The sequence below is a fragment of the Bombina bombina genome, chromosome 6, assembly GCF_027579735.1.
Source record: "Bombina bombina isolate aBomBom1 chromosome 6, aBomBom1.pri, whole genome shotgun sequence".
In the NCBI taxonomy this organism is placed as follows: Eukaryota; Metazoa; Chordata; class Amphibia; order Anura; family Bombinatoridae; genus Bombina; species Bombina bombina.
The window spans coordinates 886,378,060-886,522,238 of NC_069504.1; the positions used below are offsets into that span (position 1 = coordinate 886,378,060).

General features: G+C 38.6%; 1 protein-coding gene across 1 annotated transcript; it reads left to right on the top strand.

Annotated features, from left to right (window-relative positions):
• Positions 1 to 32,996: 32,996 nt before the first annotated feature.
• Positions 32,997 to 98,278, top strand: LOC128663861 (cornifelin homolog). The gene is made up of 4 exons (XM_053718408.1): positions 32,997 to 33,078; positions 83,522 to 83,636; positions 85,682 to 85,860; positions 94,211 to 98,278. The coding sequence occupies exons 2-4, from the start codon at positions 83,525 to 83,527 to the stop codon at positions 94,385 to 94,387; spliced, it is 468 nt and encodes a 155-aa protein (XP_053574383.1). The 5' UTR covers positions 32,997 to 33,078; positions 83,522 to 83,524; the 3' UTR covers positions 94,388 to 98,278.
• The last annotated feature ends 45,901 nt before the right edge of the window (positions 98,279 to 144,179 follow it).

The window sequence follows — 144,179 nt, forward strand, 5'->3', positions numbered from 1 at the left end:
ATCAAATATAGATGTTTGGCTCTCCATTCAGCCGCAATGTACAATTATATGGAAAAAGGTAGGCATATAGCGGTAGATTCTAATCTTGATTTTTTTTTATCATCTGCTTTTTCAGCTCCTGTTATGTTTTATTGACATTGGAACAATTATGCAAACAATAACACTATGTTCTTATTGGACGTATTTAGGATCTGATATTGGAAAAAGTCACCAATACAATGCATGGAGAGCACCAAGTTTTTCTATCACAAGTCATTGACTTAAAGGGACATGAAACCCAAAACATATTATCTTTCAAGATTCAGAGAGAACATGCAATTTTAAACAAGTTTCTAATTTACTTCTATTATCAATTTTTTGTTCTTTGGTATCTTTTGTTAAAAAGCAGGTAGGTAAACTCAGGTGTGTGCATGTGTCTAAGCACTATATGGCAGAAGTTTTGAAAGAATGTTATCCATTTGCAAGAGCACTAGATGGCAAGTAGTGCTCCCGACACCTACCTAGGTATCTCTTCAACAAAGAGAATTGTTATTGTTTAAAAAGATAGATAATCCATTTATTCCCCATTCCCCAGTTTTGCATAACCAACACTGTTATATAAATACACTTTTTACCTCTGTGATTACCTTGTATCTAAGCCTAAAGTACCATGTGGATTGAATGCCATTCGGACAATATGAAACATAAAAGTATGCAGGACTATCTAAATGAATGATGTTATTTATTCCCTTCAGAATTAACCCACTAGCTGCAATAACAGAATGAGATTCAGCCATAATATAACCACTCGGTAAAGTCCTGTTGTTGTTGCTGTATGTTGGGGCCTTTTGTGCATTGCAGGGAGCACCCCCTGTATAGTGCAAGTGATGCAAGTTCATCTGGATGGAACCTGATCTTCCTGACTTACTGTCCATCTCTTACTATGCAGGGGGGGGGGGGGGCACAGGGTAGTATGAATTCCTCCCTAACACAGTAATTCTGAGCCATAACTAGACTTGTGCAAGCAGCGGCAGGGAACCATCTGCTTCTTGCTCTTGGGAAAGTCATACCCATAACAAGAAAAGCAATGCTGGAATTATCTAGACAGTCACAGCACTACTCTTGTCTTCCCAACCAGAACAGTAAGTGAAAAACAAAGGAAGATTACTTGTGAGAACCAAATGTCACAGTGCATTTTACTTAACAATCTGAGGACAGATTAAAATATATATAATGTAAATATTAGGTGTCCAACCTTATAAAAAGAGAATACACAATCTGCCCCTGGTCTTGATTGGGCAACAGGGGCATAAATACAGGGGTCTCAGTTGAGATTGGGCTTACACTATTAGGGGTCCATCTAGCCATGCATTCAATAGTGACAATTTTACTTGAGGGGGAGAGGGGTTAGGGGACCTGGATTCTACTTGCATAATTTATAGACCCTCTGTTTGCCCCCCCCCCCCCCCAGATAAAAATTCTCGGAGGGGCCTCAAAATACTGACATGGAATCTTACAGAATCTCACCAGATCAGAGAGCTTCTGAGAATTAGTAAGTACTTAATGTGTAGTTTGAAGTCAGTTCATGAAAAGTGGAAAATGTTTAAAGGGACATGTCATTTTTGTTTGTGGTATAAAAAGATGGATTTCAAAATATTTTAGTTTTTTTTTTTTTTTTTTTTTTTAAATGGATTGTAACCGTACTGAGAAAAAATACATGTTGTGATGCATGTCACTATTTGACCAATCGTGCTGTAGAAGTATTGCTAATCAACCAATGAGCTTCTATCATGGACTAATGTAGCACATAAATGCATTTTCTGTTACTCAAAATAAACAATTCTAACAAAAATATTTTAGCATATTTAAATAGTGCTCTATCTTATGCGTTAGTTTATTTTTATTATGTTAAATATTTTAATTACTATTGAATGGTTATACTCTATTTCATGGGTGACCAAATTCAGTCCTGAACATCTAACAATATAAACGGGTTTTAATTAAATCCGTACAAAAATGAAGTAGAACAAGTTTTGCAGCTCGTGTTGTGCCAGCGATTATAGAACACTGGCATCATTTGTTGACTGGGTTTAGTGATTCATCACACAGGAACCAGGTATGAATCTTAGGTTTAGTGTTAGAAATATCATCATTTAACCCTGAAGATAAAAAAAATAGGATAGTTTAATGCATAAAGTTAAAGGGATGGAAAGGTCACCACTGAAATGTACATGAATGTAAATGCATTTCAATTTTAAATAGATACAGTTTTGCAATATATTTCCTTTAGCAAAACTAATCCTAGTAAAGGTTATTGTTTTTTTCCAGCTGCATACGCCCATATGCTGTGAGGGAATGTGCCTCTGTATTCAAAGACTAAGAGTTAGATTACAAGTGGAGCGGTATTTTGTATTTTCGCTATAGCGAAAACTCCGCTAGGATTTTTGTTTTTGCGCTAGTTGGTTTGCATTGGTATTACAAGTTGAAAGTAAATAGTTTTTTCTCTAGTGGTAACCAAAATCACAAATAAAGTAGAAATCCGAAAATGTAAATTGCTTTTACGCATTCACCTATAACTTATAACCCCAAGATCGTGCAAACACTATCGCATATTCGCATTCTCTATAGAAGTCAATGGAGAAAAAAAAATGTTGAAAAAATACATAACACCTCAATATCGCGAAAACAACATAACATATTCTCATTAGTGCTAACCTGACATGAATATAGGAAATTTTTATTTTCCAATGTTCTTTACATAACAGAATATGTTCTATGTATTCATAATTACATATTTCTACATATATCTGATAGTTTCTTAAACAAATATATATTTATACCTACAGGGAGTGCAGAATTATTAGGCAAATGAGTATTTTGACCACATCATCCTCTTTATGCATGTTGTCTTACTCCAAGCTGTATAGGCTCGAAAGCCTACTACCAATTAAGCATATTAGGTGATGTGCATCTCTGTAATGAGAAGGGTTGTGGTCTAATGACATCAACATCCTATATCAGGTGTGCATAATTATTAGGCAACTTCCTTTCCTTTGGCAAAATGGGTCAAAAGAAGGACTTGACAGGCTCAGAAAAGTAAAAAATAGTGAGATATCTTGCAGAGGGATGCAGCACTCTTAAAATTGCAAAGCTTCTGAAGCGTGATCATCGAACAATCAAGCTTTTTTTATTCAACATAGTCAACAGGGTCGCAAGAAGCATGTGGAAAAACCAAGGCGCAAAATAACTGCCCATGAACTGAGAAAAGTCAAGCGTGCAGCTGCCAAGATGCCACTTGCCACCAGTTTGGCCATATTTCAGAGCTGCAACATCACTGGAGTGCCCAAAAGCACAAGGTGTGCAATACTCAGAGACATGGCCAAGGTAAGAAAGGCTGAAAGACGACCACCACTGAACAAGACACACAAGCTGAAACGTCAAGACTGGGCCAAGAAGGGGGAACTTCCGGGCGGCGGCCATGACTGGTCGCATAGCTGTGTGCTGCTACGGCTTTCTTGAAATAACTGAAAGAATTCACCTTACAGCTGACTGATCTACTAAATATTTGCTCGGAACCAGCTTATATACTAGATGCTGCATCTATTCAACCTTGCTATTCAAGAATTGCTGATGGCATCGGCGCCTGGAGCCGTTTTAACATCTTGGCCTGTATCATACCCCCCGGCAGGGCGCCCTGGGCCCTGTCGTTAAGTGGCACTTCTAGTGCTTTAATTTGCAGCAGATTGCCTAGGATTCTACACTCCTGTCAATATCCCATATCTATATGAATGTTTGCTATGGATCCTGCTAGGGCCGCTATCGAGGGAATATATTGCCTACTAGAGGGTTACTTTAAGGCGTATGAGACACTATACAGTAAAGATCCCACGTGGAGTAAGACCGAAGCCTTTGAGCAGCCTAAGCATACCGATTTACCCTTCTCTCAAGCGGAGAGAGATGGTACATGGAGGGCTTGGAGTTTATCACACACCAACAACGGGCCCCCTGCAAGCACCACAGCTGATTGGAAAGAGCCGGAGTTACGATGTCAAAGGGATATGGCTGCGGCTGCCGTGCACAGTATCGGGAGACAAGTATGTCGGATAGCCGAGACAAACAACTGCCTAACTTTTAACAGCTCCCCTTACACGCTATCAACAGAGGTTTGGGTACTCGGATATAATTATGTTCTTGCCGGAACCATTGAAAACGCACCATTGCGGCTGATTTCTGCAACGAGACCTGTATCCCCACAGTTTGGTGGTTTCTTCATCGTGGAACCGTTCAGTGCTCAGCTGCAGGCGGCGAAGAGGACACTGAGATGGAATGAATGCAGTCCACATTGGGGAAGTTCTGTGTATTTCATCCTCGCTGACTACCAAGTTATGGTGAGAGCTGGAATAGGCTGACTTACAAAACATCTTCCAGATATCAAATTCCCTGCTTATTGATATCGACACTTGAGACCTCCCAAGCTGGGGCAAACTTATTTGTATACCATACTTATGTACTTTGACTTTACCATTATCCTGAGGTTTACCTCTCTATTATACCTAAGAGGTTCAGGTATACTAATGGCTTTTGCTTTAATTGGTTTACTGAAGAAATTCAATTACAGTTTGCCTGTACCTTGATGTTCTTTTTGCTGTTTTTATTTTCATCTTATGTTCTCTCTTTGTTGTTGTTAAACCTTATTTGTTGGACCTTGGTAATAATTTTGTGATATATCAGTTTGTTTACACATATTGCATGACTCATGGTTACATTTGGTTTAGATTAGGATGGAGCGATCACCAAAGCTGTCCTAGCCTAGGTAACCGTTTATCTACTGAGGGAAATCATAATGTATGATATTGGTTAATAGGGGCTTTTACCATCTTTCTGCCTGCGGCCGGGGCTAGAATTTTGGTTCACACTAAAATAGACAATATCATACTACGTTGAGACCCTATTGTTTGTCTTTATTTTACCAATTATAATTAGGTCTCTTGTTTTTGTGATAGACAGCTCCATGTTACCATGATTCGCTAATATATTATACTATATTTGTATATTTATGTTTTACAAATTTTAACTAGTCAATTGTTATATATGACACTGTATACAAGAGGTGAACGTCAAGAGGGGTCAAACTCAGTTTAGATACCTCATTTTTTGTTAGACTGATACCTAAACCTAATAATGACTCTTCAATGTCCAAGTTTTGGGCTTTTTGTATAAGTACCAGTTGTCTCACGGGATGCGGTCCAGTTAAGAGAAGAGAAATCCGTCCACTACGTGTGGTAACCAAACTTTTATTTATTTATTTTTTTCATGGTCCCCAGCTTTGATTTAAAAGTTTCCATGAGGTCAGTAGGGATCTGTTTAGAACTGGCCCTCACGCCTTAGAGGACATATTAAGATGGTCCACTTATCAACATAATTTATCTCCATACCGTGCTCCAGATTATAGCTCTCCATACTACGAGTTGAGACAAAGTAGAAATTCAATAAAACCCCTCTGGAGGCCTTTCTTACGCCATAAATACTTGGTTGGATAGTTAAGTGCCTTGGCGGGGCAGCATTATAACCATTTGAATTTATGGGTCCCCTATGGTAAGCCCACTCTACTGCTGTGTAGCTTCCCAAAGTTCATTCTCACAGTTATTTGTTTAAACAAACCTTGATTGTAGATAATATTTCTATAGCTCTATAAAAGAAGTTTTAAGCATAAGTCCTTATTAAACTTTTAAAACCTTTAAACTCAAAAAACTTGAGGTGAATGTGTTGAGATCCATAAGTGGTCTCTACTTTTATATTTAACCTTCTGTCAAAACAGTTATACTCCATGGGTATGGGTCCAAGAGTGGCCCTTAATATTAAGAAGAGGGTTTACATTTATAGTGGCATATGTGTATTTTATTTTCAGAAAGCATTTCTTCCATTAGAATCCTGTGTTATGTGACTAGCTGAGTTTGTTTATTTTTCATTTTTTTTAGAGAATGTTGGTGCAACATCTACTAGACATATTGCTAATTAGTTTTGGTACCATTACACAGAGATATCTTTGTTTTGATGTGTGAACTATTTACTATACTTTGTATTATGTTTTCTATGCAGAAGAATGTGTAATGCTATATTATTTTGTCTGTATGCCCAATTTACCTCTTAATAAAAAATAAAAAAAAGACTGGGCCAAGAAATATCTCAAGACTGATTTTTCTAAGGTTTTATGGACTGATGAAATTATGAAATGAGAGTGAGTCTTGATGGGCCAGATGGATGGGCCCGTGGCTGGATTGGTAAAGGGCAGAGAGCTCCAGTCCGACTCCAGCAAGGTGGAGGTGGAGTACTGGTTTGGGCTGGTATCATCAAAGATGAGCTTGTGGGGCCTTTTCGGGTTGAGGATGGAGTCAAGCTCAACTCCCAGTCCTACTGCCAGTTTCTGGAAGACACCTTCTTCAAGCAGTGGTACAGGAAGAAGTCTGCATCCTTCAAGAAAAACATGATTTTCATGCAGGACAATGCTCCATCACACGCGTCCAAGTACTCCACAGCGTGGCTGGCAAGAAAGGGTATAAAAGAAGAAAATCTAATGACATGGCCTCCTTGTTCACCTGATCTGAACCCCATTGAGAATCTGTGGTTCATCATCAAATGTGAGATTTACAAGGAGGGAAAACAGTACACCTCTCTGAACAGTGTCTGGGAGGCTGTGGTTGCTGCTGCACGCAATGTTGATGGTGAACAGATCAAAACACTGACAGAATCCATGGATGGCAGGCTTTTGAGTGTCCTTGCAAAGAAAGGTGGCTATATTGGTCACTGATTTGTTTTTGTTTTGTTTTTGAATGTCAGAAATGTATATTTGTGAATGTTGAGATGTTATATTGGTTTCACTGGTAAAAATAAATAATTGAAATGGGTATATATTTGTTTTTTGTTAAGTTGCCTAATAATTATGCACAGTAATAGTCACCTGCACACACAGATATCCCCCTAAAATAGCTATAACTAAAAACAAACTAAAAACTACTTCCAAAACTATTGAGCTTTGATATTAATGAGTTTTTTGGGTTCATTGAGAACATGGTTGTTGTTCAATAATAAAATTAATCCTCAAAAATACAACTTGCCTAATAATTCTGCACTCCCTGTATACTATATACTGTATATATATATATATATATATATATATATATATATATATATATATATATATATATATATATATATATATATATATAATTCTTGTTTTATTCACTTGTCTGATGACGGGGTCACTCCTCAAAAACGTTGATAATATGGATTAAATCTTTTTGTAACACGGCAAGTGCTCTCTTTGGACTTATTTGTATATATATAATTATATATATAGGTATAGACATATACATATATTTATATATACAGTATGAATATCTATTTATAAAAACATAGTTGGAATTAGAAATGTTTACAGTAAATACATAGTTAAAACCTTTATTATGTTTTTACAAGTTTTCATCTACTGTAAAGGGCTCCAATGCACTTATAGATACAGTATGGGGCCTAGTTATCAAGCCGTCAACCTCAAATACGCTGGAATTCCGCAACGTATTTGTGGCAAGGCTGATTCGCCTTAGTTATCAAAGGCTAGAGACCGGCAAAAGTAGAATTTTGTGATATAAGCATCGATCAGCCGGACTCAGTCCGACACAGATCAATTCTTACATCACTCCAGATGTTTCCGCACACAATGTGCGGCACAATCTGACTACTTTTGCTAGTTATCAAAAAACTAGCAGGTATGCTCGGCACTTTTACGGCCCAGCGTACCTGGTTTTCAAACCGCCGCCCTGGAGGTGGCGGATCCCATAGGAATCAATGGGAGTCTGACCATAGCGAAAGTACAAGTTTGCTGCTGACAGACATCCCATTGATTCCTATGGGAGATGTCTACACCTAACACCCTAACATGTACCCCGAGTCTAAACACCCCTAATCTGTCTCCCCCCCCTACACTGCCGCAACAAAATAAAGTTATTACCCCCTAAACCGCCGCTCCCGGAGCCCACCACCACTATAATAAATATGTTAACCCCTAAACCGCCGCTCCCGGAGCCCACCGCAAGCTACTCTATACATATTTACCCCTAAACCGCCGCTCCCTGACCCCGCCGCAACTATAATAAATGTATTAACCCCTAAACCGCCGCTCCCAGACCCTGCCGCAACCTATATTAAATTTATTAACCCCTAATCTACCCCCCTACACCGTCGCCACCTATAATACATTTATTAACCCCTATCCTGCTGATCCCGCACCTCGCCACAACTAAATAAATAGTTTAACCCGTAAACCGCCGCTCCCTGACCCCGCCGCAACCTATATTAAATTTATTAACCCCTATCCTGCCCCCCATTACACCGCCGCCACTGTAATAAAATTATTAACCCCTAAACCTAAGTCTAACACTAACCCTAACACCCCCCTAACTTAAATATTAATTAAATAAATCTAAAGAATATTTCTATTATGAACTAAATGAATCCTATTTAAAACTAAATACTTACTTATAAAATAAACCCTAATATAGCTACAATATAAATAATAATTATATTATAGCTATGTTAGGATTTATTTTTATTTTACAGGTAACTTTTAATTTATTTTAACTAGGTACAATAGCTATTAAATAGTTATTAACTATTTAATAGCTTACCTAGCTAAAATAAAGAGAAATTTACCTGTAAAATAAAAACTAACCTAAGTTACATTTACACCTAACACTACACTATACTTTAATAATTTATTCCTATTTAAAACTAAATACTTACCTGTAAAATAAACCCTAAGATAGCTACAATGTAATTAATAATTACATTGTAGCTATTTTAGGGTTTATATTTATTTTACAGGTAACTTTGTATTTATTTTAGCTAGTTAGAATAGTTATTAAATAGTTATTAACTATTTAATAACTACCTAGCTAAAAGAAATACAAAATTACCTGTAAAATAAATCCTAACCTAAGTTACAATTAAACCTAACACTACACTATCATTAAATAAGTTAAATAAATTAAATACAAATAACTACAATTAAATACAATTACATAAACAAACTAAAGTACAAAAAATAAAAAAAGCTAAGTTACAAAAAATAAAAAAATAGGTTACAAACATTTAAAAAATATTACAACAATTTTAAGCTAATTACACCTAATCTAAACCCCCTAATAAAATAACAAAGCCCCCCAAAATAAAAAAATTCCCTACCCTATTCTACATTAAAAAAGTTCAAAGCTCTTTTACCTTACCAGCCCTTAAAAGGGCCTTTTGTGTGGCATGCCCCAAAGAATTCAGCTCTTTTGCCTGTAAAAGAAAAATACAACCCCCCCCAACATTAAAACCCACCACCCACATACCCCTAATCTAACCCAAACCCCCCATAAAATAACCTAACACTAATACCCTGAAGATCATCCTACCTTTAGTCGTCTTCACTCAGCCGAGCAGCAATGGAACCGAAGAGGAGATCCGGAGCGGCAGAAGTTATCCTCCAAGGGGCGCTGAAGAAATCTTCCATCCGATGAAGTGATCCTCCAGGCGGCGCTGAAGAAGTCTTCTATCCGGGCGATGTCATCTTCCAAGTGGGTCTTCAATCTTCATCCCGCCGACGTGGAACATCCTTCTTTCCCGACGGACTACCGACGAATGAAGGCTCCTTTAAGGGACGTCATCCAAGATGGCGTCCCTTCAATTCCGATTGGCTGATAGGATTCTATCAGCCAATCGGAATTAAGGTAGGAAAAATCTGATTGGCTGATTGAATCAGCCAATCAGATTGAGCTTGCATTCTATTGGCTGATCGGATCAGCCAATAGAATGCAAGCTCAATCTGATTGGCTGATTGGATCAGCCAATCGGATTGAACTTCAATCTGATTGGCTGATTCAATCAGCCAATCAGATTTTTCCTACCTTAATTCCGATTGGCTGATAGAATCCTATCAGCCAATCGGAATTGAAGGGACGCCATCTTGGATGACGTACCTTAAAGGAGCCTTCATTCGTCGGTAGTCCATCGGGAAAGAAGGATGTTCCGCGTCGGTGGGATGAAGATTGAAGATTGAAGACCCCGCTTGGAAAATGACATCGCCCGGATAGAAGAATTCTTTAGCGCCGCTTGGAAGATGACATTGCCCGGATAGAAGACTTCTTCAGCGCCGCCTGGAGGATCACTTCTGCCGCTCCGGATCTCCTCTTCAGTTCCATCGGTGGCTCGGCTGAGTGAAGACGACTAAAGGTAGGATGATCTTCAGGGGATTAGTGTTAGGTTATTTTAAGGGGGTTTGGGTTAGATTAGGGGTATGTGGGTGGTGGGTTTTAATGTTGGGGGGGTTGTATTTTTCTTTTACAGGCAAAAGAGCTGAATTCTTTGGGGCATGCCCCACAAAAGGCCCTTTTAAGGGCTGGTAAGGTAAAAGAGCTTTGAACTTTTTTAATGTAGAATAGGGTAGGGAATTTTTTTATTTTGGGGGCTTTGTTATTTTATTAGGGGGCTTAGATTAGGTGTAATTAGCTTAAAATTGTTGTAATATAGTTTAAATGTTTGTAACCTATTTTTTTATTTTTTGTAACTTAGCTTTTTTTATTTTTTGTACTTTAGTTAGTTTATGTAATTGTATTTAATTGTAGTTATTTGTATTTAATTTATTTAATTTATTTAATGATAGTGTAGTGTTAGGTTTAATTGTAACTTAGGTTAGGATTTATTTTACAGGTAATTTTGTATTTCCTTTAGCTAGGTAGTATTAAATAGTTAAAAATAAATATAAATCCTAAGATAGCTACAATGTAATTATTAATTATATTGTAGCTATCTTAGGGTTTATTTTACAGATAAGTATTTAGTTTTAAATAGGAATAATTTCTTAAAGTATAGTGTAGTGTTAGGTGTAATTGTAACTTAGGTTAGTTTTTATTTTACAGGTAAATTTCTCTTTATTTTAGCTAGGTAAGCTATTAAACAGTTAATAACTATTTAATAGCTATTGTACCTAGTCAAAATAAATTGAAAGTTACCTGTAAAATAAAAATAAATCCTAACATAGCTACAATATAATTATTATTTATATTGTAGCTATATTAGGGTTTATTTTATAGGTAAGTATTTAGTTTTAAATAGGATTAATTTAGTTCATAATAGAAATATTCTTTAGATTTATTTAATTAATATTTAAGTTAGGGGGGTGTTAGGGTTAATGTTAGACTTAGGTTTAGGGGTTAATAATTTTATTACAGTGGTGGCGGTGTAGTGGGGGGCAGGATAGGGGTTAATAAATGTATTATAGGTGGCGACGGTGTAGGGGGGGCAGGATAGGGGTTAATAAATTTAATATAGGTTGCGGCGGGGTCAGGGAGCGGCGGTTTAGGGGTTAAACTATTTATTTAGTTGCGGCGAGGTGCGGGATCAGCAGGATAGGGGTTAATAACTTTATTATAGAGGGCGATGGTATAGGGGCGGCAGGATAGGGGTTACTAGGTATAATGTAGGTTGCTGCGGTGTCCCGGAGCGGCGGTTTAGGGGTTAATACATGTATAGGAGTTGCGGCGGGGTCTAGGAGCGGCGGTTTAGGGGTTACTAACTTTATTGAGTTGCGGGGGGCTCCGGGGGCGCCGGTATAGGGGGTAGAACAGTGTAGTATAGTGTGAGTGCTTAGTGACAGGCTAGCAAGAAAGCTGTAAAAAAGCCGAAGAGCAGCGAGATCGGATGAGTGATAACTCTCACAATCCGCTGCTCATCGCCCCGTACTTGGTGCGTGGCTTTTTGACAGCTTTTTTGATAACTTTGGCGAATTTTTGCAGGTCCGCGGCGGCGATGTGAGGCGAGCTTAGGCGGGCGTATTGGGCCGGCGAAGACAGGTAAAATAGACACGTTGATAACTACCCACCTATGTGTTTATATGTGTATATATGTCTGTTCATACATATATACACACACATATAAATACATAAATATTTATGTAAACATATATAGACATATATATGTATATATACACACAGCATATTGTATATATATATATATATATATATATATATACAGTATATATATATATATATATATATATATATATATATATATATATATATATATATATATATATATATATATATATATATATATATATATATAATGCATAGATATATATATTTAGCAATGTATCTGTATGTATCTCACTGTTCAAGTCCTTTTGCTGCTTTTTTTCTAACACCTGAGATCTCATACATATCTTTGAGCCCTTATAACTTTTGTGTGCAGTATTTTTTTTGGGAATCATTTTATTAGACAGTGTTATTATGAGTTTTGTGACTCTTTTTAGTTTCGGAAAACAGTTAACCACAGCTCTGAGATCGCGATAAGAATTGTAGCGTAAATTGCGATTGCACTCAACTTGTAATATCAGCGCAATTAAAAATGCTTGCATAAACACGATAAACACCAAATCCTAGCCATACGCATTTTGAGCCTAAAATATGATTTCTATTTCCTGATTGCATCACCCCGGACTTTGACATTTTTTCCTTTTTACCTGGGAATCCTGTGTTTTTAAAGATTTGATTAAGAAAATTAAGTTTTTTATTTAACTATACGTTGCCCTTATTTAATCCAGAGGTGCAGGAGAGGCTTAGGTTCTTTTGTCTATGTTGGTTGCAGTTGAAAAGGTACACTCCTAAGCACACTGACATATATATGGCATCACTGTAACAAAGGTGCTTATGCCCAGAGGGATCACTACCGGAGTCCACACATTAGATACTTGTTGCTGACGTCTTTATCCTAAAGAGCTGATCTCGCAACTTTTTTTTATCATTTGTTGAATCTAGGCCAAGGTCTACTTCAAGTAGTGTCAAAAAATGTTTGTGTAGATGCTCCAATTTAGCAAGTTGTTCTAAGATTTGTTTACTTTTTTTCTTTCTTCTCTTTTCCTCTTACATTTCAGCTTTATTTAAATCCAGCACCTGGTTTTGTTTCTCATTAGTTTCGTTTCTTCATGCCCATCACACAGGCTTATGATTCAGATAGGGCATGACATTTTAAACATCTTTCTACTTTACTTTTATGATCAAATTTGCTTTGTTATCTTGGTATTCTTTGTTAAAAGCTAAACCTACGTATGCTCATATGCTAATTTCTAAGCCCTTGAAAGCCACCTCTTATCTCAGTACATTTTGAAAGTTTTTTTATGTGCCATATAGATAACATTGTGCTCACTCCTGTGGGGTTACCAAGGAGTCAGCACAGATTGGCTAATATGCAAGTCTGTCAAAAGAACTGAAATAAGGGCCAGTCTGTAGATATTTAGATACAAGGTAATCTCAAAGGTAAACAGTATATTAATATAATTGTGTTGATTATACAAAACTGGGGAATGGGTAATACAGGGATTATCTAACTTTTTAAACAATAACAATTCCGGAGTATACTGAGCCTTTAAACAACTTTTGAATTTACTTCTATTATCAAATTTGCATTACTGTCTTGCTATCCTTTGTTGAAGGATCATAAATGTACTACTGGGAGCTAAATAAACACATTAGGTGAGCCAATGATAAAAGGTATATAAGTGATGCAACAAATCAGCAGCTAGCACCCAGTAGTGCACCGGTGCTCCTGAGCCTACCTAGGTATGCTTTTCCACAAATGATACCAAGGGTACAAAGTAAATTAGATTATTGAAGCACATTGGAAAGCTGTTTAAAATTGAATTCTGTATCTGAATTATAAAATTTTAATTTTGCTTTTACTGTCCTTTTAAAGGATATTTATATAAAAAACAATAATTAAACAATACATTTTTTAAAAAACTTTAACATTTTTTTAGAATAAGAAAAAACTAAAAAAAATTTTTTACTTTAATAAATAGTGAATTTATTTTAGCTAACTTTCGCCTAGATTACGTGTTTGGCGCTATAGAGGGTGCAAAACGAATGCAACAAAAGTTGCGTTTTTATTATTATTATCAGGTATTTGTAGAGCGCCAACAGATTCCGCAGCGCTGTAAACATAGTCAATATACAGGATAGCTTTTGTAGGGATCAAGTGCATAGAGGGCCCTGTTTCACTGTTGTAGTCGGCTCTTTTGAAGGCGATCTGCAAACAGCTGGGCTCATAGGCTTACATTCTAATGGGTTCAAGGGGAAAGCAATGGAGTTAGGAAAGGTTAGTGTTGGTTGTAAGCATCCCTGAATAGTAGAGTTTTTAGGGAGTGCTTGAAGCTGTTAAAACTAGGGGAGAGTCTTGTGGAGCGAGGCAGGGAGTTCCACAAGATGGGGGCCAGTCTGGAGAAGTCCTGTAGACGGGAATGTGAGGAAGTAACAAGAGAGGAGGAGATCCTGAGCTGATCGAAGGGGACGGGAGGGAGAGTATCTAGAGACAAGTTCTGAAATGTAGGGGGGAGCAGTGCAGTTGAGAGGTTTGTATGTCAGAGTGAGGATTTTGTGTTTAATCCTAGAGGCAATAGGAAGCCAGTGAAGGGATTGGCAGAGAGGTGCAGCAGATGAAGAGCGACAAGTAAGGAAGATGAGCCTGGCAGAGGCATTCATAATGGATTGTAAAGGAGCTAGGCGGCAGCTAGGTAGACCAGAGAGGACTGAGTTGCAGTAATCGAGGCGGGAAAGGATGAGAGAGTGGATTAAAATCTTAGTTGTATCTTGTGTAAGGAAATGTCTAATTTTAGAGATGTTTTTAAGGTGGAAGCGGCAGGCTTTAGCCAAGGACTGAATGTGAGGAGTGAAGGAAAGATCTGAGTCAAGTGTGACCCCAAGACATCGGGCATGCGGGGTAGGAGTAATGATGGGAGTTATTTCACTCTCCATAGCACTGCCATTACAAGTTTCTGAAAAGCCTCCTTGTGCGTGCGATATGGTGGCATTAAGCTCCATACCGCACAAAAGCCAAGGGCTGCTTTGACATGCTTGTGCACGCTTTCCCACATAGACATCAATGGGGAGAGAGTGTTAGAAAAAAACACCTGAAGCGCGGAATGGAAAATCTCCTTAACGCAACCCCATTGATGTCTATAGGGAAAAAAAGGTTACGTTTAAACACCCTAACATAAACCCCAAGTCTAAAAACCCCTAATCTGCCACTCCCGACATTGCCGACACCTAAATAAAGTTATTAACCCCTAATCTGCCACTCCCGACATCACCACCACTAATAAAAGTTATTAACCCCTAGCCCGCTGACTGGATGAAGACTTCTCGCCGCCTGGATGAGGATGGATGTCCGGACTTCAGAAACTGTGAGTGGATCTTCAGGGTTTAGTGTTAGTTTTTTTTTTGTTTTTTTTTTTGGGTGGGTTTTTTTTTAGATTAGGGTTTTGGGCTTTAGGTAAAAAATCTGAATGCCCTTTCCAGGGCAATGTAAAAAGCTGAATGCAATGGGTAGCTTAGATTTGTGTTAGAGTTAGGTTTTTTATTTTGGGGGGTTGGTTGGTGGTGGGTTTTACTGCCAGGCACAAGTGGTCCTCCAGAGGGGCAGAAGTCTTCATCCAATCCGGCCAGAAGAGGACCTCCAGAGGGGCAGAAGTCTCCATCCAGGCGGCATCTTCTATCTTAATCCATCCGGAGCGGAGCGGGTCCATCTTGAAGCCAGCCAACACAGAGCATCCTCTTCTTCTGACGACTCCCGATGAATGAAGGTTCCTTTAAATGACATCATCCAAGATGGCGTCCCTTGAATTCCGATTGGCTGATAAGATTCTATCAGCCAATCAGAATTAAGGTAGGAAATATCCTATTGGCTGATGCAATCAGCCAATAGGATTGAAGTTCAATCCTATTGGCTGATCCAATCAGCCAATAGGATTGAGCTTGCATTCTATTGGCTGTTCCAATCAGCCAATAGAATGCAAGCTCAATCCTATTGGCTGATTGGATCAGCCAATAGTATTTCTCCTACCTTAATTCCGATTGGCTGATAGAATCCTATCAGCCAATCGGAATTCAAGGGACGCCATCTTGGATGACGTAATTTAAAGGAACCTTAATTCGTCAGGAGTCATCGGAAGAAGAGGATGCTCCGCATCGGCTGGCTTCAAGATGGACACGATCCGCTCCGGATGGATGAAGATAGAAGATGCCGTCTGGATGAAGACTTCTGCCCCTCTGGAGGTCCTCTTCTGGCCGGATCGGATGAAGACTTTGGACTGTCTGGAGGACCACTTGTGCCCGACTGGGTGAAGACGGCTCAAGGTAGGGTGATCTTCAAGGGGTTAATGTTTGGTTTTATTAAGGGGGGGATTGGGTGGGTTTTAGAGTAGGGTTGGGTGTATGGGTGGTGGGTTTTAATGTTGGGGGGGTATTGTATTTTTTTTTACAGTTAAAAGAGCTGATTACTTCGGGACAATGTCACTCCCGATATCGCCACCACAATACTAAAGTTATTAATCCCTATTTTTTGGCATTCTTTCAGAATTCCTAGAGTTTTACAAGTAAGTTTGTATTTATTTTAACTAGGTAGACTAGTTAGTAAATAGTTATTAACTATTTACTAACTACCTAGTTAAAATAAATACAAACTTACCTGTCAAATAAATCCTAAAATGCCTTACACTAAAACCTAAAATCACAAAAAAAAACCTGAAATTATCCAAAAAAATTAAAATTATTCCTATTTTAATACCATTTAAAAAAAACACCCCAAAATAAAAATAAAAAGCCTAATCTAGAATAAACTACCAAGGGCCCTTAAAAGGGCCTTTTGGGGACCCTTAAAAGGGCCTTTTGTAGGGCTTTGCCCTAAAGTTAACAGCACTTTTGCTACAAAAGAAAACAAAAAACGGCTTACAGTATACAAACCCCTACCCCCCAAACTACCAAGGGCCTTTAAAGGGGCCTTTTGTAGGGCATTGCCCTAAAATTAACAGCTCTTTTGCTACAAAAAAACCCAACACCCCCTAACAGTATACAAACCCCCACCCCCCAAACCCACAAAATAAAAAGAAAGTAAAACCTAATCTACCCATTTCCCTGAAAATGGCATTTAGCTCTTTTGCTGCCCAAGCCATAATCTAAAAATAAAAACCCACCCCAAAATGAAAAAAAAAAATACACAAAATAACAAATGATAAAAAATAATAAAAATTATTTCTATTCTAATACCATTTTTTTAAAACACCCCAAAGTAAAAAAAAACCTATTCTAGAATAAACTACCAATAGCCCTTAAAAGGACCTTTTGTAGGGCATTGCCCTAAAGATATCAGCTCTTTTTCTGAAAAAGAAATTACAAACACCCACTAACATTCTCATCCTGACCTACAAAGCCCTTACCAACGCAGCTGCCCCTACCTGTCCTCACTCATCAACAAATATACTCCAGCCTGCCCCCTAAGATCCAACAATGACCTGCTCCATGCATCTTCTACCATCACCTCCTCCCATGCTAGGCTACAGGACTTCTCTTGTGCGGCACCAACCATCTGGGATGCACTTCCTAGAGCTGTCAGACTCTCCCCTAACCTTTCCTCCTTTAAACGCTCCCTAAAGACCTTTCTGTTCATGGAAGCCTATCTCCAAATCAGTAACAAATTAATTCCACTTGCCTAATTGCTTCCCTTTTCTAACTCCACACTAACATCATTCTCAAATTTGAAGCCCCCACCTCCTGTTTCTCACCCTCCTACCCATCTAGATTGTAAGTTCCCACGGGAACAGGGCCCTCAATTCCCCTTGTATTTGTTTGTTAAATTTTGTCTGGTGTCTTTTTTGGCTGGATTCTATCAGCCAATCGGAATTAAGGTAGGAAAAAATCTGATTGGCTGAATCAGCCAATCAGATTCAAGTTCAATCGGATTGGCTGATCCAATCAGCCAATCAGATTGAGCTTGCATTCTATTGGCTGTTCCGATCAGCCAATAGAATGTGAGCTCAATCTGATTGGCTGATTGAATCAGCCAATCCGATTGAACTTGAATCTGATTGGCTGATTCAATCTGCCAATCAGATTTTTCATACCTTAATTCCGATTGGCTGATAGAATCCTACCAGCCAATCGGAAATCGAGGGACGCCATCTTGGATGACGTCATTTAAAGGAACCTTCATTCGGAGAGTAGGCGTCGTGGAAGAAGGATGGATCCGCGTCGGCTGGAAGAAGATGGCTCCGCTCCGGATGGATGAAGATAGAAGATGCCGCTTGGATGACGATGTCTACCGGTCCGGATGTCCTCTTCTGCCCGGATAGGATGAAGACTTCTGCCGCTCCGGATGTCCTCTTTTGGTCCATCGGTGCCTGGCTGGGTGAACACGACTCAAGGTAGGGAGATCTTCAGGGGGGTAGTGTTAGGTTTATTTAAGGGGGGTTTGGGTTAGAGTAGGGGTATGTGAGTGGTGGGTTGTAATGTTGGGGGGTGGTATTGTGGGCTTTTTTACAGGCAAAAGAGCTGATTTCTTTGGGGCATGCCCCGCAAAAAGCCCTTTTAGCTGTTAACATTTTTAATTTAGATTAGGGTAGGGACATTTTTTTATTTTGGGGGCTTTGTTATTTTATTAGGGGGCTTAGAGTAGGTGTAATTAGCTTAAAATTCTTGTAATATTTTTTTATTTTTTGTAATTTAGTGGGGGTTTTTTTTGTAATTTAGTTTAGTTTATTAAAATTTTAGGTAATTGTAGGTACTTGTAGTTAATTGAATTAATTTATTTATTGATAGTATAGTGTTAGATTTAATTGTAACTTAGGTTAGGATTTATTTTACAGGTCATTTTGTAATTATTTTAACTAGGTAGCTATTAAATAGTAAATAACTATTTAATAGCTATTGTACCTAGTTTAAATAAATACAAAGTTGTCTGTAAATACAAAGTTGTACAGCAAATTAAGTCTTTTTTTCAATGGGACTTCCATAGCGCCGGTATTACAAGTTTCCATTCCATTACAGCCTATTCCGCAAGATTCGTAACGCATTCTAAAGTCAGTAGTTATGAGTTTTACACTACAAACCTGTAGCATAAAACTCATAACTAAAGTGTTAAAAAGTACACTAACACCCATAAACTTCCAATTAACCCCTAAACCGAGGCCCTCCCGCATCACAAACACTAAAATAAAATTATTAACCCCTAATCTGCTGCTCCAGACATCGCCGCCACTAGAATAAACATATTAACCTCTAAACCGCTGCACTCCCACATCGCAAACACTAGTTAAATATTATTAACCCCTAATCTGCCGCCCCTGACATTGCTGACACCCACATTATACTTATTAATCCCTAATCTGCCGCTCCGGACATTGCCACCACTATAATAAACATGTTAACCCCTAAACCGCCACACTCCCTCATCTCAAACACTAGTTAAATATTATTAACCCCTAATCTGCTGCCCCTAACATCGCCACCACCTACCTAAGTTATTAACCCCTAATCTGAGGCCCCCAACGTCGCCGCCACTATACTAAATTTATTAACCCCTAAACCTAAGTCTAGCCCTAACACCCACTAACTTAAATATAATTAAAATAATTTGAAATAAAAATTACTATCATTACCTAAATTATTCCTATTTAAAATAAACCCTAAGCTAGCTACAATATAACTAATAGTTACTTTGTATCTAGCTTAGTATTTATTTTACAGGCAAGTTTGTATTTATTTTAACTAGGTAGAATAGTTACTAAATAGTTATTAACTATTTACTAACTACCTAGGTAAAATAAATACAAATTTACCTGTATAATAAAACCTAATCCGTCTTACACTAACACCTAACCTTACACTGCAATTAAATAAATTACATAAATAAAATAAAATTACCTAAATTACAAAAACAAACAAACACTAAATTACACAAAATAAAAAAGACATTATCAGATATTTAAACTAATTACACCTAATCTAATAGCCCTATCAAAATAAAAAAGCCCCCCCCCCAAATAAAAAAAAACCCTAGCCTAAACTAAACTACCAATAGCCCTTAAAAGGGCCTTTTGCAGGGCATTGCCCCAAAGAAATCAGCTCTTTTACCTGTAAAAAAAAATACAAACACCCCACAACAGCAAAACCCACCACCCACACAACCAACCCCCCAAATAAAATCCTAACTAAAAAAAAAACCTAAGCTCCCCATTGCCCTGAAAAGGGCATTTGGATGGGCATTGCCCTTAAAAGGGCATTTAGCTCCTTTTCAGTGCCCAAACCCCAACCTAAAAATAAAACCCACCCAATCAACCCTTAAAAAAACCTAACACTAACCCCCGAAGATCCACTTACAGTTTTGAAGAGCCGACATCCATCCTCAACAAAGCCGGGAGAAGTCCTCAACAAAGCAGCAAGAAGTCCTCAACGAACCCGGGAGAAGTCTTCATCCAAGCCGGCAGAAGTGATCCTCCAGACGGGCAGAAATCTTCATCCAGACGGCATCTTCTATCTTCATCCATCCGGTGCGGAGCGGTTCCATCTTCAAGACATCCGGTGCGGAGCATCCTCTTCAAACGAAGTCTTCTTCTCGAATGAATGTTTCTTTTAATGACTTCATCCAAGATGGCGTCCCTTGAATTCCGATTGGCTGTTCCAATCAGCCAATAGAATGCGAGCTTAATCCTATTGGCTGATCGGATCAGCCAACCGGATTAAAGCTCAATCCTATTGGCTGATTGCTTTTTTCATCTTTAATTCCAATTGGCTGATAGAATTCTATCAGCCAATCGGAATTCAAGGGATGCCATCTTGGATGACGTCACTTAAAGAAACATTCATTCGGGAACAAGACTTCATTTGAAGAGGATGCTCTGTGACGGATGTCTTGAAGATGGACCCGCTCCACGCCGGATAGATGAAGATAGAAGATGCCGTCTGGATGAAGACTTCTGCCCGTCTGGAGAACCACTTCTGCCGGCTTAGATGAAGACATCTCCAGGCTTCGTTGAGGACTTCTTGCCACTTCATTGAGGATTTCTCCCGGCTTCGATGAGGATGGATGTCGGCTCTTCAAAACTGTAAGTGGATCTTCGGGGGTTAGTGTTAGTTTTTTTTTTAAGGGTTTATTGGGTGGGTTTTATTTTTAGGTTAGGGTTTGGGCAGCAATAGAGCTAAATGCCCTTTTAAGGGCAATGCCCATCCAAATGCCCTTTTTTAGGGCAATGGGAAGCTTAGGTTTTTTTAGTTAGGATTTTATTTGTGGGGTTGGTTGTGTGGGTGGTGGGTTTAACTGTTGGGGGGGTTGTTTGTATTATTTTTTTTTACAGGTACAAGAGCTGATTTCTTTGGGGCAATGCCCCTCAAAAGGCCCTTTTAAGGGCTATTGATAGTTTAGTTTAGGCTTGTTTTTTTGGGGGGTGGCTTTTTTATTTTGATAGGGCTATTAGATTAGGTATAATTAGTTTAAATATGTGATAATTTCTTTTTTTATTTTGTGTAATTTAGGAAATTGTATTTAATTTAGATAATTTATTTAATTGTAGTGTAAGGTTAGGTGTTAGTGTAACTCAGGTTAGGTTTTATTTTACAGGTAAATTTGTATTTATTTTAGCTAGGTAGTTAGTAAATAGTTAATAACTATTTAGTAACTATTCTACCTAGTCAAAATAAATACAAACTTGCCTGTGAAATAAAAATAAAACCTAAGATAGTTACAATGTAACTATTAGTTATATTGCAGCTAGCTTAGGGTTTATTATATAGGTAAGTATTTAGTTTTAAATAGGAATAATTAAGGTAATGATAGCAATTTTTATTTAAATTTATTTTAATTATATTTACGTTAGTGGGTGTTAGGGTTAGGCACTTACGATATCAAGCTAACCTATGTGGCGATAATTAGTACTGAATTTCTCCAGAGATACAAACACCTCGAGATATCTCAATATTTCAGTTTGCTACATCTTGCCATAATTTCGAGATTGTATAGGATTGCTATATCCGCTATATATTTTTAGACTATAGTTTATTTTAGAATAGTTTTAATTCATCTTTTTATTGTGATTACTATTTTTTGGGGAGACGTCCCCCTATAGCCGCACAGGTCATGAAATTTCATTAAATTTATATCCACTTTTAAACTGAGTGTTTGAAAATTAATAAATTGTATTTTATTTATTTCAAAAGTTTACCCTGGTTATTAACTTGTATTTAACTTATATAAAGTGTATTATAAGGTTTAGGCATCATTTTAAATATTTACATTGTACACTTATTATATTATTTTTAGACGCAAATTTATTCTTTGAACAGTGGCATTTCACACATCGATTTTCAGCACATTTTGCACTTTATATATCAGCATTTTTTTATATTAACTTTAAGCACTTTTTTGCACTCATATAGTGGCGGCGACGTTGGGGCGGCAGATTAGGGGTTAATAAGTGTAGGTAGGTTGCGGTGACATTGGGGGCGGGAGATTAGGGGTTAATAAATATAATGTAGGTGTTGGCGATGTTGGGGGCAGCAGATTAGGGGTTAATAAGTATAATGTCGGTGTCGGCGATGTCCGGAGCGGCAGATTAAGGGTTAATAATATTTAACTAGTGTTTGTCATGTGGGAGTGCGGTGGTTTAGGGGATAATATGTTTATTATAGTGGCGGTGACGTTGGGGGCGGCGGATTAGGGGTTAATAAGTGTATGTAGGTTGCGGCGACATTGGGGGCCGGAGATTAGGGGTTAATAAATATAATGTAGGTGTCGGCGATGTTGGGGGCAGCAAATTAGGGGTTAATAAGTATAATGTAGGTGTTGGCGATGTCCGGAGCGGCAGATTAGGGGTTAATAAATATAATATAAGTGTCGGCGATGTCGGGGGCGGCAGATTAGGGGTTAATAAGTGTCAGATTAGGGGTGTTTAGACTCGGGGTTCATGTTAGGGTGTTAGGTGTAAACATAAATTTAGTTTCCCCATAGGAATCAATGGGGCTGCGTTACGGAGCTTTACACTGCTTTTTTGCAATTGTTAGGCTTTTTTTCAGCCGGCTCTCCCCATTGATGTCTATGGGGAAATCGTGCATGAGCACGTAAAACTAGCTCACCGCTGACTTAAGCAGCGCTGGTATTGGAGTGCCGTATGGAGTACAATTTTGCTCTACGCTCACTTCTTGCCTAATAACGCCGGGTTTAGGAAAACCTGTAATACCAGCGCTGTAGGTAAGTGAGCGGTGACAATAACGTGCAAGTTAGCACCGCACCCCTCATAAAGCAAAACTCGTAATCTAGTCGTTAGTTCCTCCTGCAAAAATAGTGCTGGAACTCCGTTCCCATGCGTTCCCGCCCTGACCCCTGAGCTACTGTAGCTTTGAAACATTAACATTAGTTTTAATGAAAAAATATATTTCCCTGAATATATGGAACGGAAATTTCGTTTGAAACAAAATTTTCTTGGCTGCACAAGTCTACTTTACATAACAAGGTTTGCCTTTACTGATCTGTTACTAGGTTGCGACACAAGGTTCTAGAAACTGTAAATCGTGTTTTTTTTTACGCACCATCTTTAACTTAAAATCTGTGCAACTGATCAAGGTTTTCAATAAACAGGACAGAATGGAAAATGGTTAAATCTCAGTCACAAATTCATGATAGAAATTCAGTTTAAAAATGAAATTACTGTAACTTATAATCACAAAAATGCAATGAGGATGTGGCTTCCTTGCGTTTCCTGCAGATCTCTTTTGCTGTATGAGATATCAAGTATCTGTTTATTAAATACATAACACACACATATGCAAATGTATGTTCTGCCTACTACTGAGTGACTATAAAATAGTGCTGAATATAGGTTTAATGACTCTACATTATATATTGCTTTATACATCTAAAACGGTGTCGGTGGCTATTTATATGTGTATACTAGCGTGTATACTAGTGTATACTAGCGTGCATATTACAAGTTGAAAGTAAATGGTTGAACTTGAGCGCCAACAAAATTTGAGCTCAATTAATTAGCTTGCCTGAAAAACTAGCAGAAAGTGTAAAGGTTAAAAAAAAGTTGCACAAAACACAACATAAATACATTAAAATAAAAGTATTACACTCATATGTACAGTATACACACATATATATATATAAACATATATACACATATATACACATATATAAACTTTGGAGCCCTTTTCACTCAAATAATTTTAAACATGAAAAATAATTTGTATTCGTATTAATTGGAATGTGTTTTTTTTTTTAATTGAAGCAAATTATATAAAGCCATGGGGCATATTTATCAAGCTCCGTATGGAGCCTTTGGGCTCGCCGGAAACAGAAGTTATGAAGCAGCGGTCTAAAGGCCGCTGCTCCATAACCTGTCCGTCTGCTTTGAGGCAGCGGACAGAAATCAACCGATCTCATACGATTGGGTTGATTGACACCCCCTGCTAGTGGCCACCCCCTGCAGGGGGCGGCATTGCACCAGCCGTTCACCAGAACTGCTGGTGCAATGATAAATGCTGAGAGCGTATGCTGTCGGCATTTATCGATGTGCAGCGGACATGATCTGCAATATCGGATCATGTCCGCTCGCACCTTAATAAATAGGCCCCATGGTAAACAATGGCTTGACACAATCTAGCTTGACTGTTACAGGACTTCAGGGTGTTGTAAATTAGAGCATATTACCTATGTGCAGAGGGCTCATGAGTCTGCCTCCGGTCAAAGAGACAGAAGACCAGGAAGTCCATGAATTGTCCAAAGTGTAGCAAGTTCATCACACATATTATACTAGTAAATGTATAAACCATTTGCAAACCAAGGTTAACAAATATTGCTGTTAAATCATGAAACAGTAAATTACAACTTTGCACTGGGAAGTTATATATGAGAAAGAAAGATATTAATCATGAAAGCATGTGCAAGGCTGATGTAGTTATATAAAGAGCAGTTCTCAAAACAGTGTGGGGAATCATGGAAGAGTATATAGTGCGTGTGTTTGTTTGAAAATTGAGTAGAACATGTTAATGTAATAGAAGTAGTATACTCAAAGGCCCAAGTGTATTCAATAAAGGACTTGTGTCAATATGTCAAGGTGTCTGTGTTTATGTGGTGTTTAGATGTTTATTCAAATATTCCTCCCAAATAAAGCAAATGTTATGATAATCCTCTAGATGTTTGCTGTGTGTATATTGATATTTCTCAAGCCGTGGGGGGGTGGTAATTTGATACCTTTTCTGTCCAGGAAGAGATGGGAGGCAGATTATGTTTTTTTCCAACTCGATGGTATCATTCTGTTTGCTGTATTTACCACAATGAGGAGAAGTTTTAAGTGTAATTTGCATTAAATTTTGAGAAATTTATTAAAAATTAACAACCAAATGTCCAGGGATATTGTAATGTGTTTTACTGTGTTTTCAATAGAAACATTCTATTCACTTAGAAGAAAATGTTCTTTTTACTTTTAAATCTCTCTTTCTCTCTCTCTCTCTCTCTCTCTCTCTCTCTCTCTCTATATATATATATATATATATATATATATACTGTATATATATATATATATATATATATATATATATATATATATATATATATAGATATATGTATATATACTGTATATATATATATATATATATATATATATATATATATATATATATATATATATATATATATATATATATATATATATATATATATATATAAAAATATATATATATATAAATGTAGAGGCAGGTGCACTCTCACAAACTTGGTTCCTTGGCCAGGGTGCTGAGTAAATTTCAAATATAAACAGAAGAAAACAGCACTCACTTGGCTTGACAGCAAAAGATGTCCTTTATTCAAGTGACGTTTCAGATCTGGTCTGATAAAGGGGTGTATGCCCTGAAACGTCACTTGAATAAAGGACATCTTTTGCTGTCAAGCCAAGTGAGTGCTGTTTTCTTCTGTTTATATATATATATATATATATATATATATATATATATATATATATATATATATATATATATATATATTATATATATTATATATATATATATATATATATATACATCTATTTATTCATATAGATATATAGGTATAGATATATATTTTTTAAAAAATAGTTTTATTAAAACTTCAGGACATTTTAATATTAAATATTCATAACTACCTTCAGCTTTAGCACAGTTTGTCTATCGCAATGTCAGGTTTGTACGTAAGCAATAAGTGTTAGTGCTCCATTGAAGTCTATGGGGAGAAGTTAATGCGTTTGTGATATCCGAAGTCTTGAAGTTAGCGCACATTAGGTTTCGCTCGCACACTTCCTAAGTATTTCTTATCCATTTTGAGGAAGAATTAGATCTCTTACTTTGTACTAAGTTTTCTTTTTTCCCTCCCCTATCTCAAGTAGTTGTCAAGCAGCCCATTTTGACAGGAACCTAATAGGCAGTAGTTAAAAAGGAGGGTAGGTCATGGGAGCTTTCCCTACTACATTTAGGGATGGGCTCTGAGGGTGCAGGGAGTTACCTGTATATTAGGAAGTATGGTATACATGAGTCAACATGCTTAATAATTTGAGTTCATCAGGCCCATTTATCAAAGGGCTTGCGGACCTGATCCGACACTGCGGATCAGGTCCGCAAGACCTCGCTAAATGCGGAGAGCAATACGCTCTCCGCATTTAACATTGCACCAGCAGCTCACAAGAGCTGCTGGTGCAACGCCGCCCCCTGCTGACTCGCGGCCAATCGGCCGCCAGCAGGGAGCTGTCAATCAACCCGATCGTATTCGATCGGGTTGATGCCTGGCGATTCCTGTCCGCCTGTTCAGAGCAGGCGGACAGGGTTATGGAGCAGCGGTCTTTAGACCGCTGCTTCATAAGTTGTGTTTCTGGGGAGTCTGAAGACTCGCCAGAAACACGGCCCTTCAAGCTCCATACGGAGCTTGATAAATGGGCCTGTAGGTCCTCAAAATGGTTGATAGTGCACTTTATGTAAAGGCTTCTCTGAATAGCACTGTCTAGGTTAAATAGAGATTGTAATTTTTTGGGCTTTGCATAGTAATATTCCTAGGATGCTTATACTAACAAGCGGCTTTGCCCATAAAAGTATTATGCAGAGTTTGGCCTCTTTAGCAAAGATATATATCTTTGATTCAAATGCATAAACTTATTATGGTTCGCATTACTTGTAGCATATGTTTATTGGTTGCAACAATTTCACATCCCACCGTGGTGGTGTTCGAAATCCGGTTCTGTATTAATGTCAGCCGTTTGTATTCAGTGTAGAATAAGTTGGGAATGTGAATTCTCCAAAAACAAGTATGGAAACAATGGCCTAGATTACGAGTTGTGCGTTAGGCTTAAAAAGCAGCGTTAGCCGGTCCTAACGCTGCTTTTTAACGCCCGCTGGTATTACGAGTCTTGCAGGTACAGGTGAACCGCTCACTTTTTTGGCCAGACTTGGCAATACCGCAAATCCACTTACGCAAATTGCGTATCCTCTTTTTTCAATGGGACTTGCATAGCGCCGGTATTACGAGTCTGCCAAAAAGTGAGCGGTAGACCCTCTCCTGTCAAGACTGGTACCGCATTTTAAAGTCAGTAGTTAACAGTTTTACACTACAAAGCCGTAGCATAAAACTCTTAACTAAAGTGCTAAAAAGTACACTAACATCCATAAACTACCTATAAACCCCTAAACCGAGGCCTTCCCACATCGCAAACACTAAAAGAAATTTTTTAAAACCAATCTGCCGAACCGGACATCGCCGCCACTATAATAAATATATTATCCCCTAATCCGCCACACTCCCGCCTCGCAAACACTATTTAAATATTATTAACCCCTAATCTGCCGTCCCTAACATCGCCGTCACCTACCTACATTTATTAACCCTTAATCTGCCGCCCCCAACGTCGCCGCCACTATATTAAAGTTATTAACCCCTAAATCTAAGTCTAACCCTAACACCCCCTAACTTAAATATAATTAAAAGAAATCTAACTAAAAATTCCTATCATTAACTAAATTATTCCTATTTAAAACTAAATACTTACCTGTAAAATAAACCCTAAGCTAGCTACAATATAACTAATAATTACATTGTAGCTAGCTTAGGATTTATTTTTATTTTACAGGCAAGTTTGTATTTATTTTAACTATGTAGAATAGTTATTAAATAGTTATTAACTATTTAATAACTACCTAGCTAAAATAAATACAAATTTACCTGTAAATTAAACTTAACCTAAGTTACAATAACACCTAACACTACACTATAATTAAACAAATTAAGTAAATTACATACAATTAGCTAAATTAAATTAAATTATCTAAAGTACAAAAAAACAAAGAAACACTAAATTACAGAAAATAATAAAGAAATTACAGAAATTTTAACTAATTACACCTAATCTAATAGCCCTATTAAAATAAAAAAGCCCCCCAAAATAAAAAAAAAAGCCTAGCCTAAACTAAACTACCAATAGCCCTTAAAAGGGCCTTTTGCGGGGCATTGCCCCAAAAATTACAAACAACCCCCCAAACAGTAAAACCCACCACCCACACAACCAACCCCCCAAATAAAACCCTAACTAAAAAAAAACTAAGCTTCCCATTGCCCTGAAAAGGGCATTTGGATGGGCATTGCCCTTAAAAGGGCAGTTAGCTCTTTTGCCGCCCAAAGTCCCTAATCTAAAAAATAAAACCCACCCAATACACCCTTAAAAAACCTAACACTAACCCTCTGAAGATCGACTTACCGGGAGACGTCTTCATCCAAGCCGGGGGTGAAGTGGTCCTCCAGATGGGCAGAAGTCTTCATCCAAGGCAGGCAGAAGTGGTCCTCCAGACGGGCAGAAGTCTTCATCCAGACGTCATCTTCTATCTTCATCCATCCGGTGCGGAGCGGGTCCATCTTCAAAACATCCGACGCGGATGCATCCTCTTCATCTGACGACTAAAACAAAATGAAGGTCATCCAAGATGGCGTCCCTTAGATTCTTATTGGCTGATAGAATTCTATCAGCCAATCGGAATTAAGGTAGAAAAAATCCTATTGACTGATCCAATTAGCCAATAGAATGTGAGCTCAATCCTATTGGCTGATTGGATCAGCCAATAGGATTGATCTTCAATCCTATTGGCTGATTGCATCAGCCAATAGGATTTTTTTCTACCTTAATTCCTATTGGCTGATAGAATTCTATCAGCCAATCGAAATCTAAGGGACGCCATCTTGGATGATGTCACTTAAAGGTACCTTCATTCTGTTTTAGTCGTCGGATGAAGAGGATGCTCCGCGTCGGATGTCTTGAAGATGGACCCGCTCTGCACCGGATGGATGAGGATAGAAGATGCCGTCTGAATGAAGACTTCTGCCCGTCTGGAGGACCACTTCTGCCCAGCTTGGATGAAGACGTCTGCCCATCTGGAGGACCACTTCGCCCGGCTTGGATGAAGACGTCTCCCGATAAGTCGATCTTCAGGGGGTTAGTGTTAGGTTTTTTAGTTAGGGTTTTATTTGGGGGGTTGGTTGTGTGGGTGGTGGGTTTTACTGTTGGGGGGTTGTTTGTTTGTTTTTTTTTACAGGTAAAAGAGCTGATTACTTTGGGGCAATGCCCCGCAAAAGGCCCTTTTAAGGGCTATTGGTAGTTTAGTTTAGGCTAGGGGTTTTTTTTATTTTGGGGGGGCTTTTTTATTTTAATAGGGCTATTAGATTAGGTGTAATTAGTTTAAATTTCTGTAATTTGTTTATTATTTTCTGTAATTTAGTGGGGGAGGGTTTGTACTTTAGATAATTTAATTTAATTTAGCTAATTGTATGTAATTTAGGTAATTGTATTTAATTTAGTTAATTTATTTAATTATTGTGTAGTGTTAGGTGTTATTGTAACGTAGGTTAGGTTTTATTTTACAGGTACTTTTGTATTTATTTTAGCTAGGTAGTTATTAAATAGTTAATAACTATTTAATAACTATTCTACCTAGTTAAAATAAATACAAACTTGCCTGTAAAATAAAAATAAACTCTAAGCTAGCTACAATGTAACTATTAGTTATATTGTAGCTAGTTTAGGGTTTATTTTATAGGTAAGTATATAGTTTTAAATAGGAATAATTTAGTTAATGATAGTAATATTTATTTAGATTTATTTAAATTATATTTAAGTTAGTGGGTGTTAGGTTTAGACTTAGGTTTAGTGGTTAATAACTTTAATATAGTGGCGGCGACGTTGGGGCAGCAGATTAGGGGTTAATAAGTGTAGGTAGGTTGCGGCGACATTGGGGCGGCAGATTAGGGGTTAATAAATATAATGTAGGTGTCGGCAATGTTGGGGGCAGCAGATTAGGGGTTCATAAGTATAATGTAGGTGGCGGTGGTGTCCGGAGCGGCAAATTAGGGGTTAATAATATAATGTAGGTGTCAGCGATGTCAGGGACAGCAGATTAGGGGTTAATAAGTGTAAGATTAGGGGTGTTTAGACTCGTGGTTCATGTTAGGGTGTTAGGTGTAGACATTCAGTGAGTGAAAACTGCTTGTTAGCACCGCATAGCCTCTAACGCAAAACTCGTAATCTAGGCGAATGTTTTGTGTCACTAAATCCTAACTAGTACCCATTTAATACTGATAAGATAATGTACCTGCTTGGACTTACTGCTATGTGACTTAATCCTTTGATTTCTCAATAAAAGGAAGTTAAAAAAACAAAGAAAAGAAAAATAAATGGTGTTATTGCTTGGATTTTGGTCACAGAACTTGGAAAACATGGACCGATAAATGGGACTGTCCCCCTAAATTCTGGATAAGAATTTCCATAACCATTCAACACCAGGTTATTCAATGAGCAATGGGCAGTGGGTTTTTGTATGAACCCATTAAGGTGGCAGAAAATGAAGTGAATAAGCCATATGCTATATCCAGCATCATCTTATGATCACCTCTGTAGAAGCAGAAGTAGAAAAGGCACTAGGCAGTAGTTCCAACAGTTCAAGAATGGCTGACAATTGCAGGCTGTTGGATAAATTATTTTAGAAGCAGTCACAGATGCCGATTTAGCATTGCGTCAATCTTGACGCATTAGCTGGAGTCAATACGCTTGCAAGACATTGCTGCCGCAAATCTACATATGAAAGCCTTATTTATTAAAAAGTCTGTCAAAAACGTGCGTCAAGTACGAGAGCATCGGAATGGTGATAAATAAGAGTCATCAATGTCGTGGATATTCTGTTTTTTCCAACTTTATTTATACCATTTCATTACTGTCCATAAACAAGCACATTTCTCTAAAGCTAATCTTTTATTTTTCATCTGCTAATAGCTAGATTTATACCTGAACAAATAATTAATAATATCTCATAGAAAGTTATTTTTTTATTTATTTGTTATAAAAAAAATCTGATATATGATATTTTCACATAAAGTATTGTGTATTTGTATTTCTAGAAATCATGATATGCCTAGCTCATGATTTGTTCTTTTTTTTTTTTTAAATGATTAATAATGCTAGAATTTGTACATATATCTTTGCACATACTTGTATCTATCTATCTATCTATCTATCTATCTATCTATCTATCTATCTATCTATCTATCTATCTATCTCTCTCTCTCTCTATATATATATATATATATATATATATATATATACTGTATATATATATATATATCAGCCAATATGATTGAGCTCTCATCCTATTGGCTGATTGGAACAGCCAATAGAATGAGAGCTGCTTAAATCCTATTGGCTGATTGAAATCTTTCAGTCAATAGGAATGCAAGGGACGCCATCTTGGATGACGTCACTTGCATTCAAGTTCCAGTTTACGGCAGTGGCTGTATGAAGAGGATGCTCTGCGCCGGATGTCTTCATGATAGACCCGCTCCGCGCCGGATGGATGAAGATAGAAGATGCCGCCTGGATGAAGACTTCTTGCCGCCTGGATGAAGACTTCTTGCCGGATGGATGGATCCTTCAAGCGGGACTTCAATAACTGTAAGTGGATCACCGGGGGATAGTGTTAGGTTTATTTAAGGTTTTTTTGGGTGGTTTTTATTTTTAGATTAGGGCCTGGGCATGTAAAAGAGTTAAACGTCCTTTTAAGGGTAATGCCCATACAAATGCCCTTTTCAGGGCAATGAGGAGCTTAGGTTATTTTAGATACATTTTTATTTGGGGGGGTTGGTTGGTTGGGTGGTGAGTTTTACTGTTGGGGGGTGTTTGTATTTTTTTTTACAGGTAAAAGAGCTGATTACTTTGGGGCAATGCCCAACAAAAGCTCCTTATAAGGGCCATTGGTAGTTTATGATAGGCTAGGGTTTTTTTTATTTTTGGGGGGGCTTTTTTATTTTGAAAGGGCTATTAGATTAGGTGTAATTCTTTTTTATTTTTGATAATGTGTTTTTTTATTTTTCGTAATTTAGTGTTTGTTTTTTTGTAACTTAGTTTATTTTTATTTTGGTAATGTAGTACTTTTAATAAGTTTTAATAGTATATTTCAATAATTTGAGTAGGGTTAGGTTTTGATAATATAGAATTTAGTTTATTTAATTGCTAGTTTAATTTAATTGTAGTATAATAGTTAGGGTAGGTTAATTAATAGTTTAAAATTAGTTTAATTTCATTCTACAGGTAAGTTTCAATTTATATTAAGATAGGGATATTGTAATTTTAATTTAGAGTTAGCGGGTTGTTAGGTTTAGGGGTTAATAGCTTAATTTAGTTTATGGCTATGTCGGGGGCTGATGGTATAGGGGTTAATAGGTTTAGTTAGTGGTAGTGATGTAGGAGGCCAGAGGTTTAGGGGTTAATACTTTTATTTAGGTTGCGGTGGGGTCGGGGAGTGGCAGGATAGGGGTTAATACTTTTATTTAGGTTGCGGCGGTGTTGGGGGGCAGCGGGATAGGGGTTAATAACTTTTATAATAATAACTATAGGTAAGCAACTGAACAATAGTAAAATGATCTAACAAATTACAACTTTTATGTCCCTTTAATGCAGAAATTAAATACAGGATTTTGAAAAGCAAATTATATCAGTGCATGTAGATAAAAGAAAAAAGTAGAGTGAGAAAGAGAGAAGCAGGAGATGGGGGAGGAGACATGGGGGTGGCTAAATAAGAGATGAAGAAAGGAAATTAAAATATGACATTCCAGGACACAGACGGGTCGTGAAGCATTCAGCAGAAATCTCTTATAAGGATATAAAGATATTAGACTTACCTTCTACTGAAGAGCCAGGTAAGGGCAACACAGACAGTGACATCCCATAACTTAGACACTTGCAAAGTTAAAATTACTTCCAAAACTGAACTTATCCCCCCCCAAAAAAAACCCAAACAAACTCATCACATAACACACGGTTAAAAATGTAAATGCACATAGATGAATTACATATTTGAATAGAAACATATTTGCAATATACACGTATTAGCAAAAATGCTTCTAGTAAAAGTTATCATTTGTGTAGTTTTACGTGCACGTGAAGCATGGCTAGATATTCTCAGTACACCACCATTTATAATATTCCACCTGCTCAGAGCGATAATGGGGCTTGTATCATGTCAGCAATTAACAAATTGGGTTACTACCAGACAGTTCAAGCACTTTAGAGACTCTGAGCAAGTACTGTGTTTAAAATGCTGGTGCACAGTGCATACTTAAATACACCTTTGAAACAGTTATAGCTTTTATTAGAAGCATTTTTGCTAATACATGTATATTACAAAAATGTTTCTACTTAAAATGGAAATGCATCCACGTGAATTCCAATCATGGCTGGAATATCCCTTTAAAATTCCACACAGACCACAGAAGCCAGAGCAGCCTAAACAGCTATCTATAACACCTGTAAACTCATCCTTTCTTTCCATTTGTTTTATACTCTGTAATATCAGAAAAATAAAAAAAAAACATCCCAACACAAACAAAATGTATTTTGTATCACTGTCGGCATCACATTCCTTCCTACAGAAACTGAATCTAAATGCTTTAATAAATTCTATTTATTATTTCCCTTTTCTTTGTGCTATTTTATCTTATGCACTTCTCTAAACCCCTTGCTTCTGCTTTTTAATAAGACATCTGGCTTGGGTCCAGTCCTGTTAGTTTCGTTTCTTCATCTCTCGTTAGTGTATTTTTAGAGCAGCCTTTAAATAATAATACGTTTGCATGTTTGTTTGCATATGGAGAGGTTTACAGCAGTGCGAAGGTTAAAAAGTAAAAACATTAAAAAGAAATGTTCACAATAATCCATAGTTACTGCCTTATCAAGATTATGTCTAGCATTTAGCTTCAGTTATATTCCAGCAGCTAATAGAAAATACAGTAATAGGATGTCTTTAACGTGATGGGGTTTACCACAATATTGTCCTTGCTTTCAGTGGGTAATGATTACTGAATTTGGAACGGAAGCCGCTGTGATTTTCCAGTGAACATTATCCTACAATTTTTATTCCATTAAAGGAACATACAACCCCAAATTTTCTTTCACAATTAAAGGGACAATCGCCATCATTTTCGTTGTTTAAAAAAGATAGATAATCCCTTTATTACCCATTACTCAGTTTTGCATAAACAACAGATTTATAAAAATACACTTTTTTCCTCTGTGATTACCTTGTATCTAAGCCTCTGCAAACTGCCCCCTTTTTTCAGTTCTTTTGATAGACTTGCATTTTAGCCAATCAGTGCTGACTCCTAGGTAACTCCAGGGGCGTGAGCACAATGTTATCTATATGAAACATGAACTAACGCCCTCTAGTGGTGAAAAACTGTCAAAATGCAGTCAGATAAGAGGCGGTGTAAGAAAATAGCATATGAGCCTACCTAGGTTTAGCTTTCAACTAAGAATGCCAAGAGAACAAAGCAAAATTGGTGATAAAAGTTAACTGGAAAGTTGTTTAAAATGACATGCCCTATTTGAATCATGAAAGTTTATTTTGGACTTGACTGTCCCTTTAAGATATAGAGAATACAATTTTAAGCAATTTTCCAGTTTACTTCTATTATCACATTTTCTTTGTTTTCTTGGTATCTGTTGTTGAAAAGCAGGAAGATAAGCCGACATGTCTGCAGCACTATTTATCAGAAGTTTTGCAAGAATGTTATGCATTTGCAAGAGCACTAGATGGCAGCACTTTTTCCTGCCACGTAGTGCTCCAGACATGTGCATGCCATCTATTTAGATATCTCTTCAACAAAGAATAACATGAGAACAAAGCAAATCTTATAAAAGAAGTAAATTAGAAACTTTTTAAACATTGAATCATGAAAGAAAATGTTTCAGTTTTATGTCTCTTTAATACCATTGAGGCTTGAAAACATTACCTCCCAAAAGCAATCCGTTATCTGCCCTGTTTATGTACTGATTTCCTTATCCGGGAGTTGGCCTGGATCACAACTTGAGGGGCCTCCTTGGGGAGAATCTGAATGAGAAAGAAGACGGCTGCTCGTGCCCTTCGTATCTTTTCAGACTGAATCTAGAGAAAGATCACCACACTAGGATCTATGCAAATCCAGATCTAGGTGTGGGGATCTTGCACTAGAATTACTCTGGCTATGAAAAGATCTGAACGGCACGAGCGGCCGCCTTCTTCTGCTTTCATCATGAATTAGCCAAATGCACATTCCTACTGTATATTGATTGGCCCCTTTAGTAGTGTGTAGTGATGCTAATAGGTGACTGGTGCACAATTAACCTGCTATGCTCTAAAACCATAGAGATGTGTGTATCTTTATTGTGTGTGCTTATTAAGGGATAGAACAGGAGAATTATTGGTGGACACCTGCATTGATTTGACTGATTTAGTGTTTAGCTAAATCAATATGTTTATTATTAAAGGGACGTGAAACACACATTTTTATCTTTCATGATTCAGATAGAGATTCAGTTTTAAACAACTTTTTAATTTACTTCTATTATCAAATTGTCTTTGTTTATCTGTATCTTTTGTTGAAAAGCAGGCAGATAAGCTCAGGAGCTTGCAGGTGTCTGGAGCACTAAATGGCAGCAGTTTTCCAAGAATGTTATTCATTTATAAGAGCATCTAGCACTAGATGGCCGCACTATTTCGTAGTTCTCCAGATGCCTACCTAGGTATCTCTTCAACAAAGTTTACCATGTGAACAAAGCAAATTTGATAGTAGAAGTAAATTTGAAAAATTTTAAAAATCAGGGGGTCGATCCGATATAAAGCGTCGCCCGCAAAAGCCGGCGACGCCAATAATTGCGCGGATTTGGTATCCTATATACGGCGTAAGCTAGAAGTTACGCGCGTATATTTCTGCCGTTGCCCGCAGTTTTTTGGGCCATAGGCAGGTATACCAAACCCGCGCAGTTTGGTATCCAATATGCAGCGTAAGGACTTACGTGGCGAAAATGGAGAAAACTTACTCCATTTTCACCTCGCCACAAAAAGCAGCCGTAAGAAGCCTTACGCTGACTATTGGAGCCCCGTAACTCCCTAAACTAGCTGCTAAAATAAACCTAACACCTAACGCATGCGCAATGTCTATCTCCCTGTCAACCGCGATCTTCTAAAATAAACCTAACACCTAACGCATGCGCAATGTCTATCTCCCTGTCAACCGCGATCTGCTAAAATAAACCTAACACCTAACGCATGCGCAATGTCTATCTCCCTGTCAACCGCGATCCCCCCCCCGAAATCCCTAATAAAGTTATTACCCCCTAAAACGCCGCTTCCGGACCCCGCCGCCATCTACATAAACTAACCCCCTACTGTGAGCCCCTAAAACCGCCGCCATCTACCTTATCTATCCCGTAATCTGACCCCTTACACCGCCGCCACCTATATAAAAATGATTAACCCCTAATTTAATCTACCTACCCCGCCGCCAGCTATGTTATCTATATTAACCCTAAGTATATTATAGTTAATATAGTTATTACATTATATATATTAACTATATTAACCCTAATTATATTAGGGTTAATATAGTTAATATAGTTACTATAGTATTTATATTAACTATATTAACTCTATCTAACCCTAACACCCCTAACTAAATTTATATTAAATTAATCTAATTAATTTATAAACTAAAATATTCCTATTTAAATCTAAATACTTACCTATAAAATAAACCCTAAGATAGCTACAATATAATTAATAATTACATTATAGCTATGTTAGGGTTAATATTTATTTTACAGGTAAATAGTTAATTATTTTAACTAGGTATAATAGATATTAAATAGTTATTAACTATTTAATATCTACCTAGTTAAAATAATTACCCAATTACCTGTAAAATAAATCCTAACCTAAGTTACAAATACACCTACACTATCAATAAATTTAATAAACTACAAACATCTATCTAAAAATACAATTAAATTAACTAAACTAAATTACAAAAAAAAACAAACACTAAATTACAAAAAATAAAAAAAAGATTACAAGATTTTTAAGCTAATTACACCTATTCTAAGCCCCCTAATAAAATAATAAACCCCCAAAATAACAAAAATTCCCTGCCCTATTCTAAATTAAACAAATTTCAAAGCTCTTTACCTTACCAGCCCTTAAAAGGGCCTTTTGTGGGGCATGCCCCAAAGAATTCAGCTCTTTTGCATTCAACAAATACAATCCCCCCCCCCCCATTACAACCCACCACCCACATACCCCTATTCTAAACCCACCCAAACCCCCCTTAAAAAATCCTAACACTACCCCCCTGAAGATCTCCCTACCTTGTCTTCACCACACCGGGCCGAACTCCTGATCCGATCCGGGCGATGTCGTCCTCCAAACGGCAAAGAAGAAATCTTCCTCCGGCGATGTCATCCTCCAAGCGGCAAAGAAGAATTCTTCCTCCGGCGACGTCTTCCTCCAAGCGGCAGCAAAGTCTTCATTCTTCCGGCGGCATCTTCAATCTTCTTTCTTCGCTCCGCCGCCGCGGAGCATCCATCCCGGCCGACTGCTAATCTTGGAATGAGGTACCTTTAAATGACGTCATCCAAGATGGCGTCCGCCGAATTCCGATTGGCTGATAGGATTCTATCAGCCAATCGGAATTAAGTTAAAAAAATCTGATTGGCTGATTGAATCAGCCAATCAGATTCAAGTTCAATCCGATTGGCTGATCCAATCAGCCAATCAGATTGAGCTCGCATTCTATTGGCTGATCGGAACAGCCAATAGAATGCGAGCTCAATCTGATTGGCTGATTGGATCAGCCAATCGGATTGAACTTGAATCTGATTGGCTGATTCAATCAGCCAATCAGATTTTTTTAACTTAATTCCGATTGGCTGATAGAATCCTATCAGCCAATCGGAATTCGGCGGACGCCATCTTGGATGACGTCATTTAAAGGTACCTCATTCCAAGTTTAGCAGTCGGCCGGGATGGATGCTCCGCGGCGGCGGAGCGAAGAAAGAAGATTGAAGATGCCGCCGGAAGAATGAAGACTTTGCTGCCGCTTGGAGGAAGACGTCGCCGGAGGAAGAATTCTTCTTTGCCGCTTGGAGGATGACATCGCCGGAGGAAGATTTCTTCTTTGCCGCTTGGAGGACGACATCGCCCGGATCGGATCAGGAGTTCGGCCCGGTGTGGTGAAGACAAGGTAGGGAGAACTTCAGGGGGGTAGTGTTAGGATTTTTTAAGGGGGGTTTGGGTGGGTTTAGAATAGGGGTATGTGGGTGGTGGGTTGTAATGGGGGGGGGATTGTATTTGTTGAATGCAAAAGAGCTGAATTCTTTGGGGCATGCCCCACAAAAGGCCCTTTTAAGGGCTGGTAAGGTAAAGAGCTTTGAAATTTGTTTAATTTAGAATAGGGCAGGGAATTTTTGTTATTTTGGGGGTTTATTATTTTATTAGGGGGCTTAGAATAGGTGTAATTAGCTTAAAAATCTTGTAATCTTTTTTTTATTTTTTGTAATTTAGTGTTTGTTTTTTTTTGTAATTTAGTTTAGTTAATTTAATTGTATTTTTAGATAGATGTTTGTAGTTTATTAAATTTATTGATAGTGTAGGTGTATTTGTAACTTAGGTTAGGATTTATTTTACAGGTAATTGGGTAATTATTTTAACTAGGTAGATATTAAATAGTTAATAACTATTTAATATCTATTATACCTAGTTAAAATAATTAACTATTTACCTGTAAAATAAATATTAACCCTAACATAGCTATAATGTAATTATTAATTATATTGTAGCTATCTTAGGGTTTATTTTATAGGTAAGTATTTAGATTTAAATAGGAATATTTTAGTTTATAAATTAATTAGATTAATTTAATATAAATTTAGTTAGGGGTGTTAGGGTTAGATAGAGTTAATATAGTTAATATAAATACTATAGTAACTATATTAACTATATTAACCCTAATATAATTAGGGTTAATATAGTTAATATATATAATGTAATAACTATATTAACTATAATATACTTAGGGTTAATATAGATAATATAGCTGGCGGCGGGGTAGGTAGATTAAATTAGGGGTTAATCATTTTAATAGAGATGGCGGCGGTGTAAGGGGCTTACATTAGGGGTTAATAATTTTAATATAGATGGCGGCGGTGTTAGGGGCTCACTTTAGGGGGTTATAGATATAATATAGCTGGCGGCGGGGTACGGGAGCGGCGGTTTAGGGGTTAATAACTTTATTAGGTTGCGGCGGGGTAAAGGAGCGGCGGTTTAGGGGTTAATAGCTTTTTTATTGTTAGGCTAGTGAGGGGGGATAGCGGATAGAGGGTTAGACAGTGCGGGCTATGTTAGGGAGGCGTGTTAGACAGTGCGGGTGATTTAGACTTTAGTCAGGTTTTATAGGCGCCGGCAGATTCTAACGTGCCGCAAGTCACTGGCGACGCCAGAAATTTGTACTTACGCAGATTTCTGGACATCGCTGGTTTGTGAGACTTACGGCACGTTAGCATCTGACGGCGACTTATATGGGATGGCTTGAGTTGCGAGCTGAAACTGCGGGCGACGCCGGTCTCCTCGCTTGCGCCGCAAACTGCGATCTATATCGGATCGCGCCCCAGATGCTCTGTCTGAGTCACAAAAGAAATTAATTTGGGTTCATATCCCTTTATTTTTTTAAATGTAATTGTCTGAGCAGGTATTTGTGTCTGTTCGGCGACATAGCTTCATATTGTCATAAAATATTGCACGTGTAAAACTAACGTTACATTTGAAAACATTTTGGGTACTCAATAATAATTTGAAAAGTGTTGTCTTTTAATTTGTTAAATTTAATAAATGATAGATCAGGGGTGGGCAACTATCGGCCTTACAGATGTTATGGACTACATCTCCCATGATGCTTTGCCAGCATTATGGCTGAAAGAGCAATATGTGAGATGTAGTCCATAACATCTGGAGGGCCGATAATTGCCCACCCCTGTGATAGATGGGATCAGAAAAACAGGACTTAGAAGACTTTAAGTATAGGGCAATTTTTGACTGAAAAGATAATGAAAAAAGTAATGCAAATAAACAATGAAAATCACTGATTGCGACCACATCAACATTGCTAACGGTTCATCGGCAGGAATTAGCAAGTCAATAATTATCAAATGATAGATTGTGATCAATTCCTATATTTTTATGAAAATAAAAAAATTGACTCCTTAAGTCGCCAAGTTCTTCGCCCCCAACCACTAAACCTCACTGTTGATCACCCTCACAAGAAAAATGCAACACCTTTTTCTTGGTAATAACATTGGCTGCAGAATGGTTATTAAATACAAACCTTAGATATAACAATATAAATGCCATACAACTTTAAAACAAGCATAATATAAAACTTATACCACCCATTGGTGATCGCTCAGCTTCCTTCACTTTATAACAGACATGGCCGTACTTCCTAAAACATCTGGACATAACAATATCCTGTTACCTCCGTTAACCGCTTTCTTTTATTTCACAGCTCCCAGGAACCCCATACCCCAAGATCTACCCAACTTGTTCTCCCACACCACAGGGAGGCAAAACTATAACTACCACTGCCCACGATCAGGATGACTGAACATAAGATGGACTAGCACCCCTGTCACAATGTAACAATATAACACACACTCTCCATTATTGAAAAGGAACAAAAACAAGGGTGGGTGGGAACAAGATGCTATCACCAAACGTACTAAAAGATGGCCAGCTTCTCTTCCGTTCAGCCCCCCTTAAACGGACAAAATACCCATATGCTAAATCACTTGAAAGTGATGCAGTGAAACTGAAAAAGCTAACTGGAAAAAAGGGTTTATATCAGAGGCGTTACTAGAAACCACAGGGCCCAGGTGCAAGAATCTAAGAAGGGCCCCCACCCCACCCCACCCCCCCCCCCCCCCAAAAAAAAAAAAAAAAAAAAAAGTGAATTTGATACATATCTTTTTTTTTTTTTTTTACAATTAACACAGAAAAAAATGTGAATCAGATTACACGTCTGCAAAAGGAGGTACCCTGTGCCCACAGTCTGTGAGATGGTCTGTCCCCCTATTACTGTATATAGTGACACTGTTTAACCCACCAGTACTGTATATAGTGAGTCAGTGACACAGTCTGTAATCTGTCTGTGAGATGACTGGCCTAACCCTACCCACCCCAGTACTTTATAAAGTGACCACAGTAGTAGTGATGTCGCAAACCTAAAAATTTGGGTTCTCGAACGGCGGACGCGAACTTCCGCAAAAGTTTGCGAACCGGGCGAACCGCCATAGACTTCAATAGGCAGGCAAATTTTAAAACCCACAGGGACTCTTTCTGGCCACAATAGTGATGGAAAAGTTGTTTCAAGGGGACTAACACCTGGACTGTGGCATGCCGGAGGGGGATCCATAGCAAAACTCCCATGGAAAATTACATAGTTGATGCAGAGTCTGGTTTTAATCCATAAAGGGCATTAATCACCTAACATTCCTAAATTGTTTGGAATAACGTGCTTTAAAACATCAGGTATGATGTTGAATCGATCAGGTAGTGTAAGGGTTACGCCCGCTTCACAGTGCGCAGTGTAGGTGATATACCTGCCCTGACCATGCTTTGCAGAACAGGTATCAGTGGTTAGATGGACCCTTGCCCCAACACTGTGTGCCAGACATGCCATTATAGCAGACTTATATGGCTTTGGCGTTGCTTTTTGGTAATTAGAAGGCTGCTAAATGCCACTGCGCACCACACGTGTTTTATGCCCAGCAGTGAAGGGGTTAATTAGGGAGCATGTAGGCAGCTTGTAGATTTAATTTTAGCTTAAGTGTAGTGTAGTAGACAACCCAAAGTATTGATCTAGGCCCATTTTGGTATATTTCATGCCACCATTTCACCGCTAAATGCGATCAAATTTAAAAAAAACTTACATTTTTTCGCAATTTTAGGTTTCTCACTGAAATTATTTACAAACAGCTTGTGCAATTATGGCACAAATGGTTGTAAATGCTTCTCTGGGATCCCCTTTGTTCAGAAATAGCAGACATATATGACTTTGGCGTTGCTTTCTGGTAATTAGAAGGACGCTAAATGCTGCTGCGCATCACACGTGTATTATGGCTAGCAGTGAAGGGATTAATTAGGTAGTTTGTAGGGAGCTTGCTGGGTTAATTTTAGCTTTAGTGTAGAGATCAGCCTCCCACCTGACACATCAGACCCCCTGATCCCTCCCAAACAGCTCCCTTCCCTCCCCCACCCCACAATTGTCCCCGCCATCTTAAGTACTGGCAGAAAGTCTGCCAATACTAAAATAAAAGGTTTTTAAAAATTTTTTAATTTTTTTAGCATATTTACATATGCTGTGGTGTAGCATCCCCCCTTAGCCCCCAACCTCCCTGATCCCCCCCAAAACAGCTCTTTAACCCTCCCCATCTGCCTTATTGGCGGCCATCTTGGGTACTGGCAGCTGTCTGCTATTATTTCACAGTCAAAAAAGTGTTGTTTTTTTAAAATGTACACTACTGTTACACCAGATATGAGTGGTGGCACTGGGCAAGTGGGCACAGTATACGCTGTGAGCCTGACATACACGCTGGCAGGCAGGCAACTGCAATTAGATTACACAGGAGAAAAAAAAAGCAGACTGATGTTCTTTTTGGGGTGCTGTCCTTACAGCAGAGATCAGATGAGTCCTTCAGGACTGTAGTGGACACTGAATACACTAGCCTAGCTATCGATTTCCCTATTAAATCAGCAGCAGCTACACTGTCCCTCCTCTCACTAAGAATGCAGCTTCCAAATGAATCTAAAATGGATGCTGTCCAGGAGGTGGGAGGGTCTGGGAGGGAGGGTCTGCTGCTGATTGGATGTAATGTGTCTTCTGACTGTGAGGTACAGGGTCAAAGTTTACTCAATGATGACGAATAGGGGGCGGATCGAACATCGCATATGTTCGCCCGCCGCAGCGAACGCGAACATGCTATGTTCGCCGGGAACTATTCGCCGGCGAACTATTCGCGACATCACTACACAGTAATCTGTGACATGGTCCAGTCCCCCGTACTGTATATAGTGATACTGTATAGACTGACACTGTTTACCCCCTGCCCCCCCCCATGCTGTAATAACAAGGTCTGTAATTTGCTGGTTCCACAAGCATACACACACACACACACATACATACATACATACACACACACACAAACACCAATGGGTAAAACAGAAACACTAACCCCTTTAGTTTGAGACACTAGTGAAGTATCATGTCACACTCACATGATATCAGTGCAGGCAGTGGCAGGTCAACAGTTTTTATTGTTAAAAAAAAATAATTTTAAGCTGGGCCCCAACCCTTGGGGGCCCAGTTGCAATTGCGACCTCTACACCCCGTGTAGTTTTGCCCCTGGTTTATATATCTGTCTTGGTCAAAGTGGGAATACAGCTCACCTTTAAAACATTTTCCCCCAAAAAACGTTAAATAGCTAAATATACAGATAAGGTGGCGCAATGAAAAATTGCTAATTCTCCAAGTCCTAATTCCAGATAAAAAATATATACAAATAATATGTACTCCTTATAGTTTAATAAATCTAAGCATTGAAAGGATAAATCAATCTGGTTGGCTATACATGCCACGTATTAACAGTTTTCCATCAAAAACACAGTTACAACCTATTTATTTAAATATTGTGACTGTATATGTGATAATTATGAAGACAAATGGTGAAATTAGATCGAAATATTTATTGATCAACAATTGGATATGTATCCATTAAAATAGGGAAATGAAATCCAATGTTAAAAAACAATCTATGTAAAAAATATAAAAAGGCACCGGTGTCTGCTTAACAGTTTATGTGTTTCTTCAGTCTTACGGCCAAAAAAGTACCTTATTGCTGATGTCCCGGTAGTCCTCGTCTTATCCTTGTTAAAGGGACACTGAACCCGTAATTTTTTATTTCATGTTCAGATAGAACATGCAATTTTAAGCAGCTTTCTAATTTACTCCTATTATCAATTTTTCTTCGTTCTCTTGCTATCTTTATTTGAAAAAGAAGGCATGTAGGGTTTAATTTATTTTGGTTCAGTACCCTGGACAGCGCTTTTTTATTGGTGGTTGAATTTTTCCACCAATCAGCAAGAGCAACCCAGGTTGTTCACCAAAAATGGGCCGGCATCTAAACTTACATTCTTGTATTTCAAATAAAGATACCAAGAGAATAAAGAAAATTTGATAATAGGAGTAAATTAGAAAGTTGCTTAAAATGTCATGCTCTATCTTAATCACAAAAGAAAAAAATTTGGGTTCAGTGTCCCCTTAACAAGGATAAGACATGATGAGTTGAATGTTGTTGTTGTTTTAGGTGGATTTCCGGTTTCCCCGGTGGAGTACAATCTATACCAGCCTCCGTTTACCGGGTATTTGTTGTATATTCTCTTTCTTCCTTCTTTTGCATCCCAGCAGTCAGTTTAGGTGACAATTCTGCTCCTGGATGCCTCTTTTATCTTTATGCGAGCACTTTATGTGAGAAAGGCTGTAAGCCGAAACGCGTAGAACCTGATAAGCACACTTACGGATCACAGACTACACAGAGGAGTCAAAGACCCGGTAAACGGAGGCTACACCTAAGTACTCCACCGGCTCGCATAAAGATAAAAGAGGCATCCAGGAGCAGAATTGTCACCTAAACTGACTGCTGAGACGCAAAAGAAGGAAGAAAGAGAAAATACAACAAATACCCAGTTAACGGAGGCTGGTATAAATTGCACTCCACCGGGGAAACCGGAGATCCACCTAAAACAACAACAACATTCAACTCATCATATTAACAGTGCACTGTTAACAAGGATAAGACGAGGACTACAGGGACATCAGCAATAAGGTACTTTTTTGGCCGTAAGACTGAAGAAACACATAAAGTTACGTGTTATTGTCTACCCATACTTTGGAAACTTGCCTAAATACACAAATTGCTACAAAATAGAGACTTTTTCATCTTAATTACCATATTCATTGCTTTACATATTTCAATATTATTCCTACTCGAAGGCCATATTGACAGTGATATTGATTACACTACACATTGTGTTTAGGTTTTTAATGCCACTAAGTTGTTTTTAATGCTACACAGTTGTTTTAGTTTATTTGTATAGTAATGATGTTTAGCAAAGTTTATGTTTAGCATAGTAATGATGTTTATCCAAGTCTATGTTTAGCAAAACTGTTAAGAATATAACAGATACAGGTGTCTTTTTTATATTTTTTAACATAGATTGTTTTTTAACATTGGATTTTATTTTCCTATTTTAATGGGTGCATACCCAATTGTTGATCAATAAATATTTTGATCTAATTTCACCATTTGTCTTCATAATTATCACATATACAGTCGCAATATTTAAATAAATTGGTTGTAACTGTGTTTTTGATGGAAAACTGTTAATACGTGGCATGTATAGCCAACCGGATTGATTTATCCTTTCAATGCGTAGATTTAAACTATAAGGAGTACATATTATTTGTTTATATTTTTTAACTGGAATTAGGACTTGGGGAATTAGCAATTTTTCATTGTGCCACCTTATCTGTATATTTAACTGTAAAAATCTGACAAGGAAATATCACCTGAACATCTCTATGTGAAAAAAGAAGATATTTTGCCTTAAAATTTCTTCAGCTCACAATAGTAAGTGCTATGTGAACAGATCTGCTGTAGATACTGTCAGCTGCATGTTTTTTTTTTTTTTTTTTTAAAAACAGCCAATCAGCTTCATCAAGTGCTGATGTCACACTTTACTTTACTGTGAGCTAATGAGATTCCATAGTAAATTTGACTGTGTCTGCACATGCCAGGTGCACACGGTCCCTTGCAAGTCCTGGGACTAGCATTCTGCTTGGCCCTTTAAAGTCCCTTTACAATGGGATTTGGCTGCTGATGAAATTTTGAGGTAAAATGTCTTCCTTTTTTTACATAGAGCTGTTTACAGCTATGCTGCAGTACTTTTAAGTGCTTCTACACCTGGGTATCATGTCCCTTTAATTACCACTTCACAATTACCTCACAAAACATATAGCAGCAAATGGGAGTGTTGTACTAAATAGAACAAAATAAAATGTTGTGGCTTCTTCCCACATGGCAAATAAATGCTAAGAATTTACCATACATTAAAGGAGACATTCTAATGCCACAATTCCATGCTGTTATTCAGTGATGGCTAACTTCCTAACATATGGGAGCTGCACGTCAATACATTTTAATCATTTAAGGGGCAGAAAAGTCAAAATTAAACTATCATGATTCAGATAGAGCATGTGATTTTAAACAACTTTTCAGTTTACTTGCATTATCAAATGTCTTGATATCCTTTGTTTAAAGGGACACTGAACCCAAATTTTGTCTTTTGTGATTCAGATAGAGCGTTCAATTTTAAGCAACATTCTAATTTACTCCTATTATCAATTTTTCTTCGTTCTCTTGCTATCTTTATTTGAAAAAGAAGGCATCTAAGTTAAGGAGCCAGCCAATTTTGGTTCAGACCCTGGACAGCACTTGTTTATTGGTGGGTGAATGTATCCACCAATTAACAAGAACAACCCAGGTTGTTTACTAAAAATGGGTCGGCATCTAAACTTACATTCTTACTTTTAAAATAAAGATACAAAGAAATCGAAGTGCTGCCTTCGCTGTGGATGAAGATGATGGACCCGCCTGTAAGAAGATCTTCTCCGCCGGACTTCTGAAACCGTGAGTACCTATTTGGGGCTTTAGTGTTAGGTTTTTTGTTTTTTTTTAGATTAGGGTTTATTGGGCTATTTGCAAAAGAGCTGAATGCCCTTTTAAGGGCAGTGAAAAAGAGCTGAATGCCCTTTTAAGGGCAATGCTCATACAAATACCCCTTTAGGGGCAATGGGTAGTTTAGGTTTATTAGTGTTATTTTGGGGGGTTTTACTGTTAGAGGGGACATTGTTTATTTTTAATGTAAAAGAGCTGATTTCTTTAGGGCAATGCCCTACAAAAAGCCCTTTTAAGGGCTATTGGTAGTTTAGTATTAGATTAGGGGGTGTTTTTATTTTGGGGAGGATTTTCTATTTTTATAAGGGTTTAGGTTTAGGTTTAATTTTATTATTTTGGATAGCTTTGTTTATTTTGTTCTGTATTTTTACTTTTTTATTTTTTGTAGCTTGGGGGTTTACATTCTTAACACATAGACTGCCCTCTGGGCAGGCTTATCAACTAGTAAATATAATAATATAATTAGACTATAATCAGAAATATACTATTAATTAAAACAAAGTAAATACATTTATTGTAAGTAAAAAGAGTTAATCAATAAAAACAATAAAAACAATTAAAACAATTGGGTGAACCCCTGTCAGAAAGTGGAAAAGAGAAAGAATTCCACAAAAAAAGGATGCATGTCTAGCACTCTAAGCCCAAACTAGTTGGCAGGGATTACCAGGAAAGGCTAAAACATAACTTTTATTGAAATAAAAATAAGTTAAAATAGGGTCACACACAATGTTAAAACACAGGGTATTAGCACCGTGATAGTATAACAAGGAGGTATGGATGGACAATAGATATATATATATGGATGATAATAAAACGCTTAAATGATCTCCTCAGGTACTCAAGTCCATTGTCTCTATAAATAGTGGAGATAAATAAACAGAAAATGGTCTCACACTATTAAAGTGTTTTCCTGATGTGTTGCATATAGGTTATACTCAGGGGCGAAACTACAGAGGGTGCAGAGGTTGCAATTGCGACTGGGCCCCCAAGGGTGGGGGCCCAGCTTAAAAAAAATAAAATAAAAAATAAAAATAAACTGCCACTGCCTGCACATGTGAGTGTGACGTGATGCTTCACTAGTGTCTCTGACTACAGGGGTTAGTCTTTATGTTTTACCCATTGCTGTTTATGTGTGTGTGTGTATGTGTGTATGTGACTGTGTGTGTATTTATGCATGTATGTGTGTGTGTGTGCATGTTTTTGGAACCCAAATTACAGGCCTTGTTACTACAGCATGGGATGAGAGGGGTAAACAGTGTCACTATACAGTACCACCATATACAGTATGGGGGGGCTGGACTATGTCACAGACTACTGTGGTCACTTTATAAAGTACTGGGGCGGGCAGGGTCAGGCCAGCCATTTCACCAGCAGATTACAGACTGTGTGGCATATTTATCAAGGTCTGTCGGACCTGATCCGACAGTGCGGATCAGGTCCGACAGACCTGCTGGTGCAACGCCGCCCCCTGCAGACTCGCGGCCAATAGGCCGCCAGCAGGGGGTGTCAATCAACCCGATCGTACTCGATCGGGTTGATTTCCTGAGATGTCTGTCCGCCTGCTCAGAGCAGGCGGACAGGTTATGGAGCAGCGGTCTTTGTGACCGCTGCTTCATAACTGCTGTTTCAGGAGCTTGATAAATATGCCCCTGTGTCACTAACTCACTATATACAGTACTGGTGGGTTAAACAGTGTCACTATATACAGTAATAGGGGGTCAGACCATCTCACAGACTGTGAGCACAGGGCACCTCCTTTTGCAGACATGTAATCTGATTCACATTATTTTTCTATGTTAAATGTTAAAAAAAAAGATATGTATCAAATTCACTTTATTTTTTTTGGGGGGGGCCTTCTTAGATTCTTGCACCTGGGCCCTGTGGTTTCTAGTTACGCTTCTGGTTATACTGCATGAACCAGGTTCCTGACTAATATCGTTCCTCTCAGCAGCTAGCTGTTAATCAAATAGTATGTTGTATAATCATGCAATATATGTTGGATTTCAACATATATGTCTTTTTACATCAGATTACCCTGTTGGTTAAGAGTCATTCGAGTACTACTAGTAACAATGCTCTCAGAGCCAACAACTAAATGTTAGTCTAGTGGCATGTACTATTATCGTGTACTGAGTATTATGCTTTAACACATGTATTGATTGGCATTTAATGGCTTTATCAGTTAGAGAATTGCATATATTACTAAGCGCCCTCAGAGTCAGCAAATGAAAAAGTGTTACTTGCTACTGATGCTATTCTCAATTATTTAATGCAAATTATCGAGCAAAAATAAATATTGTTATCAGTATCACCGGGTGTGTCAATTCACATCAGATTGCCCTGTCTATTTGCATGTGGAAGGAGCAACAGTAATATAAACGCTCACAGAGCCATCGGCAGTCTGTTAACAAATAATATTATCCAGTCCTGTGTATTATGCTTCAACAATTATATCTATTGGCATCAAAATAATTTAGTCAGTGTGAAAATCGTGAAGGTTGCACTGTTGCACGTACTCTCGGAGTCAACAGATAAATAATGGCTACAGAGTAGTTGTTAGCCCTCTAATAAAATATGTGGTTACTAAGTGGCTTGTGGCTAGTATAATTGCAGTAACGTAATGCTGATTAAGTCACCACCATAAGGTGTCAGCTTATTAAGCCAATAGGATTAAATGTATATCATTGATTAAGCATAACTACCGAACAGGTACTAGATCAACGAGTGCAGCGGTGAGACCGCTATCCTAGTTGGCTAGTTATTTTTGTAGTGAAGACCCCAACTTCTACTTGGCGTTAGTTCTAAATTTATTAAAAGTATTGGGCTAAAGCAAATGCTTATGCGCGCAATTGTAACAGTTAAGTGTTTAGACAATATCAGGCTAGGATTGAGATCCACACTTAGATGCCTATTTATCAAGACATCAACCGCAAATATGCTGGAATTCCGCAGCGTAATTGTGGCGAGCCTGATTCGCCCTATTTATCAAAGCCTACAGACCGGCAAAAGTTGAAATTTGTGGCGTAACATACGATCCGCCGGTCTCAATCCGACACAGATCGATGCTTACGACATTACAGATGTTCCGAATACAAATTCGGCACTATCTGACAACTTTTGAAAGTTATAAAACTTCTAACAGGTATGCTCGCCACTATTCTGGCCCAGCGTACCTGGTTTTCAATCCACCACCCTGGAGGCCGTGGATGCCATAGGAATCAATGGGAGTCTGAAAGCAGCAAAAGCTTATGTTCGATGCTGCCCGATATCCCACTGATTTCTATGCTAGAATAAAAGTTACGTTTACACCTAACACCCTAACATATACCCGAGTCTAAACACCCCTAATCTGCCGCCCCGACATCGCCACCACCTACATAATGTTATTAACCCCTATCCCGCCGCTCCTGGACCCTGACGAAACTAAATAAATGTATTAACCCCTATCACACACTCCTGGACCCCACAGCAACTAAATAAAATTATTAACCCCCATACCACCGCTCCCAGACCCCACCACAACTATATAAATATATTAACCCCTTTACCGCCGCTCCCAGACCCCTCCGCAACTAAATAAATGTATTAACCCCTAAACCCCTGGCCTCCCACATCACTACCACTTACTAAACCTATTAACCCCTAAACCGCCAGCCCCCCACATCGCCATAAACTAAATTAAGCTATTAACCCCTAAGCCTAACAACCCGCTAACTTTACATTAAATATTAAATAATCCCTATCTTATAATAAATTTAAACTTACCTTTAGAATTAAATTAAACTATATTAAACTATTAATTAACCTACCCTAACTATTATACTAAAATTACATTAAACTATATTAAACTATCTACCCTAATTATTATTACATTAAATTAAATTACATTAAACTATTAATTAACCTACCCTGTTATACTAAAATTACATTAAACTATATTTATTTATATTTAAAAAACATAACCCTACTCAAATTATTTAAATCTACAATAAAAAATTACTAAGTTACAAAAAAATAACAACTAAGTTACACAGAATAAAAAACACTGTTACAAAAAAAAATAAACACTAAATTACACAAAATAAAAAATAAATTATCAAATATTTAGACTAATTACACCTAATCTAATAGCCCTATCAAAATAAAAAAGCCCCCCCCCCCAATAAAAAAAAACCCCTAGCCTACAATAAACTACCAATGGCCCTTAAAAGGGCCTTTTGCGGGGCATTGCCCCAAAGAAATCAGCTCTTTTACCTGTAAATAAAAATACAAATACCCCCCAACAGTAAAACCCACCTCCCACACAACCAAACCCCCCAAATAAAATCCTATCTTAAAAACCTAAGCTCCCCATTGCCTTGAAAAGGGCATTTGTATGGGCATTGCCCTTAAAAGGGCATTTAGCTCTTTTTCAGCCCAAAATCTACTGATTTCTTTGGGGCAATGCCCCGCAAAAGGCCCTTTTAAGGGCCATTGGTAGTTCATTGTAGGTTAGGGGTTTTTTTTATTTTGGGGGGGCTTTTTTATTTTGTTAGGGCTATTAGATTAGGTGTAATTAGTTTAAATATTTGATAATTTATTTTTTATTTTGTGTAATTTAGTGTTTATTATTTTTTGTAACTTAGTGTTTTTTATTTTGTGAAATTTAGTGTTTTTTATTTTGTGTAACTTAGTTGTTATTTTTTTGTAACTTCGTAATTTTTTATTGTAGATTTAAGTAGGGTTAGGTTTTTAAATATGTAATATAGTTAATTTAATTTGTAGTTTAATGTCCTTTTAGTATAACAGGGTAGGTTAATTAATAGTTTAATATAGTTTAATGTAATTTTAGTATAATAGTTAGGGTAGGTTAATTCATAGTTTAATATAGTTTATTTTAATTCTAAAGGTAAGTTTAAATTTATTATAAGATAGGGATGAGTTAATATTTAATGTAAAGTTAGCAAGTTGTTAGGTTTAGGGGTTAATAGCTTAATTTAGTTTATGGAGATGTGGGGGGCTGGCGGTTTAGGGGTTAATAGGTTTAGTAAGTGATAGTGATGTGGGAGGCCAGGGGTTTAGGGGTTAATACATTTATTTAGTAGCGGTGGGCTTGGGGAGCAGCGGGATAGGGGTTAATACATTTATTTAGTTGTGGAGGGCTCCAGGAACGGCGGTTTAGGGGTTAATACATTTATCTAGTTGCGGTGGGCTCGGGGAGCAGTGGGATAGGGGTTAATATATTTATTTAGTTGCGGTGGGCTCCGGGAGCAGCGGGATAGGGGTTAATATATTTATTTAGTTGTGGTTGGCTCTGGGAGCAGCGGGATAGGGGTTAATATATTTATTTAGTTGCGGCGGGGTTTGGGAGCGGCGGGATAGGGGTTAATAACTTTATTAGAGTTGCAGTGGGCTCTGGGAGCAGCGGGATGGGGTTAATAACTTTATTAGAGTTGCGGTGGGCTCCGGGAGCGGCGGGATAGGGGTTAAACATTTTAGTATAGTGGCGGTGTTTAGTGACAGGGTATAAATAAAGTTGGGAAAAAGCCGAATAGCAGTGAGATCGATGACTGTTAGTTAACAACAGTCCGCTGCTCATCGCTCCGTACTTTGTGCGCTGCTTTTTGACAGCTTTTTTGATAAATAAGGAGAGCGTATTCAGGTCTGCGGCTGCGATGTTAGGCGAGTGTATTGGTGCCGGCGAATGCAGCATAGTTGATGGCTTGATAAGTAGGCCTCTTAGACTATATCTGGCACAACCCAGACACCACAATAGTATATATTAGTCTAAGAGATAGATAAGTACATAGTAGTAGGATCAAGTGTCTCAGATGAGACATATAATAACACTATAAATGCTAATGTCCTGATATTAAAAGAAAGAGCCTCCTAGTGCTCTGTAAAGTCCCCTGACGCATTCCGTCCCTCCGGACTTTATCAGCTGGGGGGAAAAAAGGAAGAATAAAATGGGGAAAAAAACGTTGCTAGCTAGAAAAAAATCCCAAGCTAGAAAAAAATCCCAAGATACTGGGAGGAAGTAATTCTTGATAGTGAGTCTATGGGGCCGATTTATCACGGCCTGAATTGGTCCTAATGTACCTCTTTCACCAGAACTGCTTGTGCAATGATAAATGCCAACAGCATATGCTGGCTACAGCGGATCATGTCCGCCAGACATTTGATAAATCGGCCACCATATATGTCCCCCCCCAGAGAATGTGCGGTTGTGATTCTCAGTGTGTAGCGTGAGTCTGTGAAAAAAAGGGATTTGTGGTACCAAAGATTGAAAGTGATTTGTAGTACCAAAGGTTAAAAATTTAAAATGGAAAAAATATGAAAAAATATATGTTATGTGTAGATCCATGCATCTTAATATTAGTGATATTCCATGAATTCTGAAAGTATATCCTTAAAGTGCCAGTAAACCTAGAAAATAATGTTATATAATTCTGCACATAGTGCAGAATTATATAACATTATTTTAGTGCTAGCTTTATGTAACCTAATATTACCAGGCATTTTTTATTAAAAAAAGAGGGTTTTTCAGACCCACCCTCTGTGCTCTACTGAGCGGGTCTGGTTTTCCCTCAGAGCGCATCTGGCCAGCTGTCTAGTCACAGCCCGGCCGGATCGCGCCATTACACTCAATGTAGCTTGCTCCTGCTCTGTCTGACAGCGGGAGCGAGCTACATTGAGTGTAATGGTGCGGTGTTAACAAGCACTATATGTTTGCAGTATTGAATGTTTGTGTTTGGGATCAAACCAATTTGTGTTTAAACAGAACATTTTTATTTCTTAGTGGAGCAATACACTACTACACCTGAACCTTTCATTGGCTAGTGAGCTAATCATCAGAAGCCTGCTCATCACTAGGGGGCCCATTTATCAAGCTCCGTATGGAGCTTGAGGGCCCGTGTTTCTGGCGAGCTTTCAGGCTTGTCAGAAACACCATTAATGAAGCAGCGGTTTAAAGACCGCTGCTCCATAACCTGTCCGCCTGCTCTGAGGAGGCGGACAGACATCACCGCAACTCACCCCCCTGCTAGCGGCCATTTGGCTGCGAATCTACAGGGGGCGGCGTTGCACCAGCAGTTCACAAGAGCTGCTGGTGCAATGCTGAATGCGGAGAGCGTAATGCTCTCCGCATTCAGCGATATCTGTCGGACATGATCCGCTGATCGGATCATGTCAGACAGACACATAATAAATAGGCCCCTAGGTGTGTTCAGCTCGGGGTACTTTGCTGATGATTTGACTTTAACTATGTTTTTAACATTGGCAAATTTAGCTTAAATAAAAAAAAATGGAATTTTAACTCATACATTAATAGTTTCTAAAAATATAGGCAATTTAATCCTTTGTTTTTTTTTAAATATTTCATGTCTAACTACTTTTAACATTTGTTTTCCAGGTGCCCTCACTATAAAGTCCAGAGGTAACAGTTAGATTCATATAAAGGGTGATGAGTATAAGGTTAATTCATTTCTATAGGATTAAAGGGACACTGAACCCAATTTTTTTTTTCTTTTGTGATTCAGATAGAGCATGCAATTTTAAGCAACTTTCTAATTTACTCCTATTATCAAATTGTCTTCATTCTCTTGGTATCTTTATTTGAAATGCAAGAATGTACGTTTAGATGCCGGCCCATTTTTGGTGAACAACCTGGGTTGTTCTTGGCAATTGGTGGATTAATTTAACCGACCAATAAACAAGTGCTATCCTGGGTTCTGAGCTAAAAAATAGCTTAGATACCTTCTTTTTCAAATAAAGATAGCAAGAGAACGAAGAAAAATTGATACTAGGAGTAAATAAGAAAGTTGCTTAAAATTGCATGCTCTATCTGAATCACGAAAGAAAAATTTTGGGTTCAGTGTCCCTTTAGGCAAACAACTGGCTTAACTGTGAGGTTACACCCATTGGGCGCTATAACAGAGTCTGCGTAAGTTTCAGCGCAACTGTTGAAACCCACATCTCCCATAAATTCACCTCGCACATCGGGTGAATCACATAACACACGCCGCCATATGATATACTGGCCAAACTGGCAATGTTCAGAAATTTGCGCAACTCCACATTTCTGGCGTTGCCAGTAATTTACGCCAGTATATTGCACGCATTGCTGGAGATTAAAGAGATGGGGTGTTTTTTTGTTGACTTCACACGTAAAAATTGAAACTAAACCAATTAATAAACCGACACGTCAAAACGCCACTCAAAACCCCTATATAAACCCATGCATAACCGCTATATTTTGCGTGTGTTTGAATTATTCATTGAGCTACAACACAGGGCCCAGGAGCGGATTGAATAGAAAGAGAGAGAGGAGCCAACACTGGAGCTGTAGAGTTAGTATTGGATTGAGGAGTAGTAAGACACCGAGACATATTTGAACATATTGCACACATTGGGGCCTATCTATCAAGCTCTGAATGGAGCTTGATGCCCTTTGTTTCTGGCGAGCCTGCAGGCTCGCCAGAAACAGCAGTTATGAAGCAGCGGTCACAAAGACCGCTGCTCCATAACCTGTACGCCTGCTCTGAGCAGTCGGACTTACATCGCCACAATACAACCCGATTGAGTACGATCGGGTTGATTGACACCCCACTGCTGGCGGCCTATTGGCTGCGAGTCTGCAGGGGGCGGTGTTGCACCAGCAGCTCTTGTGAGCTGCTGGTGCAATGCTGAATACGGAGAGCGTATTGCTCTCCGTATTCAGCGAGGTCTGTCGGACCTGATCCGCACTGTCGGATCAGGTTCCGCCAGACTTTGTTAAATAGAGGCCATAGCATCCATACATATACACATACACCACACTTTTATTTTCATACACCTGACATATTTAATATTTTATTTTTTTACAGTGTGATAGGCTAAGTGCTTGCTTGTGATTGTTAAGTGTTTGCTAAGCCTTCCAGAAACTTATGCAGTTTTTTTACTGTGCGCAAGGGTTGCTGCGCCTGCCTACGTGTGGCGAGCTGAAACTGGAGTAAAATATATCCATTATGTGCTGCCTTTGTTCATGTGCTGCTTTTGTGATACCAGATGCAGACGGCAGTTCTTTGTTAGTCTATGGGGTCGATTTAACAAGGGCCGCTCCTTAACTGTATCCGCGAACTCTGAGTGGTGGACAGCAATGAACCCGATCAAATACGATCGGGTTGGTTGACACCCGAATCTGCAGGGGGCATCATTGCACAAGCAGTTCACTAGAACTGCTTGTGTAATGCTGAATGCCGACAGTGTATGCTGTCCGCATTCAGAGATGTCTGTCGGACATGATACACTACAGTCTATCATGTCGGATAGACATTGATAAATCGGCTCCTGAGTGCGTAATTTGTGTGCTGCGCCGGGTTTGTGATTGCCGATGTGCAAAAAAATTTGCCACAATGGTTTTTACGCACGTCACCAAGTATGTGATCAAGGTCTTTATCTGTCTGTTGCCTGTGAAGTGAGGTTTGGCAGATGTATGGTCTCCAAATCAGTGATTTTTTTTTTTAATCTAGCCCAAACACTGCCATCTGTGTTTCAATAAAAACATTTTAGTTAAAGGAACATAAACCCCCAAATTTTTATTTCACGATTCATATAGACAATACAATTTTAATCAAATTTTCTTTGTTTTCTTGTTATCCTTTGTTGAAAAGCAGGAAGGTAAGATTAGGCGTGTGCACATGTTTGCAGCACTATATGGCAGCAGTTTTTTTTAACAGTGTTATACATTAGCGAGACAGCACTATTTCCTGTCATGTAGTGACCCGAAAATGTGCACGCTACCTATTTAGATATCTCTTCAACAAAGAATAACTAGAGAATGAAGCAAATTTGATAATAGAAGCAAATAGGAAACTTTTAAAAATGTTATTCTCTATCTGAATCATGAATGAAAAATTTTGGGTTTCATGTCCCTTTTGTGTCCCTTTAACCAATAATACCAACCCACGTATGTTTAGCTGTTAAAGTCCCACTATTTTGTTTAATTTTATAATTAAAGGGACAGTATACGTAAATTATTTCTCCTCATATATTTGTAGTGTTTGCCTTTAAGTAACTACATCTATACTATATTGAAATTCATAAGCCGCAGCTTATATTTTTATATTTCTTATATAGCACACGCTACATACAGTGAATTCTTGCTTTCGTGAAAAAATTGCATTTGTACAACGCTCCCTAAAGATACCGAAAATGTAAATTCTGTGACCTGCAAATGCAGCAAATCAGATAGCCGCTGTGTGCAATTTACAGTATTTTGAAAACCTAGATGACGTTTTGTTTTTTAGTCGCTCTAGTGAGCGTTGGATAAGCACAGTTTGTACTTTCAAGCAAAATATGTTTAATGTCCCTTTAACAGTTTGTTAACATCTATATCAGGCCTTCCCTTTGGGCAGGGTGAGAAGGGTACCCGCCTAGGGCCCCTCACTTTGAAGGAGCCCCGCAACATCTGATGTGGGGGTATGAGAAGGTGCAATGTACATCCTGTATTTAGATTATGATTAAGGGGTCGATTTATGAAGCAGCGGATGCTGCTACCGACCCACTCTGCTTCAGTTCCACCTCAAGCTGAAGTCAAGAAGCAGCGGTCCCAAGACCGCTGCTCCTTAACTCGTCCGCCACCTCTGAGGTGGCGGACAGCAATCAGCCTGAACGAATACAATCGGGTTGAATGACACCCCCTGCTAGCGGCTGAGTGGCCGCGAATCTGCAGGGGTCGGTATTGCACAAGCAGTTCACAAGAACTGCTGGTGCAATGCTAAATGCAGACAGCGTATGCTGTCGGCATTTATCGATGTGCAGCGGACATGATTTGCTATAGCGGATCATGTCTGTCCGCACCATGATAAATTTACCCCTAAGTGTTTGTGATATATGTAGCAGTGTTCCCTCTAAGGACACATTTTGTGATCAGCCCAGGGGTGAAACAGTTAATTACGGAACAGCAGCAATTAGCAAACACTACACAATGCAGACTGCAAGGTACAGTTCCTTTATTAAATGTTTCACTGTTGGGCCACTCACAAAGGGCAAGATTACAAGTCGCGCGTTATGAATTTTCCATGCGCGATATGGTCTCTTCATAATTAATTTCCATTACACAAATTGTAATTGCGTGCACGCATTCGACTTTTACGCCACAATCCTTTCTGCGCTCAAAGAGCTGTAGCTGGGGAATACGTGACGTGCACGCGATTTGGCTGTTTGGATTACGCGGCTTAACGCCCGTGCAAAATAAATTATTTTGCAACTTGTAATAGCTGCACAATCCCAAATGCGAAAAAGCCATAATGTGCGCTGTGTTTTCACAAATGATTTGCCGTGCAACTTGCCCAATGTGGCATTAGAGGGAACACTGATATGGAGGTGTATTAGGACACAATGAATGTTAGGACAGGGGTGGGCCATACAGGAGGCAGGGCATACAGAGGAGGGGAATAAGTGTGCTTGGCTGAGTGGCCCCACAAATTTGTCTTGCCCAGGGTACCGCAAATGCTAGGGGTGACACTGATATAAACATTGCAATCCTAGATGAACATTCTGTCAATCATATTTTAGTTGTGCACAGTACGTTTTTTTTTTTTTAGCAATATTTGAATGTTTTATTAAACCAGGTAACCAATGTATTTACTTAAGTATGAACTTTAAAAAAATAAATATTACAAATAAGCTGAGTGAAAAATCAAATATATGCCATACAAAATTAATTTTCAAGTTATTAAAGCTGTTGAGTTACATAAATCAATGTGAAAGTCATATATCAGTGTAAAGTATCTTGTGGGCTTCTATTTATAAAGGCATTTATAATTATTAGTTAATGAGGTGATTTAAAATCAAAACACAAATTTAATTCTATCAAAGATTAATAGCCTTATCTGCCAGTAAGAAGAAGCCATTGTATTGTTAGTATTTTATCAGACATGATAGATGACCCTGTGTACAAAAATGAAGCATTATTAATGGTGTCTCCAGAAACCAAATATAGGGGAGCACATTGGGTGAGGGCAGAGATGTTGTAGGTGAAGTTGATAAGGGGCTGGACTAAGCAGACTTGGCATGTTGTGGACAGGAAAACACTATGACCTAGATTACAGTTGGAGTGCCATTGATAACCCAGGGTATGCTATTAATATTGCAGGACTGCTCTAAATTAATAATAATAATAACAACGCTTTTTTCTGGGTTGGACTCAAAGCACTTTACACAACCTACTTTTACATATGAGGGTTAGAAGTTACAGTTTTTATTCTTGTGTAAACAGGTAGGTCTTGAGTCCTTGTTTAAAAATGTTGAGGGAGGTGGCTTCTTTCACTCTGCTGGGGAGAGTATTCCACAGAGATGCGGCGGCATTTCTAAAAGCTTGCAAAGCACATGTGATGAGAGTGGGAAGTGACGTCACCGGATGGGGGCGTGGTTTAGGGCCGTTATTGTCTATGTCGCAGTTACCAAGTTAGATGTGTTGTACAAGCTGTTTACTTCTATGCTCTGCAATACAATAGCATTGTACCTTCTATGCTGTGTCCTGCATCTCATGACATGGTGTCAGAAGTTCTTGCCTGCGCTTCTGTTTCCTGATTAATGACGATGTCAAAGTTTACTCCACCTGAGCCTTTTGATTTCTCTCAGCCTGCAGCTTGGCCCATATGGCGTCAGCGGTTTCAGCGCTTCAGGATTGCTTCCAAGCTGGACAAGGAGAGTGGTGAAGTACAAGTTAATTCTCTTTTATACTCTATGGGGAAAGATATGGAGTCTGTGTTCAATGCCTTTACTTTCCAAGAAGGGGAAGAATTTGACTTTGAAATAGTTAAGAACAAACTCAGTGCTCACTTTGTGCCCAAAAGAAATGTGATTCATGAGAGGGCTTGTTTTCACAAACGTGCTCAGTGTGTGGGAGAATCTGTGGAGTCATTTGTGTGCAGCCTGTATGAACTAGCTGAATTCTGTGAGTTTGGTGTTGCTAAAGAAGAGCAAATCAGAGACAGAATAGTCATAGGAATTGCAGATGCTGAAGTCTCACTGAAGCTACAGTTGGAGGCTGATTTAACATTGGATGGGGCTATTAGGATGGCCCGCCAGAGTAAACTGGTGAAAAAGCAAAGTGCTGATCTGAGGTCTGAGAGTATTTTGGATGAAATGCAGCAGTTCAGGAGAGCTGCTAGTGAAAGGCACAGTTTGAGCGGTAGACCAAGGGCAACAGATAGGCCCAGAAGCAGATGGCCATTTTAGGAAGGCTGAGTTATGTTACTTTGGGCATATTATAAATGGGGATGGCATCAAGCCAGACCCTGATAAAATCCTTGCTATTGAACAGATGAAAAGTCCTTCTGATGTACATGAGCTGAGACAAATATTGGGCCTTGTGAATTATGTGGGCAGGTTCCTTCCAGATTTATCCACAATACTACACCCTATCACAGAGTTGCTAAAGAAAGATGTTGCTGGGGTCTGGTGACCTTCACAGGAAGAATCTTTTGTGCAGGTCAAGTCCCTTCTGGGGTTCTATGACCCTTCCAAAAAGACTGTGGTTAGTGCTGATGCGAGCAGTTATGGGTTAGCGAAATTTAGTCTGGAGACTGACCATAAACCGCTAGTCTCTCTTATCAACTCCTATGATATTGACAAAACACCCCTAAGATGCCAGAGACTTCTGATGAGGCTGCTCAGGTTCAACGTTCAGACAGTGCATGTGCCGGGGAAACAACTGGTAGTGGCAGATACACTTTCCAGGCTCCTGCTGGCTGCTGCTGAAGAATCTTCAACGGAATCAGATGTGAAAGTGTATGTAGATTCAGTTCTAGCATCCAAATCCATTTAGTCAGGGAAGCTAGAGCAAATAAGAAAGGAGACATATTTAGATACTAACCTTCAAGAAGTTATTAAGTACATAAAATAAGGTTGGCCCGAGAGCCGGGCAGCCTGGATGTCTTTAAGTTCTTACCAGTCAGAAAGGTCGCAGCTCACAGAACTGGATGGGTTGGTGCTGTTCCAGGACCGCATTGTTATTCCTGTTAGCATGCGGCAGGAGATGTTAAGCAGGGTTCATGATGGACACTTGGGCATTACAAAGTGCAGAGAAAGGGCAGCTACGGCAGTATGGTGGCCTGAGATCAGTTCCGACATTGCAAGCCATGTGTCAAAATGTACCTTTTGCCGGGAACACCGGCCTACTCAGAGAAGGGAGCCCTTGATTTCTACTCCGCTGCCTGCAGGCCCGTGGCAGAAAATAGCTGCTGATTTGTGCTAACTGCATGGGAAAAAGTACCTAGTCATAATTGATTACTATTCCAGGTATTTGGAGATTGCACCCTTGAATGAGATCACAAGTCAAGCTGTTATCACTCATCTCAAGAGCTTGTTCACCCGGTGGGGCATACCAATGGAGTAAGTGAGTGATAACGGAATGCAGTTTGCTTCCGCGGAGTTCAGTTCTTTCAGCAGTGAATATGATTTTGTCCATTCTACGTCGAGTCCACATTACCCGCAGGTCAATAGAATGGCTGAAAGGGCAAGTCAAACAACAAAGTTCATTTTGAAATAATCTGAGCCGTACCTAGCCCTCTTGGCCTATAGGACGACTCCCATTCAAGCCACGGGTTTTAGCCCTGAACAGCTGATGCTAGGACATCAGATTCACACCACTTTACCCTCTGTGGGTGTCTTCCAGCCAACTAGCTCTGTTCCTCGGGACGAGGTCCTTAGAAGGGATGAAGAGGCTAAAAGGGGCTATCGTTTCTTCTACGACAGGAAACACTCTGTGAGGCCCTTGCAGGAGCTGAATATGGGGCAAAGTGTCAGAGTTAAGCTGGATGATGAGAAGAAATGGAAGACGCCTGCTACGGTAATTGGATGCTCTCCAGAACCAAGGTCTTATGTAGTCCTTACTGATTGAGGGACAGTCACACGTCGAAATCGAAAACATCTTCAGACAGTACCTGAGAGTTTGAGACTGGATGCCTCAGTACCACTGCCGGTGGGATCCCCTGTTTTAAGAGGGGTGCCTTCCCCTCAGCAAGATCACAGTGGGATACTTATTTGCTTCCAGCAGACTCTCAATCACCTTCTTCTGTATCAGAGGACAGTTCATGTAAAATGACATCAAGTGGAAGGGTGGTGAAACTTCCAGCCCGATATCGGGATTAGCACTAGTTAGAGCAGTGACCGAAAGTATGGGCAGAATAATCCCATGGTCACTGTGGACTAGGGTAGTCTACCCCAATGTTCAAGTCAGGATTGTATTTCATGTTGTTTATGTATATTCTCTTTAACTTGTTATTTGTTGTATACTAAAAAAAACTATTTCTGTATGCTTCTTATATACCTTATTATTTGATGTATTCAAAGAAAAAAAAATGATGTGATGAGAGTGGGAAGTGACGTCACCGGATGGGGGCGTGGTTTAGGGCTGTTATTGTCTATGTCACAGTTACCAAGTTAGATGTGTTGTACAAACTGTTTACTTCTATGCTCTGCAATAAAATAGCGTTGTACCTTCTATGCTGTGTCCTGCATCTCATGACACCACATTTTCAGTTAATTCTTAGTACATTTTGCAGCCAGTTCAGTAGAGGATGGGTGTCACATGGCAAAATTTTAACTGGCCAGTTAGCAGCCTTGCTGCAGCGTTTTGTACCAACTAAAGACAGAGTAGTTTTTCTGGGAGACCATAATACAGTTCATTGGAGCAGTACAAACATGATGTCAACAAAGCATGGATGATCATGAGAAGGAATTCTGCAGGAATCAGGGGCTTGATCCGGGATATATTCTTTAAATGAAAGAATGAGGCTTGCACTATGGCTGATACAGTATATGATGCTTCAGGGAAAGGTCTCTGTCTAGCATAACACCAAGATTTCTTGTTAGATTTGAGGTTTTTAGTTTTCAACTTCCCCATTCTAGACCACTTTGTTGATTTTTTTCAGCATAGTTATCATAATATCTCTACCCATCACAAGTATGTCTGTGTTGTCTGGGTTTAGTTTTAACCAATTGGCATTCATCCATTCCAAGAGATCAGCAAGACATTTATTGACGGTTTCTTTAGGAACATTTGAGTTTGGCTTGAAGCAGATGCATATTTGTGTTTCATTTGAATAACTGTGGTAGCTGAGGCCATGCTGCCTTATTATATCTCCCTTTGGAAGCATTAACTCTGCAAACAATCGGCTAGATTACGAGTTTTGCGTTATGAGTAAAAAAGCAGCGTTAAGGCTCATAACGCTGCTTTTTTACTACCGCTGCTATTACGAGTCTTGTAGATACAGCTGTCCCGCACACTTTTTTGGCCGTACCGCAAATTAACTTACACAATTTGCGTAAAGTCTATTTTCAATGGGACTTCCATAGCGCCGATATTACAAGCTTTTTTTTTTTTTAGGCCAAAAAGTGAGTGGTACAGCCTATCCTGCAAGATTCGTAACGCATGAGTTTTACACTACAAAGCTGTAGCATAAAACTCATAACTAAAGTGCTAAAAAGTACACTAACACCCATAAACTACCTATTAACCCCTAAACCCGAGGCCCTCCCGCATCACAAACACTAAAATAAAATTATTAACCCCTAATCTGCTGCTCAGGACATCGCCGCCACTAGAATAAACATATTAACCCCTAAACCGCCGCACTCCCGCCTCACAAGCACTAGTTAAATATTATTAACCCCTAATCTGCCGTCCCTAACATCGACGCCACCTATCTACATTTATTAACCCCTAAACTGCCGCCCCAACGTCGCCACCACTATACTATATTTATTAACCCCTAAACCTAAGTCTAACCCTAACCCTAACACCCCCTAACTTAAATATAATTAAAATAAATCTAAATAAAACCTCCTATTAATTCCTATATAATACTAAATACTTACCTGTAAAATAAACCCTAAGCTAGCTACAATATAACTAATAGTTACATTGTAGCTAGCTTAGGGTTTATTTTTATTTTACAGGCAAGTTTGTATTTATTTTAACTAGGTAGACTAGTTAGTAAATAGATATTATTATTAACTATTTAATAACTATAGCTAAAAGGTTTATTTTACAGGTAAGTATTTAGTTTTAAATAGGAATTATTTAGTTATTAATAGGTTTTATTTAGATTTATTTTAATTATATTTAAGTTAGGGGGTGTTAGGGTTAGGGTTAGACTTAGGTTTAGGGGTTAATAAATATAGTATAGTGGCGGTGACGTTGGGGCAGCAGATTAGGGGTTAATAAATGTAGGTAGGTGGTGGCGATGTTAGGGACAGCAGATTAGGGGTTAATAATATTTAACTAGTGTTTGCGAGGCGGGAGTATGGCGGTTTAGGGGTTAATTTTTATTATAGTGGCTGCGATGTCCGGAGCTGCAGATTAGGGGTTAATAAGTATAATGTAGGTGTCGGCGATGTCGGGCGGCAGATTAGGGGTTAATAAGTGTAAGATTAGGGGTGTTTAGACTCGGGGGGAATCAATGGGGCTGCTTTACTGAGCTTTACGCTGCTTTATTGCAGGTGTTAGGCTTTTTTTCAGCCGGCTCTCCCCATTGATGTCTGTGGGGAAATCATGCACAAGCACGCACAACCAGCTCACCGCTGACTTAAGCAGAGCTGGTATTGGAGTGCGGTATGGAGCTCAATTTTGCTCTACGCTCACTTCTTGCCTTTTAACACCACGTTTATAAAAACCTGTAATACCAGCGCTGTAGGTAAGTGAGCGTTGACAATAACGTGCAAGTTAGCACCGCAAAACTCGTAATCTGGCCGAATATGAGAGATAAAATAGAACCCTGTGGGACTACACACACCAAGGGGATAGGTGCAGAGATGAAAACTCCAGATGACACTCTCTGGGTCCTGTCAGACAAAAATGACTTGAAACATCTAAGAGCTGTACCACCACTCAGCCTACAGACATCCTTCAGGCGGTTTAGTAAAATGCCAAAGTCCACAGTGTAAAATGCAGCAGAGGGGGCAAGGAGGATTAGTATTGAACACTCATCCCTGTCTTTTGTCATCAAGAGATACTTTAGTACCTGTACCAGTGCAGATTCACTACTATGCCTTGCCATGGAACCTGACTGGAATGAGTCATAAATATTGTTTGTTGACAGCAATGCTTTTAGTTGAGTTTTAACAACCTTCTCATTGACTTTCCCTGGGAAAGGAAGGTTTGAGGTATGCCTGTATTTCTCAAAGCAGTCTGTATCCAGAGAGAGCTTTTTTAAGAGAGGACAGAAAACTGCTTGTTTAAATGATGTTGGAAACCCTTTCTGCAAAGAGCTCTGAGTAATTTTGGTAAAAACTGGCGCAATGAGGTCCATACATTAAAAGGCATCTTCGGCCAGGATCCATATTGCAGATTGTGGCACGCAGCTTTTTTATTGTTTGAATGATGTTGTTTTCATTATTGTAATCAAATCAAATCCAATGTGATGAGGAATTGTTTGGAGGCTTCTTAGTCCTGTGAGCGTGTTAGTTGATGATAGTATTATTGACACTTTGGGCTCAAATGCAAACACAGCTGGAAATAAACTTTTAACGCGGGTGGGTTAGCATGCGTATTACAAGTTGAAAGTAAAATGTTTGTGTGCAAGCGAAACCTGATGCGTGCGAATCTCAGGACTCTGGATATCGCAACAGCGCTAACTTCTCCACAAAGACAAAAAAAACTAACCTGACTCCGCAATAGACCTACAGCGATAAACCCGAAGGTAGTTATCCATATGTTACATTCCAATGTTCTTCACATAGAAGAAAATCTTCTTTATATATATATATATATATATATATATATATATATATATATATATATATATATAAATATATATATATATATTTATATATATATATATACACACACCTTTGAGCCCTTTCCTGTCAAACACCTTGTCATATACCATATCTCTTTAAAACAATGCAAATACTTGTTTTTAATAAAAATACTTGAAATAGCATTGTTCTTCACTTAGAAGAAAATGTTATTTTTTAAATAGATAGATAAATAATATATCTAAATATACTCCTATTTAGAAATATAGTGATAGATATTTAAATAAATATCGACTAGATTATGAGTTTTGCATTATGAGTGAAAAAGCCTCATAACGCTGCATTTTCACTACCGCTTTTATTACGAGTATTGCAGGTATAGCTGTACCGCACACTTTTTTGGCTGTAACATAACGTAACTACCGCACCTTTCAAAAAGTATTTTTCAATGGGACTTCCATAGCGCGTTTTGCCTGGGAGGCCAAAAAGTGAGCGGTACACCCTATACCGTCAAGATTCGTACCGCCATCTAAAGTCAGTAGTTATGAGTTTTACGTTACAAATCTGTGGCAAAAAAAACATAAATAAAGTGTTACAAAGTACACTAACATCCATAAACTACCTATTAACCCCTAAACCGAGGCCCTCCCGCATCGCAAACAGTAAAATAAAATTATTAACCCCTAATCTGCCGCTCCGGGCATAGCCACCACTATAATTAACATATTAACCCCTAAACCGCCACACTCCCGGATCACAAACACTAGTTAAATATTATTAACCGCTAATCTGCCGCCCCCAACGTAACTGCCGCCACCATACTAAAGTTATTAATCCCTAAACCTAACCCTAAGTCTAACCCTAATACCCCTAACTTTAATATAATTAAAATAAATCTAAATAAAAATTACTATCATTGACTAAATAATTCCTATTTAAAATTAAATACTTACCTGTAAAATAAACCCTAAGCTAGCTACAATATAACTAATAGTTACATTGTAGCTATCTTAGGTTTTATTTTTATTTCACAGGCAAGTTTGTATTTATTTTAACTAGGTAGACTAGTTAGTAAATAGTTATTAACTATTTACTAGCTACCTAGTTAAAATAAATACAAATTTACCTGTAAAATAAAACCTAACCTGTCTTACACTAACACCTAACATTACACTACAATTAAATCAATTACATTAATTAAATACAATTAACTTAATTACAAAAAAAATAAACACTAAATTACACAAAATAAAAAAGAAATGATCAAATATTTAAACTAATTACACCTAATCTAATAGCCCTATCAAAATAAAAAAGCCCCCCAAAATAAAAAAAACCCTAGCCTAAACTAAACTGCCAAAAGCCTTTTGCGGAGCATTGCCCCAAAGAAATCAGCTCTTTTACCTGTAAAAAAAATACAAACAACCCCCCAACAGTAAAACCCACTACCCACACAACCAAACCCCCCAAATAAAATCCTATCTAAAAAACCTAAGCTCCCCATTGCCCTGAAAAGGGCATTTGGATGGGCATTGCCCTTAAAAGGGCATTTAGCTATTTTCCATTGCCCAAAACCTAAGCTAAAAATTATACCCACCCAATAAACCCTTAAAAAAAACCTAACACTAACCCCCGAAGATTCACTTACAGTTTTTGAAGACAGGACATCCATCCTCATCAAGCTGGGAGAAGTCTTCATCCAAGCGGGCAGAAGTCCTCAACGAATCCGGGAGAAGTCTTCATCCAAGCGGCAAGAAGTGGTCCTCCAGGCGGGCAGAAGTCTTAATCCAGACGGCCTCTTCTATCTCATCCTTCTGACGCGGAGCGGCTCCACCTTCAAGACATCCGGCACTGAGCATCCTCTTCTGTTGACGGCTACTGAAGAATGAAGGTTCCTTTAAGGGACGTCATCCAAGATGGCGTCCCTTGAATTCTGATTGGCTGATAAAGTTCTATCAACCAATCGGAATTAAAGTTGAAAAAATCCTATTGGCTGATGCAATCAGTCAATAGGATTGAGCTTTACTCCTATTGGCTGATCCAATCAGCCAATAGGATTGCGCTTGCATTCTATTGGCTGATTGGAACAGCCAATAGAATGCAAGCTCAATCTTATTGGCTGATTGGATTTCAAGGGACGCCATCTTGGATGACGTCCCTTAAAGGAACCTTCATTCTTCAGTAGCCGTCAACAGAAGAGGATGCTCTGCGTCAGATGTCTTTAAGATGGAGCCGCTCTGTGTCGGAAGGATGAAGATAGAAGATGCCATCTGGATGAAGACTTCTGCCTGCCTGGAGGACCACTTCTTGCCGCTTGGATTAAGACTTCTCCCGGATTCGTTGAGGACTTCTGCCTGCTTGGATGAAGACTTCTCCCGGCTTGATAAGGATGGATGTCCGGTCTTCAAAAACTGTAAGTGGATCTTCGGGGGTTAGTGTTAGTTTTTTTTAAGGGTTTATTGGGTGGGTTTAATTATTAGCTTAGGGTTAGGGCAATGGAAAAGAGCTAAATGCCCTTTTAAGGGCAATGCCCATCCAAATGCCCTTTTCAGGGCAATGGGGAGCTTAGGTTTTTTAGATAGGATTTTATTTGGGGGTTTGGTTCTGTGGGTGGTGGGTTTTACTGTTGGGGGTTGCTTGTATTTTTTTTACAGGTAAAAGAGCTGATTTGTTTGGGGCAATGCCCTGCAAAAGGCCCTTTTAAGGGCTATTGGCAGTTTAGTTTAGGCTAGGTTTTTTTTTTTATTTTGGGGGGCTTTTTTATTTTGATAGGGCTATTAGATTAGGTGTAATTAGTTTAAATATTTGATAATTTCTTTTTTTATATTGTGCAATTTAGTGTTTATATTTTTTTGTAATTTAGTTAATTGTATTTAATTAATGTAATTTATTTAATTGTAGTGTAATGTTAGGTGTTAGTGTAAGACAGGTTAGGTTTTATTTAGGGTTACGTTAGAGTTAGGGTTAGACTTAGTGTTAGGTTTAGGGGTTAATAACTTTAGTATAGTGGCAGCGACTTTGGGGCAGCAGATTAGGGGTTAATAAGTGTAGGTAGGTAGCAATGACATTGGGGCAGCAGATTTGGGGTTAATAAGTGTAGGTAGGTGGTTGCGATGTCGGGGGCAGCAGATTAGGGGTTAATATGTGTAATTTAGGTGGCGGCGATGTTGGGGGTGGCAGATTAGGGGTTAATAACTGTAATGTAGGTGTCGGCAATGTCAGTGGCGGCAGATTAGGGGTGTTTAGACTCTGGGTTTATGTTAGGGTGTTAGGTTTAAACATAACTTTTCTTTCCCCATAGGAATCAATGGGGCAGTGTTACCGAGCTTTACACTCCTTTATTGCAGGTGTTAGGCTTTTTTTTAGCTGGCTCTCCCCATTAATGTCTATGGGGAAATCGTGCATTAGCACGTAAAACTAGCTCAAAACAGCACTGGTATTTGTGTGTGGTATGGAGCTCAACGCTGCCATATTGCCCGCTAACGCAGGGTTTTTGCAGACCTGTAATAGCAGCGCTATAGGGAGGTGAGCGGTGGAAATAACTTGCAAATTATTACAGAGCCGCTCATAACGCAAAACTCGTAATCTGGCCGTATGTTTATATATATTTGTGTATATATATATATATATATATATATATATATATATATATGTGTGTATGTGTGAATAACAAGGTTGAAGCATTTAAGGCACCTTCGGCTTCAGTGCAGTTTGCCTTAGTTTGTGAGTTGAAGACAGAAGAGGATATTGTAGCGTGCCCCATAGAAGTCTATGGGGAAAGGAAGTTAGCACAGCCATGCTGTCCGACCACCAGATGTTAGTGAACCTGAGTAGTTTGCTTGAGCGCAAACATTTTAATTTTAACTCGTAATATGAGAGTAAGGGGCGCTATTGACTTAAATTGATCAGTGTTAGCGCTCAATAGTGTTAATATTTTTGTGCTCCACTTGTAATCTAGGCATATACTGGAAGGAATGATCACGTTGGGGGGGGGCAAATGGGTGGGCAGGGGTTGTGCTAAAGGATCTAGCGTTCTGCTAATATTTATATTCAAAGGGTTACAGCTGGGGTGAATATTTAAAGAGTGCTCCAAATAAATATTTGTTACAAATCTGAAGTTTGAATATATTAGTGTGTGTGAATAACTTTTTCCTTAAGAAAACATAATTCAAATTATGCTATCTAGTAATGATGTATTAAAAATGTAACTAAATGTATATTTAGTATGATTCTTTGGGGCCGATTTACCATTGTCCGTATCGGCTCCAATGTAGCTGTTTCTGCGTGAGCCTTCAGGCTCACCGGCCGAAACCGCAGTTAAGAAGCAGCATTCTTAAGACCGCTGCTCCTTAACTGGTACACTGCCTCTGAGCAGCGATCAGCTTGTGCAATGCTGAATGCAGTCAGCGTATGCTGTCCGCATTCAGCGATGTCTGGCGGACATGATATGCTACAGAGTATCATGTCCGCTAGACATCGTTGAATGCGGACAGCATATAAGACATTAATAAATCGGCCACTTATATTGTAAGGTACCTTACGTGGTGGGAGAACCATTGAAAGAATATCTGCCGTACTTATATACTGAGTGAGTCCCTCAGTGAGATTACCCAAATCCGTATGTAACGTTACTATTTATCTCCCTGTGGTTTGCGATCTCAAATACAATGTTGCAAAGACAGACTGCTATATTTTTAAGCTCTTTGAACGTTTTCTACTTGCTGTGTTGATAAACAGCAATTTCTGGAGTCTCAGTGCCGGTATTCATTTGCGCTCTTTGAATGCCCTCTCATTGCTTCACCTCCGTGTGGCTGTGTTTAACAGTCCTTTAAGCTGTTACGGGAGGTAGGTCCATGCACTGGACATTGCCTGCAAACAGAGAGGGGATTCCTCAAAACATCCAGACGCTCGATCTTTGTATATGCGCCAAGTTAACTGTTATGCACCTAGCGCCTCTATAATATTTTCTATATATACTGCTAATATTTATAACCTTTGAGGAAATAATGGACAATGAGCATGCAAGTGAACTTGCCAGATTTGACCTGGAGTATCTATGTTTGTAAAAGGGATTTTAATATAAAGGGTGTAAGGCCGTATCATCTGTTGTGGGTATGCGGCTAAAATAAGAATTTCCAAAGTCTTAAATGATTTTGTATGAGGCTGAAATAGGAGTCCAGAAACAGGAATTTAATGTGGGTATGTGGCAGACAGAGTGACTGCAGGCTAGGGGGTTTGATGTCGGTATGTGAATGACATAGGGGCTTTAAGACAAGGAGTCTTTTATTGGTACGTGTCAGACAGAGTGGTTGCAGACTAGGTGGTCTAATGTTGGTATGTGCTTGATAGAGGGTCTGCAGGACTAGTAGTCTTTTGTAGTTATGTGGCAGACAGAGGGGCTGCAGGTTAGGCAGTCTAATGTTGGCATGTGATTGACAGAGAGTCTGCATGATTACGAGTCGTATGGGGGTAACTGGACAACAGAGGGGCTGCAGAACTATGGAGTCTGATAGACAAAGGGGGTGCAGGGCTCTAGATTTAATGTGGGTATACGGATGCCTGATGTGGGTATAGGACTGAAATAGGGTCTGCATGGACAGGAGTGTTAGGTGAGTATGTTGCCTCAGATCTTATATGGTTAGGGTTGCTAGTTTTCCTCCACAAAAATACTGGACAAACTGTAGTTAACTGGGCACATGGGGTTATACAGTGGCTCATCCCCAAAGCTCTACCTCAGACTGCATCCTTGACCTCACTATATATGTTTTTCACAACTGAGCAGTGATATAATCCCTTTGGATGAAAGTAACATGTAAATCAATCATTTTACCTCTATGGGGCCGATTTATCAATGTCTGTCCGGCATGATACGTTGTAGCGTATCATGTCCAACAGGCATCGCTGAATGAGGACAGCTAGCAGGGGGTGTCAATCAACCTAATTGTATTTGATCGGGTTGATTGCTGTCGGCCCTTGTTAAATCGACCCCTATGACTGCCAGCAGCAAACAAACAGCACCTTGACTTCCATTAGTACACACAGAGCAGATTACCCCAGTAAGTAGGCATCACACACAGTGGTGTTTTGACACCTCAAAAACAGCGAGTAACCCATAAGACTGTTTTTTTTTTTTAAACCCTCTTCAGCTGCCAGTAATACAAAGTTGTAAATGCGTAATAACACTTCTTTTGGGGTCATATTTATAATGCTGAAATACTGGGCTGTCTATTTAAATACTGGGTGCCTGGCATTCTGGCAACCCTTGTTGTGGTCATGTGACTGAAGGCTCAGGTTCTTATAAGAGGTCAGAGGTCTGTGGTGGGCATGTGGTTGAGTGAGAGGCTACAAGCCATTTGGGCCTAGTTATTTTATTCTTAATATCTTAACAGTTTACTGATTGACATTATTTTATTATCAAAAAGGCTTTACATTTTTATGCACCTACTAAGATGTATCATAGATGCCATTTAAAGTGAATGTAAATTTTGATGCTAAACTGCCCGGTTTTTAAAAATTCGATTAAAAACAGGGGCACTTTAATTGATCAAAATTTACATTTCACTCCTGTTGTGGAAAAAAACAACTTACCTTTTAATCTTGACAGCAGCTCCAGCTTCCTCCACCCGTTGCAAAGCCTCTTCCTGGGTCTAAAATGAGGAATCCAGCTTCCTCCAATCACGGCGTTGAATCAGACACTGATTCCCCCAGGGGGAAAGTGATTGGAGGATGACCTATCCATCATTTCTGAAATCAGAAATGGCTTGCGACGACCGGAGGAAGCTGGAACTGCTGTCAAGATTAAAAGGTAAGTTTTTTTTCAAAACACGAGTGAAATGTAAATTTTGATGAATTAAAGTGCCCCTGTTTTTAATCGAATTTTTAAAAACCGGGCACACTTTAAATTTACATTCACTTTAAGCAAAATGTGTAATCTAACACATTTGCTCCAAGCAATGAATTGTATTGAAGGAATATTGCCAACAGTATGGTTTATATATATATATTATTTTTTGAGTCTCTACAACATCTCTTTCTGAAAGTTCCCAGTCATAACAATAGCAAACATGACGGTATACTGAAAAATTACAAGGGCAAATAATGTTGGGATTATCCTATTCTTTGTTATTCTAAGGGATTTAATAAATAACAGAGTAGGAGGTGTAGGCTAGAAAGACCTAAAGTCGAGGGATAATGTAGAACACATGATGATAGTTTTTGAGAAGAAATGTTGAGAATAAAAAAAAGAAGCACTTTCTAATCTGAGCAAATAGGCCCCTTTATTAATTTAATTTAGGAAATAGTTGTTTTGCATTTCAGTTGTTATATTTTGACTCTTGGCTATTGCAAGTGAAATTATTATTTAAATACAAAATTCTTTCTCTGCCAAGGCTCCCAGGCTAAATGCGTCATTGATAACTCTACCAATTTCATTATACTTTATGTCTGCAGTAGCAAAACAGAAATAAAAGGCAAGAAAACGTGCTCCTACAAGAATGCATTGTGCAAAAGCGCACAGCAGAACAAACATCCCTGGGGGATTTATTACTTATTTGAATGTTATTTGAATGTTGATTTCCGTGTTGCAAGATACATTTGTTTGGCAAAATTGGAACATTCAAACTGCAGATGCTGATTGGAGACACAGTGATCCTAGATCCCCCTCTTTTTGTCAAATGCCCATTGAGTGCTTAGTATATTAGAATGTAGGTTTTTTTTTAATCAGCTAATAATGGACCATATTGTGGGGGATATTTATCAAGCATTCAACCGCAAATACGCTGGAATTCCGCAGCGTAATTGTTGCAAGCTTGATCCGACCTAGTTATCATACAGACTGGCAAAAGTTGAAATCTGTGACGTAAATACAATCCGCCCATCTCAATCCGACACAGATTGATGCTTACGTCATTACAGATGTTTCGAATACACAATCGGCTCTATTTGACACTTTTTCAAAGTTATCAAATAGTTAATAGGTACGCTCACGGCTATTCCGGCCCAGCGTACCTGGTTTTCAATCCGCCACCCTGGAGGCCGCGGATGCCATAAGAATCAATGGGAGTCTGAAAGCAGCAAAAGCTGCCAGATATCCCATTGATTTCTATGGTAGAAAACAAGTAACATTTACACCTAACACCCTAACATAAGCCCCGAGTCTAAACACCCCTAATCTGCTTCCCCAACATCGCCGACACCTACATAATGTTATTAACCCCTATTCCGCTGCTCCTGGACCACGCCGCAACCTAAATAAAGTTATGAACCCCTATCCCGCCGCTCCCGGACCCCGCCACAACCTAAATAAAGTTATTAACCTCTATCCTGCCGCTCCCAGACCCCGCCGCCACTAAATAAATGTATTAACCCCTAAACCTCTGGCCTCCCACATCACTACCACTAACTAAACCTATTAACCCCTAAACCGCCAGCCCCCCACATTGCCATAAACTAAATTAAGCTATTAACCCCTAAACCTAACAACCCGCTAACTTTAAATTAAAATTACAACATCCCTATCTTAAAATAAATTTAAACTTACCTGTAGAATTAAAATAAACTATTTTAAACTATTAATTAACCTACCCTAACTATTATACTACAATTAAATTAAACTAAATTACATATTAAAAAAAAACCCTAACCCTACTCAAATTATTTAAATATACTATTAAACCTTATTACAAATTACTAAATTACAAAAAAATGCTGTTACAAAAAAACAAACACTAAATTACGAAAAAAAAACAACATTATAAAAAATAAAAAATAATTACACCTAATCTAATAGCCCTATCAAAAAAAGCCCCCCCCCCAAAAAAAACCCTAGCCTACAATAAACTACCAATGGCCCTTAAAGGGGCCTTTTGTGGGGCATTGCCTCAAAGAAATCAGCTCTTTTACCTGTAAAAAACAATACAAACACCCCCAACAGTAAACCCCACCACCCAACCAACTCCCCCACAAATAAAAACCCTATCTAAAATAACCTAAGCTCCCATTGCCCTGAAAGGGCATTTGTATAGGCATTGCTCTTAAAAGGGCATTTAGCTCTTTTACTGCCCAGACCCTGCTCTGAAAATAAAACACACCCAAAAGAAGTCTTCATCCAGGCGACAAGAAGTCTTCATCCATCCGGAGCGGGTCCATCCTGAAGACATCCGGCGCGGAGCTCCTCTTCAATATGGTCGCCGCCGTAAACTGGAACTTGAATGCAAGTGACATCATCCAAGATGGCATCTCTTGCATTCCTATTGGCTGAAAGGTTCCAATCAGCCAATAGGATTAGAGCTGCTAAAATCCTATTGGCTGTTCCAATCAGCCAAAAGGATTTGAGCAGCTCTCATCCTATTGGCTGTTCTCAGGATTGGAACCTTTCAGCCAATAGGAATGCAAGGGACGCCATCTTGGATGACGTCACTTGCATTCAAGTCCCAGTTTACGACCGCAACCGTATTGAAGACGAGCTCCGTGCCGGATGTCTTCAGGATGGACCCGCTCTATGCCGGATGAAGATAGAAGATGCCGTCTGGATGAAGACTTCGCCGGCTGGATGAAGATGGAAGAGGCCGCCCGGATGAAGACTTCTTGCCGCCCGGATGAAGACTTCTTGCCGCCCGGATGAAGACTTCTTGCCAGCTGGATGGATTTTTCAAGTTGGACTTCAATAACTGTAAGTGGATCATCTGGGGTTAGTGTCAGGTTTATTTAAGATTTTTTTGGGTGGGTTTTATTTTTAGAGTAGGGTCTGAGCAGTTAAATTTAGGGTTTTAAATTAGGGGGTTGGTTGTGGGGGTGGTGGGTTTTACTGTTGGGTGGTGTTTGTATTTTTTTTTACAGGTAAAAGAGCTGATTTCATTGGGGCAATGCTCCACAAAAGGCCCTTTTAAGGGCGATTGGTAGTTTATTGTAGGCTGGAGGGGGGTTTATTTTGGGGGGGGGGGGCTTTTTTATTTTGATAGGGTTTTTAGATTAGGTGTAATTGTTTTTATTTTTGATAATGTGTTTTTTTTTCCCCCCGTAATTTTTTTTTTTTTTGTAACTTAGCGTTTATTTTTTTTTGGTAATTTAGTAATTTTTAATAAGGTTAAATAGTATATTTAAATAATTTGAGTAGGGTTAGGTTTTTTAATATGTAATTTAGTTAATTTAATTGCTAGTTTAATTTAATTGTAGTATAATAGTTAGGGTAGGATAATTAGTAATAATAAGTTTAAATTTATTTTAAGATCGGGATGTTGTAATTTTAATTTAAAGTTAGCGGGTTGTTATGTTTAGGGATTAATAGCTTAATTTAGTTTATGGCGATGTGGGGGGCTGGTGGTTTAGGGGTTAATAGGTTTAGTTAGTGGTATTGATGTGGGAGGCCAGTGGTTTAGGGGTTAATACATTTATTTAGTGGTGGCGGGGTCAGGGAGCAGCGGGATAGGGTTAATAACTTTATTTAGGTTGTGACGGGGTCCTGGAGCGGCGGGATAGGAGTTAATAACTTTATTTAGGTGGCAGCGGGGTCCGGGAGTGGCGGGATAGGGGTTAATAACTTTATTTAGGTGGTGGTGGTGTCGGGGAGCGGCAGGATAGGGGTTAAACATTTTAGTATAGTGGCGGCATTTAGTGACAGGGTATAAAGTTGGTAAAAAGCCGAATAGACGCGAGATCGATGACTAGTTAACAACAGTCCGATGCTCATCGCCCCGTACTTGGTGCGCGTCTTTTTGCCAGCTTTTTTAATAAATATGGAGATCGTATTCAGGTCCGCGGCCGCGATGTTAGGAGATGTTAGGCAAGCGTATTGGTGCCGCTGCTGATTGGTGACTGCACATAGATGCCTTGTGTTATTGGCTCACACTTGTGCATTGCTATTTCTTCAACAAATGATATCTAAAGAATGGAGCAAATTAGATAATAGATGTAAAATGGAATGTTGTTTAAAATTGTATTTTCTATCTGAATCATGAAAGAAAAAAATTGAGTTTGATGTCCCTTTAACAAGGCACTAGGGAACTCTGAATAAGATATGCAAATTAGATACATATTTTTTTTGTGCATTTTGCTTTCAAGTACTGTGTTTGACCACAGCAATCCCCTTTGTGGGAAAGGTGCAGCAAAAAACAAATAACTTCTGGACAGTTGTTTTGTTAGCATTAACTCTCATTAGCAGAAGATAGGTTTGATTTGCTGCTTGGCGAAGCTTTTTTCCAGAGAAAATGCAATACTCATTTGACTTTTGGTGGAGATAAAAGCATAAGATTAAAATTCTCCTTTTCATAAAAGTAAGAACCATAAAATTATTGTATAGAAAATTAGCAAATCTAGGCAAACGTCACTGCTTGTTATTCATATATATATATATATGTATAGATATATAAATGACAAAAATATAATCAGATATACATAGAAAAATATATATATAGGCCTAGATTTGGAGTTTTGCGGTAGCCGTCAAAACCAGCGTTAGAGGCTCCTAACGCTGGTTTTAGGCTACTGCCGGTATTTGGAGTCAGTCAGGAAAGGGTCTAACGCTCACTTTCCAGCCGCGACTTTTCCATACTGCAGATCCCCTTACGTCAATTGCGTATCCTATCTTTTCAATGGGATCTTTCTAACTCCGGTATTTAGAGTTGTGTCTGGAGTGAGCGTTAGAAATCTAACGACCAAACTCCAGCCGCAGAAAAAAGTCAGTAGTTAAGAGCTTTTTGGGCTAACGCCGGTTCATAAAGCTCTTAACTACTGTGCTCTAAAGTACACTAACACCCATAAACTACCTATGTACCCCTAAACAGAGGTCCTCCCACATCGCCGCCACTCTATTAAAATATTTTAACCCCTAATCTGCCGACCGCCACCTACGTTATCCTTATGTACCCCTAATCTGCTGCCCCTAACACCGCCGACCCCTATATTATATTTATTAACCTCTAATCTGCCCCCCACAACGTCGCCGCCAGCTACCTACAATAATTAATCCCTAATCTGCCAACCGCAAAGCGCCGCCACCTACGTTATCCTTACGTACCCCTAATCTGCTGCCCCTAACACCGCCGACCCCTATATTATATTTATTAACCCCTAATCTGCCCCCCACAACGTCGCCTCCACCTGCCTACACTTATTAACCCCTAATCTGCCGACCGGACCGCACCGCTATTATAATAAAGTTATTAACCCCTAATCCGCCTCACTAACCCTATAATAAATAGTATTAACCCCTAATCTGCCCTCCCTAACATCGCCGACACCTAACTTCAAACATTAACCCCTAATCTGCCGACTGGAGCTCACCGCTACTCTATTAAATTTATTAACCCCTAAAGCTAATTCTAACCCTAACCCTAACACCCCCCTAAGTTAAATATAATTTTATTCTAACTAAATAAATTAACTCTTATTAAATAACTTATTCCTATTCAAAGCTAAATACTTACCTGTAAAATAAACACTAATATAGCTACAATATAACGAATAATTACATTGTAGCTATTTTAGGATTAATATTTATTTTACAGGCAACTTTGTAATTATTTTAACCAGGTACAATAGCTATTAAATAGTTAAGAACTATTTAATAGTTACCTAGTTAAAATAATAAAAAAAATTACCTGTAAAATAAATCCTAACCTAAGTTACAATTAAACCTAACACTATACTATCATTAAATTAATTAAATAAAATACCTACAATTATCTACAATTAAACCTAACACTACACTATCAATAAATAAATTAAATACAATTCCTACAAATAACTACAATTAAATAAACTAACTAAGTTACAAAAAATAAAAAAATATTTACAAACATTAGAAAAAATTACAACAATTTTAAACTAATTACACCTACTCTAAGCCCCCTAATAAAATAACAAAGACCCCCAAAATAAAAAAATGCCCTACCCTATTCTAAATTACAAAAGTTCAAAGCTCTTTTACCTTACCAGCCCTGAACAGGGCCCTTTGCGGGGCATGCCCCAAAGAATTCAGCTCTTTTGCCCGTAAAAAAAACACATACAATACCCCCCCCAACATTACAACCCACCACCCACATACCCCTAATCTAACCCAAACCCCCCTTAAATAAACCTAACACTAAGCCCCTGAAGATCTTCCTACCTTATATTCACCATACCAGGTTCACCGATCGGTCCAGAAGAGCTCCTCCGATGTCCTGATCCAAGCCCAAGCAGGGGGCTGAAGATGTCCATGATCCGGCTGAAGTCATCATCCAAGCGGGAGCTGAAGAGGTCCATGATCCGGCTGAAGTCATCATCCAAGGGGGAGCTGAAGAGGTCCATGATCCGGCTGAAGTCTTCTATCAACGGCATCTTCAATCTTCTTTCTTCCGGATCCATCTTGCAGACCTCCGACACGGAACATCCTGCTGGCCCGACGGACTACCGATGAATGAAGGCTCCTTTAAGGGACGTCATCCAAGATGGCGTCCCTCGAATTCCGATTGGCTGATAGGATTCTATCAGCCAATCGGAATTAAGGTAGGAAAATTCTGATTGGCTGATGGAATCAGCCAATCAGAATCAAGTTCAATCCGATTGGCCGATCCGATCAGCCAATCAGATTGAGCTCGCATTCTATTGGCTGATCGGAACAGCCAATAGAATGCGAGCTCAATCTGATTGGCTGATCGGATCGGCCAATCGGATTGAACTTGATTCTGATTGGCTGATTCCATCAGCCAATCAGAATTTTCCTACCTTAATTCCGATTGACTGATAGAATCCTATCAGCCAATCGGAATTCAAGGGACGCCATCTTGGATGACGTCCCTTAAAGGAGCCTTCATTCGTTGGTAGTCCTTCGGGCCAGCAGGATGTTCCGCGTCGGAGGTCTGCAAGATGGATCCGGAAGAAAGAAGATTGAAGATGCCATTGATAGAAGACTTCAGCCGGATCTTGAACCTCTTCAGCTCCCGCTTGGATGATGACTTCAGCCGGATCATGGACCTCTTCAGCTCCCGCTTGGATGATGACTTCAGCCGGATCATGGACATCTTCAGCACCCCGCTTGGGCTTGGATCAGGACATCGGAGGAGCTCTTCTGGACCGATCGGTGAACCTGGTATGGTGAAGATAAGGTAGGAAGATCTTCAGGGGCTTAGTGTTAGGTTTATTTAAGGCGGGTTTGGGTTAGATTAGGGGTATGTGGGTGGTGGGTTGTAATGTTGGGGGGGGGTATTGTATGTGGGTTTTTTTACAGGCAAAAGAGCTGAATTCTTTGGGGCATGCCCCGCAAAGGGCCCTGTTCAGGGCTGGTAAGGTAAAAGAGCTTTGAACTTTAGTAATTTAGAATAGGGTAGGGCATTTTTTTATTTTGGGGGTCTTTGTTATTTTATTAGGGGGCTTAGAGTAGGTGTAATTAGTTTAAAATTGTTGTAATTTTTCTAATGTTTGTAAATATTTTTTTATTTTTTGTAACTTAGTTCTTTTTTATTTTTTGTACTTTAGTTAGTTTATTTAATTGTATTTATTTTTAGGAATTGTATTTAATTAATTTATTGATAGTGTAGTGTTAGGTTTAATTGTATATAATTGTAGGTATTTTATTTAATTAATTTAATGATAGTGTAGTGTTAGGTTTAATTGTAACTTAGGTTAGGATTTATTTTACAGGTAATTTTGTAATTATTTTAACTAGGTAACTATTAAATAGTTCTTAACTATTTAATAGCTATTGTACCTGGTTAAAATAATTACAAAGTTGCCTGTAAAATAAATATTAATCCTAAAATAGCTACAATGTAATTATTCGTTATATTGTAGTTATATTAGGGTTTATTTTACAGGTAAGTATTTGGCTTTAAATAGGAATAAGTTATTTAATAAGAGTTAATTTATTTCGTTAGATTTAAATTATATTTAATTTAGGGGGGTGTTAGTGTTAGGGTTAGACTTAGCTTTAGGGGTTAATACATTTATTAGAATAGCGGTGAGCTCCAGTCGGCAGATTAGGGGTTAATGTTTGAAGTTAGGTGTCGGCGATGTTAGGGAGGGCAGATTAGGGGTTAATACTATTTATTATAGGGTTAGTGAGGCGGATTAGGGGTTAATAAGTGTAGGTAGGTAGCGGCGACGTTGTGGGGGGCAGATTAGGGGTTAATAAATATAATATAGGGTCGGCGGTGTTAGGGACAGCAGATTAGGGGTACATAGCTATAATGTAGGTTGAGGCGGTGTACGGAGCGGCAGATTAGGGGTTAAAAATAATATGCAGGGGTCATCGATAGCGGGGGCGGCAGAATAGGGGTTAATAAGTGTAAGGCTAGGGGTGTTTAGACTCGGGGTACATGTTAGGGTGTTAGGTGCAGACTTAGGAAGTGTTTCCCCATAGAAAACAATGGGGCTGCGTTAGGAGCTGAACGCGGCTTTTTTGCAGGTGTTAGGTTTTTTTTCAGCTCAAACAGCCCCATTGTTTTCTATGGGGGAATCGTGCACGAGCACGTTTTTGAGGCTGGCCGCGTCCGTAAGCAACTCTGGTATCGAGAGTTGCAGTGGCGTTAAATATGCCTGTACGCTCCCTTTTTGGAGCCTAACGCAGCCATTCTGTGGACTCTCAATACCAGAGTTATTTTAAAGGTGCGGCCAGAAAAAAGCCTGCGTAGCTAACGCACCCCCTTGGCCGCAAAACTCCAAATCTACGCCATAGTATTTTAAAAAAGAACATTTTCTTCTATGTGAAGAACATTTAAATCTAAAAGATGAATAACTACCTTCTGGGTTAGTGCTATAGGTCTAAGGCGGTATTGGGTTACCGTGTTAGTTTTTTTCTTAAAAGAACCCTCCATTAAAGCCAAAGGGGAGAATAAGTTGCAGTCGCAATATCCGAAGTACTGAAGTTAGCGTGTATCTGATTTAACTTAACAATGAACTTTCACCTTTTATTAGGCACTCTAAAAAGTTTACTTTCAGCATTATTTGTGCGCGAGCAAAAGCGCTAAATATAGATCCACTTGTAATCTGACCCATCGTATTTTTCTCCCTGTCAAGTTTATTCTATCGCTGCTTGAGTAAATAGCTAATGGCACACAGATTTTTTTATAGTGTACTAGCTTATGTAGTTATGACAATAATCCAAGATATGCATACAGTGTACTTTTTAAAGTTATGACACCACATGGAGATAAAGAATATCCTGGATGAACGGTTTGACACAAATTTGCTAAATTTGCTAAATTGAATGTTACATTCATAATCGAAAGTGTCATTCGAAAACTGTAAATAGCATTAGATTACAGAATTTTTAAGAATATATATACGTTCTTATCAACATTCGATTATTTCAATCGAATTTCTACAATAACATGCATTCTAACATTCAAATTCGAATATAAACACATTCGCCCATCCCTAGTCAAGATAGGTTACATATTTTCTCAGTGGAGAAACTGAATGAAACAGGAGTATGCTACACTTCTGTCAACATTGCCCTCGCACAAAGAGCTGAACCTCAAGTAAGAAACAAAATTTCACTTTGAACTATATTTTCTCTTTTAGCTGTTGTATAACTGCCCTTATTCAAGAATCCATCCCAAGCTCACAGATGTTGTTTATTTATATAAGAAAAGTGGTCTTCTCACAAATTAGAATGGGAAGTGTATTGAGGAACAGTTGTTTATGTTTATCTTCAAAAACCCTTAACCTTTTAAAGCCGTTATGCCGTTCCATTCCGTCATAATTAGACTGGGCTTTAAAGCCGTTATGACGGAATGGAACGTCATAACTAACGGCTGTCCTGAAGCCTTCTGTGCTTCAGGGATTTAATCGCGGTCTGGAGGGCGTTCCTAGGATTGTAGGGACGCCCCCCAGATGCGATCCAATAATTGAAATCTCGCGATCGTATGCACGATCGCGTAGTTTCAATTTGTCTACATCGGAACAGTTGTTCCGATGTAGGCACTTTAACCCTGTCACGAAAGGGTTAAAACAACTTTACACTAAGACAAAGTAATAATCACACAATAAATTAATAGTAAAAAAAAAAATTGTGAATGTTTTTTTTTTCTTCCCCATCTTTTTATTTTCTTTCTCTGTCTCTCACCATTTTTCCACATATTCTGTCTGTATGTGATTTCACTCTACCGTCATATTGTCTCATCTCCATTTTTCTTTTCATTTGGTCCCTTCTCTCACCATGGTATCTGTTTCTTTCATCTGTATCTATGACTACCTGATCACTAAGTTTTCTCTTGAAATAACTTTTCTACCCATTCAGTCTCTGTCTTACCAAATCTTTGGGCTCCATGTACGAAGCAGCATAAACTGCTCCGGAGCTCTTGCTGGGCAGGTGCGCACATGCACGCCTCCTTCTGGCGATGTAAGAAGCAGCGGGTATTAGACCACTGCTTCTTACACTCTTCGCTACGTCTGAGGTGGTGGAGAGAAATCACCACGAGCTTGCTCGCTCTGGGTGATTGACAGGCCCTTTTCTCACATGATTGATCATGCAAAAGAAGGGGCATGCTTTACACACTCAGTTGAGCATGGAATGATAGATACAGGTAGCGGAGGAACAGAATCAAGTCAAGAAGCTTGTCGGCACGTCTTATTATGCATGTGGTCCTATGTCTATAAATTGTTATTCCCATAGTTCCGTACCTAAAGTTACTTATTTTATTTTCTCTATTGGTTCTCTTCCTCTGTTCTCAAATTGTCCTGCTCCACCTTACTAGTCATATCATGTGGAACAGAAATAAGAAGTGTACACATCAGTCTGTCAACATCTACTTATTTAGTTGTTCTTTTTTTTCTCTTATGCAGAAGATGAATCCTATAATCGTTCAGCCAGGAACGATCACAACTCAGACTGTGACCATCCAGCATGGTCCAAAATGGGGGAGCAACTTGTGTGACTGCTGTGAAGACTGTGGGATTTGTAAGTGATCATTAAATGCAACTTCTACAGATCCGTCATTTTTTAAACATGCCTGTGTTCTATTGATTCATGTAATTCTTAACACCTCACGTCCTGTCAGTATCCTATTATTGCCCTAGTCTAGTGTATCTGTCCATAGCAGAATGTCCTCCCACAACACAGACTTCAACTCATGGGAGATCATGTATTACATTTGCAGAATGTCTGTTAATCAGAACAAAAGCATATTTCTATATATTGAGAAAGCAAGCAGTTGTAGAGGCCAGCATGGAAGGCTGAGGTTAGACCCAAATAATGGAGGTGCCATGGAAATGTATTTGAGCTTATAATCTTTTGGCCAATAGCTCCACATCACTTCTCTACAGTGACCCACTTTGGTCTGACCCCCACACTCATGGGAAAGACTTTGAACTTTACCCAATCGCTTTAATTCAAGGAGCCAAGATAATGAGGGCATTTATCAAGCTCATAATCACAGATAAATACCATTGCTTCTTATACATATACTAGACACTTGTTATGTTGGTAAAATTATTTCTGTTTTTCATGTATTGCACCCTATTTTACCAAAAACGATTTTAGGGATTAGTTACTGTGAATTTTATAAACTCACCAAAATTATAATAGGTAATATGAGAAATGGTCAAAGTAATAACTATGTGGTGGTTGCCAGATGCCAAACTCAAAGTATCACCACAAAAAAGCATAATTTTAGCACTTGTAGTTATTATTAATTATTATTATTGTTGTTGTTTATTTGTAGAGCTCCCACAGATTTAGCAGCAAGAGGGTAATATAAAGGAACATAAAACCCATTTTTTTTCTTTCATGATTCAGATAAAACATACAATTTTAAAGAACTTTCCAGTTTACTTCTATTATAAGATTTGCTTTGTTTTCTCGTTATCCTTTGTAGAAAAGCTGGAAGGTAAGTTTTACATGTCTGCAGAACTATATGGCAGCAGTTTTTCAACAGTGTTATTCATTAGCAACAGCACTAGATGGCAGCACTATTTCCTGTTATGTAGTTCTCCAGATATGTGCAAGCTACCTGTCTAGATATCTCTTCAACAACAAAAAAATAACGTGAGAACAAAGCAAATTTGATGATAGAAGTAAATTGGAAACTTTTAAAAATTGCATTCTCTATCTGAACATAAAAGGAAAAGTTTGGGGTGTTATGTCCCTTTTAAACATAACTTTAATTCTGCTACAGTTATGAATAAAAACAGCAATCAGTCTAATAAAAAAATATGATTTAGAGATTTACAAACACTTGCCCTGCCCAACCCTCTCAAACTAAATAAGTAATTAACTTTCATCAAATAATAATTTTAATTACATTTTTCAACAATAGGGTAACTTTAGTTATTACCCAATACCATCTATTCAACAACTAAAACAGATCCCTTATTGTTAGGGCGACCATATTGCCGCTTTAAAAAGGGACACTTATGAAAAATACATAGGTCAGGGCTGTTTTCAGGGCTGTTCAAAGACATGTTTTGTATAAGAACACTGACATATGTATTTTTCATGTGTCCCTTTTTAAGGCAATATGGTCACCCTATTAATTATGCATATTAATCAATGTTAACAGGCATTTTTCAAGCAGTATTACCATATAACATATGGTCTGAGCTGCCTATTTAATTATTCATTAGCCAATCATAATTTATCTGATGATCACACCTCCTTATGTAATCCAATAAGTTCCATAGGGCTATAAACAGTATTACACTTTATGCATACACAAATTGCCAGCAAAATCACTATTAAAATACATTGACTAAATAACAAAAAGGAATGAATCAAACCTCAACTATATTAAAAAGAATAAAATTCTCGTCATTTCTCAAAAATTAAAATGGAAATAATAATATTCCAGCAACAGATATACAATTATAAATTACTCTTTATATAATTATATATTTTAATTTTCTAAATAATTGTATCACAAAAAAAAATATTAAAATTGACATTCTTTGCACTTACATTAATTAGTATTTGCTGATTACACCTGTTTCTTTACTCTTTTCTCTAAGGTTGCTGTGCATTGTGGTGCTTTCCCTGCTTACAATGCAGAACAGCAAGCGAATTTGGGGAATGCTACTGTCTCCCACTCATGGATCCTCTTTGTATGGGCTATGTGGGTTGTAGCGGGGTTTGTCCCCCTATGACAATTGCAATGAGAACAGGCGTCCGAGAGAGATACCACATCCAGGTAGATAATACGTTATAAAATTCATGCTACATCTATACTTTTCTGTATATTACAAGAACAATTTAACTTCCATGTTTCCTCTTTTCACTGTCCTGTCTGTTACATCCTTTACAACTTGGATTCACATTACAGTCGCAAAAAAATATATGAAACCTATGGATTCAACTGGATTTCTGCATAAGTTGGTATTATTATCAGTTATTTGTAGAGTGCCAAAATATTCAGCAGCCCTATAAACATAGGTATAATATGCAAAGGTAACATGGATAAGAAGCAAATGGGTAGAAAGCCCTGCTAATAGTTGCACTGTTGTAGTTCACCTTACATGAAGGTGGCCTACAGAACAGCTGGCTTCATAGGCTTACATGCTAAGGAGGTTCAAGTGGATAACCAAAGAGGCAAGGAAGTGAGGTGAGAAAAGGTTAATGTACATTGTATGCATCCCTGAACAATAGAATCTTTAAGACGTGCTTGAAGCTTTGAAAACTAGAGGAGAATCTTGTGGAGTGAGGCAGAGAGTTCCACAAGATAGGGGCCATTCTGGAGAAGTCCTGTAGATAGAAATATGAGAAGTAATAAGAAAGAAGGAGAGAAGTAGTTTATGGACAGAGTGAATGGGACAGGTGGGAAAGCATCTGGTGTAAGGTTAAAGATATAGGGGGAGCAGTGTTATTCAGGGCCTTGAATGTTATGAACAGGGTTTTGTGTTCTGGAGCCTAGGAGAAGCCAGTGAATAGATAGGAGAGAGGTGCAGCAGATGAATACTCGGAGCGACATGTAATAAAATAAGAGAAAACACATTCTGCTTAAACAAATAAGCACACAAACAATTATGTATGTCATATATTTATTAAGCACATTGTGTAAGTACTCACTGTGCAAGGTGGAAAAAAATGTGTGAACCCTTAAATTTAATAACTAGTTGACCTTCGGCAACAAAACCTCAACCAGACATTTCCTGTATCTCTGTATTAAACCTGCATACTGAATTAAATGTTTCCTCCTTTTTTTTGTATTCTTGGGATATCTGGTGTAGAATAGTTCTCTTGCTGAATGCTGGACTCAGACCGGGTCACCTCATAAGCCGTAAATTTTCCTATGTTGGAGCTATCATGTAGTTGATATACTCCTAAACCTTGGCTCATTGTCCGTTGCATCCCCAACTTCTTTTGAGCTTTAATTGTCAGACAGTTGAGTTTACATTTTCCTGAAAGAAAGAAAGAAAGAAAGAAAGAAAGAAAGAAAGGAGGCTGAAATGACATACCAGGACACCAGGAAACTTCTGGTTGGGCTGCAGCAGGTGGGGCTGGCCAGCTACTATTTAAGGAGGTTGTGTTGCTGTTGAGGCCTAGTGGGATGACCTCTCTTTTCTTCTCTGAGCTATACGTATTAAGGTCACAAAATATTTATTTGTATATTTTATTTCTTAGATCATGTACCATTTTAGTAGCCCTCTTTTTAATGGTTTCTAGTGTCTAGTCAAGTCACACTGTGAGTGACAGACTGTTCTGAGTTTTGGCATTCTTTAAAATTACAATACAAACCAATTAATTTTGATTCTGAAAAAAAAATTGGGTGGAGTATCCCAGAAAAATACCCCTGAGAAAAATAGGGAGTGTTCATTCTACAGATTCAACGGATAATAGGGCTGGTCTTCAAAAAATTTTCAGGGCTTCTTTTTATTCTCTGCTTCTTTTTTTTCTTTAAAAAATTGACTTTGCTTCAATCTGTCCTCAGAATATTTTTTTTTGGACAGCTGTTTTTTTCTGTGCATTGAAGAACATGAAGGTTTTTTTTTTATATAATTTTACAGGGAGTGCAGAATTATTAGGCAAGTTGTATTTTTGAGGATTCATTTTATTATTGAACAACAACCATGTTGAACCCAAAAAAACTCATTAATATCAAAGCTGAATAGTTTTGGAAGTAGTTTTTAGTTTGTTTTTAGTTATAGCTATTTTAGGGGGATATCTGTGTGTGCAGGTGACTATTACTGTGCATAATTATTAGGCAACTTAACAAAAAACAAATATATACCCATTTCAATTATTTATTTTTACCAGTGAAACCAATATAACATCTCAACATTCACAAATATACATTTCTGACATTCAAAAACAAAACAAAAACAAATCAGTGACCAATATAGCCACCTTACACTCAAAAGCCTGCCATCCATGGATTCTGTCAGTGTTTTGATCTGTTCACCATCAACATTGCGTGCAGCAGCAACCACAGCCTCCCAGACACTGTTCAGAGAGGTGTACTGTTTTCCCTCCTTGTAAATCTCACATTTGATGATGGACCACAGGTTCTCAATGGGGTTTAGATCAGGTGAACAAGGAGGCCATGTCATTAGATTTTCTTCTTTTATACCCTTTCTTGCCAGCCACGCTGTGGAGTACTTGGACGCGTGTGATGGAGCATTGTCCTGCATGAAAATCATGTTTTTCTTGAAGGATGCAGACTTCTTCCTGTACCACTGCTTGAAGAAGGTGTCTTCCAGAAACTGGCAGTAGGACTGGGAGTTGAGCTTGACTCCATCCTCAACCCGAAAAGGCCCCACAAGCTCATCTTTGATGATACCAGCACAAACCAGTACTCCACCTCCACCTTGCTGGCGTCTGAGTCGGACTGGAGCTCTCTGCCCTTTACCAATCCAGCCACGGGCCCATCCATCTGGCCCATCAAGACTCACTCTCATTTCATCAGTCCATAAAACCTTAGAAAAATCAGTCTTGAGATATTTCTTGGCCTAGTCTTGACGTTTCAGCTTGTGTGTCTTGTTCAGTGGTGGTCGTCTTTCAGCCTTTCTTACCTTGGCAATGTCTCTGAGTATTGCACACCTTGTGCTTTTGGGCACTCCAGTGATGTTGCAGCTCTGAAATATGGCCAAACTGGTGGCAAGTGGCATCTTGGCAGCTGCACGCTTGACTTTTCTCAGTTCATGGGCAGTTATTTTGCGCCTTGGTTTTTCTACACGCTTCTTGCAACCTTGTTGACTATTTTGAATGAAACGCTTGATTGTTCGATGATCACGCTTCAGAAGCTTTGCAATTTTAAGAGTGCTGCATCCCTCTGCAAGATATATCACTATTTTTGACTTTTCTGAGCCAGTCAAGTCCTTCTTTTGACCCATTTTGCCAAAGGAAAGGAAGTTGCCTAATAATTATGCACACCTGATACAGAGTGTTGATGTCATTAGACCACACCCCTTCTCATTACAGAGATGCACATCACCTAATATGCTTAATTGGTAGTAGGCTTTCGAGCCTATACAGCTTGGAGTAAGACAACATGCATAAAGAGGATGATGTGGTCAAAATACTAATTTGCCTAATAATTCTGCACTCCCTGTATTTGTAGTGAGGACAAATGATCCAATGCATACTCAACAAATCACAAGGAAAGTGTAACATAAGACTTAGTTGATTTCACAAAGTCCATCATAATAACAGCAATGGTTCAAAGAAGAAAAAGTGTTACGATCATCAATTTGTCACACATACACAAGGAATCGAATTGTCCGCACATTTAGTTTTGTTTTTTTAACAGTAAAGAAACAAAACATAACAAAAGCAGAATGACATATATAAATGCATATATATCTAACACTTACCTGGAGCACCTCCAGCTCTCTCCCCACAGACCAGTGCACGGGAGAATGGCCAGGGAGGACAAAAGGATTAGAAACTAAAAAGGGGGCTACACAGATTACAGTTGTGTCTGAATGGGAACTTCGATAAACCTAAACCTCAGATGGACACCATTTGCCTCTAAGGTTCTCATTCAGGATATATAGACTGTTTCTAAATGGCAAAATGTCACTGTATCTAACTCTAGGTGGTAAAAATAACAGATAAGCCTCCCATTTGTGAAGAAATCTTTTAATTCGTTTTTAAGGATCCCCTTTGTGTCTGCTTGTTCAATCAGCATCTGAGTATAAACCTTACTAAGTAATTGCTGGAAGGGAAGGGTTTTCTCGCTAGCCCACCCCGCTAGGATAACTGGAACATGAAGGTTTTTAGAGATAACTTTTTGACCCTTTCTGGTCTTATGTGAATCAACAATTCTTAATCTTATGTCGCATGAGATCTTCTTTTGCATGAAAAAATATTTATATTAGTTAAGGCAACTTGTGTATAGCAAACTTTATATTTGTGTGTGTGTGTGTGTGTGGGGGGGGGGGGGGGGAGCTTATAGAGGAGGCCAGCTCTGGTTAGCTAATTCATTAGCCTAGGGGTTTGCATACTTTTTCCACCATGAATGTTTAAACATTGTATTTAATAAAGACATAAAAATGTATTATTGATTGTGTGTTATTTGTTCAAGAACTTGGGGTGTGGAACCTTTAGCAAGAGAAGGCATATTCATACATGCGTCAAAAAACAAACAAGCAATTGTAGAACTCATAGTGGATGGACATATAGAACAACAACAATTAATTTATTCCAAAAATGTTTAGATTAGTGAATAACCTCTTGTGTCAAACACATACAGATTAGTATAACCCCTTTTTGCCAAAAACATATAAATCTGTGTTTTTAACCCCATATGTCTGCTACTTGCTATCTATTGTGGTCTCTCATCTATCGTCTAAATGCTTTTGTGGTACAGACATATATATTTTTTTTTAAATGCACACAACATTTTGGGGTCTACACAGTCTCCTACAATAGGAGTATTTAGCACTGTTTCTGTACAATGCAACTATAGTAATTCAACATATATATTGCTATCTTTTTCACTTTCTTCTTTCTTACTACGCTTAAAAAAGGTCAGGTTCACATTATAATGTGAATATATTTGTTCATCTTTTTTTTGTTGTTGTTAAAACATGCTCCTTCACACACACATACCATTTACTACTTGTAGTGAACGGAAAAGCGTTTAAGACTTTCATGCCTTTCTATAAAAAGTGAACACTCAAATACAGAGACAAATAATTTATACATCAATAATCATTATAAAACTATAAATCATGTTAACATATAAATGTTAAAAATATTAAAAAATAAATAAAATATGCATGCATTATTAAAATACTGGGCAATTAAGCATTTTATCACATCTTGTTTATATAGTTCAAACATCCTTCTCATTTATTTAGTTGTGGTGGGCTCCGGGAGCGGCGGGATAGGGGTTAATATATTTATTTAGGTTGCGGCGGGGTCCGGGAGCGGCGGGATAGGGGTTAATATATTTATTTAGGTGGTGGCAGGGTCCGGGAGCGGCGGAATAGGAGTTAATAACATTATGTAGGTGGCGGCAATGTAGGGGGCAACAGATAAGGGGTGTTTAGACTCGGGTGTATATGTTAGGGTGTTAGGTGTAAATATAACTTTTATTCTCCCATAGGAATCAATGGGATATCGGGCAGCAGCGAACATAAGCTTTCGCTGCTTTCAGACTCCCATTGATTCCTATGGCATCTGCTGCCTCCAGGGTGGTGGATTGAAAAGCAGGTACGCTGGGCCGGAATAGTGGCGAGCGTACCTGTTAGGAGTTTGATAACTAGCAAAAGCACTCAGATAGTGCCAAATTTGCATTAGGAACATCTGTGATGATGTAAGAATCAATCTGTGTTGGACTGAGACCAGCGAAACGTATGTTACGTCACAGATTTCAACTTTTGCCAGTCTGTAGGCTTTGATAAATGAGGCAAATCAAGCTCGCCACAATTACGCTGCGGAATTCCAGCGTATTTGCGGTTGATGGCTTGATAAATAGGCCTCATTGGAAAAAGTCAAAGTTCTAAGTCATCTGCTGCAATTTCTAAGTCATCCGGAACAAGTGAACCACTGGAAATTTCAAGCCCTGGGTATAGATATATACAGATATATATATTTAAAAATACTTACAACATATTCCCCTATGTGAAGAACATTGGAATGTTAAATATTTTCACTAAAAACACAGTATCACACTTTATTAAATCTGAAAATTGTGTAAAGATGTTTTCAGCTACTTGACTGCAAAGGGCTGCAATACACTTTTATTTATATATATATATATATATATATATATATATATATATATATATATATATATATATATATATATATATATATATATATATATATATATATATATATATATATATATATATATATATAGGTAAGCACTCTCTGGTCTTTTAGTGGAACTCAAAATAAAAGCAAAACCTTTATTAAAGAGCAACATTTCGGGGCTCCTGCCCCTTTCTCAATCTAACAATGAATGATCACAACACTTTTTATATATCATAAATAAAAAGGAACACCAATCACCTGTTTAATGGGAGAGCTTATAACACATACCTTGGCTGCAGGTTCAATAGGAAATCAGAACATCACACAGTTAACCCTCACCTAACAGGAACATATTGGTGCACCTATTAAAATGAAACAGCAGACAGCTTTATCTATGGGACAGGCAAAAACTCTGCCTTTCACATTAAATAACGTCATATCCAGAAATTCATATAGAGATTCATAAATATGGTAAAGTTCTTAACCCTAGCTAGAGTACTTTGTCCAAAATAAAAGAAAGCAGATTGAAACCCCTATTTAGACCCTTAGGGTGAATGGTATTTAATCACCAGATCCACTTGGCTTCTTGAAGCCAAATCCTTATTTCGATCACCACCCCTTAGTTTTTTGTTAGCATGATCTATGACCATAAATCTAAGCTGACTCCCCTGATGCCCCATCTCAAAGAAATGGGCCGGCACAGGTTAATGAGCTGTAGATTCATTCCTAATAGTGGATTTTTGCTTGCAAAATCCGATCTTTAATTTTTTGGGTGGTCTCACCCACATAGAGTAGCCCACATGGGCATTTAAGGGCATACACCACATAGGTGGAATTACATGTGTAATACCCAGGTATGCTGTATTTTTGTGTGATGCCTCAATTCAGATGAAGAACCACTGCAGCCCCCCCACCTGCTGTTGTCAGTGGTGTTGCTGCACTATTTCCTCTCTTAGACTGATTATTGTCCTCCCCACTGTACAGCACACACACACTGAACGATGCAGCCAGAGTAGTAAAAACAAGAACAGTACAGCCCTGCCAACATACAAAACCAATTTGGTCTTGACCTGACTCCTTTGACTTTCCACTTTCTTTTAGTGTGCCTCGAACGCTCCCCCCACACACAACAGAGAGACATCTGTGCTGTGGGGAATAGAGCATGCAAGCAAAGTACAGTATGCGAAGGAGATAACATGCAATGGGCAAATACAGGAATTCAAGCATGCTTGGAAAAAAAATAAACAATGGTTATTGAACTCAGTGGATGGTCTAATGGTCTCACTATTTTGATATCCCTGGATCTTCTGGATGTAGTTCTACCTATGCCAGCTACATACAGAAAAATAATTAAAGGACCATTATATACAACAGAATTGGATAATCAATAGATACATAATAAAAAGACAATGCAATAACACTTACTTTGAATTTAATATGAGCAGTAACTTTTTTTTCTGACAAACCTAAAAGTTAATTCCAACTTCCTTCCCTCTATATCATGTAACAGCCATTAGACAATTTTAAAATTGTAAGTCATGGAAGTTTAATAGTGCCTCTTAAACTCCTTATGCCATATATATTTTTATTTATAATTAATCTTTATAATTAATCAAAGGAGCATAATGAATGAGGATGAAAGAAGACCCAAAGTCAAATTTAGTCTCTACAGACTAATATTAATAACTTTAAAAATGCCTACCCATATAACACTGCTATATTTTGGGTCACTATTAATGCCTAAAAACCAACCACATTTAGAGCCATTATTAACCATTTATGAGACTTATAAGACTAAAAATGACAAAGGTATTTAAAGGGGACATGGAACTTAAAATATCAGACAGAGCATGCAATTTAAAAAAAAAAAAAAAAAAAGTTTAAAATTTACTTCTATGATCAAATACCCAGCTAGGTATCGTGCACGTTTCTGGAACACTACATAGCAGGAAAAATGGGCTGCCATCTAGTACTCTTGCAAATGTATAGAATTCTTGCCAAACTGCTGGCACATGAACACTCCTGAGGTTACTTCCCTGCTTTTCATAAAAAATACCAAAAAAATTAAAAAAATTAAAAAAAAAAGATAATAGAAGTGAATTAGAAATCAAATACATTTTCTGAATCATGAAAGAAAATTTGGGGTTTTATGTCCATTTAACTTTTATGTACAAATTGCTAATGTTTGCTGCACATCATTTTAGATGTTAATATTTCCTTCAAATTTTAGTTCAGATAGGGTCATATTTAAGGTCATTCAACAAGATGTTTACCTCCAACTGTATTGTCCTCCTTTCCCATCTTCCTCTGTGTATCTCACTGTTTCTTCCCTCTTCTAGGGCTCTGTCTGTGATGACTGTATAACTTCATGCTGCTGTTACTCCTGCACCTGGTGTCAAATGGCTCGAGAGATCAAGTTCAGGTCGAATGGGACAACTGTGACCACGGCTCAAACCACTATAATTGACAATATGATCCCACAAGCGCATGGTTACACACCCCTGGTTGAGTACTAAATTCAACCTCTAATGGATTTTCAGAAACTTCTCATTTTGAAACCTATTCTTAAATCAACCCTGAAGAAAAAAAAACAGTATTTTATCTACAGTGTTGCCAACTTCATCAGATCTAGGCAGCAGTTACTTTATCAGAAGCAAAACAAATAACAGAATCAACATATGTTACATTAAAAAACAAACACACCTTGAGCTCATTTACATGGTGCACACATGTGGTTCATAGTAATAAAAAACATTTTGAGTGAGGTATTTTAGCAAGACACTACATGTTGTGTGATCATTTTACTCAAATGCATCACATATAAGGGATCCTTGCATAATAACCCTTATGGGGAAAAAAACAACTTCACTTTATCCTTATTAATTAATAGAATTAAAGTAGTAGTGGTAGTAAGCTGAACGTGTATATGAAGTTACATCTCTTGTTATCTATTAACTAGCCTTTAAAGGGACAAAATACACCAATTGTCATAGACACTACTATAAAGATGAATATGTACAGATACTGATCTAAAATTCCAGTTTAAAACCTTTTAAAAACTTACTTAGAAGCTCCCAGTTTATAACTGCTGGGGAGGTTAGACTGGGACATCCAGTGAAAGGGGCTGGGAAAACATTAAGAGCAGACACTCCCCCTCTCCCTTCCTTGCATATGAAAAGACAAATTATACAAACATGAGCCACATGAATTGGTAGACATCAGTATACATCTGGAATTTTGGGGCTTGGTTAGGAGTTTGAAAATCAGCACAATAAAAAAAAAGTAAGCAAAACTATACATTGTTTCAAAAACTCTCCCAGGCAGCTATATAAATGGATAATATACAAAACATTTATGCAAATCTAGTGTACAATGTTCCTTTAAGTGTTACACATGCGGAAACATTAAATATATTATGCTTTTATATACATATATACATATGATAGTCTCTCAATGTTTGTAGCCAGTCCTTTGTCTTACTTGAAGTAGAGGTTAACATTAGACATGTGCAAAAAATGTTTTGGTTGTATCATTCATCACACACACAAAAATATTTCCTGTTTTGTTTCCTTTAAATGGGGTCAAGTCTGGCCAAAAACATCAAACAATCATTCAGCAGACAAGGACATTGCAGTGACAAGAAAATGTTTTTGAATACTTTGGAATTACCTGGATTTCTGCATTGATCACTCATAAAAACTGGTCTGATCTTCATCTATATCACAATTATAGACAAACACAATCTGACTAAACTAAAAACACAGAGACAGTACTTTTCAAATTTGTACTGAAGACATTGAGTAAAAAAAGTGGGCCCTTGTATTTAGTAACTTAGAGATCCCCCCTATAGTAGCAACAACCTCCCCCAAATGTTTCCTGCCGCTGCTTATAAGAGTTGCTCAATGTTGAGGATGAATTTTGGACAATTTCCCCCTACAAATTTGTTTTAGTTCCTCAACATTTCTGGGTTGTCTTGATTACATAGCCCTCTTCAGGTCATGCCACAGCATCTCAATTAGGATAAGGTCAGGATTCTGACTTGGCCATTTCAAATATTCTTCTTTTTCAGCCATTCTTTAGTTGATTTAATTTTATGCTTTGGGTCACTGCATCACCCAACCTCTCTTGAGCTTGAGATCATGGACAGCTGGCCTTACATTCTCCTGTAAAATGTCTTGACATACTTTTGATTTCATTGATCCCTCAACTGCTGTACCCAGTTCCCTGAGGCAGCAAACAGCCCCAAACCATGATGCTCCCCCCACCATGCTTTACAGTTGGGATGGGTTTTGTTGTTGGTGTACAGTGCCCTTTTGACTTCTCACATAGTGTTGTGCATTTGTGCCAAAAACTTAAACTTTTGTTTCATATTTCCTCAGCACATTTTCCTAGAAGCGTTGTGGAACATCCAAGTGGTCTTGGGAAAATTTGAGATGTGCCACAAAGTGTTTTTTAGACAGCAGTGGCTTCCTATGTGGTGTCCTTCAATACAACAAAATGAAATACATTGTTGTCTTTTACTTTTAGCAAAAAACAAATGCACATGTTTAATTAACATTCAGATGGCTTTTTTATCTAGTAAGAGATCAGGCAGAGTTGGATAATTTTACTATATACCCATATTGGTTTATAACTCCCGAGTGCAGATTTACATGTACACAGGAAAGCTATGGATTGTTTTTTTTGCAGAACAAACTCAACTCTTCTCTAATGATATTTGTATCTTTGTTTATCAAATAAGATGTAATGCGATAAATATGAAAAAACAAGTTGCTTGCCGATTAAGGGCCAGATTACAAGTGGAACGCTTATGTTATCATGTGTCTAGATAAGCAATATCGCTGGACTGCTTGCACAACTTGATATGGTAAATCGCATTTACCAGAGAACAGTTAGCAAGGCCACAACATCGCTCTAATGCAACCTTTACTTTCAATACAGTGGGAGATCGTGACCGCTCTAAATAGCACTGGTTTAAAGTTTACAAATGTGACAAAGTTTAAAAGTTATAGGTTCTGCTTGAGCGAAAGCCAAAACTGCACTAGGATATTAAGCATGACTTGAGACCTGAAATAAAATGTAAGAGTTAAAAAAAAATGTTTACAAAACGCATCAAAAACATATTAAAATAAAGTATTACACTCATATATTCACTTTTTGATAGATAAAAGATATAAGGGCTCAAAGATAGAGAGTGGGGTCTTTTTTTTCTCCATTGACTTCTACGGGGGAATACGTGAAAGTGCATGCAATATTCTAAGTTTGGCTTTTTGCGCTCGTCAGGTTAGCGCATGAGCAAAAACAGTTTACTTTCAACTCATAATACGAACACAACCCGACGAGTGCAAAAAGCTTACTTCTTGCGCAATTAACACTCTAGCGGGACCATTAGATAGGGCTCCACTTGTAATCTGGCCCAAAGTGAGAACCATTAAAAGGTTTTAAAAGGTGCTCACAATGACGTACACTGCCACATATCTGGTTTATTTCAGATATACTCTTAATCATACATAACATTAGTTAGTGGATATTGCACTAATACTTTCAAAATCTCTGAAGCTCCTCAATTGAATTACTACAATCCCATACTTTATAATATATTTAGATGTGACAAAATACATTTTTCAATGGACATGTGAGAATTTTTAGCTAAACTATAGCTAATGCTACAATAATCATACGTTTTAGAACTGAGGCATGAGGGCATATGTATCAATGAGCAAGCGGACATGATACGAAGTATCGTATCATGTCCGCTGCAAACGCTGTCGGCTTTTTATCATTGCACCAGCAGTTCTTGTGAATGCCGCCCCCTGCAGATTCATGGCCAATCGGCCGCTAGCAGGGGGTGTCAATCAACCTGATCATATTCGATCAAGTTGATTTCTGTCCGCCGCCTCAGAGCAGGTGGACAAGTTATGGAGAGGCGGTCTTTAGACCGCTGCTTCATAACTTCTGTTTCCGGAGAGCCTTCAGGCTCACCGGAAACAAGTGGCCTCAAGCTTTGATAAATATGCCCCATAACATTTACAATGGTCACATTTGTAATGTTGCTTGCTTGCACATATGCAGTAGTTAGCATGTACAGCTGCCTTTCTCTCTACTAGATCATTATTACTTGTTAAAAGAACTTTGTCACAGGTTCTAGGCGCATGAAAGAATGTTATTATTTACAGTTTTTATTTTAATATTCATGAAATCAGATTGAAATGTTACAAATAATGAGATTTACAGGCAATTTTGTACATGGTCTAAGCACAGACAAACATTATTTACATATTATTTACATATAGCATTTGCTTGTGAACACCTTTAAACTGTGTCCATGATGCAATATGTACTGTATGACATCATTATGAAATGTAAAATTGCTAAAACAGTAATAAAGATTCTTGATGTTTTTTGAAGCTGGTGTTATGACTTCAGTTTGCCATGATACTATTTTGATGCCAGGTTGCTCTGTCTCGCGTCACCTGTGACGCATCGCGCTGCCAGTGATGCATCGCGTCACCTGTAACCTCTCACGCTGGTTTTCTCGCGTATCGTCCGTTCTGATGCATCCCGTTACCTTTGCCGCACTTTTTCCTTTAAATGCAATTCAGTTTCTCTATTTCATTGTCCTTGTATTAAGTTTATCTCTGGGTGTGTTTTGTGCTATATATTTGGATATCAAACTTTGGCTTGTGACCTGGACCTCCTTTGAGCCTGCTGATTTCACCTTGTTTGTTGCCTGATTGGTTCTAATCTTGGATTTTCCTGACTACTCTTCTGGATTCTGCTTCCTGTGACTGTTTGGTTTGACCCCTGGCTTGTCAACTCCTCCAGGGACCTATCACTACTATCCTAATAGATTTTTCGTTATCACTCCACTTGACAAGACTACCGGCCAGGTTTCTTTTGATAGCGAAATATCTGAAAGGATCCTAACAGCTGGAGAGATTCTAGATCATAAATGTTGGGGTGCAAAACGTTGACCATAAAGCCAAATATCAAGGGTTTAAGGGATACAGGTTATGAATATTATCTCTCACTACCTTTTCCTACCTTTATTTAATTGGAAATCACCCCCTCCCTACTTCACCTTTCTCCTTGCTTTTAATAGACACTGGACATTTAAACAAAAAAAAGTATTACCTTACAAATTCAGGTCACCTGGAACCTTTGAGGTAATAAATTGCAGCGCATAGCACCTACATCTCCCCAGAACTGCCACTGTTTTAAAGTTCACAGGTTTAAATCTAATTTGGGACAGTCCATATAGTTATGAATAGTTATGCATTGAAGCTTATAAAGAAATGATCGAAACTTTCAAAGAAACTTAGCGCTTCAATGCTTTAAAGAAAAGTGGTTAAAGGGACATTAAAGAGTAAGGACTAGATTAAAAGTGGATCACTATTGATAGTGCAGGGTGCTCTTACTATCAATATTGCAGGACCACACTTAGATTAGTTTGCAGTCTGGTATTACAAATCAATGGAAAACCAAATAACCAAAGAATGTTTAGCAAAAGTTGGAAAGTTGTTTAAAATTACATGCTCTATCTGAATCAAGAAATAAAAAAATAGGGTTTCATGTCCCTTTAACCTTCAAGTTTTGATTATATGAAGTTTTGGGGTTGTCACCCCTGTCCTTAGACAGAAGACATAGATACAGAACCATTGGTGCAACATGCAAAGCTGTCAAAGCCTCATATGAAAACAATCAAAGGGGATAACGTCCAATGCTGCAGTTATTAGACCTAAAACTTCCATGCACATAGTCACTGAAGAGAATAATAGAGACTGAAGGTTTAGACAAGCTAAAACCAACTTCATTCATCTATTGTCTGTCAGAGAAAGAGTCATGGACACTGAATCTATCTGGAAACCTTAAAAAGGTGACCCTTGTCTGAGGAATCAAGACACTCTTTTGTAAATGGATCCTCCAACCATGTCTTTGAAGAAACCACACTAGTTGTTTTGTGTGAGATTCTGCTAAATGAAAAGATTGAGCTAGTACCAAGATATTGTCCAAATAAGGAAGCACTGCAATACCCTGCTCTCTGATTACAGATAGAAGGGCAAATGGAAGAGCGACAAATTGGTAAACCTTGTTTAGAAAAGAGAATTTTAGAAAACAATAGTGATCTGGATAAATCGGATTGTGAAGGTAAGCGTCCTGTAAGTCTATTGTGGACAAGAAGTGACTTTGCTGAGCAAAAGGCAGAATAGTCCTTATAGTCAGCATCTTGAAAGTTGGGACTCTTACAAAACCATTTAAAGTTTTCAGATCCAAAATAGGTCTGAAAGAATTTTCCTTCACAGGTACAATGAATAGATTTGAATAAAAACCCCAATCCTTGTTCCTGCTGTGGAACTGGAAAAAATTACCCCTGAAAGTTCTAGAACTGAAACACATATCAGAGAGACTTGAGCTTTTACTGGGTTTTTTGTTACATGGGTAAGAAAGAATCTTCCCAAAGGAAGTCATATTTTGAATCTTATTCGACACCCCTAAGAAATGATATTCTGAATCCACTGATTTTGGACAGAGTCTGTCCAAACTCTTTGAAATAGCTTTAGTCTGCCCCCTACCAGAAGAATTGGCTTGAGGGCTGCACCTTCATATAGGTTTAGGGGCAGGATAAGGCTTGGATTTATTCAAATTTGGAGATGGTCTCCAATTAGAGCCAGAGGCCTTAGGGGAAGGAGTGGTTTTTTGTTCTCTATTCTGACAAAAGGAACAAAAACGATTGGAAGCTTTAAATCTACCCTTAGATTTCTTGTCTTGGGGCAGAAAAACTCCCTTACCCCCAGTAACAGTGGAGATAATAGAATCCAATTGTGAACCAAAAAGATCTTTACCTTGAAAAGAGAGAGATAATAATCTAGTTGTATGCGCCATGTCAGCATTCCAAGATTTAAGCCATAAAGCTCTTCTAGTTAGAATGTTTAAAGACATGGATTTTGACATTGATCTTTCTAACATCAAATATAGCATCACAAATAAAATGATTTGCATGTTGAAGTAAAAGAACAATGTTAGATAATTCAGAATCTGAAGACAACTGCTGTGCTAAACTGTCCAACCAAAAAGTAGAAGCAGCAGCAACATCAACCATAGATATAACAGGTCTAAGAATATAGCCAGAAAGTAAATATGCCCTTCTTGGAGAAGATTCAAGCTTCCTATCTAAAGGATCCTTGGCTACAGGTAAAGGATACAAATTATTAAACCTAGAAGAAGGGTTTAAATTGGTACCAGGCTTAGACCATTCTTTAGCAATCACATAAGAGATAGAGGAATAGGAAATACTTCAGGAGTAATAACAGTAGTCTTAAATACAGATATTAGATCATTACTAGCTTTATCATAATTGCAAAAAACAAAATTAGAAAAAATAAAAATAAATTAATTCTGCAAATTTATATCCATGCTTCTATATAGGATAAATATATAACAGGCTTGAGAGAATGGGAAACAGAGCGAAAAAATATATAAAAAAGAAAACTGATTCATAAAATGCTGCATGAAAGCTCTCTAAGTGTTTACTGTAGGGTTGCCACCCATCCCTTAAAATACAGAACACTTATAAGTTACACGTGCTGCAGGGTGTGCAGGGAGGAATATGAATAGTGCTGTCCAGAAACACAATACATGTTCCTCCCTGCACACCCTGCAGCATGTGTAACTCATAAATGTCCAGAAAAACATAGCTGAGGTGGCAACCCTAGTTTACTGAGAACACTGAATGAGCTGGGGCGGAGCTTATAACGGCAATTTTGGCGGGAACATTTTGCTGGGACAATATTTGGCGGGAACATTTTTTTGGCGCCAAAAAAATGGCACACAATAATGACACGTCACCCTATGACATAAATAGCATCATCACATGCGTGACATGAAAAGCTGAAGAGGATTTCTAAAACACCTATCACTCAAAGCAGGTAATTGTATATACAAAAAAACAAAATGTACCTAAATAAAGCCTAATGGATACTGCTATTGTAGCTGCATAAAATGTTATTATCAACATTCCATGAGCCTAACATAATACTTAGCATCCTAATTTATAAATAAATTGCTAGCTCCAAAAAAAAAACCTGTATGTTTCACAGACTCTACCAACCTTGAGAAATATTTAGCCACAAATAAAGTCGCTAAAAAAGAGCACTGAATTAGTGACTCAAGGCATGTATACAAACAATATATAACAACTTTAGTTAAAAAGTGCCCAATCCATAGCTGAGAGTATCTTATATAATAAAAGTATATACTTACCGTGTAAGACACCCATCCACATATAGCAGACAGCCAAACCAGTACTGAAACATATCAGCAGAGGTAATGATAGAGGAGTATAATGTCGATCTGTAAAGGGAGGTAGCAGATAAATCCCTGCGACCGATTTACAGAGAGCCTTAGAATAGATTTCCCATAGGCGAAAACATGGTGTCATCAGGCAATACTCCCTTCACATCCCTCGGACAAACACTGTACTTACAGAGGAACAGGGCTTCAATATGCTTAGAAGCGCATTTCACAGAAGAAAATCAAGCACAACTTGCTTCTCCATATCCTAAGGAGGCAAAGTTTGTAAAACTGAGGTATGAGTGAGGTGGGAGGTGTATTTATAGGCATTTTGAGGTTTGGGAAACTTTGCCCCCTCCTGGTAGGAATGCATATCCCATACGTCACTAGCTCATGGACTCTTGCCACTTACATGAAAGAAATATATATATATATATATATATATATATATATATATATATATATATGTACTGTACATATATACACAACGCATATTCTATTTATCAGGGCCAATGAAATACATGACCTTTGAAATACATGACTAGAAACTTGCTTCAAATATCAGTCGGCTAGATTACGAGTCTTGCGTTAGGCTTAAAAAGCAGCGTTGGCCGGTCCTAAAGCTGCTTTTTAACGCCCGCTGGTATTACGAGTCTTGCAGGTACAGGTGTACCGCTCACTTTTTTGGCCAGACTCGGAAATATCGCAAATCCACTTGCGTCAATTGCGTATCCTATATTTTCAATGGGACTTGCATAGCGCCGGTATTACGAGTCTGACCAAAAGTAGACCCTCTCCTGTCAAGACTGGTACCGCATTTAAAAGTCAGTAGTTAAGAGATTTACACTACAACGCCGTAGCATAAAACTCTTAACTAAAGTGCTAAAAAGTACACTAACACCCATAAACTACCTATTAACCCCTAAACCGAGGCCCCCCCCCCACATCGCAAACACTAAAATAAAAATTTTAACTCCTAATCTGCCGTGCAGGACATCGCCGCCACTATAATAAATATATTAACCCCTAAACCGCCGCACTCCCGCCTTGCAAACACTAGGTAAATATTATTAACCCCTAATCTGCTGTCCCTAACATCGCCGCCACTATAATAAAGTTATTAACCCCTAAATCTAAGTCTAACACTAACCCTAACCCCCCCTAACTTAAATATAATTTAAATAAATCTAAATAAAATAACTATCATTAACTACATTATTCCTATTTAAAACTAAATACTTACCTATAAAATAAACCCTAAAATAGCTACAATATAACTAATAATTACATTGTAGCTAGCTTATGGTTTATTTTTATTTTACAGGCAAGTTTGTATTTTTTTTAACTAGGTAGAAAAGTTATTAAATAGTTATTAACTATTTAATAATTACCTAGCTAAAATAAATACAAAAGTACCTGTAAAATAAAACCTAACCTAAGTTACACTAACACCTAACACTACTCTATAATTAAATAAATTAACTAAACTAAATTAAATACAATTAAATTATCTAAAGTACAAAAACAAACAAACACTAAATTACAGAAAATAATAAACAAATTACAAGAATTTTAAACTAATTACACCTAATCTAATCCCTGTAAAAAAATAAAAAAGCCCCCCCAAAATAAAAAGCCCTACCCTACACTAAATTACAAATAGCCCTTAAAAGGGCCTTTTTGCCCCAAAGTAATCAGCTCTTTTACCTGTAAAAAAAAAGTACAAATCACCCCCCCAACAGTAAAACCCACCACCCACACAACCAACCCTACTCTAAAACCAACCCAATACCCCCTTAAAAAAACCTAACACTAACCCCTTGAAGATCACCTTACCGGGAGACGTCTTCACTCAACCGGGCCGAAGTCCTCAACGAAACTGGAAGAAGTCTTCATCCAAGCCGGGCGAAGTGGTCCTCCAGACGGGCAGAAGTCTTCATCCAGACGGCATCTTCTATCTTCATCCATCCGGCGCGGAGTGGGTCCATCTTCAAGACATCCGACGCGGAGCATCCTCTCCATCCGACGGCTCTTCTCGAATGAAGGTTCCTTTAAATGACGTCATCCAAGATGGTGTCCCTTCAATTCTGATTGATTTTTTCTACCTTAATTACAATTGGCTGATAGAATTCTATCAGCCAATCGGAATTGAAGGGACGCCATCTTGGATGACGTCATTTAAAGGAACCTTCATTCCAGAAGAGCCGTCGGATGAAGAGGATGTTCCAGGTCGGATGTCTTTAAGATGGACCCGCTCTGCGCCAGATGGATGAAGATAGAAGATGCCGTCTGGATGAAGACTTCTGCCCTTCTGGATGACCACTTCGCCCAGCTTGGATGAAGACTTCTCCCGGCTTCGTTGAGGACTTCAACCCGGTTGGGTGAAGACGTCTCCCGGTAAGGTGATCTTCAAGGGGTTAGTGTTAGGTTTTTTTAAGGGGAGATTGGGTGGGTTTTAGAGTAGGGTTGGTTGTGTGGGTGGTGGGTTTTACTGTTGGGGGGGGTGATTTGTACTTTTTTTTTTACAGGTAAAAGAGCTGATTACTTTGGGGCAATGCCCCGCAAAAGGCCCTTTTATGCGCTATTTGTAATTTAGTGTAGGGTAGGGCTTTTTTTATTTTGGGGGGCTTTTTTATTTTTTAGGGGGATTAGATTAGGTGTAATTAGTTTAAAATTCTTGCAATTTGTTTATTATTTTCTGTAATTTAGTGTTTGTTTTTTTTGGTACTTTAGATAATTTAATTTAATTGTATTTAATTGTATTTAATTTAGTTAATGTATTTAATTATAGAGTAGTGTTAGGTGTTAGTGTAACTTAGGTTAGTTTTTATTTTACAGGTACTTTTGAATTTATGTTAACTAGGTAGTTATTAAATAGTTAATAACTATTTAGTAACTGTTCTACCTAGTTAAATAAAAATAAACCCTAAGCTAGATACAATGTAACTATTAGTTATATTGTAGCTCGCTTAGGGTTTATTTTATAGGTAAGTATTTAGTTTTAAATAGGAATAATTTATTAAATGATAGGAATATTTATTTAGATTTATTTAAATTTTATTTGTTAGGGGGTGTTAGGGTTAGGGTTAGGGGTTAATAACTTTAATATAGTGGTGGCGATGTTGGGGCAGCAGATTAGGGGTTAATAACTATAATGTAGGTGTCAGCGATGTTGGGGGCAGCAGATTAGGGGTTAATACATATAATGTAGGTGGCGGCGGTGTCCGGAGCGGCAGATTAGGGGTTAATAATATAATGCAGGTGTCTGCGATGTCGGGGGCGGCAGATAAGGGGTTAATAATTGTAAGATTAGGGGTGTTTAGACTTGGGGTTCAGGTTAGGGTGTTAGGTGTAGACATAAATGTGTTTTCCCCATAGGAATCAATGGGGCTGCGTTAGGAGCTAAACGTGCTTTTTTTTTTAGCCAGCTCTCCCCCATTGATTCCTATGGGGAGATCGTGCACAAGCACGTTTAGAAGGCTCACCGTTAACGTAAGCAGCGCTGGTATTGAGGTGAGATGTGGAGCAAAATTTTGCTCTACGCTCACTTTTTTGCGGTTAACGCCGGGTTTGTATAAACCCGTAATACCAGCGCTGTCTGTAAGTGAGCAGTGAGCATAAACTGCTTGTTAGCACCGCATAGCCTCTAACACAAATCTCGTAATCTAGCTGACAGTTTTTTATTTTTGGTTAAGAAGAACCCCTGCATGCTTCTGACTCTCGTGTGAGTTTTAAGTTAATGGTAGAAATCAGAAATAAAGAAATGGGTCAGTAAGATGTGCATTTGTTTTATTAAAGGAATACTAAACCCAATTTTTTTCTTTTATAATACAGATAGCGCATGTAATTTTAAGGAACTTTCTAATTTACTCCTATTATCAATTTTTCTTTTTCCTTTGCTATCTTTATTTGAAAAGCTAAAATGTAAGCTTAGGAGCCGGCCCATTTTTGGTTCAGCACCCTGGTTGTGCTTGCTGATTGGTGGCTAAATGTAGCCTCCAATCAGCAAGTGCTATGCAGGGTGCTGAACCAAAAATGGTCTAGCGCCTTAGCTTAGATTTCTGCTTTTTCAAATAAAGATTGCAAGAGAATGAAGAAAAATTGATAATAGGAGTAAATTAGAAAGTTGCTTAAAATTACATGCTGTATCTGAATCATGAAAGGAAAAAATGTGGGTTTAGTGTCCCTTTAAACTAAGGGTATGCACAATCGATTCATTTGAAATTTGTCATAGGCTTGGTCAAGCATGACATTTTTGTAATAGAAGTAATAAATTCACATGAATTCACAAGATTTCCCTGATGTCACGTTTGACCTCAGGCACGCCCCACCTTGCTAATACTTAGGGCCAGATTACGAACGGCGCGCAAGCGCTATCAAGTTTATTGCAGTTGTTTGATGTGTCGATATAGCGATATAGCACAACCTATGTGTATGGATGTATATATATATATATATATATATATATGTGTGTACATATGTATTTATATGTGTATATATGTATTTCCAGACATATATACACATAGAAAATCATATGTATACATAAATAGACATATATATAAGTGCAATGGAGCCCTTTGCAGTCAAGTAGATTAAAGGGACAGTAAACCTAAAATATAATGTTATATAATTCTGCACATAGTGCAGAATTATATAACATTATATTAGTGCTATCGTTATTAAACCTTATATTCCCTTTTAATTTTTTTAAAATATGCTGTCTGACAGCAGGAGCGAGCTGCACTTAGTGTTATGGCGCGGTCGGGCCGGGCTTTGACTATACAGCTGGCCCGATGCGCTGTGGAATAAAAACAGACCCGCTCAGCAGAGTACAGAGAGCTGCAGGCCCATTTATCAAGCTCCGTATGGAGCTTGAAGGGCCGTGTTTCTGGCGAGTCTTCAGACTCGCCAGAAACACAAGTTATGAAGCAGCGGTCTAAAGACCGCTGCTTCATAACCCTGTCCGCCTGCTCTGAGCAGGCGGACAGGAACCGCCGGAAATCAACCCGATCGAATACGATCGGGTTGATTGACAGCTCCCTGCTGGCGGCCGATTGGCCGCGAGTCAGCAGGGGGCGGCGTTGCACCAGCAGCTCTTGTGAGCTGCTGGTGCAATGTTAAATGTGGAGAGCGTATTGCTCTCCGCATTTAGCGAGGTCTTGCGGACCTGATCCGCAGTGTCGGATCAGGTCCGCAAGCCCTTTGATAAATGGGCCCCCTGGTCTGAAAAACTGGCATATTTTAAAAAAATTAAAAGGGAATATAAGGTTTAATAACGATAGCACTAATATAATGTTATATAATTCTGCACTATGTGCAGAATTATATAACATTATATTTTAGGTTTACTGTCCCTTTAAAACATGTAAAAATGTATTTATGCAAAATTCATATTTAATAAAGGTTTTAAATATGTATTTACTATTAATATTTCAGATTCCAACTTTAAATAATAGATAAATGTAGGAATATGTATTTATGAATAAATAGAACATATTCTGCTATGTGAATAACATTGGAATGTGAAATATTCATATTTTCATGTCAGGTTAGTGCACTTGAGAATATGTGACCGGCTTTGCATGTGAGTTTTTTATCCACTTTTTTTCCTCCATTGACTTCTATGGGGGAATACCTTGACCCACACGTGATATTCCAACTTCGGCTTTTTACGCACATCGGGTTAGTGTGCAAGTGAAAACTTTTTACTTTCAACTTGTATTACGAGCGCTACCCGACACTTGCAAAAAGTTTACTTCTAGCGGAGTTAGCGCACCGGAAATAAATACAGTTCCACTTGTAATTCTTTCTTTGAACATTTTCTTTTCTTACTTGAAGATTATGGAACTGTTGACCCATACCTTTACCACCCACAAACAAAACAGATTATTATTCTATGTTTCTGGAGCTGCTACTCTACTAGGCATCTACAGGAATGGGGGAGTTAATAAAAGAGGGACCACTTTATATGTTTATGTGTGTTCATATGTATTTATATATTTATATATGTATATATGTATTTACAGACACACAGTATGTACACATATAAACACATAAATACATATGCACACATATATAGACATATACAGTCCAATCAGCCAATAGGATTGAGCTTGCATTCTATTGACTGTTCCAATCAGCCAATAGAATGCAAGCTCAATCCTATTGGCTAATCGGAATTCAAGGGATGCAATCTTGGATGACGTCCCTTAAAGGAACCTTCATTCTGGAAGAGCCGTTGATTGAAGAGTATGCTCCGCGACGGATTTCTTGAAGATGGAGCCGCTCCGCACCGGATGGATGAAGACTTCGGCCCGCTTGGATGAAGACTTCTGCAGGTTTCGATGAGGACTTCTGCCGCTTCGGATCTTCAATAACTGTAAGTGGATCTTCGGGGGTTAGTGTTAGGTTTTTTTAAGGGTTTATTGGGTGGGTTTTATTTTTAGCTTAGGGTTTGGGCGGAAAAATAGCTAAATGCCCTTTCAAGGGCAATGCCCATCCAAATGCCCTTTTCAGGGCAATGGGGAGCTTAGTTTTTTTAGATAGGATTTTATTTGGGGGGTTTCTTTGTGTGGGTGGTGGGTTTTACTGTTGGGGGGTTGTTTGTATTTTTTTTACAGGTAAAAGAGCTGATTTCTTTGGGGCAATGCCCCGCAAAAGGCCCTTTTAAGGGCTATTGGCAGTTTAGTTTAGGCTAGGGTTTTTTTTTATTTTAATGATAGTAATTTTTATTTAGATTTATTTTAATGATATTAAAGTTAGTGGGTGTTAGGGCTAAACTTAGGGTTAGGTTTAGGGTTTAATAACTTTAGCATAGTGGCGGCGACGTTGGGGGTGGCAGATTAGCGGTTAATAAGTGTAGGTGAGTGGTGGCGACATTGGGGGTGGCAGATTAGGGGTTAATAAGTGTAGGTAGGTGTCGGCGATGTCGGCGGTAGCAGATTACGGGTTAATAAGTGTAGGTGGCTGGTGGCGACAGATTAGGGGTTAACAAGTGTAGGTAGGTGGCGACGGTGTTGGGAGCGGCAGATTAGGGGTTAATAAGTGTAATGTAGGTGTTGGCAATGTCAGGGGCGGCAGATTAGGGGTGTTTAGACTCAGGGTTCATGTTAGGGTGTTAGGTGTAAACATAACTTTTGTTTCCCCATAGGAATCAATGAGGCTGCGTTACGGAGCTTTACACTCCTTTATTGCAGGTGTTAGGCTTTTTTTTAGCTGGCTCTCCCCATTGATGTCTATGGGGAAATTGTGCACGAGCATGTAAAACCAGCTCAAAGCAGCGCTGGATTTGGAGTGCGGTATGGAGCTCAATTTTGCTCTACGCTCACATATTGCCTGCTAACGCCGGGTTTATGAAAACCTGTAATAGCAGCGCTATAGGGAGGTGAGCAGTAACAATAACTTGCAAGTTAGCACCGAGCCGTTCATAACGCAAAACTCGTAATCTAGCCGATTGGTATTAGTTGTTTTTTTTTGCAGTTTTTGCTGTACATTGAAGTCTATTGGAAAATACGGTTGCAATATTTGAAATTGAAATTGAAAACTCTTTGCAAGCGTCGGGTTTTCGCTTGTGTTAAAAATGTTTACTTTCAACTTGTAATAAGAGTGCAATCTAACATGCGCATAAAGCCTCCGTCTAGCAAAGTTAACGTGGTAGCGGGAGCGCAAAATAATGCTTCACTTGTAATTTAGCCCTAATTAAGTAATGCATCGTTCACTTACATGTGTACATTACTGAATATGTATAGATGTGTGTATATATATATATATATATATATATATATATATATATATACACTTTAAGTTTAAGCTATGCCTGTGTTGAGCACTGGAACAACTAAAGTGTCCTGCAGAAGATGTCAGGTCTGGATATTTATGCTTGCTCCACAAAACCCCCACCTACAATAAAGAAGAAACAAAAATAAGGAAGTAATAGTCTTCAAACAAACTTACAAAGAACTCTATTCACAAATATAATCTGCCTGAAGGGGAATAGAAAAATAACTATTGAAACTATATATATGCAAATCTATCCCTTAAAGGGACAGTAAAGTCACAAATGAAGTTTCAGGATTCTGATAGAGCATGTAATGTTAAATTTTGTTTAGTTTACTTAAGTTATTACATTTACTTTGATCTCTTGATATCCATTAAAGAAGAGTAGGCTAAAGAGCAGCAATGCACTACTGGGAACATATCTGGTGAACCATTAGACATATATGTGCAGCCACCAATCACAAGTGAGCTACCATTGCTGCTCCTGAGCCTACCTAGGTATTCTCAAAACAAAGGATACAAAGAGAATTAAGCAAATTTGATCAGAAGTAAATTAGCTACTATATTTTGCCTGTTGATGTACAGATGATAATCTCCAAAATATTTTATTCTTCTCTCTAAAAGAGTTTTGTGAAGCAAAGTTTTAGTTGATGTTAGGTTATGCTCAGATAAGATGACTAGCAATTTTGTCTGGTATTGAAAGAGTTCTTAAAGGCATAGAAAGTTCAAAATATAATTGTGCATGGGTGCATTCTAATTTTAAAGGAACAGTAAAGTCAAAATGAAACATGAATCAGATGCAATTTTAAACAACTTTCCAATTTACTTCTGTTATCAAATTTGCTTTGTTCTCTTGGTATCTTTCACTGAAGAGTAACACTAGGTAGGCTCATAAAAGCTCAGGAGTGTGCACGTGTCTATAGTACTCTATGGCAGCAGTGTTTTGCAACATTGTATGACAAAGCTACAAATAATGTTGCAAAACACTGCTCCCATAGAGTACTACAGACACGTGCACGCTCCTGAACTCTCATGAGCCTACCTAATTTTACTCCTCAATAAAAGATACTATGAGATACTCTCATGAATAGCATACGGACCAGTGACAAAACTGTTTGGTGTGACACTCTAAAGGCAATGGTAGCGACTATGATGAAACTTGTGTTGAATTTTTAAGATGCTTCAGATGAACAAAGACCTCCTTCAGAAAATTCACAGCTTTGAAAAATACTGAAGCTCATCTTCTTCTTAATTATACAGTTCTATCTAAGTTTCTACTATTGATTTTCATTGTAGGCAAACTATTTTCACAAACCTCAACATTTATCCACAACAGCAAACGTCCACAGCACCAAATAAAGAGCAATATTCTTGTATTTATGTCATTTATTTAGCTTACAAAAAGCATGTAGGCACACAGCAGCAAACAAAAGCAAAGTTTCGGGTTATTCACCCTTAATCATGCTAATACAGGACACCTGTATGCTGCTACTTAAATACCATATCCCTTAACCCTTACAATACCATTTACAAGAAAATGCTAAAATACACATAGTTTACTGCCACCTAGTGGTCACAGCTTAATACAAAAACTGATTTCCCCTTTTAAAAACAAAAGTACTTATACATATAACTTTTAAATTGTCTTATATGATATGATACAATCATGCTGTATGTAGCTTATTCAGAGAAATTTATATTACAACAAACAACTTTTATAAATTGTAATCACAGAAATACTGACATATCAATCTCCCTGTTAATCCTCCTAGGGGTTAATGCATCTAATTTATAAATCCAAAAGGACTCCCTTCTCTTTAATAAGAGCTCCCTATTGCCACCCCTTGTTAGGTTACCCACACTGTCAATAATCTGCCACCTTAACTGAGATATACTATGGCCGGCTTCAAGAAAATGGCAGGCCACTGGGGCATTCATGTCACCACATCTTATGTTAGACCTGTGTTAGCTGAGCCTGTCTCTTATTTTCCTCACCGTCTCTTTTAAATATATTTTTTGAGCATGGGCATTTTATTAAATATATCACATGTGTGGATTCACATGGGTAAAAGCCATTTATTTTAAACCTTTTACCCGTGTAGGGATGCACTGACTATTCTCTGAACCCTCATAATTTGGCTTTTAGGTAAAGAGTTCCTAAGGGATTCATGGTGAAAACTGCCATAATTTAACAAGTAGTTTCTGTCAGTGATTTTTCTGTAAATATCAATGTTCAAACTGCCCGTTATCATATCCCTGTACACTTCTGTGTCCAGGAACGCAATCTTGGTTTCACTAAGTAAATTTTAAACCCTGTGCTGCACCATCAAGTTGGTTAACAAATGCCATAAGGGATCGAATGTGGCCCCACCACATGCCAAACACATCATCTATAAAGCGCCACCAGGCTGCTCCATATTGTAAGAATAAACTATTCTCATAGACAAACTTGTCCTCAAAACAACTCATGAAGAGGTTGGCGTATGATTGGGCCACATTGGACCCATGGCTGTTCCTTTTAATTGTATATACCACCTGTCACCAAACAAAAAATAATTGCAGTATAGAACCAATCTCAATAGATCCTCAATAAACTGTAAATGAGCTACACCATATACATTAGTTTTAGTCATAGTTGTCATGGTAGCTCCAATATCACATTCATGCTTTATTGACGTATGAAAACTACTAACGTCTAACGTATATAGAATATACTTAGTGTTGTCTAATGAAAGATTTTTAAGCTTTGCTATAAAGTGTCTATAATGTAAGAAGTTGCTTTCATTACCTCAGGTTGTAGGATTTTATCTAAGTATACTGCTATGTTACTGAAAACTGGTTCTACTCCAGCAAAGGCGGCCTGGTGGTTTATGGGGGTCTTATGGGGGTCTGTTTGTTTAACATACAGAAGGAAATTAAGGGTATTATTGACAAAGCCCTAGCTAGGGGTATTATTGATAAGAAGCTTGCACAATATTTATATATCGCTTGGCAAAAAACACCTATTATATACACTGTACCAAAAGTGCATAAAGAAAAAAATATAACAAGGAAATGATTGATTATTGACAGTGTGGGTACCCTAAGAAGGGGTGGCAATAGGGAGCTCTTATTAAAGAAAATGAGTGCTTTTGGATTTATAAATTGTATACATTAAATCCTAGGGGGAATAACAGGGAGATTGATATGTCAGTATTTCTGTGATTAAATTTTATAAAAGTTGTTTGTTGCAATATAAATTTCTCTGAATAAGCTACATACAGCATGATTGTATAATATCATATAAGACAATTTAAAAGTTATATGTATAAGTACTTTTGTTTTTAAAAGGGGAAATCAGTTTTTGTATTAAGCTGTGACCACTAGGTGGCAGTAAACTATGTGTATTTTAGCATTTTTTTGTAAATGGTATTGTAAGGGTTAAGGGATATGGTATTTACGTAGCAGCATACAGGTGTCCTGTATTAGCATGATTAAGGGTGAATAACCTGAAACGTTGCTTTTGTTTGCTGCTGTGTGCCTACAAGCTTTTTGTAAGCTAAATAAATGACATAAAGACAAGAATATTGCTCTTTATTTGGTGCTGTGGACTTTTTCTGTTGTGGATATATTGAGAGGCGTTTGCAGTGGCCCTCTACCACCTGCACCAGGTAGTGTGCTGTTTGTCTATACTGGATTCCTCAAAATTTATGAGATATCCTGAATCTGGGTCTGGGAAATCTGGTCACCTTATCATAAAATGTTCTATTATTATTAATAATAATAATAATAATAAATTGTCAGTTGTGTGTAGATAAGTTCTTGCACTACAAGATCCTTATCCCAACCCCATTCTTCAGAAATGAAGCGTTTAATAGAACATTGTACTGTAAAACTATCACCCCTTTAATGTGGTTTCAATGATCCCTGTTACTTGCTGGAGTGTGTTAAATTGTTTACAAATATATCATTTACCTTTATTTTGTCATTGCTGCTGCTATTCATGTTAAAACTTCCATCTTTACTGACAATTTCAATACTGCAGTATTACATATATAATAGTTTTGCAAATAAAGGGCAGCATCAGAGATCAACCTCCCTTTGAGATGTGGAAGAGAGAGAGAGAGCTTATCCTGTTTGAAAGAGTGTTCCTGCAGGTGCTTTGAATGCAATACACTCTTTTCAGCTGCTTGCCTTAATACATTGTCCCTTTAAAGGGACAGTCTACACCTTAATTATCTTAAAGTCTTACCTTAGATTAAGCTGCAAATAGCCTCTCGCACCCTTTCTATATCATGTAGCAGGAACAGTAAAAAAGTTATTTTAAAATGAATATTGAAATGGCTGCTAAGCTCCACCCACTGATGACATTGCAATATGGGCTGCCTATGGCGTCCAATCACAAAATGCTCACTAGTTGGATTCAACAGACTCTCAATGCTATTCAGCAGAGTGCCTAGATACAGCCTAGATCTTGATCTCTTCAGTGGGCGGAGCTTGGCAGCCATTTCAAAGTGTCCATAAACAATATTCATTATAAAATAACTTTGTTACCATTCCTGCTGCATTATATAGAAAGTGGTGCAGGAGGCTATTTGCAGCTTAATCTAAGGTAAGACTTTAAGATGACTAAGGTGTAGACCACTGGTTTTCAAACCTGTCCTAAGGCCTCCCCAACAGGCCAGGTTTTCTGGATTACCTTGGGTGAAAGCAGGTGCAATAACCATGTTTACTAATCAGCTGATTATTTCACCTGTGCGCTAGTACAGATATCCTCAAAATCTGGCCTGTTAGGGAGGCCCAAAGACAGGTTTGAAAACCAGTGGTATAGACAGTACCTTAAAGTCAGCTAGTGGAGATTAGTGATGTCGCGAACATAAAAATTTCGGTATTGTTCGCGAACCCGCGAACCGCCATTGACTTCAATAGGCAGGCGAACTTTAAAACCTACAAGGACTTTTTCTGGCCACAATAGTGATGGAAAAGTTGTTTCAAGGGGACTAACACCTGGACTGTGGCATGCTGGAGGGGGATCCCTGGCAAAACTCCCATTGAAAACTACATAGTTTATGCAGAATCTGCTTTTAACCCATAAAGGGCCTAAATCACCTAACATTCCCAAATGGTTTGCAATAACGTGCTTTAAAACATCAGTTATGATGTCGTATCTATCAGGTAGTGTAAGGGCCGCATCACAGTGACAGAGCAAACTCCAAGTGTAACGCACCGCAATCAACCGCAAACAGTCCACTTGCACAACCACGAGATAGATAGATTTGATAGATAGATACATAGATTACATAGCTCAATCGATGCAATATACATATGATCGATACACTGTACATTATGATTGGTGCCACTAATTGGCTAGTTGGGCCTGGAAAACACGCTGGCAGGTAGGAGGAAAGTGCAATTCAATGGCACGAGCAAACTGATGAATCACAAGCGATCAATTTGGAATTTTAAAGATTAACAATACTTTTACAACAACTAGAATTGGTGGCACTAATTAGCTAGTTTGTGTCTCACACAGGCTGGCAGGCAGGAGGAAACTGCAATTCAATGGCACTAGTAGACTGAATATTTGCAGTCCAAAAAATTATGAATTTTAATTTTTTTGATACTGTTACAAGAATTATGATTGGTGCCACTAATTGGCTAGTTGGGCCTGGCACACAGGCTGGCAGATATAAGTCGTGGATGGTAGGTAGGGCAGCAGTTTAACACAGTATGCTGTGTAAGTGACAAAAACACAGGCCTGATAGAAAATTAAGTTAGATTACACTAGCAAAATATTTTAAAATTTTAGATTTTAATATTAAAAAAATGTTAAGAAGTGCAATGCACATATGAGTGGTCGCACTGGCTGGCTGCTACGTAGGGCAGCAATTAACAACAGTATGCTGTGTAAGTCAGATAGACAGTTAGACACAGGCCTGATAGAAAATAAAATTTGATTACACTAGCATAATGATTTAAAGACTTTTTGTCAATTTAAAGAAAAAGGTTAAGCACATACATATGAGTCGTGGCTGATACCCTTGGAAGGGCAGCTGTTAAAAACAGTAGGCTCTGTAAGTCAGATACACACACGCCTGATAGAAAATACTATTAGATTACAGTAAAAAAATGATTTAAATTATTTTTTGGGGGGGGGGATTAAAAAAAGGTTAAACACATATGAGACGTGGCTCATAGACTAGGGAGGGCAGCAAGTAAACTATCAAAAAAAATTAAACTTTTTTTTTTTATATTTAAATTAAGGTGAAGTAGATATGAGTGGTGGCTGCCTGGCACAGACCAATTAACCAAAAGACTGAAAAAAAATGAGGTATATTAATGCTGTGTGAGCCTGACAGACACAGGCCAGATAGAAAATGCAATTAAATTAAAATAATGTTATAAACGGATATTAACACTGGTGGCTGGCACAGAGCAATGAGCCAGAGTATATGCTGTGTGACACAGGACTGATAGAAAATGAAAAAAAAATTTCACTAGCAAAATAATTAAAATTTTTGGTTAGTTAAATTTAAACTAATGTTGTTAGGGAGATATCAGTGGTGGCAGTAATCACAGCATATGCAGGCTGAAAGCTAGGCAAATGCTAATAAAAATACGGAAAAAAAAAACCGGCACAAAATATAGCCCAAAAAAGGGCTTTTTGGGGTGCTGTCCTTGCAGCAGAGATGAGTGGAGTCCTTCTGGACTGTAGTGGACACTAAATACACTAGCCTAGCTATGTATTTCCCTATAATGTCAGGAGCACAAACACAACACGTCCTCTCACTAACAAAGCAAGGTCATTATGAGTCTAAAATGGCGGCTTCCGAGTAGCTGGGAGGGTCTGTGAGGGAGTGTCTGATGTTGATTGGCTCTAATGTGTCAGACGGCTGTGACATACAGGGTCAAAGTTTCCTCAATGATGACACATAGGGGCGGATCGAACATTGCCATGTGTTCGCCCGCAGCCGCGAACGCGAACAAGCTATGTTCACTGGGAACCGTTCGCGGGCGAACAGTTCGGGACATCACTAGTGGAGATGTCTTTGACAATGTATTACAACACAGTGTCTTACATTTAAACTCGGTAATTACACTAAAAGAACTAAGAACTCTGGGAAATTGTCTTTAAAGGGATATAAAACCCCAAAATTTTATTTTTTTCTGATTCAGACAGAGCATACAATCTTAAGCAAGTTTCCAATATACATCTATAATAACATTTCCATTGTTTCCATGATATTATTTGTTGAAGAGATACCTAGGTAGGAAATAGTGCTTCCATCTAGTGCTCTTAAAAAACCCTCTGCCATATAGTGCTCTAGCCACATGCATGCTCCTGAGCTATATGTCCCTGCTTTTTAACAAAAGATACCAAGAAGTAAGAAAATGTTATAATATAAGTAAGTTAGAAAGTTCTTTTTTAACTGAATGCTCTATCTGAATCATAAAAGAAAACAAATTGATTTCATGTCCCTTTAAGCCATTTTAGCTGTAGAACAGAATATTTTAAAGCTGGAAAAGTTTGAAAAAATAAATAATATTTTGCTTACAGTTCAAAACGGCAGGATGATGATCAGAAATGTAGTAGACATTGCCCCCTGGTGGTTTACAAAGAAAAATGTTACAACTCTTTAAACAGCAACTTTAAAATGTCACCAGTGTCAAAAAATCAACATGAAAATGTCAGCTAAGTCTAAATGCCATTATTAATAGAGGAACAGGAAAAATGTCCCAGACTTACAAATTACAATTTTCCTATCATTTTGAGTAATTTTATCATTAACATTTTTAACATCCAAACACTTGATTGCAATCATAAATGAGCATGATTTTGTTTCATTTGAGTGCAAGTTTTCTCATTTACAAGTCTGATTTTAGCTACAGTTCTAACTTTTAATTAAAGGGGTATGGAAGTGAAGATTAAATTTACATGATTCAGACAATTTAAATTAAAACTTTCCAATTTACTTCTGCAGTCAAACTGGCCTCTTTCTTTCAGTATCCTTTGATAAAACTTAGGGCCCGATTCTATAAAGCTCTCTGGGCTTGTGAGATTGTATAAGAAATCTTGGAAAAATCTGATAATTTATGTGACACTGTGACTGAGTATCTTGGTTGTGCTATGGACATTTGAGTTTCCAGTATTGTATGTAATTTGTATCAAAATTCAATTGAATTACAACATTTTCTATATACTGTACTGCATACCATTTGTTATACGTACAATTTATAATGTTAGCGCTCCCTAGTGGTTGATACCATCTATTGTATTGGCTATAAGAAATCTTGCTAGCACTAGTGTTTCACCTTGAGATCAGTGTGTCTCGCAAAGGGGTATCGCCTGCTTTTTATTTATTTATTTATTTATTTATTTATTTATATGCTAATTACTGGAATGCAAATAAGAAGTAACAATTGTATTGTTTAATAGCATTAAAAGTTTAATTCAAAATTACTTACATTGATTGGATAGAACATGTAATTTTAAATAACTTTCCAATTTATTTATATTATCAATTTTTGCTTAGTTCTCTTGGTATCCTTTATTAAAGAGTAATACTAGGTGAGCTCAGGAGCGTGCACATGTCAAACTATCTGGCAGCAATGTTTGAAACATTGTTGATAGGAATGTTATACATAGTTGCAAACATTGCTTTCATTGACTGCTAAAGACACATGCACACTCCTAAACTCTTATCAGCCTACCTAGGTTTATTCTTCAACAAAAGATACCAAGAGAAACAAAGCAATTGTGATAATAGAAATAAATTGAAAAGTTGTTTAAAATGAAATGTTTTCACGGAATCATGAATGTTTAATTTTGACTTTACTATCCCTTTAAAAATTGTAATGAAGGGGCGGAGCTAGCTACTGAACGGATCAACAGCATCCTGCTGAAGCTCCTGTGCTAATAATATAAACTAATCATTCAAAATACATAGTTTTATCCAACTTTGCTGAATATTTTGGGAGATTATAACAGAGAGATGCTGGGCTGTCCTGACCGACTGCACTGGTAGCAGATAACGGTAAATCTAAAAGGAGACGCAGTGAGTCAGACACCAAGGCCTTGAGACCCTGGACAACCCAGTCCCTCATCGGATATTTGGTGCCAACCTAATTGCTTGTTTGGGGGCTGCCACAAAGAGATACACGACTCCGGAGGGTCGGGGCTCCGCTCCGGAGCCGTCTCAACTTACCCAAGAGCAGCAGAACTTAACGGCAGATACGGCTGTATCGGTTACAGCCGGAGTAAGTGACCGCACCACACTTGCGGCGAGGAAGGACACTGAATAGCGCCCTGCAGCAGATTGCGCAACCGGCTGTCGCTGACACTTACACCTGGTGCTGTCTGAAGTAGTAGGCGGCCGACTGACTAACGCTGCAGAGAGAAGAAACTAGTGGCGCGAAAAAGCGCCATCTTGAGTGCGGCCCAGCAGCTGGAAACGCTAAGAGGGGAACAGTCTGTGAAAGTAAGAATCCGGAAATCCCACACAGTCAGCTGAAGCAGCTACAGGATTTTTGCGGCCTGACCTTGTGCAAGACCAGTAGATCCTAAACAGAGTGAACCGGTGCCGATACACAGTTAGCAGCCAGTGAGGAGGGTAAGAACCTACCACGAGTTGCACCACACTTTCAGATTCACCTGAGGCTGTGCTAAACATACAGACACATGTTACATTAATGAATGCCCAAATATATGCAGCAAGAGCTTCCCAATTTGTAACGGTCCCTGCTCTGGCTATCTAATCATTTTGAATTAATACTGGGACACTTGCCTCCTAGAATCAGCTTTGTACCAACCATCAGATCTGTTGGGAATAAGCCTATCTTCACTCAGTACACACTCTGAAGAAGAGACAAAAGAGAGACTATAGAATACCAACATAAGTATACCTGCTTTGGTTCAGAACTAGCCAAGGCACCTGTTCTCTGCATAAACCTACTGAACACTCAGACTGTTAGAGGCAGGAATCCGTTGGTGCCCTTCCTAACAGTTAGCTAGTTTTGCAGTAAAAAGAAATTTATCCTAAACTATTCACTCTGCATATAGCAATAGATTTACCAGCTAGGTGAACTAAAGGAATACAAACATCACTTATAACAGGGCTATTAGCAGCACTTAATGAGGTGAGTCTGAAATAAAGAGACATAATTATACAGAACTGCTGCCAGCAATAAGAACTGCGGTAAATATACAGGCAGAGAGGTGAAGCATTACCATATCTGAAATTACTCACTAAAAAACTACACAAATTTAAAGAACTGAGCTGCTAAAGTGTGGATAGCTGTGGTGTCCCATAGATTGTTCCCTGCCCCCTCCATTTCCCGCTGGCCCGGGCCAGCGGGTCATATCCCAGTCTCCCTCACCGACTTCGTCCAGTGTGGACATCTGCCCTGGGGGTAGGGGACAGTGTGGATGCTTGGGCACATATGAGGAGGAGGGATGCTGTCCGCTTTAGTTGTATTGGGATATCATAATGACAGATAATATAAAGGATGGCCGTGTGAGATGATTGGAACAGATAGTCTGACAGAGAATTGAATACATAAAAGAGTTGAAAACTCTCCATATACCACAGCAAAATTTTCACCCTCAATAAACATCCGCTATGCCCCACAAATACAAATATACATGTAAATAACAGATGAGGGTGCCACAGAAAAAAATAAATAAGAGGCTTGAATAGATGACGGATAGTCGCTAAGAAAATCTCTATGTCTGTGCATACACAAAATTAACTGGCAGAGGTCTGGAATACAGCTAGCCTTTTACCCTTAGCAAGGAAAGTAAGGGAAACTATATACATACTATAAAGGAGAAGGCTGCATACTCTCAACATCTAGTATTAGCAAAACTATTTTACTACTGCCAACACTTAAGGCGAGTAGGAGGGGGGAAAAACTGACTTTATATATATATATATCTTTGGCTGCCTGCAATATTTGTATATACCACAGTATATTTTTGTGCACCATTGACATCTACTATGTCTACCAGAAAAGGCCCCAAACACGACAAAGGGGCAAAACCTGTCTCAGTTGATACATTCTTTAAGGCATCTAAACTAACTAAGTCTCAAGATCAAGTTGCAGATGAAATAGAGGATGACATGGAGTCTGAAACTGAGGAGGAATCTAATGGTATGACACCAGTAACCAGAGCAGATCTTCAATCCCTAGTCTCTAAACAGGACATTACAACTAATTTTGAGAAACTATGGGAGAAAATGGACAGTTTTCAGGCGACAATAACCAGCAGCCTTACTACAATCAAAAATGAGATATCAGAACTGGGAAGCAGAGTTGACTCTTTAGAAACAGCTACAGATGAGATGGGAGAGGACGTGGTTGCAGCCTCGGAAACTCTAACCACACAACAACAGGCTATAATGGAATTAGAAGAGAAAATTGAGGATATGGAAAATAGAAGCAGAAGATCCAATCTTAGACTCAAAGGAATACCAGAGGCCGTAACGGCTGAAGAGCTTCATACATATCTCCAACAGCTATTTCACGCAATCCTGGGAACACCTGCTGATTCTGATTACCCCATAGAAAGAGCCCATAGAGCCCTTAAACCCAAGCCTAAGCCAGATCAACCACCAAGAGATGTGATTATTAAATTGTTGAGATTCCCGGATAGGGAGAAGATACTCCTAGCAGCCAGACAAAATCCCATGTTTAAATTTCAAGGAAACATTGTTCAATTTTTCCAAGACCTCTGCGTTAAAACTTTACAAAGGCGATATGCACTACGCCCTCTTACTCTACTATTGAGGAAAAATCAGATCCCATATCGATGGGGCTTTCCCTTTGCACTACATGTAATCCGGAATGGGAGAACTACATCCATCAAGACAAAGGAAGAAATCCCAGATATCTGTAAAGTCCTAGGCCTAGAAGCTCCGGACATTTCAATGGGGGAAACATCAGGGCCCCCGCCAAATCTATCCCAAACTCGTCCGAAACCTCAAAGATCTAAGTGGAAGACAGTGACTAAGAAGAAGACAAAGAGCTGAAACTATCCAAAGAGAAATATGGAAGGTAAAGTGCAATACCTAGACTATGGTAAGACACACTTGGAGCTTAACCATATTAGATGATCTTTAGTTACCTGAAAAGAGTAACTATATGGACGCGCTCCAGGAAATTTGATATGAATAAAACTCTTATTAAAAAAGACAATCTGTTATGAACTCTGGTAAGACTATCTGTTTGCTATTGTTTATGTTAGTTTTGACACATGTTTATCCTCAGGATATATCAATGCTGGTTAATGTTGATTTTATGTTTGTTTTTGTTTATGTTATATAGAGTTGTAGGGCATTATGTATTAAACTGTTGCTCGCTGGGGGAAGCTGACAGAATGACAAATAGGAGACAGGGAAGAATCCCAGGACCCTTAAGACACTGGACAAGATATCATACAGACCCAAAAGACGACCGACTGACACACTGTTTATTGAGACAGACTATAAGGGGAAAGAGATTAACATACACGCACGTAAGGGATAATGACATTGCCTAGAATTGTGTTACTCTCGCATAATGCGAGAGGTCTCAATACAGACATTAAAAGGAGGACAGCTATGACCACTTACAGACGACTAAAGGCCACTGTTATTTATCTCCAGGAGACCCACTTTCTCAAAAGCACTATCCCAAAATACTGGGCAAAAGACTATCCACAACAATTTCACTCCACCTTAGACTCCAAAAAAAGAGGTGTTTCTATCTTAATACATTCATCTATATCATTCACACATAGTGAGACCATTTCGGATAGGGAGGGTAGATATTTATTAGTGTCAGGGAAGATAGGGGACACAGATGTGCTCTTGTGCAATGTATACGCACCAAATGAGCAACAGGACAAATTCTTTGAAAATATCTCACACTTACTGACTAACTGGTCCAGAGTGCGAATATTGTTAGCAGGTGATTTTAATATTGATCTTCAAGCATTAACAAAACAGAATCTTACCCTGTCATCAGTGAAAAAGCAACGCCAAAAAACAATTGCTAAGAGCATTCTGGGCCTCCTAGACCAACACTCTTTACACGACACCTGGAGGGTACTAAATGGGGGGTCAGGGGATACAACCTATTATTCGTCGGCCCATGATAGTTATAGTAAAATAGACTATATGTTCACTAGTCAGATCCTGCAACCAGTAATTCAATCAATAGACATACACCCGTGCGTGTGGTCTGACCACTCTATCACACAAATGAGCCTTGGTAACCTCTCAGACCCCAAGAGAATAAAGACTTGGACATATGACCCCAACTGCACGAAAAACCCCTTAGTGAAGAATAATATAATTAGACACTTAAAAGAATATTGGCAACTTAATATAGACTCCACAACTAATCCAATTATGCCATGGGCAGCACACAAGACAGTATTGAGAGGGATCCTTATTAAGGAAAAAACTCAATATAAAAAACAAAGGGACTCCGAAATAAAACAGATAGAGACAGAAATTAAATCGTTAGAAACACTACACAAACAGAATCAATCAAAAACTACTTTGAAGCAGCTCACTAACAAAAGGCGGGGTCTACACTCGCTATTAAATGAACACTCTTTAAGAGCGGCACACAAGTTAAAAACGAACTACTTTATTTTTTCTAACAAACCAGATAGATACTTAGCGAAGAAAATTAGGGACAACTATCAAGCCCTTGCCATAGCACAGCTACAAAAGTCCAATGGACAGATGACCTCCCACCCTCAGGAGATTGTTGATATATTTGCACAGTTTTATAGTGAACTGTACGACGGTACAAAGACACAGCACAGCCCCTCAACGCAAAAGATATTTGATTCCTTCTTGGTAAAAGCGAATTTGCCACAGATCACTGAGGAAGATAGGGAGGCCCTAAATACCAAAATAACACACATGGAGGTGTTAACGGCTATCAAAGAACTTAAGCCAGGTAAAGCTCCGGGACCCGATGGGTTTCCAGGAGAATACTATAAAACATTCAAAGAACTATTAGTGCCCCACTTGGTAGCGTTGGCAAACCATATTATGGAGGGAGGGACGATACCTAAGGATCTCCTAAGGGCTAGAATAGTGGTCATACCAAAACAGGGGAAAGATCCCACAAAATGTACTAGCTATAGGCCGATCTCCCTTATCAATCAGGACCTCAAAATTATAACGAAAATTATGGCCAATAGATTAAAACATATCTTACCCTCTATTATACACGCAGATCAGGTCGGGTTCATTAAAGATAGGGAAGCCCCAGACAACATTCGCAAAATGGTATCGGTAATAGATTATCTACGAGACAAAGGAGTGCCTTCTCTGGTCCTTTCACTGGACGCGGAGAAGGCATTCGATAGAGTGGATTGGAAATATATGTTAGCGATTCTTACAGAAATGGGATTTAATGGGGGATTTTTACAGGCTATTAAGGGATTATATTCAACACCTACAGCACAAGTCAGGGCAATAGGACACCAATCTAAAGAAATATGTATACTTAACGGTACGAGACAGGGTTGCCCGCTCTCACCGTTAATCTTTGCATTATGCATTGAACCATTGGCAGCATATATTCGGAATTGTCCGGAGATATCAGGAGTGGAGATAGGGAAGATAAATCATAAAATAGCTCTATTTGCGGACGACGTGCTGCTTACGATTACAAACCCGTTAGTATCCCTACCCTTCCTCTACCAAGCTTTAGATCTGTTTTCACAAATATCGGGCTATAAAATCAATGCTGATAAATGCGAAGCATTGCCTTTATCTATCCCAAAACATACGATTAAATTGATCGAAGCCAATTTTGATTTTCAATGGGCACCAGAAGGGTTGAAGTACCTGGGGATTAAGCTAACTACACACTCCACGAAATTATATATGGCAAATTACACTCCCTTGTTTAAGGCAATCCGATCTGAGTTAGGGAAATGGAGAAAGATGGGCTTTTCCTGGTATGGTAGAATGTCTGCGGTGAAGATGACAATCTTGCCCAGAATTCTATATTTATTCCGTGTACTCCCTATTAAAATCAATACTTCAGACCTAGACGACCTTCAGAAGGATATATGTAGATTTTTAAGAGATAATAAGAAATCGAGGATATCCCGACATATCTTACAAAGACATAGACAATTGGGAGGAATAGGCGTCCCTAACTTACACGACTATTATACAGCAGCCCGGTTGGCTCAGACTGCGATATTAGGGAGACGACAGACTGATATACTTTGGCCTGCCTTGGAAGCAGAAATGCTGAGGCAAGAGACACCGGATGGTATTCTCTGGAATAAGAATCTGAAAGACTCAGACGCCCTCTACCAAAATAAAATCACGATGCTCACTAGAAAACAGTGGATAGCTGCTAACCGGGAGGGAGGGATAGTTCCTACACACACACAAGCAATGCCACTAAAATATATAGTGAATGAAGACTCCAAATATAGAATTAGGAAATGGGAAAACAAAGGGTTATACAGGGTGGCAGACATGCAGTCCCAAGGCAAAGTACTGACTTATACCCAACTTCAAGAAAAAATAAAACCCACTCATTTGCAGTGGTTTCTATATCTCCAGACGATGTCAACCACACGGAATTACTTAGGGACAGTCATGACCCAAAGACAACAGTCCACTTTGGAATGGCTATGTACCTCTCCTAACAGACCCAAAAAAGCAATCTCTAAATTATACATCTCCATACAACAGACCAAGAACCAGACTAAATCCTCAGTAATGATACAATGGGAAAGAGATCTAGGCAAAGAGGTTGAGATAGATGACTGGGTTGAAATGTTTTCTCAGGCTAGTAAGGGACTTATTAGCGCAGATCTTAGGGAGAATATTTTGAAGACATCCTTCAGATGGTACTTGACGCCAATGAAAACCGCTCATATGATTAAGGGGAGAGGTAATCATTGCTATAGAGGATGCCAAGTAGTGGGCTCCTATATCCACATGTGGTGGGAATGCACTAAGGTAAGCGACATATGGCAGAGATTATCCAACCTATTGAGTAAGGTGCTAAATGAACAGATTACTCTCACCCCAGCCCAAGCACTACTACACGAGAACATAGCTAGATATAACACGCACATAAATGTGTTTATTAGAATTCTCTGTACCACAACGAGAATAACCATTGCCAAATACTGGAAGACGGAAGTACCGTCATGGATGGAGGTCCTATCCAGAATCCAGATGACATTCACATTGTACGAGTCAGCAGCGAAAGAGTTAGATATAGAACCTTGGTTCCAAAAAGTCTGGTTCTACTGGATAATGGAAAATAATAAAGAATGACACTTTATAATAGGGAGAGGAGACTCGGACAAGAAGGAGATGAAAAGGTATATTTTCTATAGAGGCAATAAAATTGGGAAATGGATTGAGGATAGATGATGAAGGCGACCCAGACGGAGGCTTCCCCTTGATGAGTTAATAATCTTTAGATGCTGTAAAGATAAAATGTGTAGTGCCTGAACATAACTCTATGAAAAAAAAACATATATATTGTTGATTTGTTGGTTTAATATGTTTACATTTAAAGTTGTTGATAGTTTATGTTGAAGATGTAAAGGAAAAGACCCCCTAAAAATCACCCGATCCCTCACTAAGAACGCTAATCTGAATGAGATTGCAAAGGAGAAATAAAGGGGGGAGGACTTACTACTGAAAATATCTCCACACTTCAGCATGATGACCTCTAGTTCAAGACTCTCACCTCAGAGAAAATAAGAAAAATACGTAAATCTCCCAAACTCTTTATAAGAGCAAATAAAGAGTGCAATACATGAACTCTAAATAAGGAGAATACCCTAGAATCGGGGCTACTTTTGTTAAGTAAATGTTATGGTATGTTACCAGATGTATTTCAATTGGTGAAATGTACATATCTGTTCTAAGAAAGGTGGAAGTGATGTGGAGTTAATTAATAAAAATTATTTCAACTAAAAATTGTAATGAAATTGTTCTGCAAAAATCGTTATTTTCTGAAAAATTAAAATTCGTATTGAAGTTGTGCAGGGAAGAAATTGTTTAAATTGCACAGCAGAAATTGTAATAAAACTACACTGTGCATGCAAAAAACACTTTATTTATAATACAGGGACAGCCCTTTATTTTTTTTTATACAATTCCCTGATTGCAGCCCCTGCGTGTGTCAGAAGCCAAGTTTGATCCAGCAAAGTTTTTAAAACTTGGTCCTTAATTCCTTTCCCTCTTTCCATGGAAGAATACTGAGAGCACAGGTCTTAGACACTATATACATAACAGGGGGCTATTGCTCACAAACCCCACATCCCCCAGTGTTTCACTACTTATATCTAAGCACGAGCAGCCTCTTAAAGGGACATGCTACCAATATGCTAAATCAAAGGAAAGGGATGCAGCATGTCTGCAAAAGGCTGACCAGAAAATATCACCTGAACATCTCTATGTAAAAATAGGAAATTATGTGACCTCAAAATGTATAAAGTTCACCAGAGTAAGTGATCTGTGAGCATTTATGCTTCAGCTACTGTCAGCTGCATGTAAAAACAAAACCCAGCCAATCAGCATCTTCATTGCTGAGGTAACATTTTGTTTTACTGTGATTTTATGGGATGTTACCATAATCTAGCAAGATTTCATAGTAAACCTCCTTGTACTGATAAGAGAAATAAAGTGACTGTGCCTGCACATGCTAGATGCACGCTCTCTTGGATATCCCAGGACAAACATCCTGATTGGATGCTAAATGTTACATGAAACCCAAACTTTTTTCTTTCATGATTCAGATAGAGCATACAATATAAAAAAAAAATACTTTTCTATTTACTTCTATTATCAAATTAGCTTGATTCTCTTGGAATCCTTTGTTGAAGGAGCAGCAATGCACTGCAGGGAGCTAGCTGAACACATCAGAAAAGCCAATGACAGGAGGCAATGAAAGTTGTTAAAATTGCATGCTCTATCTGAATCATGAAAGAAAATATTAGGTTTCCGTGTCCCTTTAAAGTCTCTTTACAATAGGATGTGACTACATTTTTAAGTAAAATATAATTTTTACATAAAGATGTTCATGTTATACTTTCTTACAAGTCATTCAGCAATTAGTCATGTCCTCGGCAGAGCATGAGTCAAGGATGTCCTGGGAAGAGCCAGGAAGTCTCTAGAAACCAAGAAGGTAGCGGCAGGAGGTACCCCTGACAGACCGCCCAACCTGTGACAATCCTGCAATATCTGGTAAGGTGAGATTCCTAAATTTTAGCAACAGGTTCTGGTGGGATTCTGACATTTTAGCAACAGGTTCTCTAACTTCTTTATAATACAAAAAAGTTAGGAAATTGGTGCTGTGATATTAGAACCTTTACACTTTATACATTTTAGAATTTTAAGAACTGATGAGAACCGGCTGAATCCCACCACTTGTTTGGGGGTATGAAATTCTATAGTATATACACAACTTAATTACTGGGTTCACTTCTAAATGTTATGCAAATTTACCAAACAATAAATTCTTTGTTAACCTGAACTTTTTAAATCTTCATTTAAAGGGACATAGAAGACAAAATGATATTTTCATGATTCAGATAGAGCATACAAATGTGCCAAGTTGTGTATTACAGATTAAACATTTTATTTTGTCAGGTCTTAAAATAATATTATAAACAAAAAATGCAGATCTTTAATTACTCCGTCCTTAAAGGGACATGAAAATCAGAACTTTTATGATTCAGAGTGTAAAATAAAAAAAAATAAAAAAATTAAATTTCAGTTTAATTCTGTTATCAGACCTACTTTGGTATCCTTTGTTGAAATGATCTTTTTTCAATATCAGGAGCAGGCATGTGACGTTTGACTATATGACAGCTGTGTATGCAACAATTTTGTTATAATCTTATACATGTAGTTCTTAATTCACATGCACACTCCTAAACCTATCCAGATATGAGCTCATGGAAAGTTTCAACATTGAAGGTAATAAGAAACAAACTTATTGGACTATAGTAAAGTGATATGAAACCTAAATTTTTTCTTTCATAATTCAGATAGAGCATGCAATTTTAAGCAACTTTCTAATTTACTCCTATTATCAATTTTTCTTCTATCTCTTGGTATCTTTATTTGAGAAGCAAGAATTTAAGCTTAGGAGTCAGACAACATTTGGTTCAGAACTCTAGGTAGCGCTTGCTGATTGGTGGCTACCAACAGAACGAAGAAAAATTGATAAAAAGAGTAAATTAGAAAGTTGCTTAAAATCGCATGCTCTATCTGAATGATGAAAGAAAAATTGGGTTTCATATCCCTTTAACCTGTATGAAAAGATGATCAGAAAACTAGGAGGATAACCTCAGATATTATATATGGCAGGGGTGTCCAGACTTTGGTGAGACAGGTTCTACTTTTCTGTGAAGATTGTCACAGTAGAACTAGTTCAGTGGTGGCAACCCAGGCACAGCAGACCTCGTAATGTAGGGGGCCAGCAGGTATAAGGGGCCCACCACCTGGACAGAGTTTCCCCAGTGTATTTTTAATAGATGGTTTTGATCAACATACCCACTTGGCACTGTAGGTGCTCGGTTAGTGATAGGGCAGAGACTGCAGGTAAGTGCTAGGTAAATTACAGAGAACTAACTGCAGGTGGGTGCTCGGCCATCTCCCTGCATGACAAAAAGGGCTTGTCAGGCACCTACAGGTAGCGATGTGCATGACAAGAACGCCTCGTCATGCGCATCAAAGTGGTTAAGAACCACTAAACTGCTAAACCCTTTAACTACCAAAGAGGGCTACAGTACTTTATAATTCTCTGTGGCATCCAAGGGGTTACAGAGAGAAAAAGAAAACAAGACACACAAAGTGAAGAACAAGACTTGCTGCTGTAGTTCAGTTGCCAAAAAACATCCCAACAAATGAGATAAACAAGAGTGCTTAACCTCTTCCCTATTTTTTCACACAAGCAGAAGAATTCTAAACAATTCTCTGCAACAGATACCAACAGACACTGATATACAGACACAGCTGTTGAACTCTAATTAATTATTTGCAAAAAAACAGTGATTTAAACTCCCCCCTAGTCCTTGCAGCCTCATAGATCCTGCCCTTTAGTTCCTCTCTGTTAGTTTCTCTTGCCCTCATTCTTAGCTAGGGCAACCTCCTTCTATGGAAATTTCAGCAATTTCAGTAGGTAAAGGGATATAAATGTTCAAAAAGAAAGCATTATAATGTCAGAGTATTTTATTACCCTGTTGCTTGCATTTAGATATGTATTTAACTCATTTAAAGCAGTTAAGCACATAGGTAAAGTCAGCTCCAGAGCAGCCACTCACAACAGGGAAGGTAGATTAATTAATCTGGTGAGCCAATCACAAGAGATATTTGTGTGTAGCTACTGATCACCCTCTTGCTCCCAGTAGTGTATTACTGCTCTTGGGCCAAATTATGTATACTTTTCAACAAAGGATACCTCAGAAAAAAGGAAAGCTTAAATTATAAGTAAATAAAAAGTCTCTTAAAATTTCCACTCTTAAGTCACCTCTGAGGAAGTGGAAGCAAAACATATCAGATAGTGAGGTAAGGGTCTATGGAGTGCACAAAGTGAGTTGTATGGAATTTTTAACTTGTTAGTAAATAAAACGTCCAAACAACTCACTGTTTGTTTACACTCAGCTAGATTATGAGTTTCGAGCAATATAGGGAAATTAACGACCGCCACAAAAGCGGCATTATGTCACCTCCCTATAGCGCTGCTATTACAAGTTTCCAAAAAGCAGGCTTGTACGGGCGATATGGTGACGTTGAACTCCATACGGCACCGAAATACAAGCGCTGCTTTGACGTGCTCGTGCACAATTTCTCCATAGACATCAATGGGGAGAGCCAGCAAAAAAAAAGCCCAACACCTGCGATTGCGGAAACAAAAGCTCCGTAACGCAGCCCTATTGATGTCTATGGGGAAAGAAAAAGTTATGTTTAAACCTAACGCCATAACATAAACCCTGAGTCTAAAAACCCATAATCTACTGCCCTTAACATCGCAGCTACCTACATTACAGTTATTAACCCCTAATCTGCTGCCCTAATATCGCCGCCACCTACATACAGTTATTAACCCCTAATCTGCTACCCCTAACATCGCCAAAATCCTACATTACAGTTATTAAACCCTAATCTGCCGCCCCCAATGTCGCTGCCACTATACTAAAGTTTTTAACTCCTAAACCTAACCCTAATGTAACCCTAAGTCTAACCCTAATGTAACCCTAAGCCTAACACCCCCTAACTTAAATATAATTAAAATAAAGCTAAATAAACCTTACAATTATTAACTAAATAATTCCTATTTAAAATTAAATACAAACTTACCTGTAAAAAAAACCTAAGCTAGCTACAATATAACTAATAGTTATAATTTAGCTATCTTACGCCTAGATTTGGAGTTTTGCGGCCAAAGGGGTGCGTTAGCTACGCGTGCTTTTTTCTGGCCGCACCTTTTAAATACTGCTGGTATTTAGAGTTTACAGAATGGCTGCGTTAGGCTCCAAAAAGGGAGCGTACAGGCATATTTACCGCCACTGCAACTCTCAATACCAGCGGTGCTTACGGACGCGGCCAGCTTAAAAAACGTGCTTGTGCACGATTCCCCCATAGAAAACAATGGGGCTGTTTGAGCTGAAAAAAACCTAACACCTACAAAAAAGCAGCGCTCAGCTCCTAACGCGGCCCCATTATTTCCTATGGGGAAACACTCTCTAAGTCTGCACCTAACACCCTAACATGTACCCCGAGTCTAAACACCCCTAACCTTACACTTATTAACCCCTAATCTGCCGCCCCCGCTATGGCTGACCCCTGCATAATTTTTTTAACCCCTAATCTGCCGCTCCGTACACCGCCGCAACCTACATTATACCTATGTACCCCTAATCTGCTGCCCTAACATCGCCGACCCCTATATTATATTTATTAACCCCTAATCTGACCCCCACAACGTCGCCGCCAGCTACCTACAATAATTAACCCCTAATCTGCCGACCGCACCTCACCGCTACTATAATAAAGTTATTAACCCCTAATCCGCCTCACTCCCGCCTCAATAACCCTATAAGAAATAGTATTAACCCCTAATCTGCCCTCCCTAACATCGCCGACACCTAACTTCAATTATTAAACCCTAATCTGCCGACCGGACCTCACCGCTACTATAATAAATGTATTAACCCCTAAAGCTAAGTCTAACCCTAACCCTAACACCCCCCTAAATTAAATATAATTTAAATCTAACAAAATAAATTAACTCTTATTAAATAAATTATTCCTATTTAAAGCTAAATACTTACCTGTAAAATAAACCCTAATATAGCTACAATATAAATAATAATTACATTGTAGCTATTTTAGGATTTATATTTATTTTACAGGCAACTTTGTATTTATTTTAACCAGGTACAATAGCTATTAAATAGTTATTAACTATTTAATAGTTATCTAGTTAAAATAATTACAAAATTACCTGTAAAATAAATCCTAACCTAAGTTACAATTAAACCTAACGCTACACTATCAATAAATAAATTAAATAAAATCCCTACAAATAAATACAATTAAATAAACTAACTAAAGTACAAAAAATAAAAAAAGCTAAGTTACAAAAAATAAAAAAATTAATTACAAACATAATAAAAATATTACAACAATTTTAAGCTAATTACACCTACTCTAAGCCCCCTAATAAAATAACAAAACCCCCCAAAATAAAAAAATGTCCTACCCTATTCTAAAATTAAAATAGAAAAGCTCTTTTACCTTACCAGCCCTTAAATGGGCCTTTTGCGGGGCATACCCCAAAGAATTCAGCTTTTTTGCCTGTAAAAAAAAACATACAATACCCCCCCCCAACATTACAACCCACCACCCACATACCCCTAATCTAACCCAAACCCCCCTTAAATAAACCTAACACTAAGCCCCTGAAGATCTTCCTACCTTGTCTTCACCATGCCAGGTATCACCGATCGCTCCAGGCTCCAAAGTCTTCATTCAAGCCCAAGCGGGGGCTGGAGATCCATCATCCGGCTGAAGAGATCCATCATCGGGCTGAAGTCTTCATCCAAGCCCAAGCGGGGGCTGGAGATCCATCATCCGGCTGAAGTCTTCTATCAAGTGGCGGCTGAAGAGGTCCAGAAGAGGCTCCAAAGTCTTCATCCTATCCGGGCAGAAGAGTAGATCCGGACCGGCAACCATCTACTTCCAAGCGGTGACAAGCGGCTCCATCTTGAAGACCTCCGGCGCGGATCCATCCTCTTCTTCCGACGTCCTAAGTCCGAATGAAGCTTCCTTTAAATTACGTCATCCAAGATGGCGTCCCTCGAATTCCGATTGGCTGATAGGATTCTATCAGCCAATCGGAATTAAGGTAGGAAATATCTGATTGGCTGATGGAATCAGCCAATCAGATTCAAGTTTAATCCGATTGGCTGATCCAATCAGCCAATCAGATTGAGCTCGCATTCTATTGGCTGTTCCGATCAGCCAATAGAATGCGAGCTCAATCTGATTGGCTGATTGGATCAGCCAATCGGATTGAACTTGAATCTGATTGGCTGATTCCATCAGCCAATTAGATATTTCCTACCTTAATTCCGATTGGCTGATAGAATCCTATCAGCCAATCGGAATTCGAGGGACGCCATCTTGGATGACATCATTTAAAGGAAGCTTCATTCGGACTTAGGTCGTCGGAAGAAGAGGATGGATCCGCGCCGGAGGTCTTCAAGATGGAGCCGCTTGTCACCGCTTGGAAGAAGATGGTTGCCGGTCCGGATCTACTCTTCTGCCCGGATAGGATGAAGACTTTGCAGCCTCTTCTGGACCTCTTCAGCCGCCACTTGATAGAAGACTTCAGCCGGATGATGGATCTCCAGCCCCCGCTTGGGCTTGGATGAAGACTTCAGCCCGATGATGGACCTCTTCAGCCGGATGATGGATCTCCAGCCCCCGCTTGGGCTTGGATGAAGACTTTGGAGCCTGGAGCGATCGGTGATACCTGGCATGGTGAAGACAAGGTAGGAAGATCTTCAGGGGCTTAGTGTTAGGTTTATTTAAGGGGGGTTTGGGTTAGATTAGGGGTATGTGGGTGGTGGGTTGTAATGTTGGGGGGGGGGTATTGTATGGGGTTTTTTTTACAGGCAAAAGAGCTGAATTCTTTGGTGTATGCCCCGCAAAAGGCCCTTTTAAGGGCTGGTAAGGTAAAAGAGCTTTTCTGTTTTAATTTTAGAATAGGGTAGGGCATTTTTTTATTTTGGGGGGCTTTGTTATTTTATTAGGGGGCTTAGAGTAGGTGTAATTAGCTTAAAATTGTTGTAATATTTTTATTATGTTTGTAATTAACTTTTTTATTTTTTGTAACTTAGCTTTTTTTATTTTTTGTACTTTAGTTAGTTTATTTAATTGTATTTATTTGTAGGGATTTTATTTAATTTATTTATTGATAGTGTAGTGTTAGGTTTAATTGTAACTTAGGTTAGGATTTATTTTACAGGTAATTTTGTAATTATTTTAACTAGATAACTATTAAATAGTTAATAACTATTTAATAGCTATTGTACCTGGTTAAAATAAATACAAAGTTGCCTGTAAAATAAATATAAATCCTAAAATAGCTACAATGTAATTATTATTTATATTGTAGCTATATTAGGGTTTATTTTACAGGTAAGTATTTAGCTTTAAATAGGAATAATTTATTTAATAAGAGTTAATTTATTTCGTTAGATTTAAATTATATTTAATTTAGGGGGGTGTTAGGGTTAGGGTTAGACTTAGCTTTAGGGGTTAATACATTTATTATAGTAGCGGTGAGGTCCGGTCGGCAGATTAGGGTTTAATAATTGAAGTTAGGTGTCGGCGATGTTAGGGAGGGCAGATTAGGGGTTAATACTATTTCTTATAGGGTTATTGAGGCGGGAGTGAGGCGGATTAGGGGTTAATAACTTTATTATAGTAGCAGTGAGGTGCGGTCGGCAGATTAGGGGTTAATTATTGTAGGTAGCTGGCGGCGACGTTGTGGGGGGCAGATTAGGGGTTAATAAATATAAAATAGGGGTCGGCGGTGTTAGGGGCAGCAGATTAGGGGTACATAAGGATAAGGTAGGTGGCGGCGCTGTGCGGTCGGCAGATTAGGGGTTAATAATTGTAGGTAGGTGGTGGCGACGTTGGGGACGGCAGATTAGGGGTGAATAAATTTAATATAGGGGTCAGCGGTGTTAGGGGCAGCAGATTAGGGGTACATAAGTATAACGTAGGTGGCAGCGGTGTGCAGTCGGCAGATTAGGGGTTAAAAAAAAATATTAGAGTGGCGGCGATGTGGGGGGACCTCGGTTTAGGGGTACATAGGTAGTTTATGGGTGTTAGTGTACTTTAGAGCACAGTAGTTAAGAGCTTTATGAACCGGCGTTAGCCCAGAAAGCTCTTAACTACTGACTTTTTTCTGCGGCTGGAGTCTTGTCGTTAGATTTCTAACGCTCACTTCAGCCACGACTCTAAATACCGGCGTTAGAAAGATCCCATTGAAAAGATAGGATACCAAATGGCGTAGGGGGATCTGCGGTATGGAAAAGTCGTGGCTGGAAAGTGAGCGTTAGACCCTTTCCTGACTGACTCCAAATACCAGCGGGCGGTAAAAACCAGCGTTAGGAGCCTCTAACGCTGGTTTTGACGGCTAACGCAAAACTCCAAATCTAGGCCTTAGGTTTTATTTTTATTACACAGGTAAGTTTTTTTTTGTATTTATTTTAACTAGGTAGACTAGTTATTAAATAGTTAACTATTTACTAGCTACCTAATTAAAATAAATACAAAGTTACCTGTAAAATAAAACCTAACCTGCCTTACACTAAAAACTAGCATTACAATACAATAAAATAAATTAAATTATTAAAATACAATTTTCTAACTTACAAAAAAATAATCACTAAATTACAAAAAATAAAATATTAAATTATCAAAAATAAAAACGAATTACTCCTAAACTAATAGCCCTATCAAAATAAAAAGCCCCTCAAAATAAAACACCCCTAGCCTACACTAAGCTGCCAATGGCCCTTAAAAGGGCCTTTTGCTGGGCATTGCCCCAAAGAAATCAGCTCTTTTACCTGTAATAAAAAATAAACACCTCTAGCAGTAAAACCCACCACCCACCCAACCAAACCCCCCCAAATAAAATAAACCTAAATAAACCTAAGCTAAAGAGTATTTGGATGGACATTGCCCTTAAAAGGGCATTTAGCTCTTTCACATTGCCCAAAACCCTAACCTAAAAAAAAAAAAAACACCCAAAAAATCCTTAAAAAAAACTAACACTAAACCCCGACGATCCACTTACAGTTATAGAAGTCCGGATATCCATCCTCATCCAGCCGGCAAAGTCCTCATCCAAACGGCAAGAAGTCTTCATCCATGCGGCCTCTTCAATCTTCATCCAGCTGGCGAAGTCCTCATCCAAGAGAGAAGAAGTCTTCAGCCAATAGAATGAGAGCTCAATCCTATTGGCTGATCCAATCAGCCAATAGGATGAAAGCTCAATCCTATTGGCTAATTGCAACAGCCAATAGGATTTTTTCCCCTTTAATTCCTATTGGCTGATAGAAATCTTTCAGCCAATAGGAATGTAAGGGACGCCATCTTGCATGACGTCACTTAAAGGGAACCTTCAGTTTACAGTGACGACCGTAAGAAGAGGATGCTTCGCGCCGGATGTCTTGAAGATGGACCCGCTCCGTGCCGGATGGATAAAAATAGAAGATGTCGTCTGGATGAAGACTTCTCGCTTGGATGAGGACTTCGCCGGCTGGATGAAGATCAAAGAGGCTGCATGGATGAAGACTTCTTGCCGCTTGGATGAGGACTTCGCCGGCTGGATGAGGATGGATGTCCGGACTTCGATAACTAAGTGGATCGTCAGGGGTTAGTGTTAGGTTTTTATTAAGGGTTTTTTGGGTGGGGTTTTTTTTAGGTTAGGGCTTTGGGCAATGTAAAGGAGCTAATTGCACTTTTAAGGGTAATGCCCATCCAAATGCTCTTTTCATGGCAATGTTTAGCTTAGTTTTATTTAGATAGGTTTTTATTTGGGGGGTTTGGTTGGGTGGGTGATGGGTTTTACTGTTAGGGGGTGTTTGTATTTTTATTACAGGTAAAAGAGCAGATTTCTTAGGGACAATGCCCCGCAAAAGGCCCTTTTAAGGGTCATTGGCAGTTTAGTGTAGGCTAGGGTTTTTTTTTATTGGGGGGGGGGTATTTTGATAGGGCTATTAGATTAGGAGTAATTCGTTTTTATTTTTGATAATTTTGTTTTTTATTTTTTGTAATTTAGTGTTTAATTTTTTTGTAAGTTAAAAAACTGTATTTTAATAATTAAATGTATTGTATTTTATTGTAATTTTAGTTTTTAGTGTAAGGTAGCTTAGGTTTTATTTTACAGGTAACTTTGTATTTATTTTAACTAGGTAGCTAGTAAATAGTTAATAACTATTTACTAACTAGTCTACCTAGTTAAAATAAATACAAACTTAACTGTGAAATAAAAATAAAATCTAAGATAGCTACAATAGAACTATTAGTTATATTGTAGCTAGCTTAGGTTTTTTTACAGGTAAGTATGTATTTAGTTTTAAATATGAATTATTTAGTTAATAATTGTAAGGTTTATTTAGATTTATTTTAATTATAATTAAATTAGGGGGTGTTAGGCTTAGGGTTACGTTAGGGTTAGAGTTAGGGTTAGGGTTAGGATTAGGGGTTAATATATTTATGTAGAGTTAGTGATGTGGGAGGTCAGAGGTTTAGGGGTTAATTTATTTTAGCATATTTCGTTGTGGGGGGCTTGCGGTTTTGTAGTTAATAAGTTTATTATAGCGGCGGTGTGGGCAGATGGCAGATTAGGGGTTAATAATCTTTAAATAGTGTTTGCGATGCAGGTGGGCGGTGGTTTAGGTGTTAATAGGTTTATTATAGTGGCAACGATGTCGGGAGCGGCGGAATTGGGGGTTAATAACATTTTAGTGGCGGCAATGTCCGGAGCGGCAGATTAGGGGTTAATAATTTTATTTTAGTGCGATGCGGGAGGGCCTCTGTTTAGGGCTTAATAGGTAGTTTATGGGTGTTAGCGTACTTTTTAACACTTTAGTTATGAGTTTTATGGTACAGCTTTGTAACGTAAAACTCATAACTACTGACTTTAAATGGCGGTACAGATCTTGTGGTTATAGTGTACCGCTCACTTTTTGGCCTCCCAGGCAAACTCGTAATACCGGCGCTATGGGAGTCTCATTGAAAAAGTACTTTTTAAAAAGTGCGGTACTGAAAGTGCGTGATGGCCAAAAAGGTGTGCGGTACACCTATACCTACAAGACTTGTAATAGCTGCGTTAGGGAAAAAGCAGCATTATGAAGCATAACGCTGCTTTTTCACCCACAATGCAAAACTCGTAATCTAGCTGACTGTGAATACCAAGATGCAAATAGCCACTATACAGTATATTCAAACTATATAGGGTGAAGTGAATCAGTGACTGCCAACTAAGGGCCAGATTAGATTAGAAAGCTCCTGCTCGAGCAAAAAGATGAACTTTGAATATTGTGTGCATGTTCACGTATTCCCCATAGAAGTCAGAGGAGCAAAAAAAGTAAAAAAAACAACCTATTCACACTCAAACACGATTGTGTGTTCTCATATGCAATAACCTGACATGAAAATATAAATATATTTCACATTTTAATGTTCTTAACTTACAGGAATATGTTCTATTTATTCATAAATACATATTTCTATATATATCAGATGATATTTTGGTATAATAGGAACAACAAACAAGGAGGGGCCGCCCTACACTAGTCTAGGATAATAGCAGGAGTCCAGCAGGACAAGGGAATAATTGGAGATCAATGACCTAGTATACACTACTAGGGATAAATGATAGCAGTGTAGGTACAATGTATGAAATAAAACTGAGTAGTTGTTACTATTAAGGTAATATTGTTAGTAAATGGTAGGAGCAAGTGAGTGTATAATAACCCCAATACTAAAAATAGCAATATGTATGTTAAATTGTTAATCTAACAATGGGGGGTATAGATGAGATACACAAAAATGACCCCCAAAAAACATTAATAAAACTAAAATTACTAAAATTACAATTGTGTCATTTGAAGCTAAATAGCACTATGATATATCAGATGAGATGGTATATATATAAATAAGAAGAAAGTCTCTAATAAAGGGAATGAGGCAGCTATCTGTAGAGATCCAGGCCGGGATCCAAAAGCATCAATCTACAAAAACAAGAGGAGACAGATGCGCCACATGGCCCAATATTGTTTGATCCAAAGCAGATTGATATGCATATAAGGAGTAAACTCACATTTGTGAAAGCACCTCAGTCAGTGCTGTAGAGACAATCTGGGATCTATTACAGTCACCCAGAAGACCAACCTCCCGCAAAGATGTGGTATCTGTATCAAAACGATAAGAAAAACACAGGTGCCTATATGGCCTAGTATAGCTGGGAGTGGTGAGATAATACCAGAGATAAGAGTGGTACTCACAATAGTTGTAGCATCTCCCTTGATGCTATAGGAGCAGGATTGGGTCAATACAGTCACCCATCAGACTTGGTATAAGGCACTCAGGACAATATGGAGATCCAGAAGTCAGCAGCAATCAGGGGGAACCCAAAAAACTCTCAGCAGAAGGGACAAGTCCCAGAGAGGAGGTAGCAAGTGTTCAAAGTAAAAAGTTACTTTATTAAAATATTAAAAACATAGGCGACGCGTTTCTCAGCCAATGGCTGTTTCATCAGGCTTGAAGCTTGAAGCCTGATGAAACAGCCCTTGGCTGAGAAACGCATTGCCTCTCTTTTGCGCTCTCCCCCCTCTCTTTTGCACTCTCTCTCTCCCCCCTCTCTTTTGCGCTCTCTCTCCCCCCTCTCTTTTGCGCTCTCTCTCTCCCCCCTCTCTTTTGAGCTCTCTCTCTTTTTGAGCTCTTTCTCTCCCCCTCTCTTTTTAGCTCTCTCTCTCCCCCTCTCTTTTGTGCTCTCTCTCTCCCCTCTCTTTTGTGCTCTCTCCCCCCTCTCTTTTGGGTTCTCTCTCTCCCTCCCTCTCTTTTGCGCTCTCTCTCCCCCCTCTCTTTTGCTCTCTCTCCCCCCTCTCTTTTGCGCTCACTCTCCCCCCCTCTCTTTTTTGCGCTCTCTCTCCCCCCTCTCTCTTGTGCTCTTTATAACCCTCTTTTGCGCTCTCTCTCCCCCCACTCTTTTGTGCTCTTTCCCCCTCTCTTTTGTGCTCTCTCCTCTCTCTCTTTTGCTCTCTCTCCCCCCTCTCTTTTGCGCTCTCTCTCCCCCCTCTTTTGCGCTCTCTCTCCCCCCTCTCTTGTGCTCTTTCCCCCTCTCTTTTGCGCTCTCTCGATATACCTTTCTTTTGCTCTCTCTCTCCCCCCTCTCTTTTGTGCTCTCTTTCTCTCCCCTCTCTTTTGTGCTTTCTCTCCCCCTCTCTTTTGCTCTCTCTCTCTCCCCCTCTCTTTTGCGCTCTCTCTCTCCCCCTCTCTTTTGCGCTCTCTCTCTCCCCCTCTCTTTTGCGCTCTCTCGATATACCTTTCTTTTGCTCTCTCTCTCCCCCCTCTCTTTTGCTCTCTCTCACTCTCTCTCTCTCGTGCGCTCTCTTGCGCTCTCTCTCTCCCCCCTCTCTTTTGCGCGCTTTATCTCTCTTGCTCTCTTTTGCGCTCTCTCTCTCCCCCTCTCTTTTGCGCTCTCTCTCTCTCTCCCCCTCTCTTTTGCGCTCTGTCTCTCTCTCTCTCTCTCTCTCTCTCTCTTTTGCGCTCTCTCGATATACCTTTCTTTTGCTCTCTCTCTCCCCCCTCTCTTTTGCGCTCTCTCTCTCTCTCGCTCTCTCTCTCGCTCTCTTTTGTGCTCTCTCTCTCCCCCTCTCTTTTGCGCTCTCTCGCTCTCTCCCCCTCTCTTTTGCGCTCTCTCGCTCTCTCCCCCTCTCTTTTGCGCTCTCTCTCTCCCCCTCTCTTTTGCGCTCTCTCTCTCTTTTGCGCTCTCTCGATATACCTTTCTTTTGCTCTCTCTCCCCCCCCCTCTCTCGCTCTCTCTCTCTCTCGCGCGCGCTCTCTCCCCTCTCTCTCTCTCGCGCGCTCTCTCCCCCCTCTCTTTTGCGCTCTCTCTCTCTCTCCCCCTCTCTTTTGCGCTCTCTCTCTCTCCCCCTCTCTTTTGCGCTCTCTCTCTCTCTCCCCCTCTCTTTTGCACTCTCTCTCTCCCCCTCTCTTTTGCGCTCTCTCTATCTCTCCCCCTCTCTTTTGCGCTCTCTCTCTCTCCCCCTCTCTTTTGCGCTCTCTCTCTCTCTCCCCCTCTCTTTTGCGCTCTCTCTCTCTCTCCCCCTCTCTTTTGCGCTCTCTCTCTCTCTCTCCCCCCTCTCTTTTGCGCTCTCTCTCTCTCTCCCCCTCTCTTTTGCGCTCTCTCTCTCTCCCTCTCTTTTGCGCTCTCTCCCCCTCTCTTTTGCGCTCTCTCTCTCCCCCTCTCTTTTGCGCTCTCTCTCTCTCTCTCCCCCCTCTTTCGCGCTCTCTCTCTCTCTCCCCCTCTCTTTTGCGCTCTCTCTCTCCCCCTCTCTTTTTTGCGCTCTCTCTCTCTCCCCCTCTCTTTTGCGCTCTCTCTCTCTCTCCCCCCTCTCTTTTGCGCTCTCTTTCTCTCTCTCTCCCCCCTCTCTTTTGCGCTCTCTCCCCCCTCTCTTTTGCGCTCTCTCTCCCCTCTCTTTTGCGCGCTCTCTCTCCCCCTCTCTTTTGCGCTCTCTCTCCCCCTCTCTTTTGCGCTCTCCCTCCCCCTCTCTTTTGCGCTCTCTCTTTTTTATATACCTAACCCTTTATGCAAGGTCTTCAGTCGCACTAACATGACTCACGTTAAATTCAATTGCACTTGAGCAAATGCTTTTTCTTTCAACTTGTAATACACATGCAAGTTAACGCACCCACAATATGCTGATATCTCTTGTGCGCAAACATTAGCGCTCCATTTGTAATCTAATCCTATATGATTAGTAAACATGTGCACTATCAATAATTTGTTTCAGCCAAAATATTAGTTTAGTTCATTTTTGATTCTTCGTTTAGTCTGAAATTCTTTCATCTGCTCATTCATTTCAGATGAATATTCATTAACATGTTTACAAATGTTCGTACATCATTATTTTCAATGGATAGCAGAATATGCAATGAATTTTAACCCAAAACTTACATTAAACAATTTTAAAAAGTAAAAAAAATGTTCATTTAATGCTCTTTGTTATCTTTATTTAAAAAGCAGAAATGTAAGCTTATGAGTCGGCCCATCTTTGGTTCAGCACCTGGGTACACCTTGCTGATTGGTGGCTAATTGTACCCACCAATCAGCAAGCAATCCACGGTGCTAAACTGTAAGTGTGCCACTCGTGATCTAGCCCAAAGACAGCATAAAATGCACTTATGTATAATACTGCAGACATGAAAGAGGAGATTACCCATTTTCAAATGAAGAGTCTCATGCCCCTTTAGCTTGCAGATGATTGCCATAGAAATTGCTACAACCTGCCGATGATTTTTACAGTGCTCTAGGTTTAATAGGGACCCCAACATTAGTATTACAGTTGGGCAAGTGAGCCATCTTTTGAAAGAGGATAGGCCTCTCTTTCAACTCAGGGGGGTCACATGCCATCTTATTGTCGAAACAATAACAAACATAAACAAATATACAAATAACAAACAATAGCAACAACAAATAAGAACATGATTGATTGTATTTTGGGAGTTCTGGCAAGCTATAAGAGGACTTTACTACCCACTGAGTATAGAAATCTACCATAAGACCCCTCATTTTGAAAGAGTGCGTGTGATCCTACTATTCATATAAGGGGTTTCATGTCTATTTAAATGTCAAGTGATTGTCATAGTCATAATAATCATCTGGCAGCCACTGCTAGTCAGTTTGTTGTGCTAAATTTAGGGTTCATACATTTTTGTGTTCACTAAACTAATAAAAAAAAATTAGGAAGTACTGGGTGGGTGTAAAAAGTAGATACTATTTTATTCCTATGTCTTGCTACTCTGGTAAAGTTTCAACAAGAGAAGGAGCATGCAGACATTGTCAAAATGGCACCACTCTGGGAAATCATGTGTAATTTGAATGTATCTAGTATTATTATGTGAAGATATTTTAGATCAATTCAATTTCTGCATAAATTGCAAGATTGGGAAAAGTCACACAGGCAATAAATTACATACTCTGAATTTACAATTATTAATTGTTATTAAACAATATTGCTATAAAATCCTATAAGTGAACAAAAGTTTGCTCTGAATCCTTACTTTTGATTGTATTCCCGTATGACAAGCAAGAAGTTAGAAAGACAAAGGGAAAAGGGCCTGCCCTTAAATTACAAGGTGAAAGGTTGATGTTCAATAGATTAGTGACTATTAACCAACCACATAAAGAAGAACAATTATTGACCAGAATGGTTTGTGACCTACAGCAGCTAACAGTGGACAGGCAAGACGAGTGGAATACAAAAATGTCAGGGGCATATCTTCCTGTTCAGCAGAAATGTGTTTTATGACAGGTGGCTTGATGAATAGACTCATATAACTGCTTATGGCTGCACAAGGTCAAATTGTTCTTCTAAGTATTTTTCAGTATTGTTCAGGTTCCATTTTGTTTGCTGCAGTTGACATTTCAAGAACTCTGTAGATAATCTGTTCTCCTTTGAAGTACAAATAAGGAAGGTGAATGTCACACGTTTGGTTAATTCCCATGTACTAATCAAACAAAGCTTCCTCCGGCCAATCAAGTCTCTCTCTCTCTCTCTCTCTCTCTCTCTCTCTCTCTCTCTCTCTCTCTCACTCCCTCTGATAACAAGAGGCATTCTGGATAAACAGGGGTGAACAAAAGAGTATCTTAGAGGGGGCAGTCAGCTCAGAAGGTATTTTACCTGCCTTGGTGTTCACAAATAGTTCTGCCACATAATGTAATAAAATTATGTGAAAATTAGCGTTTTTACAGTCTGCCCACCCAGAACCCTTCTTCCATGCTTTCACTTATAATTAGTGTTCGAGCAAAGCCTGATTTTTTTTTTTTTAAGTATCTTAAGATGTACATACGACAGATTAATATATTCATACACTAGAGTTTTGCCAATATTGCAATACTGTTTAAATTAATGGGGGAAAAGCCAACTCCAGAAAAAAATTATTTTAGTCTGCA

What these genes read in the sequence shown, in the direction of transcription:
- LOC128663861 (XM_053718408.1), top strand. Translation starts at nt 83,525, where the DNA reads ATGAATCCTATAATCGTTCAGCCAGGAACGATCACAACTCAGACTGTG. An exon ending in CTGTGAAGACTGTGGGATTT is followed by an intron (nt 83,637 to 85,681) that starts GTAAGTGATCAT and finishes CTTTTCTCTAAG; the next exon opens with GTTGCTGTGCATTGTGGTGC. An exon ending in GAGAGAGATACCACATCCAG is followed by an intron (nt 85,861 to 94,210) that starts GTAGATAATACG and finishes TCCCTCTTCTAG; the next exon opens with GGCTCTGTCTGTGATGACTG.